Genomic DNA, 144,179 nt, shown 5'->3' on the forward strand with positions numbered 1-144,179 from the left:
GATAAAGCAGGAGAGCTAATGAGTACTCTTGCCAAAAGCATTTCCCCCATCTCCCATTCTTTAAAGATATAAAGCTCTATCCATTGAGAAACATAAAGGTTTATATTTCACCTCAAGGTTGAACAGAAGGTCCAATGCAGAATTTATGCTTTGATGTTCTGAAAAAGGTCTCTGCAAAAGAACAAGACTTGAGAAACACTTATTAGAGAAGATGTAGAGTTACAAGAAAAGTTACAAGATAATAATGAGAAGATCAAAATACTGTGAAGATACTGACTAGGGGAAAAACTGGAGGAAGTGGGCCCTCCTAGAACTATACAATGATGCATCCCTTCTGTTAAAGGTAACCCAAAGCTTCTGCAGGACCATTGTTTGCCCTGTGCTTGACAAAAAAAGAGGAATCAGGTCCTATGAAGTTTACAAAACTCTTCAAGACAAAGAAAATCTAGCTTCTTCCATTATGGTAGACTGCCACGTGGAGGAAATACACACACACACACACACACACACATACTTGTGTGTATGTGTGTATATATATACACACATACACATATATATGAGTTTCTTCAAGAAAAGCTATCAAAGCAATAGTGAAAAAAATGGAGAAACTGTAGGAAATCACTGGTTACCATGTAGAAATTCTTTTAGAAATATTAGAAGGCTAGGGGCCCTGGGTGGCTCAGTTGTTGGGTGTCTGCCTTCAGCTTGGGTCATGATACCAGGATCCTGGGATTGAGCCCCACATCAGGCTACCTGCTCAGTGGGAAGCCTGCTTCTCCCTCTCCCACTCCCCTTGCTTGTGTTCCCATTTTCACTGTCTCTCTCTCTCTGTCAAATAAATAAATAAAATCTTAAAAAATATATTAGAAGGCTGAGTTCCAGCTTATACTTTTTGTTGGAAAAAATTATATATATTTCAACCAATAGTGGCAGACAAATAATAGTAGTAACAAAAATAATAGTTAATGATGCTAAACACTTTGTGCTAGCCACTGCTCAAGCCCTCTACATGTGTCTACTTATTCAAGCTCACAGTAATTTGGTGAGGTAGGTTTTAAGAGGTGAAGTGACTTCCTCCTGCTCTTATAGTTTGGGTCAGATGCAGAGCAAGAATTTGAAGCTAACAGTTTAGCTTTGAAATCCATCCCCTTCACCACTAAACTCCTAAGTCTTAAGCTGACAATAGCAATGGAGAAAATACCATAAAACCATCACAATGAGATGATGGGAGAGATTAACAGCTGTGGCAAAAGAATAAAAATAGAGGAATGAAAAGGATAAGTGGTAAGAACAATCATCTTAACTTCAAGTATACTGGAACAAAACATGAGAAAAATGAAGATAGAATTGTACAACAAAATTATGCATATTACCTTAGGTATCTCCAAGATGTGGATGCATGGAAATTGTGGCTAAAATGTTAATAATGCAATAATCAGGTCAAATAGAGAAAAGAGCTATATGTAAAGAAGATATCAAACACTTTAAAAATCAACACATTTGAGAGTGGGATCATTTGATGGAGAATATTTTGGTAAGAATTAAGGGGAAAATAAACAAGTGGGAGTTTTAAGTTCATACAGCTTGGGTGTGGCTGGTATAGTGCTAATGCTTAATGTAAAACTCCTGTAGTCAGGATAGCCCTTTCCTTATTTGTAGATGCAGTGGAAAGGATATGACCTCAGACATGGCACAGAAGTGTTCAAATCCCAGATATATCATTTGTTATTGAAATTTTATTTAAAATTACATAATTTTTCTAAATTTCATATGTAAAATGGAACAATTTTCCTTACCACATGGTTTTACAATAATTTAAAATAACATGTACAAAACATAACGAGCCCATTAAATTTCAGATCTTTTCTACTGAAATTCTTATTATGCTAAAAATAGAAGATATAATAAATATTTGACTTTCTTTGTTGTCCTCATTGCTCTCTCAAGATGGAGAAGAAAAAAATATATATATGTTTCACTGATTGCTGAACAGTCAGGAAAATGGGGGTCAAATTAGAAGAGATATAGACTATTGTAGGTGGTGAAAACATGATCAAATCTTGGGAAGATCTATCCATGCCATCTTGGAATATATAATAATAAAGGAACATAGATATAGGATGAATACAAATAATGACATATTCTATTTGTTGCAAGTAATGTTTGTAGAGTAGGATCTGCTCCACAGTATAAATTATAAAAATTCATATTCTGCATCAACTTTTCCCCTTTTTATCACATAATCCAACATCAAGAGTAGATATTCTCAGGGGCGCCTGGGTGGCTCAGTGGGTTAGAGCCTCTGCCTTTGGCTCGAGTCATGGTCCCGGGGCCCTGGGATCAAGCCCCACATCGGGCTCTCTGCTTGGCCAGGAGCCTGCTTCCTTTCCTCTCTCTCTGCCTGTCTCTCTGCCTACTTGTGATCTCTGTCTGTCAAATAAATAAATAAAATTTAAAAAAAAAAGAGTAGATATTCTCCTAAATAACCAAGGCTTGATAAAGAAATCACAATAGAAATTAGAAAATATTTTATATTAATAAAAATGGAAATACAATGTACCAAAATTTATGTGATACAACAAATCAGTTCTTTGAAGGTAATTTATAGCCCTACATTTCTATATTAAAAAAATATTTTGAATCAATAACTTACCTTTGCACCTGAAGAAACTAGAAGAAAAGCAAGCAAAAGGAAAGAAATAATAAATATTGAATAGTTATTAGTGAGACAATAGAAAAATAAAACAGTAAATCAATAAGCCCAAAAGTTGGTTCTTTGAAAAGATCAACAAAATTGGCAAAACTTTTCTTAGACTGGCCAATAATAAAAGAGAGAAGACTAAAATTATTGACATCAGAAATGAAAGAGGGAACATTATTTTTGAGTTTACATAAATAAAAAGGATTTAAACAGAATACTAGGAAGAATTGTAAGCCAAGAAAAATTGATTACCTAAATGAAACAAATTCTTAGAAAAATATAAACTGAAACTAATTCATGAAAAAATTTTTCAAAAATCTGAACAGACCCATAATGAGAAAAAGAAATTAAATCCGTAACCAAAAACAAAGAACGAGCTCAGTCACAGATGGCTTCACTGGTGAATTCTACCTAACATTTAGAGAAAAATTAATACCAATCTTTTACTGATGCTTCCAAAAAAAGTAGAAGGAGGAAATTTTTCCAAAATTGCTTCTATAAAGCCAGGATTACCCTGACACCAAAACCAGACAAAGACATCACCAAAAAAGAAAATTACAAGCCAATATCTTCTATGACTATAGTCATAAAATCCATCAACACAATATTAGCAAAAGGAATCCAGCAATATATAAAAAGGATTATTTACTATGACTAAGTGGAATTTATTCCAGGAATGAGAGGGTCTTGAAATATACTAGAATGTATCAATGTAATATATAATATTCATAGAATAAGAATAAACACTATATGATCAATTCACTAGATGGAAAAAAATGACAGAAATCAAAATCTTTTCATTACAAAAAACCTGGAAAACTAGGAATAGATGGAAATTTCTTCAACTTGATAAAGAATAGCTATTAAATACCTGTGAATAACATCATACTTAATGGTGAAAGACTGGTTTCCCTCTATGATCAAGATAAGGATGTCCACTCTAGCCACTTCAATTCAACACTGTAATAGCATTTCTACCCAGGGCAATTAGGCAGTCAATCAATTAATCAGTCATTATAAAAATGAAAAGCATCCAGATGGAAAGGAATAAGTAAAATTATCTCTATTCACATATAAAATTATCTTGAGTATAGACAATTATAACAAAGCCACAGATAAACTATTAAAGCTAATAAATGAGTTTTAAAAGGTTGCAGGATACAAAAGCAGTATATAGAAGTCAGTTGTATTTCTATACCTTAATAGTAAAGAAATGAGGAAAGGAAGTTAAGAAAAGAATTACATTTCCATAACATTAAAAGAAAGAAAACTACTTAAACATAAATTTAGCAGGGAAGAGCAAGATGACAGAGGAGTAGGAGACTTAAATACCATCGGGTCCCAGGAGTTCAGCTAGATAGTTATCAAAGAATTCTGAACACCTACAAACTCAACAGGAGATTAAAGAGAAAAACAGCAATTCTAGGAACAGAAATTGAGCACTTTTTGGAAAGTAGGACTTGTGGAGAAGTGAATCTGAGGTGATATCCAGGAAGATAGACCTTGTGGGGAGGGGCTGGCTCCTGGCAAGCAGTAGAGCAGTGGAGTACAAAATTGGAACTCTTACAAGTCTGCTCCACTGAGGGACATCATGCCAGAGGCTAAGCGGGGGGTGGAACCCTTGCAGGGACAGTGTGGTCTCAAGACCAACAGAGGTCACAAAAAGACCAGGGGCATCTGAGTGTGGCAGAGCTCCTAGGTATGGGAGCAGGGAAGCAGCTGCGAGACAGAAGTGAGAAGTGGGATCTCAGCTCTGGGTTACCTTAAACCATGATCCAAGATGCAGTCAGACCATTGCTCTTCAAGCAGGGACCCCACAAGTGGCAGATCCAGGGAGACCCCCCCCCTTTACTCCTCTGAGAGGAGCAGTGTGGGAACATGCTGCAGGAATCTGCTGGGTTTGGACACTCCAAATGGGGCCGTGGGCCAGAAACAGAAGCTCCTGGTCACAGACCGGGTTAGCATGGAATGTGGCTGGATACTGGGGAGGTGGGAGTGATTGATTGCTTTACCCTCCCAAGGGAGGGACCCCAAGCTCTCAGCTCCTATGGGGTCAGAGATTGGAAAGCCACCATTTTCATTCCCATCCTCCAAAGCTGTATGGAAAGCCTTCAGTTAACAAAAGCTCCCAAAAGTGAACCTGAGCAGATTACTTGGCCTGGCCCCTGGCAAGGGCAGTGCAATTCCACATCAGGCAAATACATTTGAGAGTCACTGCAAGAGGCCCTCTCCCAGAAGATTAGTAAGAACAAGTTCAAGAATCAATGAGAACTGTGGAACTCCAGAGCTAGGAGAATGCAACACATAGAATTCATGGCTTTTTTCCCATGATACTTTAGCCTTTCAAAGTTAAATTTTTTGGATTTTATTTTTTTCTTATTCTATTTTTTTTTTAGTTTTCCTCTTTCCTATTTTAACCTTTTTTAACTATTTTAATTTATAAATACCCTTTTAAAACTCTTTTTAAATTTTCATTGTTATAGTCTTATTCTATCACTTCATTGTATTTAAGCTTATTTTTGTTATAGATATAGGTTTTTCTTTCTTTAAAATTTTGGGATACGGGGCACCTGGGTGGCTCAGTGGGTTAAAGCCTCTGCCTTCGGCTCAGGTCATGATCCCAGCAGGGTCCTGGGATCGAGCCCCGAGTCGGGCTCTCTGCCCCACAGGGAGCCTGCTTCCTCCCCTCTCTCTCTGCCTGCCTCTCTGCCTACTTGTGATTTCTCTCTCTCTGTAAAATAAATAAAATCTTTAAAAAAAAATTTTTTGGGATACAGTTTCTTCGACAGATAAAAATATATCTTAAATCTAGCGCATGGCTTTGTTCTAGTCCCCAGCCTGATCATATTCTCTCCTTTTTTTTTCTTTTTTCCACCAACTTCTTATCATATCAATTACTTTTTTTAAGAATCTTTTTAATTTTCATCCTTATAATCATAGCCCATCCCTTCATTGTGTTTACCTTTATTTTTGTATATATTAGTTTTTCTTTCTTTATATATGGAGAGGCAAACTCTTCTAAGGAACCAAAATACACCCAAAAACAAGTGTGTGACTCTGTTCTATTCATCAGATCATTTTATATGTGTGTGTGTGTGTGTGTGTATATATATATATATATATATATATATATATATATATATATAATTTGTTTTTTCTCCACCTTTCTTCCTCTCTCCCCCTCCCTGGTTTGGGTGTCTTCTGATTTGGTTATTATATATTTTTCTGGGGTTGCCACTAACTTTTAGTATTTCCTTCTCTCATTCATCTATTCCTACCTGGATAAAATGACAAGGTGGAAAAGCTCACCAAAAAAAAAAAAAAAAAAAAAAAAAAAAAAAAAAAACAAGAGGCAGTACCAATGACTGGGCCCTAATCAATATAGACATTGGTAATATGTCAGATCTAGAGTTCAGAATGACGATTCTCAACATGCTAGCTGGGCTCGAAAAAAGCATGGAAGATATTAGAGAATCCCTTTTGGGAGAAATAAAATCCCTTTCTGGACAAATAAAAGAATTAAAATCTAACCAAGTTGAAATCAAAAAAGCTATTAATGAGGTACAATAAAAAAATGGAGGCTCTTACTCCTAGGATAAATGAGGCAGAAGAGAGAATTAGTGATATAGAAGACCAAATGTCAGAGAATAAAGAAGCTGAGCAAAAGAGAGACAATCAACTACTGGACTACTATGGGAGAATTTGAGAGATAAGTGATAACATAAAATGAAAAAATATTAGAATAATTGGGATCCCAGAAGAAGAAGAAAGAGAGAGGGAGGCAGAAGGTATACTGGAGCAAATGATAGCAGGAAACTTCCTTAATTTGGCAAAGGGAAAAAGCATTAAAATCCAGGAGGCACAGAAAACTCCCCTCAAAAGCAATAAAAATAGGTCCACACCATGTCATGTAATAGTAAAACTTACAAGTCTCACTGACAAAGAGAAAATCCTGAAAGCAATTCAGAACAATAGGTCTGTAACACACAACAGTAGAAATTTAGATTGGCAACAGACCTTTCTACAGAGACGTGGCAGGGCAGAAAGGACTGGCATGATATATTCAGAGCACTTAATGAGAAAAACATGCAGCCAAAAATATTATATCCAGCTAGGCTGTCATTGAAAAATGGAAGGAGAAATGCAAAGCTCCCAGAACAAACAAAAATTAAAAGAATTTGCAAACACCAACCAGCCCTACAGGAAATACTAAAAAGGGTCCTCTAAGCAAAGAGAGAGTCTAAAAGAAACAGACCAGAAAGGAATAGAGACAATATACAGTAACAGTCCCTCACAGGCGATACAATGGCACTAAATTCATCTCTTTCAATAGTTACCCTGAATGTAACTGGGCTAAGTGCCCCAATCAAAAGACACCAGGTATCAGAATGGATTTTAAAAAGAAAACAAAACCCATTAATATGCAGTCTGCCAGAGACTCACTTTAGACCCAAAGACACCTCCATATTTAAAGTGAGGAGGTGGAAACCAATTTACCATGCTAATGGACATCAAAAGAAAGCTGGGGTGGCAATCCTTATATCAGATAAACTAGATTTTTAAGCCAAAAACTCTACTAAGAGATGAGGAAGGACACTGTATCATATTTAAAGGGCCTGTCCAGGGGCGCCTGGGTGGCTCAGTGGGTTAAGCCGCTGCCTTCGGCTCAGGTCATGATCCCAGGTCCTGGGTTCGAGCCCCACATCGGGCTTTCTGCTCAGCAGGGAGCCTGCTTCCTCCTCTCTGCCTGCCTCTCTGCTTACTTGTGATTTCTCTCTGTCAAATAAATAAATAAAATCTTTAAAAAAAAAAATAAAATAAAGGGCCTGTCCAACAAAAAGATCTAACAATTTTAAATATCTATACCCCAATATGAGAGCAGCCAATTATATAAACCAATTAATAACAAAATCAAAGAAACACATTGACAATAATACAATAATAGTAGGGGACTTTAACACTGCCCTCACTGAAATGGACAGGTCATCCAAGCAAAAGATCAACAAGGAAATAAAGACCTTAAATGACACACTGGACCAGATGGACATCACAGATATATTCAGAACATTCCATCCCAAAGCAACAAAATACACATTCTTCTCTAGTGCACATGGAACATTCTCCAGAATAGATCATATCCTGGGTACCAAAAGATTGGGATCATTCCCTGCATATTTTCAGACATAATGCTCTGAAGCTAGAACTCAATCACAAGAGGAAATTTGGAAAGAACCCAAATACATGGAGACTAAACAGCATCCTTCTAAAGAATGAATGGGTCAACCAGGAAATTAAAGAAGAATTGAAAAAATTTATGGAAACAAATGATAATGAGAACACAACAGTTCAAAATCTGTGGGACACAACAAAGGCAGACCTGAGAGGAAAATATATAGCAGAACAAGCCTTTCTCAAGAAACAAGAAAGGCCTCAAATACACAACCTAAACCTACACCGAAAGGAGCTAGCGAAAGAACAAAGAAAGCCTAAACCCAGCAGGAGAAGAGAAATAATAATATCAGAGCAGAAATCAGTGAAATAGAAACCAAAAGTATAGTAGAACAAATCAATGAAACTAGGAGCTGGTTCTCTGAAAGAATTAATAAGATTGATAAACCTCTGGCCAGAATGATCAAAAAGAAAAGAGAAAGGACCCAAAGTAATAAAATCATGAATGAAAGAGAAGAGATCACAACCGACAGCAAAGAAATACAAAGAATTATAAGAACATATTATGAGCAATATATGCCAATAAATTTGACAATCTGGAAGAAATGGATGCATTCCTAGAGACATATAAACTACCACAACTGAACCAGGAAGAAATAGAAAACCTGAACAGACCCATAACCAGTAAGGAGATTGAAGCAGTCATCAAAAATCTCCCAAAAAACAAGAGCCCAGGGCCAGATGGCTTCCCAGGGGAATTCTACCAAATATTAAAAAGAAGAATTAACTCCTATTCTCCTGAAACTGTTCCAAAAAATAGAAATGGAAGGAAAAGTTCCAAGCTCATTTTATGAGGCCACCATTACCTTGATCCCAAAACCAGACAAAGACCCTGTCAAAAAGGAGAATTACAGACCAGTATCTTTGATGAACATGGATGCAAAAATTCTACCAAAATACTAGCCAATAGGATCCAAAAGTATATTAAAAGTATATTCACCAGTACCAAGTGGGATTTATTCCAGGGCTGCAAGGTTGGTTCAACATTTGCAAACCAATCAATGTGATATAATACATTAACAAAAGAAAGAACAAAAAACATACGATTTTCTCAATAGATGCTGAAAAAGCATTTGACAAAATACAGCATCCTTTCTTGATCAGAACCCTTCAAAGTGTAGGGATAGATGGTACATATCTCAATATCATCAAAGCCATCTATGAAAAACCCACAGTAAATATCATTCTTAATGGAAAAAAACTGAGAGCTTTTCCGCTAAGGTCAGGAACATGGCAGGGATGTCCATTATCACCACTGCTATTCAACATAGTACTAGAAGTCCTAGCCTCAACAATCAGACAACAAAAAGAAATCAAATGCATCCAAATCAGCAAAGAAGAGGTCAAACTATCACTCTTTGCAGATAATATGATACTTTATGTGGAAAAACCAAAAGACTCTACTCCAAATCTGCTAGAACTTACAGGAATTCAGTAAAGTGTCAGGATATAAAATCAATCCACAGAAATCAGTTGCATTTTTCTATACCAACAACAAGACAGAAGAAAGAGAAATTAAGGAGTCAATCCCATTTACAATTGCACCCAAAACCATAAGATACCCAGGAATAAACCTAACCAGAGAAGCAGAGAATCTGTACTCAGAAAACTATAAAGTATGCATGAAAGAAATTGAGGAAGACACAAAGAAATGGAAAAATGTTCCATGCTTATGGATTGGAAGAACAAATATGAAAATGTCTATGCTACCTAAAGCAATCTACATGTTTAACACGTTCAATGCAATTCCTATCAAAATACCATCCTTTTTTCCAAAGAAATGGAATAAATAATCCTAAAATTTATATGGAACTAAAAAAGACCTCGAATAGCCAGAGGAATGTTGAAAAGGAAAGTCAAAGTTGGTGGCATCACAATTCCAGACTTCAAGCTCTATTACAAAGCTGTCATCATCAAGACAGTACGGTACTGGCACAAAAACAGACACATAGATCAATGGAACAGAATAGAGAGCCCAGAAATAGACCCTCAACTCTATGGTCAACTAATCTTCGACAAAGCAGGAAAGAATGTCCAATGGAAAAAACACAGTCTCTTCAACAAATGGTGTTGGGAAAATTGGACAGCCATATGCAGAAACATGAAACTGGACCATTTCCTTATACCACACACAAAAATAGACTCAAAATGGATGAAGGACCTCAATGTGAGAAAGGAATCCATCAAAATCCTTGAGGAGAACACAGGCAGCAACCTCTTCAACCTCAGCCACAGCAACTTCTTCCTAGGAACATCGTCAAAGGCAAGGGAAGCAAGGGGAAAAATGAACTATTGGGATTTTATCAAGATCAAAAGCTTTTGCACAGCAAAGGAAACAGTTAACAAAACCAAAAGACAACTGACAGAATGGGAGAAGATATTTGTAAATGACATGTCAGATAAAGGGCTAGTATCCAAAATCTATAAAGAACTTATCAAACTCAACACCCAAAGAACAAATAATCCAATCAAGAAATGGGCAGAGGACATGAACAGACATTTCTGCCAAGAAGACATCCATATGATGTGGATTTTCATGTGTCTGAAATGTGCTCCACATCAGGCTCTGGCATCAGGGAAATACAAATCAAAACCACAATGAGATACCACTTCACACCAATCAGAATGGCTAAAATTAACAAGTCAGGGAATGACAGATGCTGGCGATGATGCAGAGAAAGGGGAACCCTCCTACACGGTTGGTGGGAATGCAAGCTGGTGCAACCACTCTGGAAAACAGCATGGGGGTTCCTCAAAAAGTTGAAAATTGAGCTACTCTATGACCCAGAAATTGCACTACTGGGTATTTACCATAAAGATACAAATGTAGTGATCCAAAGGGGCATGTGCACCCACCCAAATGTTTATAGCAGCAATGTCCACAATAGCCAAACTATGGAAAGAACCTAGATGTCCATCAACAGATGAATGGATAAAGAAGTGATATATATATATATATATATATATATATATATATATACAATGGAACACTAAGCAGCCATCAAAAGAAATGAAATCTTGCCATTTGCGATGATGTGGATGGAATTAGAAGGTATTATGTTTAGCAAGATAAGTCAATTGGAGAAAGACAATTATATGATCTCCCGATATGAGGAAGTTGAGAGGCACATTTTGGGGGTTGGGAGGTAAGAAAGGAATAAATGAAACAAGATGGGATTGGGAGGGAGACAAAACATAAGAGATTCTTAATCTTACAAAACAAACTGAGGGTTGTCAGGGGGAAGTGGTAGGGAGAGGGTGGTTGGGTTATGGACATTGGGGAGGGTATGTGCTATGGTGAGTGCTGTGAAGTGTAAACCTGGCAATTCATAGACCTGTACCCCTGGGGCTAATAATACATTATGTGTTAATAAAAAAAAAAATCCTGAGGTTGGCAGTTCTGAGCAGGTATAGGCTCTCCACAATGTCATCGGGGAACCACAATCGTTTTGGCTTCCCACTCCCTGATATCCGGGTGTCTTCCTTGTGTAGCAAATCTAACCACTTAGAACAGTAAGATGAAAGAAGACAAGAAGGCTCTTGTAAAGCAAATACTTCTTGTGACTGACCATTAGCCTTTAATCACACAGCTAACTGCAATGGACACCTGGAAATGCAGTCTTTTAGTTAGGCTAAAAGATTATAAATCTATACTAAGGAAGGAGAAGAGAATGAATTATAATAGGCAACAACTAAAATTCTCTGCTATGAAGAGCAGGTGTAACAATAATCAAAATTTCTGTCAGCCCACCAAGTCTAACCAAACAATGAGCATAAACAATTTAAGCTTTTTGAGTGCCTGGGTGACTCAGTCAGTTAGGTATCTGCTAGACATCTGCCTTCAGCTGGAGTCATAATTCCTGGGTCCAGGGATCAAGCTCCACATCCAGCTCTCTGCTCAGCCCGAAGCCTGCTTCTCCTTCTCTGTCTGCCACTCCCCCTTGCTGGTGCTCAATCTCTCTCACTCTCTGTCAAATAAATAAATAAAATCCTTAAAAAATAAGTTATAAGTTTTTTCTTCTGTTTTTATGTGCTGATGGTAATTACTCTGCAGCATTTACATATATTTTTCCAAAGCTATGTGCCAGATCAAAAAGTTACAATGTTTATTTATTTGTTTGTTTAGAGAGTACAAGTGGGTGGGGAAGAGAATCTCTAGCAGACTCCATGCTGAGTGTGGTTTCTGGCAGCAGGGCTCAGTCTCATGACCCCGAGATCATGACGTGTACCAAAATCAAGTGTCAGATGCTTAACTGACTGAACGACTCATGTGCCCCCCCAAAATCATAATGTTCTATGTATATGAACCCTGTTTTAAATCAATAAGCAATGAACAAGGATGTTTTGAAAAAGCAAGTAATCTAAGTAATGGCAGAATCTGAAATAATGTTTAGGATTCCATGACAATTTCTCACCAAACATGGAGAATTGTCTCCCCAGCATGGATTAAAGATGGCTATAAATTCTTCAATCCTTCATTCCACAGAGATGTGGGCTTTATTTCCCTTCCCTGGGATCTGAACTGACCCTATGATATGCTTCAATCAATAGAATGCAGAATGATAATGTGTAACTACTGAGATCAGACTTCAAGAGATTTTGCTTCAAGAGCACTTTCTTCCTTCACTGCTTAAAATACTACTCTCTTTTGGAAGTCAGCTGGAATGTCCTTAGAAGTCTAAACCAAATCTAAGTTGAGAGGCCATATGGAGAAGAACAAAGATACAAGGGGGTTGTGTAGTCAATACCAACTGCCAGTCACATAAGCAGTTTGTATTAAAGGACTCAACCCAGTCAAATCTACAGTTTCTGCAATCTAAGCTGATACCATGCTGCACAGAACCATCCAAGTGAATCTAATCAAGCCACAGCTTCATGAAATACGACCCATTTTTTAAGCCAAAAGCCAATAAGTTTTATTACAGTGATTCGTAACGGACACACATACACCCTCCCATGTTAGATAAGGGGGAAAATACAATTTGGTTTTGTCTTAAATTTTAAAATGTTGTTGCTTTTTAAAATGATTCTTAAACTTGTTTAAATTGGGAAAACTTATCTTCATGAATCGAAAACTGTGTCTTCTCATCTTTAATTCTATAGAGCCTACATATGACTAGTAGTAGACCTGGACATCAGGTAAATATTTACTTAAGAAGCAGTACTTTTTCACACATACACATTTATAATATCAAAAGTAAATACAGTGTAAAGACTTTTTGATTAGTGTAAAAATCTTAATGAAAGGCTTATTCTTTTGGAGATTATTTTGAGGAGAATGATGTTTATGGATGGAATGTTTTCCTTCAATAAAGAATCATAAGAAAAAAAAAGAATCATAGGAAAGGAAAGGAAAGGACAGGAAAGGGAAGGAAAGGAAAGGAAAGGAAGAAGAAAGAAAGAAAGAAAGAAAGAAAGAAAGAAAGAAAGAAAGAAAGAAAGAAAGGGAGGGAGGGAGGAGAAGGAAGGAAGAAAAACAAGGAAGGAAAAAAGAAAAACATTCTTGGTAATCACTTACCATCTCTTTGTTAGTCATACTAAACTGACCTTTGCTTTCTGACCACTCTTCAGAACATATTTCCTGAAATCTTATAGAGTTTTTTGCAAGTTTACAAGTTCAGGGCTAAGTTCTGATTTCACATATTTTTATTACACTGTAAAGAACAAAACTTCAGACTACATATATATTTTAGATCCCTTTCCTGTGGTTACTTTGTGAACTTAATATTCTATCCCACTTAAAGTTCCCTTTCTAATTCTTGAAAGAGATACTGAATCCATTCATGATCGAGACTCCAATGTAAAGATTAATCTTGATTGCAATTTGTGATTCTCCTATACCACTAAGATTATATAATTATGAATAACTCAAGAAAATATCCTTTATATTCTGTTGTAAAAAAATTATGAGCCTTAGAAATAAAACATTTTCATTGAATGATATCTCCTTATTTAAAAATGTAAATAAGATTTTTCAAGAAATAACTACTACCTTAGAATCATATGAAGAAAGAAGAATAAATAATCTAAGCTAGGGGCGCCTGGGTGGCTCAGTGGGTTAAAGCCTCTGCCTTCGGCTCAGGTCATGATCCCAGGGTCCTAGGATCGAGCCCCACATCGGGCTCTCTGCTCTACAGGGAGCCTGCTTCCTCCTCTCTCTCTCTCTGCCTGCCTCTCTGCTTACTTGTGATCTCTGTCTGTCAAATAAGTAAATAAAAAATCTTAAAAAAAAAAAATCTTAAATTAAAAAAAAAAAATCTAAACTATTATCAGACCTGCATCATAGTTGTATTTTGATGTATAACAGAAACATTCCATAATTTTAAAGAGTAGAAGGTGTTTATTAAAGAGAGCATTCATTTGATTTACCTTGGGTTACATGGCATCTATAAAATATTTCAAATTTAGATAGGTTGTAAATAATTTGACAATAATATTATAATTATTGCAAATCTTTATCTTGGAACTGGAGAACTTCTGGAGGTACTATTCATCTCTAAAATATCAGACTTATTTGATGTCAAAAACCCTTTCCATTTCTTTTGACAGCCAATAACTTTGTCTGCCTTGGTCAAGTACATCTATCAGTTATTTTCCCCCCAAAAGAATAAACCTGAATTTAGAAAAGCTAGTATGTTTTCAGAAGCCTCCTAAATTATAATTCCTTACATCTACAGAGGACCTAACAATTTACACATGCATTATTACTTGATATACAAAGCCACTCTGGGATAGTAAAAGACTACCTTTTTTTTGACATAAGTCAAAAAAACGAGACTCTGAAAGGCCTTGTACTGGTTGACAGTAAATGGCCCAGTGGGACATCAATCCAGAACTTCGGCTCCTGGTCTAACACTCTTGCTACTATATCATGCTGCTTCAAACCACAAAATATACTTTAGCTTGAGGGATTGATAGCAGAACCTACAACTGCTGACTTGAAGAGGAAAGCGTAAGTTTATTTTATGTGGTATTAGAAATTACAAAATACTGTAAAGGACAGGGATATAAAGTGTGGTTATTGAAAAAAGAGCCTTTACAAAAATGGTGCTCACAAGAATATATATTTCCTTCCCATGTGTCTTCTGATTCACATCTGTTTAGTGTACTCACCAAAAGAAAGAATTTTTTACTACCACCACCTCTTCAGAACCAAGGTTGCTACAGAGAGCAAAACACATGCTACTTTTCCTCATGAATCAAAAATATTACTAAATTCTGATTTTAGAGTCACCATGGTTGGCAATGATATACAAGTCAAAAGGAACCCCTCATTATTAAGAAGAAATGTTTTCAATGCTATGCTCTTAATATATAAAATAAACATAAATATTTGGAAAAATTTTCTATTTGAAACTTGTATAGGAAATACTTAAATTTGTTCTGATAGAGACAGAAATGCTTGACATCTTCAGTTGTGGATATGAGAGTATGCTCTGATATAAGAGTGGTAGTCACCAATCTTATTATCAAGAGATGGGTGATTTAACTTAATACATCCTTGACTTTTATGTGGCAGAAATATGTAGCAAAGCTCCAAGAAATTGAGGAACATTGTACTGACCCAACCATGCCTAGCAGTGATTTGAAATTAGGGAGAGCAGAATCCTTCAAGCCACAGACTACATCTACGTAAATACCAGGAGTTTCTGTATGATTGCATCAGTTCTTATCTTAATAATACCAAAAACCCAGCAGCTGAAGCCAGCAAACTCCATCAATGCCACAGTGAAACTGGTTGTACTCATCATGCAAAGAACAAATATGCCTATCTTCCTCTGAGGATAATGACAACTCAAGCCTATAACATTAAAAACTTGGTTCTGGATTTTTGGCAAAATCCAGACAGCCCAGCACTTAAATATTTCTCCAAATTGTTTAATGTTCTTTTTTCACTAGATGGGACAGATTTTTCCTCTTTTATGTATTTTTATCACTAGTGTATTTTACCTAATAAGCAAGAATCTTCTCTGAAATGACCTATATTATGAAAGGGTAAAAGTGAATTTTATCAGATCAGAGGCAAAAGAAGTGTATACAGGCCACTGTCCTCTCTTAAATGCAGGAATACTAAAATCACATTACTTTCATATTTTAAAGTATATAGGGGAAAAACCATAGTTATCTATTTCAGCCAGGCCATTTCCCAGTATTATAAGAAATTGCCATTAACGGTGAACCTGGACATTATTCTACATGGGTTATATTTCTGTTTCATCCATCTTGCATTGGAACTCTTGAAGATTCCTTTATTACTTAACCTCTCAGAGCCTGTCCCATTTTTAAAATGGGACAAAAATAGTAGTGAGGAAATTAAGGCTGCTCTGAGAATTATTTAGCACATGTGAAGCAATGAAAATGGTGTCTGGTCATGGTAGGACATGCAGCAAGAAAGCATTCACTGCTAGGATCACTACATAGTCCTAGCTTTAAGGAGGTATGTAAATTAGATCACAGTTCTGTAATAAGAGCCAAAGGATTATTGATTTTCACCAGAAACAAAATAAAAATTTTAGCAATTATTTGATAGCTACATTGAGTAAATGTTGAAGTAAAAACCAAAATCTGGGGAGAAGGATAGAGGAGAAAGAATGAAAACCAATAATTTATAGGGAAAATTTTTTTAAAAAGTATTATTGCACTTACTAAAGTAGGCTTCAGATAGCTTTACAAAAGTAGACAATTCCAAGAGTCCTGTGAAATATATTTTCCTCTTGGATGACAAAACTAGAAAGTGAGAGTACTGAAGATCAGATATTTGAGACTGAATGTCACTGAACAGATGACAAATACAAAGCAAAGCAGACAAGTGGTAGTATCAAGGTAAATAGAAGTCTGGCAGAAGCAAAAAAAAAAAAAACAAAACGAAAAAAGTAAGTAAATGACAACCCAATCAATCTTCTGTTCAATATATAGGAAAAAGATGGAGGAAATGAAACAGAGGAACATGGGGTTGGGGGAAGAGATAGGTCAACCATAAAACAGACTCTTTACTAAGGAGAACAAACTGAGGGTTGCTGGATAGGAGGTGGTGGGGTGGAGGGGAGGGTGGGTTAAATCAGTGATGGGGTTTAAGGAGGGCACTTGTGATGAGCACTCAGTATTGTAAGTAAATGATGAATCACTAAATTCTACCCCTGAAACTAATATTACACCATTTGTTAACTAACTTGAATTGAAATAAAAACTTAAAGAAAAGAGAGAGATGGAGGCAGACAACTTACAATAAAAAAAACTATTAAAAATATCTGGTGACAGAATGGCAAGAAGAAAACACTCAAATATAAAACAGAGAAAAAGGAAAATCTGATAATCAGGAAGGAAAAACTCTGAGCTCCAGTTCTGTAGCATTTTTGCTTACATGTGATGCAACATTTTAAACAAGACAACTGAAGCAGTGTGCTATTTTTAGAGATCCTGAAGATCACCTACAAATGGAAATGATTTATAAAGGAACAAAATTTTGGAAAAGGTTCAAAACAAAAGAAGGAAATGGCTCAGGATCAAGATTCTAATTCAAGACTTCCTGACACTCAGCACATGCTGACAATTTTAGTTGGGATGGTCCATTAAAGACAAATTTAACTCTTAAATTCCTCTTTTTTGTTTCATGGATTCCTTTCCTTCAAAAATTATTATATGATATTTAAGATATTCCACAGAGTTAACCACCTGAATATGATATTTTCTATAGATCATTTACTATCCAAAGTAGGTTCAGTGACTTATTGTATAGATGAAAAGTCATAAGATGACAAGCTTATCTTTCAGTAAACAGGCTTATCTTAACCTGCCAATTCTTTCTTTTTTAAAGAGGTATAATTGACATACAACACTATATTAGTTTCAGGTACAGAACATGATGATTTGATACACACACACACACACACACAGAAATGATCACCACAGTGAATCTAGTTACCATCCATCTTCATATGGTTATATACTTTTTTTCTTGTGATGAGAATTTTTAAGATTTACCCTCTGGGTGACTTATAAAAATGTACTACAATATTATTGACTATAGTCACCATGCTTTACATTACAACCCCATGACATTTGTTTTATAACTGGAAGTTTGTACCTCTTCACTCATGTCATCACCCCTCAAAACCCCTCCCCTCTGGCAACCACCATTTTGTTTTCTATATCCATGAGTTTTGTTTAATTCATTTTTAGATTCCATATATAAGTGAATTCATGCAGTATTTGTCTTTCTGACTTATTTCACATAGCAAAACACCCTCAAGGTCCATCCATGTTATCACAAGTTGCAAGATGTCATTCTTTCTTATGATTAAGTTATATATATACATATAGCCTTCGATGGACACAGGTTGTTGCCATATCTTGGCTATTATAAATAATGCTGCAATGAACTTAGGGTTGCATTTATCTTTTCAAATTTGTGTTTTCACTTTCTTTAGATAAATAGCCAGAAATGGAAATGTTATATCATACGTAGTTCTATTTTTAATTCTTTGAGTAATCTCCATACTCTTTTTTATAGTGGCAGCTCCAATTTGCATTCCTATGAATGATGCACACGGGTTTCCTTTTCTCTATACCTTTTGAGAATAGTCATTCTAACAGATGTGATGGGATATCTAATTGGAGTTTTGATTTGCATTTCCTTCATAATTAGTGATGTATATCTTTTCATGTGCTGGTTGGCCACCTGTAGGTCTTCTTCAGAAAAATGTCTACTCAGATTCTCTGCCTTTTTTAAAATCTTTTTTTGGCTTTTTACTGTTGAGTTGTAGGAGTTCTTTATATATTTCAAATATTAACCACTTATTAGATATATGATTTGTGAATATTTCTCCCATTCAGTAGATTGCCTTTTCACTCTGTTGATGATTTCCTTTGCTATGCAGAAGCTTTTTTCGAGGTAGTCCTGCTTGTTTATTTTTACTTTCATTACCTTTGCTTTTAAAGTTAGATCCAAAAAATCATTGTCAAGGCCAATGTCAAGGAATTTACCATCTGTTTATTTTTTGTTTGTTTGGTTTTGGTTTTTTTAGTTTATAGGTCTTACAATCAAGTCTTTAATACATTTTAAGTTAATTTTTGTGTATAAGATAGTCTAGTTTCTTTTCTTTCTTTCTTTCCTTTTTTTCTTTTTCTTTTTTTTTTTTTTTTTTTTTGCATGTGGCTGGCCAGTTTTCCTAATGCCATTTATTAAAGAGACTGTCATTTCCCCATTATATATTTTTGGCTTCTCTGTCATAAATTAGCTGACCATACATGGGTAAGTTCATTACTGGACTCTCTATTCTGTTCCATTGATCTATGTGTCTGTTTTTATGCCAATACCATAATGTTTTTGATTACTACAGCCTTCTACTACAGCTTGAAATCAGAAAGTATGGATGTCTTCAGCTCTTTCTCAAGATTGCTTTGGCTATTTGAGGTGATTCATGCTCTACACAAATTTTAGGATTATTTATTCTATTTCTGTGGAAATGTTTTTGGAATATCAATATGGGTGGCATTAAATCTGTAGATTGCTTTGATTAATATGGATATCTTAACAATATTAATTCTTCCAATCCATGAGCACAGAATCTTTCCATATCTTCAATTTCTTGTATCTTTTTCAATTTCTTCTGTCAGTGTTTTATAGTTTATACTGTACAGATCTTTCACTTCCTTGACTAAATTTATTCCTAGGCATTTATTATTTTTGATATCTTTGTAAATGAGATTTTCTTAATTTCTCTAATAGCTTATTGTTAGTATATAGAGATACAACAGATCCTTGCATTCTGATTTTGTACCTGGAAAATGTACTGAATTTATTAGTTCTCAGTTTCTGTGGGGAGTCTTTAGGGTTATTTATATATAAAATCATGTCATCTGCAAACTGTGACAGTTTTACTTCCTTTCCAATTTGGATGTCTTTTCTTTTTCTTGTCTAAGTGCTCTGGCTAGGACTTTCAATACTATGCTAAATAAAAGTGGTAGGAGTAAACATCCTTGTCTTGTTGATGATCTTAGAGGAAAGATTTTCAGCTTTTCACCACTGAGTATGATGTTAGGTATGGGCTTGTCATATATGGCCTTTATTACATTGAGGTACATTCTCTCTATTTCCACATTGTTGAGTTTTTATTATAAATAAATGTCGATTTAGCTAAGGGACATTTTAGAGTCCCTGGATTTTTTTTTTTTTTCTTTCTCTAGGGCTAGCAGAAGAGGAAGTGATGCCTTACGTCTTTCTTGAATTTTACCCTGCATATTCCCCTGGTCTCAGTATAAAGGGCTGGAACCTGCTGTAGGGGCATGTAGGGTATTTTCCATAATAATGATTTCAGCAAGGATGACCTCATCATCACATTCAGGGATATTTTTTTCCCCCACAAACCTAAGGGGAGGGCCACCCTCAGCTAAATCCATCCTTGTGACTTCAGTTTCTCCCTCTAGGGACTCAGGAACAGGTGGGCTGGGTTATAAATTTCTGTATATTATATAGACAGGTATGGCTGACTCCTCACTGTCTCCCTCCTTCTCATGTGAAGGGAATAAAGGAGGAGCCTTCAGCAAGAAATACCCACTTGCCCACAAAATTCACCCTCCAGACTACTCTGTAGGCATAGGTGTCCACATGAGAAATATGACACCCCAAATCCTCAACCTTTTTCTAAACTAAGAAGTAGTGACAGCCAGGGCACAAGCATATTCCTTGCACCTTCCCTACATCTAAGAGAATGCAGGGGAAAACTGTAATAAAAGCTGGACCTTCCCTCCAGAGATTTTTTAGTCCTTTTGTATTCCATGAGAAGTTGTTTTTTAGGGGAACAGGAGGTCGCAAAAACTGCATTTCAGAAATGCTGTCGTAATGGTTTTTAACACTTTTATTCATCTTACTGGTGCTATTTTGTAGGATAAGGAACAACGCTGACAGGTTTTGTGGGAAATTTTTTAAACACTTTTTTTAAAATCACAGACTTCTATTTTTATGTTTTAACATTTTCATATATATATATGTGTATATATATATATGTTTTTTTTTTTTTTGTTTTTTTTTTGGTGACCAGAACCACGTAACAAGTATGGGGAAAAACTGTGCCTTGTTTCAACAGTTTTGCTAATTTTTAGGCTGAAAGATGACAGATGCCTAATTTTTAGGCTGAAAGATGACAGATGCCTAGAGTTTACCTTGTAGTGAATTAAAATCAGTATTTCTCTTTAAAAGAGGGGAGTGCACCTGACTGGCTCAGTCTGTTAAGTGTCAAACTTTTAATTTCTGTTCAGGTCATGATCTCAGGTTGTGAGATTGAGCCCCAGGTCTGTTGGTCTCAACACCCAATATGGAGCCTGTTTGAGATTCTCTTTCTTCCTCTCCTTCTTCTCTTTCTGTCCCTCCTTCCCATGAGCATGTATGAAATCACATACACACACTCTCAAATAAATAAATAAATAAAGTTGAATTTTGTCAACCTTTTTTGCACCTATATAATTTTTATCCTTCATTTTGTTAATGTGGTAGATCACCTTGATTGATTTGTGGATGTTGAATCATCCTTGCATCTCTGGAATAAATCTCACTTAATCATGATGTATGATCCTTTTAATGTATTGTTGAATTCAATTTGTGAACAAACTGTGTAAAGAAGTCTGTTAAGACTTTTTGTGTCTATGTTCATCAGAGACAGCCTGAAATTTTCCTTTTGTTGCAGTGTTTTTGTATAAGTGTAATTCTGGCCTTGTAAAATGAGTTTGGGAGCATTCTCTTCTCCTCAATGTTTGGAAGAATTTGAGAAGGATGGGAATTAAATCTTTGAATGTTTGGTAGAATTTAAAAGTTAAGTTGTCTGGTTCTGGACATTTATTTGTTGGGAGGTTTTTTATTATCGAGTCAATCTCCTTACAGGTAACTGGTCTATTCAGATTTTGTATTTCTTCATGATTCGGTCTTGGGAGATTATATGTTTCTAAGAAATTATTTCTTCTAGGTTGTCCAATTGTTCGTATATAATTGTTGAAAGTAGTCTTTTAAGATCCTTATCTGTGGTATCACTTGTAACTTCTTTCATGTATTTATTTAAACTGTCTCTCTTCTTGGTTAGTCTAGCTAAATGTTTATTAATTTTGTTTATCTTTTCAAAGAACCAACTCTTAGTTTCATTGATTTATTTTATTGTCTTTTAAGTCTCTATTTCACTTATTTGCACTTTAATCTTCGTTATTTCCTTCCTTCTACCAACTTTAGGCTTCATTTGTTCTTTTTTGTTGTTGTTCCCTTAAGTATAAAGATTGTTTCATATTTTCTTGTTGTTGTTGGATTTTTTTGTTTTTTGTTTGTTTGTTTGTTTGTTTGTTTGAGGTAGGCTTGCATCCTATGAACTTTCCTCTTTGAACTGCTTTTTTTTTTTAAGATTTTATTTATTTATATGACAGAGAGAGATCACAAGTAGGCAGAGAGGCAGGCAGAGAGAGAGAGAGAGGGAAACAGGCTCCCTGCTGAGCAGAGAGCCCAATGCAGGACTCGATCCCAGGACCCTGAGATCATGACCTGAGCCGAAGGCAGCGGCTTAACCCACTGAGCCACCTTCAAAGGCACCCCTTTGAACTGCTTTTGTACAGATTTTAAACAACAAACTTTTGGGCATCTGTATCTCATAGATTTTGGTATGTTGTATTTCCATTTCATTAGTCTCAAGGTATTTTTCTGATTTCTACTTTATTTCTTTATTGACCCATTGGTTACTCAGTAGCATGTTGTTTAGTCTCCACATCCTTGTGATCTTTCCAGTTTTCTTCATATAATTGATTTCTAGTTTCATACCACTGTGGTCTGAAAGAAATGCTTCATATGATTTAAATCTTAAATTTATTGAGTCTTGTTTTATGGACTAACATATTGTCTATCCTAGAGAATGTTCCATGTGCATTTGAGAGAAATGCATATTCTGGTGCTACTGGATGGAATGTTTTGTATCTATTAAGTCCATCTATCTGCCACTAAAGGCAAATCCTTCTTTATTGATTTTCTGTCTACATGACCTCTCGATTGATATAAGTGGGGTAATCATGTCCCCTACTATTATTGTATTGCTGTCAATTTCTCCCTGTAGATATGCTAAAATTTGCTTTATTTAGGTGCTCTTATGTTTGAATACATAAATATTTACAAATATCATATCCTCTTGTTAGATTGACCCCCTTTATCATTAAGTAATGCCCTTCTTTACCTTTCATTACAGTCTTTGTTTTAAAGTCCACTTTGTCAGGGGTCACCTAGGTGGCTCAGTCAGTTAAGCATCTGCCTTTGGTTCAGGTCATGATCCCAAGGTCCAGGGATTGAGCCCTGCACTGAGCTCCCTGCTCAGTAGGGAATCTGATTCTCCCTATCCCTCTGCCCCTGTTCATGTTCTCTCCCTCATTCTCTCTTTCAAATAAATAAATAAAATCTTTAAAAAAATAAAATAAATTCTACTTTGTCTGAAATAACTAGAGCTACCCCAGCTTTCTTTTTGTTTTCATTTGCACGGAATTTTTTTTTTCTATCCCTCCACTTTGCCTGTGTTTCCTTAAATCAGTAGTGAGTCTTTTATAGGCAACCTATACATGAGTCTTGCTTTTTCTTTGTTTTTGTTTTTTTGTTTTGTTTTTTTTTTAAGATTTTATTTATTTGACAGAGATCACAAGTAGGCAGAGAGGCAAGCAGAGAGAGAAAGAGAAGGAAGCAGGCTCCCTGCTGAGCAGAGAGCCCGATGTGGGACTCGATCTCAGGACCCTGAGATCATGACCTGAGCTGAAGGCAGAGGCTTAACCCACTAAGCCACCCAGGCGCCCCTGTTTTTGTTTTTTATCCATTCAATTACTCTCTGTCTTTGGATTGGAAAATTTAGTTCATTTACATTAAATGTAATTATTGATAGGTACGTACTTATTGCTATTTTGTTCATTGTTTTCTGGTTGTTTTATAGTTCCTCTCTTTTCCCTTCATCTTCTCTTGCTTTCTTACCTTCTGGTTTGATTTCTTTAATGCTATGCTTAATTTCTTTTCTCATTATCTTTTGTGTATCTGCTATCAGTTTTTGTTTGTGGTAATCATGAGGCTCATACTTAAGATCCTATCTAAACAACAGTCTATTTTAAGTCAATAGCAACTTACTTTTTTTAAAGATTTTATTTATTTATTTATTTGATAGAAATCTCAAGAAGGCAGAGAGGCAGGCGGCGGTGGGGGGGAGCAGGCTCCCCACTGAGCAGAGAGCCCAATATGGGACTCGATCCCCGGACCCTGGGATCATGACCTGAGCCAAAGCCAGAGGCTTTAACCCACTGAACCACCCAGGTGCCCCAGCAACTTACTTTTTATGAAGGAGCTGCTCAGCTAGTTTTCAGGTCTTTTTCAGAGGAATTATCCCATATGTAGCTGTAGACTCAGTGTGTTCCAGGAGGAAGTGAATTTAGGATCTTGCTAGGCTGCCATCCTGGACCATACCCTCCACATTCTGCATACCTGCCAACTCTTAAGAAATTATTATAGTGTAACATAACAAGACACAAAGCAATTATTCTAAATATTTTAATTAGTCCTTTCTTCCTTTTTCCTCAATCATGGTTATAGGAAATCAATAGGTTTCTACTTGATATTCCACTCCCCAAAATACCCAATTGGTCGTCATCAATTGGCCTTATCTTTTGGGGGGTTATTATTGATAGCTCTTTCTTAGGCTTTTAAAAATCCCCATTACCTCCCCTACATCTAGATGACTTTCATTTGCCATTTAGACAACCTCCTATTAATACTGCCTTTACTTCTAGGTTACAAGACTTATAAATTTTAATAGTTCTACCTAAAGGAAAAAAGTGCCTGGCCAAGAAATATTAGATTGAAAGACTTGCTGCTTAAAAGATTATCCATGAAGTACAGATATTTTGTATATAAATTACTACAAATAGAATCAGTGGGCTTATCAGGGCAGGAAATGATTCAATCGTTTAAGGGCTCAAATCCCATTCAGAAAAGAAACTATTTATATGTTCTGTTGGTAAGTTGCCCAAGACCCACATGACTAATCTTTTTTTTTGTCAAGCATTACTATCAAAGGGCTACATTACACCATTTTAAATAAGATTACTCCCAATTATTTACAAATGGCATAAGTAATCCAAACATTCTTTTACTAACTATATGTAAAATGTATAATTATATATGACTATATATAAAAGGTATTCAAAAGAATGAGGATCGGGGCACCTGGGTGGCTCAGTGGGTTAAAGCCTCTGCCTTCGGCTCAGGTCATGATCCCAGGGTTCCGGGATCGAGCCCCACATCAGGCTCTCTGCTCTGTGGGGAGCCTGCTTCCTCCTCTCTCTCTGCCTGCCTCTCTGCCCCCTTGTGATCTCTGTCAAATAAATAAATAAAATCTTAAAAAAAAAAGTATAAGTATAGATGGTTAAGACATGGGTCCACTGTCTTCACTTTCTTGGGCTGAAAACCACAGAGTAATCTGACATAACACTCAACACAATATATGGCAAGTGAAAATGACTAGGCGTGAGGAAGCTCAAAACCAAGTGCCTGCAGATGGGCATAGACAAGAAGGGAGGTGCTGATTCACACCCTGAAACCCCACTCTGAGGGAAAATAATTGCCATCTAAGAATTATTTATCAAAGCAAAGTCACAGGTGATAGCAGAATGAAAACATTTTTTCAGCCAAAATATACGCAAACTGTATTCTTTCTCATGAAGCTGCTGGAGGATATGCTTAATTACAATATAGGTGTAAAGCAGTATATAGGGACCCTCTCTTCCCCCAATAGGGAAGAGAAGCAAAAGGGTTTCCTAAGATCTGGAAAAGCAGGGGAGTCACAAGATAAAAACTTTGCAGATTTCATTGGCAAGCAGTCCACACTGTAGAGAGAAGACAGAAGCATTTAGGAGGTATGTTTCCAGGAAAAAACAAGCCAATCTATTAGCTAGTTTTGTCTAGGAGAAAAATTAAATTGTGAGACTTTTTTCAAAGATGTCAGAAAGTAGTTGAAAATGTAAACATAGGTTCAAACCTGTAGACAGAGATTTAGAAACTGATAAAAAAATTAAGAAAAACAAAAAGGTTTACAAAAAGGAAATGCAATCACTACAAAAAAACATGGAAGAGCAGGGACTATGTCCATAGTCATCATTGTGAAAGCACTGAGAAAAAATTTAAGTTATCTGTTTGGAATAATTTAGAAAGGAAAGAAGGAATCTAGAGTGGAAAGAAAAAAAAATCAGATACCATAATAGGAAATCACAGTCGTTTAAAATACATTAATCAAAAGAATGCAGTAACCCATACTTTCTTATATAGAAGGCAAAAACCAGTGTAAACTACTAAAAGAGTACAAAATTATTATTTCTGAAGAGAAACTAAGAAAGATGTACAAGAGAGTGAGAAGCCTTTTAGTCTAAATCTCCTAGCACTATTTCACTTTTTAAACTATGTATACAAATTACTTTTCTATAAAATAGAACATTTCGAAGTATCAACAACTCATTTAAAAAACATTTTTTTATTGGTACGTGGGTGGCTCAGTCAGTTAAGCAGCTATCTTCAGCTCAGGTCATGATCCCAAAGTCCTCGGATCAGGCCCCGCACTGGGCTCCCTGCTCGGTGGAGAGCCTGCTTCTCCCTCCCCCTCTGCCTACTGCTCTGTCTACTTGTACTCTCTCTGTATCTCGATGTCAAATAAATAAAAATCTTTAAAAAAAACACAACACATTTTTTACATTAAAAAAAGAATACCTTCCTTTAATGACTATATCTGAATTCATAGAAAACCAGCATGAATATTAAAATGATGCATTTTTTCCAAAAGGTGGATGAAATAAAGCTGGATAGCTTTAACTAATGTTTAAATTATCTTGAGATTAGGGGTGCCTGGGTGGCTCAGTGGGTTAAAGCCTCTGCCTTCAGCTCAGGCATGATCCCAGGGTCCTGGGATCGAGCCCCGCATCGGGCTCTCTGTTCAGCAGGGAGCCTGCTTCCCTTCCTCTCTCTCTGCCTGCCTCTCTGCCTACTTGTGATCTCTGTCTGTCAAATAAATAAATAAAATCTTTTAAAAAAAATTAAATAAATAAATAAATAAATAAATAAATTATCTTGAGATTAAATTTGCTAACTTAGCAAATTAAACACTGAGAGCAAAAGACTCATTTCCTATTCATGGCTTCAGCAAGCTGCATTTCCTATTTCTGATTGTCTTCTTAATTAAAAGAAAAAATAAAAAAATAAAACTCTCTAATAAAATATTGATAAAATGTCATTTCTGTGAAAGACAAGAAGTGTCACTCAAGGGGAATCAAAAAATGCTTAGTGAATATCATGGTGAATATTAAGTCATCCCATCCTAAAAATGAGTCCCAGGTACCCTTCCAAAAAATACTTGATTATGTCCAGAGCAAACAATGATTGCATCTTCTCCCAAGCAGGTGAGGTAGACTTGTAGAAGTATGTTCTGACATGGAAAAGCCCATTCGTGTTCAGGTTTTCACCAACACATTCCTCCTGCACAGGTCACAGGGGTGTGACTCACCAAGAACAATGCCTGTGAAATCTTTACTTTTATTTTACTTCTTTACTTGACTCTCCTTCTAGAGCTCAAGCCCCTTGAGGGTTGTAGCCATGTCTTATTTACCTTAGTTGTTCCAAGTAAGCAACACAGCCTGATACCCAGTAGTTTCCCAATAAAAATCTGATGAATCACTGTACAAATTTGTGAGTAAATCAGTATCAGACTCTCAACCTCTTTTGAAAATGTAAAACCAGATCTATTTTTTTTTTTTTTTTTTTAAGACAAAACTCGGAGTGCCTGGGTGGTTCAGTGGGTTAAACCTCTGCCTTCGGCTCTGGTCATGGTCTCAGGGTCCTGGGATCAAGTCCCACATCAGACTCTCTGCTCAGCAGGGAGCCTGCTTCCCCCCCTCTCTCTCTGCCTGCCTCTCTTCCTACTTGTAATCTCTGTCAAATAAGTAAAATCTTTTAAAATTAAAAAAAAAAGACAAAACTCATATACGTAACTGCTAGTGATTCTTTGCACAGCATTTTAAAGATTTTATTTTTATTTATTTGAAACAGAGAGAGGGAGATCACAAGTATGCAGAGAGGCAGGCATAGAGAAAGAGAGGAGAAAGCAGGCTCCCCGCTGAGCAGAGACCCCGATGCGGGCCTTGATCCCAGGACCCTGAGATCATGACCTGAGCCTAAAGCAGAGGCTTAACCCACTGAGCCACCCATTCACCCATGCACAGCATTTTAAATAAGAGGATACTGGGGCACCTGGGTGGCTCAGTGGGTTAGAGCCTCTGCCTTCGGCTCAGGTCATGATCCCAGGGTCCTGGGATCAAGCCCCACATCAGGTGCTCTGCTCAGCAGGGAGCCTGCTTCCCTTCCTCTCTCTGCCTGCCTCTCTGTCTACTTGTGATCTCTGTGAAATAAATAAATAAAATCTTTGAAAATAAATAAATTAATAAGAGGATACTTTCTGAAAGTCAATTGCCTACTCTTTGTGCTTCTGTCACATATCTGCAAAAGAAAGGTCAACAGGAAAAAAAAATCTTTAGATTTCATTTATTTTTCAGAATGTAATAATTCCCTTTTAAAATAAACATCACACTTGCTAACTATTACTTCTACTGTCCAGAAAACTAGTCTGAACTTACTACCAGGTATCAGAACTTTAGCTCTCATAGGGCAAGGAAATGATTATTACAATGAGAATAGTGATATTACTGCACCTGCATCATCATATTCTACCTCAAGTTCCACATGCCTCAGTTTTAAAAGTGTAGGTCTTGGGAAATCAGACACATTATATATATTACATGGTCACATTTACACACACACACACACACACACACACACATTCTGCATTGCATTAGGTACCTGAATCGGAAATACAGTTTCACAAGGAAATTTTCAACAATAAATGGTGCCAAGCAGTGCCTTGCAACTATGGTAAGTACAGGCATAAAAATAACCTAGAAAGTATTTTCAAATACATTTCTCCTTTCTACACCCTTCTTATCCTGAAGGTTTTCCTTTTTGTTGTTTTTGTTGTTGTTGTTATTGTTGCTCCTTTAACTCCTAACTGGGAGGACATGGTCTGCCAGTTGATAATCATTTCTGTACTGAGCCACAATTATTGACTAGAATATGTCCTATAGTCCTGGCATGCTGTGGGGACAGCAACAAACATATAAAGGTTACCCTCATTTTTAAGACATGGTTCAGTTTGGTGATGAATACAATCTAGCTGATAAACCAACTTCACCAATTGGTGTGGCTGCCTGAAACCAAAGTTGAAAAATATTTTAAGACCCTTTTTGGACTCAGAAACAGATGTAGTAATTAGGAATGTCTGCTGAGGTAGAAGTAGGGGCTACAATATATTTGGGATAGATGCCATCTCCCCTTCTAGATGTCATAGGCCAGCCCACTAAGTTCACTCAAGGTAAAGATCACAGGCTCCTTTAACAGCAAACACTTCAATTTACTTGAGGAAGTAATTAGGTTGGGAGGCAGTTTGGCAGGAAGAAAGGAACACACATGCTTCATCTGGGCCCTGCTAACAATGAGCTGTATGATCTAGTTCTCTGGGCCAGTTTCCTCATCTTAACACAAGCAAAGTGATCTCTGAGGTCTCTACCAAAAGGTCTAAGATTCCTTTTTTTCTTTTTTTTTTCTTTCTGTAGTTTCTAACCCATGAGAGCAGGAGTGTTTGAAACTTACACTGAAATCTCATCAACTCATGAAAATCACAGCAATCAATTAAGGCTCATTTTCTAATTTTTGTAATTTAAGCATAACCAGAGGACTTAATTTAAATGTGTAGGGTGTGCCCGGCATTTTGTAGAGATGGTAATGACAGATGGTGACTTAGTTTGACATTTTAAAGAAAACTTCCTCCTTCCCCCAGGAACAAAACTTATCATAACAATATTTATACAGACTTATCTATGATTGAAACATTCCAAATATGAAAGAGCAGGGATTTAGTTAAATTAGTATACATCTTGTTGATAGGCTACCATACAATTATTGGAAATTATGCATTAGAATGTTTAATTACATGGGAAAATATGGGAAGTAAAAGTATATTTGGGGTTTAATCCTTTAGGTATAAAAGCTACATGTGTGTGATCTTGAGGAGGAAAAAAAAAAAGACAAGAATGTTTTTTCTGGGTTATAGACTAACTCTGGATGTCCAAAGCCAAAGTAAGTGAATAAAGGGTTACATATCTCTAGTGTGGAAGCCAAAGCAGTCCTGGTATCCAAAATAAATGTATGCATGGGATGAAGCCTAAAAAAAAAAAAAAAAAAAAAATGTTAGCTGAATGGGTAGGAGAGGCCACACAGATGGAGACACTTCACTCAGAGATGGGGAGAGAAGTGAAGAGGTGAAAAATTAGTCAGAAAGGCTGGGTCCTAGTTGTTTAAGACTAAACCCAGCAGTAGAAGAGAAATAATAAGGATTAGAGTAGAAATCAATGAAACAGAAATGAAAAGAAGAGTAGAACAGATCAACAAAACTAGGAGCTAGTTCTGTGAAAGAGTAAATAAGATTGATTAACTCTTGGACAGACTTAACAAAAAGAAGAGAGAAAGGACCCAAATTAATAAACTTATGTATGAAAGAGATCAAAATGAACACCAAAGAAATACAAACAATTAGAAGAACATATTATGAGCAACTATATGCCAACAAATTAGGCGATGTGGAAGGAATGTATGAATCCCTAGAGAAGTATCAACTGCCAAAACTGAAACAGGAAGAAATTGAAAACCTAAACAGACCTATAACCAGTAAGGAAATTGAAGCAGTCTTCAAAAATCTCCCAACAGGGGCGCCTGGGTGGCTCAGTGGGTTAAGCCGCTGCCTTCGGCTCAGGTCATGATCCCAGGTCCTGGGTTCGAGCCCCACATCGGGCTTTCTGCTCAGCAGGGAGCCTGCTTCCTCCTCTCTCTCTGCCTGCCTCTCTGCCTACTTGTGATCTCTCTGTCAAATAAATAAATAATCTGTTTAAAAAAAAATAGAGAAATTATCAAACTCAACACCCAAAGAACAAATAATCCAATCAAGAAATGGCAGAAGATGTGAACAGATATTTCTCTAAAGAAGACATACAAATGACCAACAGACACATGAAAAAAATGCTCCACATCATTTGACATTAGGGAAATATGAATCAAAACCACCATGAGATACCATCTCACACCAGTAGAATGGCTAAAATTAACAAGTCAGGAAACAGATGTTGGCGAGGATGCAGACAAAGGGGAACCCTCTTATGCTGTGAGTGGGAACACAAGCTGGTGCAGCACTCTGGAAAACAGTATGGAGGTTCCTCAAAAAGCTGAAAATAGAGCTACCCTACAACCTAGCAATTGCACTACAGGGCATTTACCCTAAATATACAAATGTAGTGATCCGAAGGGGCATGCGTACCCCTATATTTATAGCACCAATGTCCACAATAGGCAAACTATGGAAAGAGCCCAGCTGTCCACCAACAGACGAATGGATAAAGAAGATGTGGTATATATATATAATGTAATATTACACAGCCATAAAAAAATTGAAAATCTTGCCATTTTCAACGACCTGGATGGAACTAGAGGGTATTATGCTAAGTGAAATAAGTCAATCACAGAAAGACAATTATCATATGATCTCACTCAGATGTGGAATTTAAGAAACAAAACAGAGGATCACAGGGGAAGAGAGGAAAAAATAAAACAAGACAAAACCAGAGAGGGAAACAAACGACAAGAGACTCTTAATCAGAGGAAACAAACTGAGGGTGGAGCAAGTGGAGGAATGGGGTAACGGGGATGGACATTTAGCATGCGACATCATGAGAACTGGGTTTTATATAAGTCTGATGAATCACAGACCTGTACCTCTGAAACCAAGAATACATTATGTGTTAGTTAATTGAGTTAAAAACAAAACAAAACAAAAAAGCACAGCCCAGCAAAGTGAAGACAGGACAGCCAGCAGTTGAGCAGGAGTTGGGGACAAGAGCCAGGACTATTGAGAACTGAAATGAGCTATGCTACCAAAAGTCACCTTCTAATGAACAGCTTTTAGAGCAGTCTTTGATCCGTATTGCTCACCAAGGTTTTGGAAGGTGATCCTCTACATGCCCAAACAAGGTGCTCAATGCTTTTGTCCGTCTTTTTGCCCATGTGATATAGAGACTATTTTTCCCACTTCATAACTGCAGACACAGGCTAGGTAGTAAAGATGATAAGCCCTACTCCAACTGAACCCAAAGACTATGCAGGAGTCATGTCCCACCCCTCAGCTCGCCAGTCCAACCTATCTATAATCCAATCTCCAAGTCCGACAGTAGGCTTACTATCTTATGGAAGTAAACTACACAGGCCCACAGGAGCACTGGGGCCAAAGGAATCCTCTTCAGGTCTGGTGGAGTTAGTTATCAACCTTTTAAGCCAGGTCAAGGTCAGAAAGGTCTAGCGCCTTCAACTTCTCCCACATTGCTATTTTTTTTTTTTTAAGATTTTTATTTATTTATTTGACAGATCACAAGTAGGCAGAGAGGCAGGCAGAAAGAGAGAGAGGAGGAAGCAGGCTCCCTCCGGAGCAGAGAGCCCGATGCGGGGCTCAATCCCAGGACCCTGGGATCATGACCTGAGCCGAAGGCAGAGGCCTTAACCCACTGAGCCATCCAGGTGCCCCCCACATTGCTATTATAATAACAGGGAAGTGTGGTATGCGCCTTAGAAAGCAACATAATCAACAATCTTTAATTCATAAGAGAGCATGTAACCAAGTAGGCACAGTATGTATTAGTTGACTGAAAAAAAATTAAGAACTTAGTTTTCGTTTATAATGTGATCATACATGAAGTTCACAACTTGTAGTTCAAACAAAATAGTAGCTTACAGTTATTAAATAAAATAAGCACCACTTCCCACCATTTTGTGTTCTAGTTAGAGAATATACATTTGTGGCTGTCATGAGGTCCACGAACCATCAGATCACAACAGACTTTTTCTGCCCCAACGCAAGGAAGTAATTACAGCTAATGTGTGGCATGACTGCCCCTCCCTGCATTTTCTTATTCCCACAGAAACATCAAACCTCAAAAAAGATAACCTTCACCTGTGCAGAGGTCAGTTAATCACCATATTCACAAAGCAGGCTCAAAAGAAATCAAGACAGGTGGAATAACTGGTAAATCTCTTCTATAAAAATCTCTTAGGTGAATCACCAAAACCATCACACATTGCTTATTTATCCTCAACTCACTCATAATTTTAATATGGTTCCTGCCTGGTTTTCATTCCTTAGCAAGTCAAAAGAAAAAAAATTAGATACGGTGAAGTATTAATGGAAATAGGTAAGTGGGGATACCAGGGGGCTCAGTTAGTTATGCGGCTGCCTGGGACCGAGCCCCACATCAGGCTCCCTGCTCAGTGGGGACTCTGCTTCTCCTTCTCCCTGTGACCCTCCCCCTGCTCGCTGGCTCTCTTCAAATAAATCAGTAAAATTTAAAAAAAAAAAATTTTTTTAAAAGGAAATAGGAAAGTAGCGTCAAATTAGCAGCTGCCAAGGAAGAAGCTACAAAATGCAGGCACTAAAAAGTAGCCATGTGACACTGTGGACAAGCTGACGACCCTCTGGCTTTAATGGAACCGTGAAGGAATCACTGTGTAGTCACTGACCCTCCTAATGATGATTCCAAACTATCAAGGTTACATTGTACTCAGACAATTTATTTAAGGTGGTAAAGTATCTAATATAGTTAAGAAATATTTCTATCCAAAATTAACTACAATGTGTTAAGTGTTCCAAAAGATAAGCTTTTGTTAGCTCAAAGGTCTCCTCCCAGGTCTCACTGAGGCTCACTCTTCAATAGCCCAGAATAAAAGTAAACTACTTCTGTAAGATACAGAAATACAGAAACACAAATAACTTTAATGATTTATAGTCAAGAAAAGGGAAGCTTGAATCTGTGATTGAAAAAATGAAAACAGTTACAAGCATACCTACACAGAAATTACAAGGTTCAAGAGCTTAACATCAATCAACTGCTGTCAAAATAAATATTTAAAAAAACACAAAATAAAACCGCTTAATAGTCGGGGACAACGAGGGAGCGGGGATAAACCAAGAAAATGAATGGAGACCAGGCAGCAGCTCCCAAAGTTGTTTTACAAACAGGGATCCACATCAGAGGAAGACACAAACCTGTCTAGGAATGTGACCAATGAGACAACAGTGACCACAAGTCAGTTATATATCAAAAATGACAACCGAAATCCCAGAGAGCCCTGAATTATTTAATCCAGACATTATCTAACCCCTCAGAATTGCTTGGCGCTCTGGTGTTCATCATTCTCCATTAGAATGAAATGTGGGACAAACACATTAGTGGTTGGAGGGGGCTGCAGAGCTAATCCATCCGTGAGGGTTAGGGTCCACAGTGTATCAGTGCGTTTATATAATGTGTTTCTTGATATGGAAACGTGACATGTCAAAGAAGGAACTACAGTAAGATATATTTTGAAATAATCAGCAGAATCTCAAACTTAGAAATAAATGAATCTCACTGTGTTCCTTCACTTCAGACTCATCTGGTACTTCACAAATCTCCAGCCTCAGGAACCAAGCATAGCAGGTCCCACGGTGTCTCCCTTCCCATGTTTCAGAAGTATATTTAGTTTCCAGTTAGACTTATTAAAGAATTCTTCTTACAAATATTTTTAAATGAGCTCATTTATCTTGTTGATTCATCCACAAACACGGATGCTCCAATCAGAGTAACCTCCCCAGGACTCCCCAGGCTCGGGCGTGTCTCCTATTCTGCAGCCCTGCCCGTCATGGGATTAGGAGCCCTTCCTACTCCTGCGTTTAGACTTATTGTGATAGCCTTTTGTACCACCTGGACAAAATCTGTTCTAATCAGATAATCCCCAATTTCTGCCTCCACAGCAATCTAATAATGGAAAATAAAAAGCTCCACAAAAGAAGAAATTAAGACCTTCCAAAACAATTATTTTAGCAATATGTAGTGAGGTCTACCAGCAAAAGGACTGGCCCCTAATTTAATTAACATCTGACTGACCATTTACTAATCTGGTGAGACCTAAGGAATACTGATACTAAAATGTGTTAGAGAAAATGCTCTACGTATATATACATATACTGTAGGTAATAAACACAGTCACAAATTGATAATTAACTGTAAGCAAGTATATACAATAAAAATAGGTACCACGAATCCAATGTTGATTTTCACCACCAAGGAAAAATGCTATGGTTTAAATCATGATTTCTTGATGACTACATAAGATAAAAAGCGATAAAAACGTAGGAACTGACATCCACGTAAATTTTAAGAAACTAAGTACAACACAAGATGAAGACAATTGTAGACAGAATAATTTAACACCTATGGTGGTACATTCAGACCAGGTACTCTACTACAATAAAGCCAGAATCAGTTATTTTACAATATTCTTTGTTTACTAAGGATGGCAAATACTTTTGCTCATGGCAAGCGTGGACTGTTTTCATCAAAAAACATTAAAAGGCTGAGATAGTAACGATACTGCTTGTATTTTGACCAATAGTTCTGGTACTCTCTCATTAATCTTTGATAGTTGATTATTTGATAAAAAGACATGATGAATCAAAACATACACCAGTTTTAAAAAGAAAAATCCTTCAAAGCAATCTCAGCATCTAAATGGTAAACACAGAACGAATTCCAATTCTGGCGTGTTAAGTTTTGTCTTCTTTTGTTTTTTAATTCAAGGAAAAAGTATGTATGAATGAGTCTACCTATTTATGAAAACGTGAATGATCAAAACAGTGCAATGGCTGGGTTCTCGCACCATGTGAGTTCAATCTGAAACGTTCATCTGGTGCGATATTCAGCTGTCAAGAGGGAGCAGCTCAAAGGACATCACACAATCGATAAACCAGCTGGAAGGAGCCATCCAGACTTTGCCCTGCCGAACCCTCTCTGGGCGATGATTAGACAAATCTTCGTAGATGATATACTGTGTGCAGAAGCGCTGATCGGAGTCCGGTCTTGCGTGATATGCAACCGTATTGATGGTCTGAGTCACGTCACTGTCTGGCTTGGGCTTTCTACTGAGGACCTGGCCCCCAGCTGCAGCGACAAGCTTCATAAGGTTGTCCTTTGGATGGTATTTGAAGGTTCCCCCAAAATAGAAGTAGCATCCATCAAACAGCTTTGGCAACTGAAATAACAAGAAAAGACTCGTTAAAAGCAGATCAAAATATTTTAAAACACTGCATATGAATGAGGAAAATAAAGATAAATAGTCATGAGCTGTTAAGAAGCTGCTAGGATAAACTGTATTTCAAGTACATTTTTTAGGTCAAGAAAAGTACTTATATATTTATAGGTTTCCTAGTTATAATTTTTCTCCTAAAACTCAGTCACCATCTCAGGAACTTCACACTCAGATTTTAGGCATTAGGTGGAGTGTGTATGTTTCTGATCCACACACACACACACACACGTTTTATTTTTTTTTTTTAAAGATTTTATTTATTTATTTGACAGACAGAGATCACAGTAAGCGGAGAGGCAGGCAGAGAGAGAGAGAGGAGGAAGCAGGCTCCCCGCTGAGCAGAGAGCCCGATGCAGGGCTCGATCCCAGGACCCTGGGATCATGACCTGAGCCGAAGGCAGAGGCTTTAACCCACTGAGCCGCCCAGGCGCCCCCACACACATGTTTTAAAAAGCAAACAGAAACTGCTCATCGAACTTTACAGAATGTTATCACATTTGGGGGAATTCAAAGCCCACAAACTCCTAGGGGATCTGAAATGTGCTTTAGGGATACACAGCTACACTTAATAAAATTATACGAGTAACATCATTTCTGTGGCTCTTGCCCCAGTTCTGTCCATCCTTACTCAGGTCCCTATATGTGACCAACCTTGAGTCTCAAGGACAGCCCCGGTGGGCATGTGGCCTCCAAGGTTCCAGATACATCTTCCCTGGGGTCCAATATACCATGAAGGCATGGTCAGGCATCCAATTAGCTATGAAACATACCACTTTGTGCGTTATGAAAAAAAAAGTTCCACAACTGCCTTTTATGAAAAGTTTTCTTTGTCCTTTCTAATATACATACACACACAGGATAATGGAATATTATCCATTAAAACTACAATATGTGACAATCACACATATGGAAACTAAACCCAAGCAGCAGCCATAAGTCCTCTTTCAAGTTACTCTCTGTATCTGAGACTTACCTCAGATTCGGAAAGGCTTATGGGAAGGTTCAAGATGCCAACAATCCATTAACAGAATGAAATTATCACCTTCTGGATTTTACTGCTCATTGTGATCATCTCTCAGAATCAAGTGCTTGAAACGAGCACAATTAAAATTTTAATCAGTCACCTGTACTTGCTGAAAGGGCAAGAGATGTTTTTCCTGATGGTGATACTATTAAGTTACAGTAAGACCAACGAAAGTAGTATCAAAACACAAATACCAGCTGCTCCTTGTTGAGCCTGCTTCGCTGCGGTCCTTCAGGAATCTCATATTTTTCCTCCCGTTCACATGCTTTTCTCTGGAGACATGCTTTCACCCCTAACAAAAAACAAGGATAAAAGCAAAGTAAGTATCAAGTGAGTATTTGTTTCTCACTGAAACAAGTAATTGACCTAGGTGATTTGTTGTAACTATTGTTCTGAAACAGAAAAAGAAACCTTGTTTATGCTAAAACAAAATGGTAATAAAAATGGTTTTCCATATAAAGAAAATATAAATCTTTCCTTCAGAGAACGGAGCAATGAAGTGCACTGAACACTAATTTTAGTTTCTCTTCTGAAAACCTAAATCAATATGCTATTTCACACGCTATCATAAAAATCTAAATTTTTATTTATAGCAATGACAAGAAGGAGGGTGCATAAAAAGTCCCTCATATAGTCCAGCCCACAATGATTTAAACTTGAGGGCTGATCGGCTGCGCTGCTCGTTTCCACAGTCCTAGGTCTAACCTCCTGTTAGACTCTAAAGTGAGCTGACAGAAGGAAAAGTGTTTCCGCCCATAGCGCCTAGCTCAGACGGCCACCCAGCAGAGACTCGAGAGTGCTTGTTAAATGTTAAGCAGAGCTTGGGACACGCTTGGAATTTGACAGGTACACAGCGGAAGTCTCCAGTCTAGAGATGACTTGGTGAATATTTCAAATGCTTTAGAGCTGCTTCAATAGAGACGTTCCAAGATACTGCTTAATATATAAAAGTCGCGAGATTTTAACAACTGTATTCTCCATCTCTCCAGAAGCAGAGCTTTGTCAAGAGACTGAATTTATTCTTAACTTGGGACTGTTAACGCATACTCAAATTCAACACTCCACCTTGGGATAGCTAGAATTCCTTATCATGTGATTCTTAATTTGTTAATTTTGCTTATGTTTTAGTATCCCTTTCCTCCAATGTTTTTAATACAAAAACCATATTTACCCAAGTTTGTTATGCTGAACTTCTGAATCTTATTATTCTAACTTATCATAAACACAATCATTCTGTAAAAATTGCTGGGTTTCTACATGTAATAAAAACTGCATCTTAAAAATATAATTTTTAATAACTGCCCACTGAGTAAAAAACTGTCTTTCTAATGGATCTAATATTAAAATATATACTGTATACTGAAAATGAGTCTCAATATTTTTGAGTAGGTCTAAGTATCATACCAGACACAATGCCAGTGTGCGTACACTGCATCATATACTGTTTCTAATATTAAAAACCAACCTAAAAAAATTAGCAATCCAGCTCAATCATGGACTTACCTTAAACTCATTATTTTACATGTAAATTCTTATTTTTACTTTTTATCACTTAAGCATGTAGTCCCCTTCCTAAATCTCCTTTCCTAACGACACTCACAGAGCATTCATACCAGTATCTTTAGATGAATGAGCATGACAGCATATAAAGCCAAGGACTGAATACTCCTGTAACTACTGTAACAAATGAAGAGCAAATGTCTGAATCACAGAAATAAATGGGCTGGGCTTATGCTTGCTGCGTATCCATTTTACAAATTCATTTGGTTAATTATTTAAAAAAATAATTAAAAAACCATATTTAAAAAAAACATATTAAAATTCTATCGATCCTGGCGATATGCTGCCATTAGCTTCAGTCACCAGATACAGGAACGAGAGAAGTGTAGCATCTGGCAGTCACAGGGCAGCAGTTCCATGGGAAGACGCCAGTGCTTCTACTGCGTGACTGCCTCAAGTCATAAAATTTACAGCTTTATAGCAGTTGTTCAATAAATTTCTATAGAGTAAGAAAGAAAAATCCGGTGCTCTAATTAGTGCATTGAATTAAGAATACATTCTTCTGACATTCTCTTAGTCTAAGCAACAATCTGCCAACTCTGTCTGTGCCACTTCATTGTCAAGAAGAAAGAAAATAAAGCATTTTTCCCTCTGTAAATTAAGGAACAGTGTGCAGGTCTTTAATAACATGCTTGAATGGACACTAAGTGTTCTGTTAGTTGCTGTCATAGCATAGAAAACATCAAGAATTTTTTGAAACTTTAGGAGTGACCTCATCTACTCCAAGGGTTGTAATTTCAATGCCCACAAGGGCAAAACGCGTCACATAAATATATAAGGAACACGATTTCCAGGGCCAGGAAATCGTGGCGACTGTAACCAATAGGAAAATGAACATCATACATAAAGACACAAAATGTAAGAAAAAAAAAAGTCACAAAATGGAAATGGTTTACTGGACTGAGCTATCCACATAAATTGTATTTGCTTTGGCCCTTAGACTACCGATCTGAAATGCCTGATGCTTCATCTAATCAATCTCTTCATTTCAGATAAATCTTTTTTTTTTTTTTAAGATTCTATTTATTTATTTATTTGAGAGAACAAAAGCAGGAGCAGGGGAGGGGCTGAGGGAGAAGGAGAAGCAGACTCGGTGGACTCTGAACAGGGAGCCTGACCTGCGACTCGATCCCAGGACCCGAGGATGGTGACTTGAACTAAAGGCAGACGCTTAACCAAATGAGCCACCTTGGTGCCCTGAAACTAAGTGTTAAGAGATCTAGGCAGTTTTCTCAGTGACACAACTAAGAACAAAAACTCAGATTATCTTCAACTCATAGATCAGTTTTTTAATCTTTATTCTTCTTTAATCTTTTTTCTTTATTTTATTAAAATATAAAGCATTGGGCGCCTGGGTGGCTCAGTGGGTTAAGCCGCTGCCTTCGGCTCAGGTCATGATCTCGGGGTCCTGGGATCGAGTCCCGCATCGGGCTCTCTGCTCAGCAGGGAGCCTGCTTCCCTCTCTCTCTCTCTCTCTCTCTCTCTCTCTGCCTGCCTCTCCGTCTACTTGTGATCTCTCTCTGTCAAATAAATAAATAAAATCTTTAAAAAATAATAATAAAATAAAATAAAATATAAAGCATCTAAGGAAATGTCAGGCATTCTCTACTCAGATTTAACATATTATACCTCTCTTACAATAAGTCCCATAACCATTTAATAGACAACTAAATAGAAGGATCTTCTTTTTTAAGAGATAAACAAAAAAGTGTACCAAATTGCAAGAACTGGTGAATGCCGTGGGAGAGGAGGTGTGGGGCTAACAATGCATTTGGCTTTGTCTTAATGAATCATTAAATTTATTGCCACTCTTTCTCAACACTTACTTATTGACATTTATGATAATTACATATCAATTCATATCAATTTTCTAGTGAACTTCTTTTGAGATAAACCAACTACCTTGATCTACTAAACAAGTCAAAAAAAAAAAAAGAAGAAGAAGAAAAGAATAAGATTCTTTCTTTTTTTCTTTTTAAGATTTATTTATTTGACAGAGACAGCAAGAGAGGGAACACAAGCAGGGGGAGTGGTAGAGGGAGAGGCAGGCTTCCTGCAGAGCAGAGAGCAGAGAGCCCAGTACGGGGCTGGATCCCAGGACCTGTGGTGAGAATCTGAGGCCAAGGCAGAGGCTTAAGTGCTGAGCCACCCAGGCGCCCCAAGGAAAACAGAATGCTTTAAAATAAACTTGCAGCAATTTAAATGCGATACGTTAACATCATCAATGGACTTGAAAGAATCTAGCAGCCAAAACATTACCAAATTAACAAGTCAAGATAATGGATGGTATTTTAAGATTTTATTTACTCAATAGAAGTTAAGCAAACTGTAGCAAGAAAATTCCTAAATCTGTCTTCCATGTTAAACAGAATATCAGAACTTTCATAACATTCATTGACATAAAGTAATCCAAAGTAAATATACACTTATAATCCTTAGTCTCTATATGTATATATCAATTTTTAAATAGGCCATTTTCCACCAATTAAAAGATACTTCTTAAAACTTAACCAAAAATGTTTTGTTTGTAATATTTATTTACTAACGTTGGTATTATTCCATCATCAGACACTAAAACAGCTTAGCAGAAAGATGGATACTTTTTCTCTTTTTTGAAGAAGTCCGAAGCATATGCAAGACTGCTTATTGGCTTTTCAGCTAATAATTTTCAAACCAAAATGACTTTAAATGAACAGGCTATGTTATTTATGTAAACACAGATTTCTACATATGCCAGAATGATACATACATTAAAATGTATGGAGCCACTATCCTTATAAAAAGTTCATATCCTTTCTTCCTTTTCACATGTTCCATTATGTTTTGAGATTTTGACTGATGCTATCACTTTGCAGAAATATAGGAATGAATTACCTCTTTTATTAAAATTCAGAGATTCTTTTAGCCCACATATATTCCTGATCATGTCTACCACTTCAGGTAATCTTTCCTTTGGCCCTGATTTATTACTTTTATATATATAGCTAAGGAGCCCAATTCCCAAAGTACTGCTTAACTCAAAGTCATTAAAAGTAGTTCTGGCTACCTTAGCAAAGCCTGGAATTTTTGCAAACTAATGCAGCTTATGAATACTGGGCTACAATAATTTCTTAAAAAGAAGCTTGTACTACACAGAAAAAAAATAAATAAATAAGTAAATAAATAAATAAATAAGAAGCTTGTACTACACAGAAAGGTATTCCTTTATCTTAAATCTCTAGTAACCACTCTTACCTCCTACACCTCGTAATAGCACATATATCAAAGAATGTGTAATTTCTTGAACTGATGATGATGTTTGTGAATCTATACTAAGCTTAACCACTTTTTTCTAGTTTTAGAAGGGAAAATCTAGTTTTAAATCATGGAAATGGGAAGGAGTAGGAAAACTAGTTTCTAAATCCACAGTTACATACAAATGATTATAAAATACAATGAAGATGGAATAAAGCTTTAAAACGAAAATCTATTAAATGTCCAAAGTGGGAAACTACCCTTCCATGGAAGGCCACAGAATCTGCTCACTTTTGTCAAAACCTAGAGCAGTAAATAAACCCCTATTTTAAAGAACTGCTATTTTTCTGGAGCCACTTGCTATCCATAATTGAAATAGCACTGAAAATCAAAATTAAATATAATTCTCAGCCAACACCTAAGTCCTAAATAAATAAAAATAAAGAATCAAATATCATTCTATGTCAAAATCAAAAGTCCTAACAAATATATCATTGATCCAAACCGGGTACTTAATGAAGCTCAAAGTAACAGCATATTAGTAAAACAGACATTGAGAAATTCCCCCTCTGATTCTATTAAAAATGAATATCCAAGCTATACAAATAAAATAATTTATTTTTTAAGTGCTTTTCTATTGGACTTTTTAGGGAAAGAAGCTATGATATCACTAAACTTTAGAAAAAGGAAAATCATCACAGGAAAACTTTCACAACAGTGACAAAAACAATGGAAAAACAACTTAAACTCTCCCTGCAATTTCTGAAAACCTGGCGCTGGTACAAGAAATAAACCCAATGTTATGAAATGCCACAGTATAGAGTGCAAGGATAATGAAATGAAGGATGAAAATATAAAATAAAAGCTAAATGTATCACTCATGCCATCATAAACTTCTAGACTAGAGATATCAGAAAATGCTATCACAGTTCATTAAACTTTGTAATTCTATATAAATACCGTTAACAACTGGTTATTTTTGGCTACTTTTTAAGCTAGTATTCCAATTACAGACATATTTATATATAATATATTTCTTCATAGGACAGTATGCTGAATTCATTTTACTCAATGCATACTGAAAAGCAGATCAAATTCTACCACAAAAAATATTTTACATGCTGTATTGGGGTGGCTGGGTAGCTCAGTAGGTTGAGTGTTTGACTCCTGCCTGGCTCAGGTCATGGTCTCAGGGCCATGATCTTGAGGTCATGAGATCAAACCCTGCCTCAGGCTCTGCACTCAGCCAGGGTCTGCTCGAGATTCTCTCTCCCTCTCCCTCTGCCCTTTCCCCTGCTCACACAAACTCTCTCTAAATAAATAAATATATTTAAGTATATAGGTATATATTACAGGCTGTATCACAAGATTTTATTAGGTAAAATTTGGGTATCAATTCTAAAACCTCATATTATGAATAATGCCAATATCCCCTTTTTTTTTAAAGATTTTATTTATGTATTTGAGAGAGAGAGAGCATGAGCGAACACGTACAAGCAGGGGGAAAAGCACAGGGAGAAGGAGCAGCAGACTCCCCACTGAGCAGGGAGCCCGATGTGGGGCTCGATCTCAGGACCCTGAGATCATGACCTGAGCTGATGGCAGCTGCTTACCTGACTGAGCCTCCCAGGTACCCCCAAATAATCTGCTTTTTTAGAGTTGTGGTTCAAGACTAAACTTCTTTCCTTTTTTTTTAAACACCCAAAATTTTTCCTTAATATAATAATTTAAATACTCATACTTGGCGTTCTTTAGTCATATATTTAAATTTTAAATATGTGTATCAGAGTTTCTGTTTCGACTGGTAGAACAATCATTACAACAAAACATACCTGCTAGGTCTACAGAACTATACCCAAAAGACTGCGTATATCTGACTGCAGCAAAATACATACACAAGTGTTAATTTCCATATAAAGACTGAGCCCTTATCTAGCCAATTCATCATTGGAAAGTTGGAAAAGAAGACAAACTTTCTAAATGTCATGACAGCTTGAGAAGCTGAGTTTCCTCCTAGAGCACCTGGATTTCATTTAAAAGACACATGGGGGTGTTTTTGTTTTTGTTTTTCAGAGAGAGAGAAAGAGCAAGCAGGGGGAGGGGCAAAGAGAGGGGGAGAGAGAGAATTTCAAGCTGACCCCACACTGGGCACAGAGCCTGATGCATGAGCAAGAGCTCAGTCTCAAAACCCTGAGACCACAGCCCAAGGTGAAATCAAGTCAGATGCTTAACTGACCGAGACACGAGGCGCCCCAGACACACATCGTTTTTTAAAAATGTCACGAAACAGGCCTCTGCCTATCAATCCACCTGTGTTTTCTCTTGACTGTCCTTCGCCTGTATGCATTCACACCTTTAGATAACATTAAAAGTGAAGAGATAATTGTTTTATGCTTTTTAAAAATTTCAACAACCCTGTCTTTTATAATACTTTTCATCTTAATAATTATCACATAAAAATATGAAGTTTTTCAGAGAATATAATTTAAACTTTTCTTAATTATTTCTGATTTAAGGTTATCCCCCCTATGTCCTGCTATTGGGAATAACAATGAAAATAACTTTTTTCTTTCTTCTGTATTTCTTGCTTAGGACAAATTCTCAGAAGTGGGACTATTAGATCAAAAGACTTTTTTTTAAAGTAATTCCTACAGAATCTTTTGTGAAGGATTTCAGTAAACATGAAGTTGCCTATCAATTTTAGTTGATAGAAATGCATATATTTATTTATTTTTTTAGAAATATATTTATTTTCTTAGAAATTCACAAACTTTCAGTAGAACTAAATAGATTCTATTTTATTGAATAAAATTTGAAGAAACATATTTAAGTATAAGTCTGTTAACCTAAATATGAGGTTATTTATAATATGAGGGGATAATGATTGTCTTTTAGGTTCCGTCCTCCTCAACTAAAACAGAAACAAAAAAAAACATCCTATTTGGCACTTCCTCACCTCAAAGACACCAGTCCAGAGTAAAATGTTTGGCACATTCCCATGGCAATGCCCTTGGGTGCTAAGGACTTTCAAAACTTCTCCAGCAGCTAAACTTAGAGGAGAACGGGGAAGAGGGAGAGATTATTAAAGAAAAGATGACAGCCATCTGCTCTCCTCTTCTCCTCTTGAGATGAGAAGTGAAGAGGCAGAATTAAAATAAAAAAAAAAAAGTCAGGCTAAAGGATATTGAAAGCAGTGTACTAAGAGGAAAAGGTCAGTAGAAGATATGTCCTCTTTTTGAAGGCTAGTTTACATCTTTAGGATGTAGTTCCATCGTATTCACAGTCTAGAAGGTGAATAAAAATCCCTTATTCATGTATCTTCTATTTTTTCATTCTAGTCATGTCTTTAATTACCCAGATTCACCCTTGTACAATGATGGTTCTAAGTTGCATGTGAGGAATTAGCACCAGAACCAGGACTTAAGCAGGAGCTCAGCTTTACATTTAATCTTAAAGGCATTTTCCTATCTGTTATCTCCCACTTCTGTAAAATATGTATAAAATAAATACGATGAAACAAATGGCTGGCACAATAGTATAAGTAGAGCCTTGTCTCAGAATCTCCACTGGTCTATCCACTAACTGCGACACTGTAATATACTCTTCACATATAATGTGGGAAAATAAGAGACAGTAACCAATTAAGACAAAACATGGTTAAACAGAGAATTTCCAATAACTAAACTTAGAGAACTTAGAGAACTGTTAATTTGTTTAAATTCATTTGATTTGTTACATTATTTTGGTAATTATCTTCAGAGAAAAGTTTAGATAGAATTTCACCTTGAATCTACTTGGCTTATGGAACGTCCCAGGAAAAGATAATACTGAAGTTTCCATATAGTTAAACAAGTCAAGATTTTTGTCTACTGGCAAGCTAACTGCTATCTTCAACCACAAGACCTACTTTTAATAAATCATAAATCTTTACAATTAATTTTGAAAGCTTTGGTCCATCTCATGTTTCTTCAATACACATATTTGTTTCAGAAAGTTCTGAATAGATCTGAACATTTAAAAAAAAAATCAAACTGATGTGTCTGATACAAAAAAAACAACGAAGTGAGAAATATATATTAGGACAGAAGGTATTTGCAGTTTCTTGTCTTCTCTTGATAAACCCAGTGACTATTTACAGTAATTGTCCCAAACCCTGACCCTATTTCTCTCTGGATTCTTTGTTAGAAAGTACAAGGATATGAACTTTTAAAGAGATCTCATACGACGAGAGCACTGGGTGGCTCAGTGGGTTAAGCACCTGTCTTTGGCTCAGGTCATGATCAAATGGTCCTGGGATGAAACCATGTGAGGCTCCTGCTCAGAGGAAACCTGCTTCTCCCTTTCCCTCTGCCTCTGCCTGCTGCTCTGCCTACTTTTGCCCCCCACCCCTGTCGTGTGTCTAATAAATAAGTAATAAATCTTTTAAAAAATAAAAAATTTTAAAAATTAAAAGAAAAAAGAGATTCCACACATCCTTTATTCTATAGAACTACTGACACTGGAGGGTGTTATTCACCACTGAGAGCATCCCCAAATAGCACACTACTGAGTCAGCTTGAGTCCATCGTGATTCTATAAAAATGACAGGCCAAGCCATTAAAATGATAAAACTTCCATTTCCTAAAGAAGGCAGATTTTATGGAAATGAATCATGTAGCCTGTATATGTAACCAGATACAAGTTAAGCATATTCACAGGAACAAGACTTAAACTGGCAATGCCTTAACATTCAAAATTTCACATGCCTTCTTTATTGTTAAGACTTTGTTATTATGAAAATCTGTTCCTTCCCGTAACCACTGGCAAAGCCTCTGGAGTAGGTCTGGTAAAACAGCATCTACAGTCATGAAACCAAATGTTTTAAACACTGAGACCTAGTAAGAATTACCACAGATTTAAAAGAGAAAAGAAATTCAAAAGTAAGAATGAGACAGAAAGGGAAACTTTTTTTTTTTTTTGTATGTACATAATCAGTCAGTCCAACGGCTTATCATACTCCTTAAACTGGTGGTCACAACCAGGCCAGACTAATCACAGATAGGATGATCAGAGACAAGTGACAGTGCTACTCTCAGACTTAGCTGGATCTGACCCAGCAGTGGAGATGGGAATCACAGGGACAGTAAGTAGTTGCATTTAAAAAGGACATAAATACCAAGTACTAAAGGGAAACTGTTCTACAAACCAAATTAATTTCAAACTAGAGATCAAATTAACAACAGAATTAAGATCTTGATAAATCAAGTATTTCTACCATAAAAACTTCAAAGCACAAAGCCATAACATGGAGTTTTTAAAAACTAATTCTAATTCAATCTTTGCTTCCTAAAAAGAACATTTCATTAAAAATACTGGTTATCCTTTATTAACTTTTTAATTTGGAATAATGAATCAGAGGAAGATACACAAAAATGTGCAGGAAAGTCCCATGCACCCTTTCTCTGGTGTCCAATCTAACTCCCTATATGCAGTTAGAGCACAGGATCAAAACCAAGAATCTGACATGAACACAATCCATTGAGCTTCTTCAGATTTCATCAGTTATACATGCACTCCGGTCTGTGTGTGTGCACAGGCACGCAGATCTGTACAGTGCAATCACATATGTAGCCCTGTGCAATGTAACCACCACCAGGATCGAGATACTCACCCCCATCATCACAAGACCCCTGTGTACCCCTTTACTGCCATTATTCTCTTCTAAAATTTAGTTCAAAAAACAGGTATACCCACTGTCCAATTTTAGCCATCGTATGCAAAGCAGATACTTTAGCTAATGACGAATAGGAAATAACCCTGTATGAGCTATTTCTCTGAAGTCCTAAGTAAATCCAAGGATAAGTAAAGCGAGTAAGTGAGAGCAGGAAGGTAAAAGGCAGTTCTCAGAGTAGTGGTGCTTGACCATCAATAAGAAGCGGATAAGGACAATACAGCTGCAGCAGAGGTGTGGATAACAGCGGGTGTAATTGCTCCAAATCAGGTAGTACAAGGCAGTCTAAACTTCCAACAGTTTCCAAAAATATACTGGATCAGCTAAGAAAGCATACAGTTTTTAGAAATCATAAAGCAAGTGGTGGCTGGATGGCTCAGGAGGTTAAGCATCTGACTCCTGGTTTCAGCTCAGGTCATGATCTTAGGTGGTAAGATTGAGCCCCAGGTCAGGTTCCACACTGGGCATGGAGCCTGCTTAAGACTCTCTCCCTCTCCCACTATTCCTTCCCCACCCCTAAAAAAAATCATAAAACGAAAGCCTCAAACTATTTCATACCATGGTAGTATATTTTAAACATGTGTTTATTAAGTTAAATATATCGTAACAATGATATGTATTGCTTAAGCTTCAAAGTCTACTATATAATCCATTTATTCTTTATTAAAATAGTTATAGTGTATAAAAAAGCCTTTAAAAAAGACTAAAAAGCACTTCTGTGGACACATCAAGAATATCTAAATGAGGGCGCCTGGGTGGCTCAGTGGGTTAAGCCGCTGCCTTCGGCTCAGGTCATGATCTCAGGGTCCTGGGATCGAGGCCCGCATCGGGCTCTCTGCTCAGCGGGGAGCCTGCTTCCCTCTCTCTCTCTCTCTCTCTCTGCCTGCCTCTCTGTCTACTTGTGATCTCTCTCTGTCAAATAAATAAATAAAATCTTTAAAAAAAAAAAAAAAGAACATCTAAATGATACCAATATAAGAGGCTTTTTCAAAATGCAGTGACTAACCAGAGGTTAAAAAAAAAAGAGTTCCTTAAATAATTATTGGCAGTAGAGTACCATGCAAAGTGAAATTAGTCAACTTAATTCATTTTGTAGTTCTCCCAAGTCCAGTACTTACATTCAAATTTTAAGATCCAACATCCATTGAGAATCCCAAGCATACATTTTAGGGTACTTTGAACTGTATCCCCAGGAACAATGACATGAGTCACTAGAATACAAAAAAAAAAAAAAGAGAGAGAGAGAGAAACAAAGATATAAACCAAAATAATTCTCCAACTATTATAATCTGTACCTCATAATCTGGATTTTCTTCAAAAGCAACAATCTTTATACTACTTTTTAAATTTAATATCATTCTCCATCCTGGCCAACAACATGAAAAATCAGATCATAAACCATGAAACTTAAAGCCATATTAGCAAACATATTTTTCTCTTATTTTCAAATTGTAACTAAGAATTAAAGTGTTACATTGCACACAATTTATTTGTCATTAGTGAACTCAAAAGTTTGCCTTTCTTATGCAGTTCTGTCCTAAAATATGTGCAAAGCTTTAAACTTCGTATCTCCTAACTAAATTAGGCCTATGAGTAGTTTATAACTATAAACACATTTTTGACATATTACAAAATTCAAAGTATACTGCCAATCCCCAATGGTTAAAACATATAAATTATCAAGGGAGGTCTACAAAGGGATTACTTATTTAAAATTTTTTTGAACCAAAAGTAAGTATATAAATCTCCTCACCTGTATTGTCAAATTCAGCACATTTTTTAGCCTTAAGAGTTGCTGCAAGCTCGCTGAGCATTTTTTGTTGTTCTGAAGAAAGCCCACTGCCTATAAGCACAAGAGGTCCATCCCTACGCTGACCAGTGTTCGTCTGTTAAGGGAGATACCACAGTGTTAAAATCATTTAAAGACTAGAGAAAGATATTAAATGACTTGCACTTGATAGAAGCTTGAGTCTCTGTTCTTATCTTCCTCTATCTAGTAATTCCCCACAATTTCCATCAAATTGTCACTCAGAGCCTTAATGCTCAATACATTTTATTAGTCCTTTATTTTTTCCCCAATAAAACGCTATTTGGAATAGCAATCTAAATCTAGGGCACCTTGTTTTCTTGATTCTACATTGGATCTCTGTAGGATTTTACAACTTCATTCTGTCACTAGGAAGCCTTTTTTTTTCTTAAGTAACCCAAAACACTAAAAAATATCAATTCCCTATCTCCCCTCCACTAACTTATTCCACTAAAGTTAAAACTGCTTGGTCTTTTTATTTTAAACTGAGATTATGTGAAAAATCAAAAAACACTAAAGCTCAAAATCGATAACAAACTCTTAACATCAAAACAGCTACCTACTAAAACCAAGAAAATTAAAAGAGACAAGGAAATACAAAAGTTAGATCAGATTCACCAACAGTAATAACTCAACATAGCTCAGGAAAGCTAAAGAACTGCTCTAACAACGACCAATATTTTCACTTGAAGAGAAAGATACAGAACTTACATGAGACAACGATAACAAAAAGAGAAGACACCAATGGGTAGCATTTGAGATTAGAAGTGAAAGATTCAGGACGCCTGGGTGGCTCAGTTGGTTAAGCCGCTGCCTTAGGCTCGGGTCATGATCCCAGCATCCTGGGATCAAGTCCCACATCCGGCTCCTTGCTTGGCAGGGAGCCTGCTTCTCCCTCTGCCTGCTACTCTGCCTGCCTGTGCTCGCGCTCTCTCTCTCTCTCTCTCTCTCTCTGACAAATAAATAAATAAAATCTGTTAAAAAAAAAAAAAGAAGTGAAAGATTCAAAGAAACAATGAGATGGATAATATCTCCAACACCAGCCAACAGAACTTAACGAATGGAAATGGAATGAGAGTTAGCCACAAGCTATCTGATACAAGACAAGCAACGACCCAGCAAAGAAAAGAAAAAGCAAATCACTACCACTGTATTAGAGGACAAAAGGCCAAACACAGTACTGTAATTTTCAAATATAAAACATAGGGCCCTCTGACATGTGTGACTTTATATGCAGAGGATTTTTCTGGATTGTCAAAAGCTCCAAAGAACACGAGTGAAACACTGAAAGTATGATCACTAGCATAGTTCAACATCTAGATTCAAGAAAGTTTGTATTTAAATATTCACTTTACATATCAGAGTAGTGATGATTCACTCTGATGCCCTACAGTGAAACATCTAAGTTGTTTAGCTACATCTATAAACAGATCGAACTCATTCACTGAAATCTATTGATGGATTCTACTACTTATTAAGCAAGTATGTATACAAGATTTTTTAAGAGATTTCTATAAAAGGTTTTTGTTAATGGCAATATTTAGCACTTAAAAGTTCAGTTTCCTGAATTACTTATTTATATAAGGTTCAAGGGGTAAAGGTTTTACTGGACACGTTTACACACACTTACATCACATTTCTGTATATGTATCTTCCCTATTCTCTAATTCTCTAAGTTATAAGGTGATGTAACCATGTCTAACCTAAACACTAAATATTTCTTAAGATGGAAATAGTGCGGTACACTTTATGGATCATTCAATCACTAAATAATAGTAAAAAATAGTAATTCAAAAATTATCGTTATAATTATACAAGTAAGTGCCACAAAAATAGCTCCAAATGCAACACATTACTTTCTAATTTATATAACTCTACTTCAGCTAAATGAGTTCTCTGCACAAAACACAAGAGTGAAAAGATATCAATTCTAAATATAGCATATGATACTATTTCCATCAACCCCAGAAAAAGCACCAAAGTGGGTCAAGCATTTTCCTATCATAGTTTCTACATTTGAATAAAAAATAGAAACTGGCACTAATTTCTCATAGTTAAGAAATACTATTTAAAAAAAAAAAAGAAACATAAAGCAAACGGCCATCAAAGCTACACATTTGATTTGGAACAGGAGGTGAGGGATGGGCAAGGAATTTGGTTAGAATAAACAAAGATCTTAGAACCACGAGGTTCAAAAGATGTTCAGAAAATATCCCATGGGTTCAATACCTTGATTTTATAGATATTTGTTACTATGTAAAGTGACATTAAATAAACCTTTTAAAAAAGATTTTATTTATTTATTTGAGAGAGAGCAAGAGAGAAAGAGTGAGCACAAGCAGGAGGGAGGACAGAGCAAGAGAGGAAAGCAGGCTCCCTGATGAACAGGGAGCCTACCAAGGGAGCTTGACTCCAGGACCCTGGGATCATGACCTGAGCTGAAGGCAGATGCTTAACCGACTGAGCCACCCAGGTGCCCCATGTGTCTCCATCTTCACTCTTGCATTGAAGCTCCAACCTAGCAGAGATCACAGTATCCCCAAGTGCCTGAAATACCTGACTGATAGATTTGAGACACCCAATAAGTATTTGTCAGATACATGAACACATTTATCATTATGCCTGCATTGCTGTTTCTCTTAGAGCTGATAAACATTTCTCAATACCCATGCCATTCTCTTAAGGCCCTGAGATAAGGAGGTACATTCTAGGAAATAAAAATTCAGAGTCTTGGATCTGTTGGTATCTGGGCACTTGGCTGTGGGGATGTAAGAACAATGGAGGAAAAAATTCGATAAAATAAAAATATATTTTGCCAGATTAGTGGTATGGGAAAAGAAAGCCAGGTTGGGAGGACAGGAAGGCTCTTTGCTATGTAAGCTATGGCAGTACAGAGCCCTCCCTGATAGGACTACCCCAGGGTTGGATACCATGTGTACACCCAGCTCCTTACAACTGTTCCTGGCAGAGAAGACAGCCAGCGTAGAGGACCTGGAATCAGAACGTGTTTGGTGGATTCAAGAAACAGTGAGGCAGCCCAATGTGGCTGAAAAAGAGGGAGTGAAAGGGAGTGTGGCAGCAGCTGAGGGAAGAAATTCCAGAAAGACACAACCCTTTCAACTTAGGACTTCCATCCATTATCTTTTCCTTAGCCAAGAACCTACCACCACGATAGTAAGTAAGGATATTCTCAGGCCATGTCCATGTGACATGAGGAAAATATATGTTTCTTACATTTAATAAAAACACAACAGTAACTGGACAGTAGAACTGAGAGGAGGATAACCAATTTCCTCTTCTCTGAAGGACAGCACCATTTTCACACTCCAACAATCCCATAATGACATCCTTATTTTTGACACATTTAAAACAATTCTTCTCCAGCTTTTCATAAAAGCAACACTGGCAAATGACAATTTAGTTCTTAGTTGTATGTTCTACCAGGAGAGTCCAAGTCCAAATGAATAAAATAAATGCCAATTTATTTTGCCCTATTAAGTGTGATGGGATTGAAGGGGTACTGATCTAAGATAGAAGAAATTCAAGCTCTAACTGATCCATTCAAATAAAAAAACCAAACTTACTTTTTCTTTTTTTGTAATGGCTCCTCAACCATGAGCAAATCAGACTAGGTTTCAGCTTTCTCATTTGTAAGCTAAGAAAATTAAACTGCTGATTTCTACATTCTCTTTCAGTTCAAAATTCCAGCTCGGTGCCCACTTGCAGAGCTGACATCCAGGAGAAGGCAGGAGACAGAGAGTTCTCAGAGTACAAAGGTAACTGGCCTGCGACAGCACCTGCGACCCTCTCCCGTACCTCAGCTCACCTCTTCATCCTCAACAATGAGATCATCACTGTGCCACTGCCCTCACTAGACAAGAAGTGCAGGGCCTCTGGGCACAGACCTCAACTCATCCCTTTCTCTCATCTTCCCCTGTCTTGTCAGTTGCAAGGTGCCCGCCACACGCCTCTTGAAAACCCCACTTCTTCTCTCCCTGCCCACATCACCCCACTCTTTCATGGCAGAGCTCTATCACACAGCCTCGCACCCAGTTGGCCCACTTTGAGCTGTCCTCTGCACTGGAACTCACCGAGATGCCCCACTGAGTAGGGCAGTAATGTCCAAACTCCTCCTCAGGGAACCCAAAGCCTTTCACAATCTGATCTCAACCTTGCTCTTGACCTCCGGTTCCTCTCTAATAATACACCTTGTGCTCCTCTCACACTCAATCTAGTTTCTCAGATTTCAAAGGTCCTTTACACCTTCCTGTCTTTCAGCTGTTGGTTCCTTAAATTTGGACTGCCATCCCCATTTTGCACACATGGTCACAGTGCGGCAAGCTCACTGGATCCACGCCTCACTCCCTCCACACTAAAAGAATCCCAGTTTTTACAGATATATCCGCTCTTCAAGGACCGACCCCGTCTTCAAACACAAGGTATATCAACACCAATTGTGTGACCAGTTCTGACCAATAAAGACATAAGGGAAGTCCAGTAGAAGGCTCCTGGGGAAGGTTTCAGACACCCGACACTGTCCCATCGACAACCATCGACAACCGCAGCAATCATCCTGTAACCACTGAGGGGAGATTAGTGAGGACAAAGCCCTCAAGCTGACGATGGTAATGCAGAAAGACAGAAAGAATTTGGGTCTCTGCAGCAACCATTTAATTGCTGAACTCACCAAAGAAAGCTCTCCTATACTGAGATTATCTTTATACAAAATAAAACACTGCCTTGAGGCATCTGAGTAAATGCTTTGTTATTTGCAGCCAACATTCTATTAGACACCTTGCGTTTCGAAACTTTTACAGGTTTACATGCCTTCTCTGTCACCTTCTCTGTGAAGCTCTTCTGATCCCTCCGGAAGTCAGCTTCTTCTTTCTCTGTAAATCTATTGTACATTTTGATGGCTTCTATTATAAATTTACTACAGTACATAATGAACTTTTTTCACATCTATAGTCCCCACTAAACCGTAAGTTCTTAAGGAATAAGCGTTCTTTCCACTTTCCAGCTTATAGCTCTTTCCTAAGCTACAGACACCAGCCTGTTCAACATGTTTGCTGCCTTATAGACATAAAATTGGCAGAGAATTACTGATTTCTTTCCCCACACCTGGGAATGGCACCGGCATCTGTCCCACGGCTGAAGTCACACCAGCTCTATTTATCCACACTGCATACAGAATCCATCAGAAAGTGTGTTGCCATTAACTCAAAAATATACACTAAACCTCATCACTTCTCACAATCTCCACTCATTACCTCAATCCGGAGGATCATATCCCTTCTTATCACAGTGCATCAGTCCTCCACAGTCGTCCTGGTTCTGCTCTTCTCCCACCCGTCTCCTTACTACAACGCAGCCAGAGTGAACTTTCTAAAACATACATCGAATCACGTCATTCCCTTGCTTTAAATCCTTTCAGTAGTTTCCATTACTCTTGGACTAGTCGCCAGCAAGTACGACCTTCTCTCTAACCTTCAAACACACCAAGCTCATCCACAGAGGGATGACAGGGAACACTATAGGGAACACTTGTCGTCCAGACAGATGTTTCCCTGGATGCCTCCTCCTCCTCGTTCAAGTCTCAAATCAAACAACAGCGCTCTGCAGGCCCTCCCCAATGACACAGCTAAAGCAGAGCCTTTCCTGGAGTCCTCAACCTCTACTCAGTTATACTCTACAAAATCTCCAAACCACACATTTATAAATTCCTGAGATTATTTCATTTATATAGGCTTACATATTTACAGTCTCGCCCTTTCCTATCTCTCCTTATAATGTTAGCTCCTTGAGAATAAGGGCTCCATCCATCTCACACTGGTTGCAGTGTGAATGCTCCCTAAAACATACAGGGGGCTCCAAAAAATACTTGTTTGACTTAATCTGATTATAACTGTCTTTGATTGAATTCACAATTCCTAATACAAAAGAAGTGTTCAATAATTGTTTGGTGATTGAAAGTAATCTGCTAACTGGAAATTTTCCTATTATGTTCCCTTCACAACCAATTTCAATAAAAGACATAAATTTCCCAAAGTCTAATCCATACTTACTACTGAGCAATGGCGAGTGGATGATGAGTCATTCTTCTCTGGTAGCAACAATAGTGATTTCATATTTTCACCGTCTGCATAATCCACAGGCCGCAAACCAAATATGTTACTGGCAAAAATAAGTGCAGATGGGTTTAAGTAAATAGAATGTGTGACTTGATTTTTAACTAAATGGATGGACCAGGGGAAGAATTTTTTCAACTTCCTTAATAATATACAACTTTTCCTAAAATAAATGACTCAATTCACACAAAGCATAAGGCTCAAGTATCCCAAGCTGCTGAATTCAATGGAAAAAAGATGTGAAATTTCAATTTGACATCAGACCATTCTAGGGAGTATTTTTAATTGAATAGGTCGTTACTTACACATGAATTTTTTTTCAACGCTGCATGCTTCTGTATTCATATTCACATTTATAATATAGCTTCATAATCATTAATCACCAAGGGAAAGATGCTTTCAAATGCAAATAAAAATAATTTACCATAGCTATTATAAGCTCTATATTCCATATAAACAAATGCAGAAATTAGATAAATACACAGGACAGACATTCAGATCTGCAGAAAGAAAAGCATGTCACATAACAAATAAGTGAATAAAGCAGAGAGCAGGGCACTTTTAAAATTAACTTTAATACATATGTACACTGTATAGTAATCAAGCCATCAAGAGAATCAACTGGTGGTTTCGGGAACAAGTGGACGCAGACTTCTCAGCATGTACTAATTCACAAATCACAGAATATATTACATTGGAAGAGAATTCAGAAACAGTACAAATCTGCTATTTCATAGATAAGAAAACAGAAAGAACAAAGTTCCAATGACTTGACTAAAGCTGTGTTTTTCTTGTATTCCAATAATGGTCAATACTGGCCATGATTAGTTTCTTTTGTCTACTCTTCCACTTCCTTACATATGGTTTCAGAATAATTTAAAATATACAAAATGTATTTTATTATGACAAAAAGTTTCCTAAAATGACCATTTCTTTTATAAGCTTTTATAGTTTTTAAAATTATGGTATATCCAAGTAATGGCCGTTAAAGTGCATGTGAACATTCAATGTGTTCAACAGGACACAAGACGATGAACATGGTACAATGGTACAATAAACGATAAACATGGTCCTTATACACAAAAACCACTTTTTAAAACTATACTGAATGTACAGAAAAAGATCTGCAAGGGAACAGTGGAAGAAAGAGGAAGGAGGAAGGTGTCAACTCTGATGCTGTGTGAAAGGCATAGAGATGAGGGACAGAAGCACCAGTTTGGCTTGGAGACAAGGTCAGACCTTGGAGAAAGTGGTTTTGATGGCATAGCAGGAAGAGATAGCTAGTGCATGAAGCAATAAACCACAGTAACCGTTTCCCTAGTGAGTGCTACTCATGACTATCAGTTTACTCATTCTTCTTGGGATGAGCCCACAAATATCAATAAATTAGTACTCTCAGATTTCCCTTTAGGCCTAGGTTCAATAATTTGCAACCTTTCTCTGGCAACCGTCCTTCTCCAGCCAAGAACTGTATTGTGTTTCTGCTTTCTGGTTTACAACAAAGTGACAAGCTATTGTGCTGGACTTGGTGTCTTTCCAAATTCCCATACATTTAGAGCAGACAATCTCAGTTTATTTCAAAATGCAGCTGATTTCATCCATTATCCTTGATACTTCTTAATTCCATTCTCTTAAATTACTGTGCTTACAGGCCAAATAAACAATCCCCTCACACATATATTCTGCGAGTATGCACATCAAAGGAGAAATCTGAGATAATTAATCAATATTCTAGGTCTTAAATCACCAAGTACAAAAACGAATAATCAACAAAAAAGATATCACATTATATGGCGTCAAAAAAAAATCACTGTATAACAAAGGACTTTTTAAAAAGGACAACTGTAAATCTCATACTTCAAAGAAACAAAATGTCAGAGCCTAAGCAAGTATGTTCATGAACAGTAACTACCGTATACTTGTTTTACAGAGACAGGAATAAGTCCACTACGACAACATAAAACAATGTTAATCAAAGTACTTCCCAAAAGTACCATCAGCAGCCAGCGGGCTTCAAAAAAAAAAGCAACCAATAAAACAACTACCTGCACAAGTGAGATGCTCCTACTGTCTAAAGTTTTCCTTCATAAAATGGCTGGCAGGATTCTAGTTTACATTTCGAGTCCTTATACACAAAGCTCTCTATCTCATACGGTCTTCAAACGTGCGCTTGGACGCTTCCGCTGATACACAGCCCGCTAAACCCTAAGCCCTCCTGTATTGTTAATGAACTGGAGAATGGCACAGACAAATGCTACAGATGGAAAGATACTCAGTTAAACCTCAGCCCTGCATCAAAGGAGATGGAGCCTATTAAATCCTGTCGTGTTTCTGCTCTGCTGTGGACCACTGAAATTTGAAATGAGAATCAAGTTTTTATGCGGCACCTTCAAAACCCCACAGCAAGAGGAGACAGGGCGTATGTAAGATTTCTCCTTTATCACATGGGCACAAAAAAGTCGCACGACTTTTTTTCCCCAAAATGATATATTTCTTTTTTTTTTTTTTTAAGATTTTATTTATTTATTTGACAGAGAGAGATCACAAGTAGATGGAGAGGCAGGCAGAGAGAGAGAGAGGGAAGCAGAATCTCTGCTGAGCAGAGAACCCGATGCGGGACTCGATCCCAGGACCCTGAGATCATGACCTGAGCCGAAGGCAGCGGCTTAACCCACTGAGCCACCCAGGCGCCCTAAAATGATATATTTCAATGGACTAACACTTTCTTTAGACTTAGCGTAAAAAACAAAACAAACAAACAAACAAACAAAAAAACGGTTTTAGATGTACATAATTAGGGATGCCTAGGTGGCTCAGTCAGTTAAGCAACTGCCTCATGGCTTAGGCTCAGGTGGTGATGTCAGGGGAGGGGAGTCTGCCTGAGATTCTCTCCCTCCTCGCACTGGCGCTTGCTCCCCCCTCCATCTCTCTCTCTCTCTCTCTCTCTCTCTCGAGTAAATATATCTTTAAGCAAATAAATACATAAATAAATGTACGTACTTAGATTTATCTTCTTTTTTTGCAAAACGGTAACATTTGGAAGAAAAGTCACATGTCATTACGTGCACAGAAGACTATCAATGTGACTGATTATTAATTGAAGATAATGAGAATAACTTTGCTCACTAGGGTTCTTTTTGATTACTAAGACTAATGAGAAGAAGTTCTTGTTAAAGAGTTGAACTATTGTGTTTAACACTGCAGCTTTACCCCAAAGGCAAGCAGAATACAGTATAACCCTTTAGTGTCCTTTTTACTCAAGAATATGGTAGAACCTGCCCATACCTAGACCCAAGAGAAGGCTCACGACTCAAGAAAAAGGGGGGAGGGGGAGAGATGGACAAATTCAAATTTGCACATACACATACAGAGCATCCAGTCCCAAACACTCATGCAAAAAGGCATTTTTACTAATACTAAACCTATCACTCATGACAGGCTACCAAGACAGTTCATGAATGAAATCCTTCATGAATTCTACAAAATTGCAAACACATAGACTTTAATTTTTCAAGTCACTTGGCTTGCTGTGAAGCAGGAAAGGCACAGAAATTCAAAAGAGCAACATTTTTTTAAGCTATGAAGCAAATTATGTTATAGCAGATTAATTTTTTAAAAAATTAACTAGGGCAGTGGGACAATTAACAGGTCCAACGGTCCATGTAATATTTTCTAATTACGAATTCTACACCCTTGCAAAAAAACTGTGTTAATGTCAGACCAAGTACCAAATTCTAAACTTTATACATCTCTTTAAAAAAAAAAAGCATATGCTATTCTCCATATACTCAAAGTGGTCCTGATGGGATGAAGGATTTTTTTTATGTTTGCAGGGGATGAACTGAAAGCAGAAGAGGGACAACCACTGAGGTTTTGACCAGTCACCAATATAAATATTCTCAGACAAAAATGAAGCACAGAAGATATGAACCTTTTTACCTGAGGTTGAAACAGAAGTCATTTTCCCTCTTGCATAATGGACTCTTATTTTAGTGTATAAGAAGGAAATTTCTCATGTAAAACATAAGTAAAATCAGAGTTAAGTGAATTAATACTGCATTTAAATGCAAAATGTTATCTTTAAAAGTGGCAGAGTTTGCATAGCAGAAACCCAAAGCACGTAAGAAAGTATTCTAAGTGGAAAGTGATGTAAAAAACAGTAAGGTGTTAGATTAACATCAAATCTAAACAAAAGATCAAGTCTGAAGTAGATACATATAACCTTCTACTATATCCGTATTCCCTCTATAATCCTAAAGACTTAGGGTCCCAAAATCTTGCAGTAGGAAATTCATAGTTCAGGATCATAGCCTCCATGAGGAAATACAGGACTGTGTGACTTCACTGGTGAATTTATCAAAGTCCTTGTGTTTTTTAAATTAAACAGTGAAGATGGTAGATAATATGAATGATAGTACTGTATGTAGTTAATTCCTAGTTACCTTGTCTTGCCTTAACCTTACTCGTAGGTTAAGATTTCCCTGCGCCAGTATTCAATAAGATGCTTTTAGATTCGCTTAGCTTTGTGATAAATCATATTCCACTCTTTCTTTTCCTATACCTAGCCTTCCATAGGCATTCAGTGCCTAATTACATTTCTGAGTTATTGACTCTCTCCATCTCCTGAACTTCCAAAAAGATTGTTATTTTCACATTTTAAAAGTATTACTGGTGCCTGGGTGGCTCAGTGGGTTAAAGCCTCTGCCTTCGGCTCAGGTCATGATCCCAGGGTCCTGGGATCGAGCCCTACATTGGGCTCTCTGCTCAGCAAAGAGCCTGCTTCCCTTCCTCTCTCTCTGCCTGCTTCTCTGCCTAGTTGTGATCTCTGTCAAATAAATAAATAAAATCTTTAAAAATAATAATAATAAAATAAAAGTATTACCTAAAAAAAAATAGCTCTTGAGCCTTCTTTCCAAAATTTAAAGTCACATGGTCTTACTACCTTTTATGACAGCTTAATATCGAACATATCAGAATATATAGCTTTCTCATCTGGATCCCTCAGTCCTCATATACAAGCTTTGCTCCCTTCTAAAGACAACCAAAAATAACTCCAAGGGCTGGATTTTTGTCTCAGATTTTCTTCGTCCTACCAGGGCTAAGTTACAAAAATTTTTACCCCTCTCTATAAGTTTCTTTACACACAACTGAAATAATTCAAGTTAAATTCTTATAGTAGCAGAAAAGATATAAAGCCAATCAAAAAATATCAAATGTTGGGACGACTGACTGGCTTGGTCAGTAATGCATGTGACTGGTGATCTTGAGGTCTTAACTGCAAGCCTCACATGGGGTGTAGAGATTACTTAAAATATATATATATATTTTTTTTTCTATGTTTGGTATAATATATATATATATATATATATATATATAATCTATATTTGGTATAAGGACATATGTCTTCCATCAAACATGCTTTCAATAGAAACTACATTAGCCATGACTTCCCTATGTCTGTAGTGCAATGAAAATCAATGGACTCAAGACAGGTTTATATGCCTCCTTTAGCTTACAGGGTCCTCAAGTATGTGGAAACAAAGACAGTATTTTTTGGCATTCAGTATTCAAGAACTATCACAACATTTGACTAAAATATAGAGAGGCAGACCCAAAGCTTTATAGATTTGAAATACTCTGCTATACATATGAGAAATATAATAAAGACCGTAATTTCCTCAAAGATTCTGTCTCACTGGTGTGCCCTGTGCTAAGGATCAGTAAGATGATCTTCATGGGCCTTCTCTTAAAAATCATAGCCTTAATGGTGAGTGCTGTGAAATGTGTGAGCCTGATGATTCATAGACCTATAGCCCTGGGGCAAATAATACATTATATGTTTAAAAAAAAAAAAAAAGATTCAGGTAAAAAAAAATCATAGCCTTAGATAAAACTGCAAAATAGTTTACGGGGACTGTTTAAAGACAAATTTAATGAGATAACAAAAAAATCCATCTTCTCTTTAAACCTGTATTCTACTATTAATATATTACTACTTGAGAGTGATAACTACGAATAAAAAAACTGGAGAAATCTCCAAATATTATATACTATGCAAATTATAAAACTGACAATGGTGTGCCAAATGGAGGGACAGTTTATTTCTGTAAGGTACTCCATTCATCTTCAAGTAACCAGAAAAGGTAGAAAGCATCCTTGATTATCTTTAAGAAGTGGAGTAGTAGACTGGGAAGACTGGGGAGTAAAAGAATTCTAAGATCAATCACCTTGTCCCATGGATGCAACTAAATAACACTCCTGTCAGTGTAAATAACCCAGAAAACAACCCAAAGACTGGAAGAACAAACCCCACAACGAAAGACAGAAAAGGGGTGAGAAGAACAGAGACATGGCGGGAGGCTAATCAGACCATGGCATCCCTGAGAGGGAGGAAGCCATGGACATAGAGAAGGGAGAAAAAACAAGACTGTCACCAGGGAGCTCACACAGGGAAGACAATTCCCCATAACATTTGGTTTTGAAAGTGAGTTCTTACAACAAGAGGGAGTTACAGCCTAAAATTTAAAAAAATCAGCCAACTGGGTTCTGGGAGAGCACAAAGGGCACTAAAAGTAGAGTTCATTCCCACCCTTAAAGAAACAATGAACAGCCAGGGGAGATGCAGCATAGAACCACCAGTTTAAAAACAATTTTGGCGGGGCAGGGTGGGGGGGGACCATCTGGGGGATACCAAGAGTTATTTACTCATCTCAGAGTGGGAGGGAGTTTCACAGGGAGACTACACCAGGAACAAAGGAGTCATTTTCCTCCCCTGCCACCAGGCACAAACGAACTGCCAGCCACGTAGGGGAAACAGCACAACGTCAACATTCACTAACTTGTTTATACGAAGTCCCGCCCCCTACAACCCATCTTGCCTCAGTCCCAGCCTCTCCAGAAGACCTGTGCAAGCCTTGCCAATACCACATCTCCCTACCTGCACACGTTGCAGGGCCTTGGTCTGAGGAGTGGTGGAGAGCCCCCACGGACTCCATACACCCTATTAAAACTATGTACCTCACCCTAGCTAGGGACCCAACAGTGCCCATAACTGCACTACAGATGACTAGATTTGAGGGGAAAAGTAGCCAGGACACAACATCAGGGTTCATGTTACATACAGAGGAGACACTCCAGAAGGGCCAGGTTCTGGGGAACAGGGAACACTGCACTGCAGGGCACTACAGGACCTCTTCTTCAAAAGGCCACTACTTTTAAGAGCAGGAGACACAGCTTACTTTCCTAACATACACAGACAGACACAGAAAGTCAGACAAAATGAGGATACACAGAAATATGTCCCAATTGAAAAACAGGACAAAACCACACAAAAGACGTAACAAAAACTGATATAAGTAGTATGCCTGATAGAGAACTTAAAGTAATGATCATAAAGATACTCACTGAACTTGAAAAAAAGAGTGGAGGACATCAGTGAGACCTTAATTAAAAGATAAAAAAGAACCAATCAGAGATTAAGAATATAATAAATGAAATTAAAAATATACTAGGTGAAATAAACAGCAAGTTAGAGGAAGCAGAAGAATGAATTAGAAACTGGGAGGTCAGAGTAATGGAGTAATCAAACTGAGCAGGTGAGAGGAAAAAATTGGGCAAAGTTAAAATAGACTAAAGAAACACACTGTCCATCAAGTGTAATAAAATTTGTATAGATACACCAGAAGAAAAAGAGAAAAAAAGGAGGCAGAAAATTTATTTCAAGAAATAATCACTGAAAACTTCCTTAATGTGGGGAAGAAAACAGATATCCAGATCCATCCAGTGGGCACAAATATTCCTCCAACAACATCAAACCAAGGAACTGCACACCAAGACACATAGTAATTAAAATGGCTAAAAAAAAAAAAAAATGGGGTACCTGGGTAGTTTAATTGGTTACTCAGCCAACTCTTGATTTCAGCTCAGGTCATCATCTCAGGGCTGTGTAATCAAGCCCCTAGTTGAGTTCAGCACTCAGCGTGGGGTCTGCATGAGATTCTCTCTCTCCCTCTTCCTCTGCCCCTCCCCCTGCTTGTGTGAGCATGCACTCTCTCAGTAAATAAATAAATAAATAAATAAATAAAATCTTTTAAATAAAATAAAATGGCAAAAAGTGATAAAGAGAGCGTTTGAAAAGCAGCAAGAGAAAAGAAGATAGTTACATACAAGGGGAAACCCCCATATGGCTGTAGTAGATTTTTCAGCAGAAACTTTGCAGTCCAGAAGAGAATGGCATGATAAATTCAAAGTTCTGAAAGGAAAAACTCTGAAGCCAAGAATACTCCATGCAGCAAGGCTATTATTCAGAATAGAAGGAGAGAAAAGGAGAGATTCCTAGACAAACAAAAGCTAAAGGACAAGTTCATAACCATTAAACCAGCCTTATAAGACTATTAAAGGGAACTCTCTCAGTGTATAGACAAGACCACAAGTAAGGGTAAGAAAAGTAGGAAGCACAAAAGCACTAAAAATAAATCAATAAAAATAAATCAGTCAAGGGAATTAGAAAATAAAATAATATAAAGTATAACACCATATTCCTAAAATGGGGGTGAGGGGGGAGAAGGATTCAAACTTAAATGACCATCAACTTTATGCAGACTACTATATACAGAAGGTATTATACACAACCTAATGGTACCCACAAATAAAAAACAAGTAATAGAAATACAAAATAAAAAGAAAGGAATTCAAGTGTATCACTAAAGAAAACCATGAGAGAAGAAAGCAAGAGAAGAAAGGATCAGAGAAGAACTACAAAAACAACCACAAAACAGGTTAACAAAACAGCAATAATAAATACGTACCTATCAATAATTAGAATGCAAAAAGACTAAATTCTCCAATCAAAAGATGGAATGGGTGACTGGAATGGATTAAAAAAATAAGACCCATCCATATGCTGCCTATGAGAGACTCCTTTCAAACCTAAAGACAAATGCAGATCGAAAGTGAGGGGAGACAGAAACATTTATCATGCCAATGCATGTCAAAAGAACGCTAGGGCAGCAATACTTGTATCAGACAAAATAGACTTTGAAACAAAGATTGTAACAAGAGATAAAGAACACCATATAATCATTAAGGGGACAATGCAACAAGAAGATAAAATGATTATAAATATTGATGCATCCAACATGGAAGTATCCAAATACATAAAACAGTTAGTAACAAACATAAAGGAACTAATCAATATAGTGATACAATACTAGGGACTGTAACACCCCACTTACATAAATGGACACATGACTGAAACAGAAAATTAACAAGGAAACCATGAATGACACACTGGACCACATAGATTTAACAGATACATTCAGAACATTCATTCTAAAACAGAATACACATTCCTTTCAAATGCACAAGAACATTCCTGGAATAGGTCACATAGGTCACAAGTCTCAACAAATTCCAAAATATCAATGCCATACCATGCATCTTTTCTGACTGTAACAAAATGAAACTAGAAATCAAACATGTGAAAAAAAATTAAGCAGAAATACAAGGAAGTTAAATGAAATGCTAGTAAATAATGACTAAGTCAACCAAGATATCAGGTAAGAAATCAAAAAGCACATGGAGACAAATGACAATGAAAACACAATGGGGTCCAAAATCTTTCAGATGCAGCAAAAGCAGTTATAAGAGGAAAGCTGACAGCTATACAGGACTAGAAAAGAAGAAGCAAGAAGCAAGAAAAATCTCAGATACAAAACCTAACCTTACACTTAAAGGAACTAGAAAAAGAATATATAAAATTCAAACCAGCAGAAGGAAAGAAATCATAAAGATGAGAGCAGAAATAACCTATGCAGAAACTAAAAAAAAGAATAGGTCAATGAAACCAGGAGATGGTTCTTTGAAAAGATCAACAAAGGTGATAAACCTCTAGCCAGACTCATTAGAAAAATGAAACAAAAAAGAGATAAGGCTCAAAAAAACAAAATCACAAATGAAAGACAAGAAATAACAAATGACACCAAAGAAATAAAGTATTTTAAGAGAACATTATGAAAAATTATATGCCAACAACTGGACAACTACTGATAAATAAATTAAGGTCGCAGGATACAAAATCAATGCACAGAAATCTCTTGCATTTCTATGTACTAATAATGAAGCAGCAGAAAGAGAAATTCAGGAAACAATCCCATTTACAGCTGCACCCAAAAAAAATCCATTTATGATAAAAAACCCTCATAAAAACCCTCAACAAACTATGGTTAGAGGAAGCATACCTCAACAATAAAGGCTTATATGAAAACCCACAGTGAACATCATATTCAATAGGGCAGAAACTGAGAGGTTTCCCCCAAAGGTCAGGAATAAGTCAAGGATGCCCACTCTCACCACTTCATTTTATTCAACATAGTACTAGAAGTCCTAGCCACAGCAATCAGATAACAAAAAGAAATAAAAGGCATTCGAATTGGTAAGGAAGAAGTGAAACTTTCGCCATTTGCAGACAACATGACACTATATATAGAAAACCGCAAAGACTCCACTGGAAAACTACTACTTTATACTACACACAAAAATAAGCTCAAAATGGATTAAAGACCTAAATGTGAGACATGAGACCACAAAAATCCTCTAAGAGATCCCAGGCAGTAATGTCTCTGACACTGGCCATAGCAACATCTTTCTACGTAGGTCTCCTGAGGCATGGAAAACAAAAGCAAAAATAAACTACAGGGACTACAGCAAAATCAAAAGCTTCTAACTCTAACATAGCAAAGGAAACAACCAACAAAAAAAGAGAACCTACTGAAGGGGGGAAGGTAATTTGCAAATAACCTATCCAATAAAGTGTTAGGTTATCTAACTATATCAAGAACTTAGATAGCTCAACACCAAAAAACCCCAAATAATCCAATTAAAAGTGGGCAGAAGACATGAACAGACATTTCTACAAAGAAGACACACAGACAGCCAAGAGACGCATGAAAAGATGCTCATCACTGATCATCAAGGAAATGCAAATCGAAACCACAATGAGGTACTACCTCACACCTGTCAGAATGACTAAGATCAAAAACACAAGAAACAAGTGTTGAGGAGCATGTGGACAAAAAAGAACCCTCTTGCACTGTTGGTAGGAATGCAAACTGGTGCAGCCACTGAGGAAAACAGTGTAGAGGTTCCTGAAAAAAATTAAACATAGAACCATCTCACAATCTGTAATTGCACTACTATTTACCCAAAGAATATGAAAACACTAATCTGAAGGGAGACATGCACCCTTATGTTTATGGCAGCATTACCTATAATAGCCAAACTATGGAAGCAGCCCAAGTGTCCATCAAAAGATGAATAAAGAAGATGTAATGTGATACACACACACACACACACACACACACACACACACACACACAGGCAAATATCACTCAGTCATAAAAAAAAAAGAAAATGATCTTGCCATTTGCAAAGGGCATGGATGGATCTAGAGTATCAAGCTATGTGAAATAAGCCAACCTGAGAAAGACAAATTCTGTATGATTCCACTCACATGTAAAATTTAAGAAACAAAGCAAATGAACAAAGGAAAAGAAAGAGAGACAAACCAAAAAACTATCTCTTTACTAAAGGGAACAAACAGATGACCAGAGGAGAGGTGGGTGGGAAGACGAGTGAAAGAATGCATTTACCTTGAGGAGCACTGAGTAGTACATGGAATCACTAAATCACTGTATTGTACGCCTGATACTAATATAACACTGTATGTTAGCTACACAGGAATTAAAATTTTTAAAATAAATTAAAAAAAAAAACTACTATTTTAAAATAAATTTTAAAAAAGAAACTAAAAGTGTAATTTTAATATCAAAATCTGAAGGCAAGATTTAATAAAAGATTATCTTTTATTAAAGATAAAAACAGATCATTTCGACTTATAAATGCAAAAATGCTAAATAAAATTCTAGCAAACTGATGTAAAATATTTGTTTAAAGAATAAGCACACTGGGGTGCCTGGGTGGCTCAGTCCGTTAAGAGTCTGCCTTCAGGGGTGCCTGGGTGGCTCAGTAGGTTAAGCCTCTGCCTTCAGCTCAGGTCATAATCTCAGGGTCCTGGGATTGAGTCCCACATTGGGGTCTCTGCTCAGCAGGGAGCCTGCTTCCCTCTTTCTCTGCCTGCCTCTCTGCCTACTTGTGATCTCTCTCTGTCAAATAAATAAATAAAATCTTTAAAAAAAAAAAAAAAAAGAGAGAGAGAGAGAGTCTGCGTTCAGCTGGGGTCATGGTCCCAGGGTCCTGGGATGGAACCCTGTATCAGGCTCCCTGCTTGGCAGGAAGCCTGCTTCTCCCTCTCCTCCCTGCTTGTGTTCCCTCTCTCGATGTCTCTCCCTCTCTGTCAAATAAATTTTAAAAATCTTTAAAAATAAAGAAAGAAAGAAAAAAAGAAAGAATAACATACTATATTAAGTTAAGCTTATCACAGGAATGCAACGCAGTTTAACATTTTAAAATGTATTAATGACATTAACAAGCAAAAGGTCTAAGATTATCTCAGTGTAAGTGAAAATTCATGTAATAAAATATAGTCTTGTTAAAAAATAGTAAAATAACTAGAAGATCTTTATTTTTAATATTGATTGTAATGCTAACTGTAAACCTACATTCAATATTTCTTAAAAAATGAAAAGAGATGGAGCGCCTGGGTGGCTCAGTGGGTTAAGCCGCTGCCTTCAGCTCAGGTCATGATCTCAGGGCCCTGGGATCGAGTCCCGCATCGGGCTCTCTGCTCAGCAGGGAGCCTGCTTCCCTCTCTCTCTCTCTCTCTGCCTGCCTCTCTGCCTACTTGTGATCTCTGTCTGTCAAAGAAATAAATAAAATCTTTAAAAAAAAAAAAATGAAAAGAGAACAACTATGCCAACTATCACATGATTTTATAATATTGTCCTAGAAACTCAGACAAATGCAGTAAGAAATTAATAAATGATAATCCAACCCTTAGAATTAGGTGTTAGCTAGCTTTCCTGTATGTCAGAAATAACAAGCTCTATTTATTAACAGAACAGCCAGTTCACCAGAGCAACAAAAAAATCAAATACCTAGAAAATCTCTATAAATACTAAGTGAAGTTTATTAAATCTACTATAATCCATACCCTTACTCAATTTCAATCACAACCCTAATAAGATATTTCTTAACACCGTGTATAAGACTTCACGTGTAGGAAGTAGCTGATAAAAAGAATAAACTCCCTCCCTCAGCCACCACTGTCCCCACCACCACTTCAGCTCAGACTCACCTCCCCGGGTTACTGGACACACCTCCCCACTGAGCTCCCAGCTCCTGTGCAGGATGAACTTTTCAATGTAAAATCTGAACACGGGGTCTCTCTGCCTCTGTCACCTTCTGCAGCCTCAAGGTGTCATCCTCCTCCCTTTCATACCAGTCTTACCGTCACTAACCAAAGCTCCTAGAACTGAATGGACAAATGGCCTTGGCTACCGTGTACCTCAATACCCACCAACTCCTTCTGAAAAGCCTATCCTCCTATTCCTCGTCTTCAAAAGTCAGTGGAAGTCCTCCTTCCTCTAGAAAGTCTTTTACGATTGCCTCTAGTCACACGTATAGCCCCTAATCTAGATTTTCACAGAATCTTGTGCACTGACCTAGGAAGGCATGTGTCACAGGGCTCTGTAATCACTGCTCTGTAATCACTAGAAAACAAGGAGCAGATCCAAGAGCAGGGGACAAGGAAGTCAAGGAGCACTGGGGAGAGTCTGAGAACACCTAACAGGATGTTACTGAAGACCCAGGAAATGAAGGCATCCAAGTAAGAAAACTCCTTCAACCTCAAAAGAATGAAGAAGACTACCAAAATGTCTGTTACAGAGCTGAAGATTTTCCCTTGGAAACTCAGAAGAAGCAAAGAGAAACTCTACCCGCCTACAACTTCAATTAGTCAAAGTACCAAGCCATCAAGAGGGAAGGACGGGAGAACAGCTTCACCCTTTCCCGTTCCAACCCTTCCTCCTTCTTCCAGGGATAAGAAGAGTCTAGTCCTGGTTATTGAGAGAAGAGTTCCATTAAGAGTAAGAGACATAGGGACACCTGGGTGGCTCAGTTGGTTAAGCAGCTGCCTTCGGCTCAGGTCATGATCCCAGCGTCCTGGGATCGAGTCCCACATCGGGCTCCTTGCTTGGTGGGGAGCCTGCTTCTCCCTCTGCCTCTGCCTGCCATTCTGTCCGCCTGTGCTCGCTCTCTCTCCCTCTCTCTCTGACAAATAAATAAAAAAAAAAAATCTTTAAAAAAAAAAAAAAGAGTAAGAGACATATAGAGAAATAGAAGTATAAGCAAAGAAAATTAAAGTAATATGCTTGCCAACTCAGATTCTAGAGTCAGAGATATTAATGGCTTAAGATGAACAAGAACTTCAGGCCAAAAAAAGAAAGAAGAAAAAGAAAAAAAGTAGTAAGAAGTCCATATAGTCCCTGGGCCCTCTCCCCAGGCTCTACTCTTAAACGGAGAAAAGTCAAGAAATGAATTCCATCTATTGTCACTTGTCAGTACTTAACTCAAAAGGACAATATACAGAACCCTGGCAGCAAGAAAAACAGATCTTAAAAATGTCAAGGCAACAGAAATGGGAAGCCGTGAGCCCACGGAAGGTAACATACTATGGCTGCCCAACGGACAAGAGACTAAGGATTCTTACCAGGGAGCACACGTCATTTACTCTAACATCTGCCATGAACCAGTGCTACCACCCGGGAAAAGGAGCAGCTTTACGGGGACGTGGTTTCAGACTTTCACTCCGCACTTACAGTGACTCGGGGAGCAGAAGGAGGCAATTCCTGTTGCTGTCAGACCTGACCCTTTTACAAAAGGGAGGAAAACATATACCATCTTTTCACGCATTCAAACACTTAACTCATTTCCACTACAAACGAATGTGGGTACAGACTATGTTAGGCACTTGGCAGGACCAGGAGAACAGGCATGATTTAGAAAGGCTGGATTAAAAAATGCTGGAGGCCCAGGGGGATGGGAGGAAGAGCAGCAAGAGGAGGGCTGGAGAAGCTGGTGGTGCCACACCACCCAGAGCCTGAGGAACCGCGTGTTGAAGTTTACTTTAAAAACATTAAGAGGTGCCAGTAAAGGGTTTTAAGCGAGTAAGTGATCTGGCCAGACATCTTTTTAAAAGTTCTTGGGCTGCGGTGTGGGGAATGAACAAAGAAAAATAATCTGAAAAGGAGGAGACCAGTTAGGAAACTGGTAAAGCCAATCAGGTGAACAAGTACTATGAATTAAAGCAGTGAAAACCACAGCAAATATCAGAGAATGATGCCCACCAGTCTGGAAACGAAGGAATAACGGTATTTAGAAACCGCTACCACACACTCTCACAGCCTAGATGAATCTACTGCTTTACTTACACTATAGCTGCCCCACCAATCTCCACCCGATGTTATCCCCAACCTCGCACCAGATAAATCCTCTTCCCCCACTATCCTAACTTTATCAACCAGCTATCCAATTCAGTAGCCACCTGGCCCATGTGGCTATTTATATTAATTAAAGTTCATTTTCAAGTTTAGTTTCTCGGTAGCAACAGCCACAGCTCAAGTCTTCACCAGCAGCAGATGGCTAGTGGCTCCTGAGCGCCCGGCACAGAGAGCGCATTTCCATCGCTACAGAAATATCTTACTGGATGGCGCTTCGCTACAGGTATACCTAAATCTGCCACTTCACTAGGTAAGCCCATTTAAAAACAACACATTCATCTGAGAGGCCCCTGTGAAGGCAGACTCGGCTCACTGTCTCGTGCCCACACCTGGTATATTAATAAGCTTCATGGTGTAGTGAAGAATCATGGTGTACAAACCACCAGACAGGCCCTGTGTTTTGGCTCATTAATCCTCACTATGCTCTGAAGAAATAGAAAGGCAGCAGGCATCACCCATGTTTTATAGGTGAGGACACCAAGGCACAGAAATTAACCTGCCTGAGGCTATAAAGTCAATAATGGAGTCACAAATAAAAGCTGAATTCCCTAACGCCCTGACCCGTGCTCCATTCATTAAAGTAGTCATGGCTGATTTAAGAACCCAAGGATGGAAACTATTCAGTTTCACCTGACCCAAACAACCATTTGCTTCAGCAAATGGCTGGCTATACCCACAGGAGGGTCATACCTATTGGTCCACGTGCGTGTGTCTACACACACACACACACACACACACAGATGATACGTGTGTGCGCGTATACACATGCAAGCCAGAAAAATAAAAATATGGAAAAATGGTCCCCTTGAGTGTGCCCCAACAATCTTACCATATGTGATAGAAAATAAAGATATTAGACCCACTTTCTGAAACTAACAGCACCAAGGTACTCCTGCATTATTAGTTTTTCAATTATGCTATAAAAAGATTACAACCTAAAAGCTCTGCATTCTATAATTCTTGTTTGCCTCTGTAATCAAAGTAAGCGTGACTTTCGTGTGCTCTTTCCAAACCTATATAAGCAATGGGGACATGAGGAGGCAGTTCTTCTATTTCCATTTCAATTCCCTCATTAACTAAAGAGAGTAAAATAATATATAGGGAGACATGAACCAAGTTATAGATTAAAGATATAAAATCCATATACGGCAATTGCTTGTGATACTCTTGACAATAGCAATTTTAAAATGCAGCCGCCAGCATTCGCTAATGCATCTCTGTGCCCTGACACTGCAAAACAATTTACCCCGAGCTTCATCTGACTGATGTGGAAAGTCTAAGAAATAACTTGATAACACTTGCCCAACATCTGAATTCTTACATATTTTAACTATATATGCAGAAAAAGCATAAAAAAATAGAATTTTTAAAACAAATCCAAAGTACTGGGAAGCATACAAAATAGTTATTTCTATGCTTCTCATTCTTTTCTCACTAATAAGTATGACTCAATCTACAGAATATAACTAAGTGAATTTATGCAGAAAAATCAAAGCTTCCGAAATTAATTTGCCAATCATTTCTAAAGTAAAGAAGCAAGTCTTCCTCAAAAATGTAAGTATTCCAAAGGAAAAGGGCACCAACGCTGATTTTAAATACAGACTATAATGGTCACGTCTAACCTCAGTTGTGAAAGGCAAGAAAGAGAGCCACCCATCTGAGTCTCCGAGGGTGTGTTCCGTCACAGTCTTGACTCAGGAGTACAAGTCAACTGAACAACAGTATTTAAGCTGAATGACTTACACAGCGTTCCTGGAGGCTCCGTAGGAAAGTAAGAGCTTGACTATATCCAAGTGCCCGTTCTTAGCAGCATCATGAAGCGGTGAGTCATTCTGATAGCCAGTGGTGTTCACCAATGCTTTATGCTGTAGCAACAACTCCACTACCTTCAGGTGCCCATGATTACAGGCTTCATGCTAATTAAGTAATAAGAAAAGAAGGGAGAAAGGTGATGAGGAAGAACGATGTCTAGTATCATAATAAAACTGCACTTTAGAAAAATAGATGTGAACTTCAGTCAGTAAATTGGTTCCTACCTAAAAATTCATACAGACCGTAAGTGTTGACTCAAGAGTAAAGCCCTGTTAATAATCTTAATGATCAGATACATGATGATCAAGATCTACGCAACTGATGGAAAAAGGGCTTATTTATCTGAGCCTTTGGTCACCTACTATTTTTTTAAGAAAATGTAGTTGACCAACTCTATATATGTATAAACCAACTCTAGTTCCTAAACTCTTCCACAGTAAAAAATTACAAACAACAAAAAACTCAAAGTATTTAACAACTAGATCATGCATAAAAAGTGAAATTTTCCATGGCCAAATAGCATTCACTAAATCAGGTACTTAGCCATATGCTAAGTGGGGCACCCACACATATATAGAACCACCCCACAAAATGAATATCTAGGAGAGAGTATTTACAAGACAATCTTCTCTATTTGCTGAAGCTACAGATTACTATATGGCTGGTGTCGATAACAGAAATAACAGGGTAAGGGCTCAAAAAGAATGAATGATGTAACGGGTAACAACACAATATTCAAGATGCCTCACGTGCAAATCTTTCCTCATGTCTAATGAACTGTTAACGAACCACAATGCTGTCCTCCCATAAATCTCTAGCATACTGTGCTTTTTATGTGTATCTATTCAATTCATAAAAAGAAATAGCACGTGAAATGTATGTAAGGTCTATTTCTAGGAGAAAGGAAGTCAAATCAGACATTGGGTCCTCTAATAAATCACTCATCAAACTTTACTACAATTGGCCTTACTGGCTTCAGAAAACAAAAACCAAAACCAAACAAACTAACAAACAAAAAACTGACATTTCTCTGAAAAGGTTAGTTAGCCTGTGGAGTCAAAAACGACAAAGTAACTTTGATCCAGACTAAACCCTCCCAGCTTAGAAATTTGGTGAGAAGTTATTATACACAACTTTGAGCCTTTTTGATACCTGGACTAATGAAAATCTCCCAATTTCTATGATAAATTTCCAGGTCATGGGGTAAGTTTTTACCTCCTCTACTGATATCACTACAGCTGTCTTCAAATTGCCCACAATGAGCCCAAATAGCATTTGTTTCCATGAATTTGTGCCATTTCTTTTCCAGACTATACTTCACTTTGCATCTTCAGTAATAATAAAAGATTTTTTTAAATGTTTAATGTAAGCCAAGATTTTCTACTACCCCTCTATATTTGCAATTAGGTAGGGTATAAATGAGGCTACAACAGATCCTCAGTAAGAATCACTGCTTTGTGGGACACCTGGGTGGCTCAGTGGGTTAAGCCTCTGCCTTTGGCTCAGGTCATGATCCCAGGGTCCTGGGATGGAGCCCCACATCGGGCTCTCTGCTCAGCGAGGAGCCTGCTTCCCCCCTCTCTCTCTGCCTGCCTCTCTGCCTACTTGTGCTCTCTCTGTCAAATAAATAATTAAAAAAAAATTAAAAAGAATCACTGCCTTGTGATACAATCCTGTACCCTGCTCCTCTGACGTTTCTTTGTTTCAAGAAATCTGGTTCCAATGACATGCAATGTAGCAAAAGGGAGCCTCGGGTCCGTTATAGCAGTCACCTCCATCTGTTGGCTACATTAAGCAATATAGTGTGACTCAATTCCTAAATCTAAAGGTAGTCCGTGAAAAGGCAGCCAATTTCTTACCTGTCACAATTGAAAAGTTAGATGAAAGATCATCACTTTCCCTTACTTGGTAAAAATACAAGTTCTTCAGATTAAAAAGAGAATGTATACTACAGAAGATAATATATAGACAACTACATAACTTTAAGTATAGTAACAATAAAACATAAGCAAAATGAGAATATAAAACAAATAGGAAACTACCAATGGTGTCCATCCAGCATGGTCTTTAACATTTGGGTCACTTCCATTTTGTAAGAGGTACTCAACAGAAGGTATGTCGCCCTAGTAGAATAATGAAAAAACAAAAAGAAATTAAAATCATCAAAAAAGAAAAGAAGATATTAAGATTCGGGTTTGGTTTGAAGATTCAGTCTTCTTAAAGATAGAATCAAAATTAAATCTTTTCTCTAATGCCTACTACTCATGAATCATAAGTAAGAAGTAATATATGGATGAACTATTCTGAGGTATCAAGTCATGAAGTCATACAGTCCAACCTTGAATATCAAGTACAAAATCCCTATGATTAGCAACCCTTATCAAAAGTCATTTCAAAATACCAAATAAAGGGCACTAGCCAAAAATCAACTGATGATAATGAAGTATTTAAAGTCATCACTTCATTTGTGAAAAACATCCTTTTTGAGCATGCATTAAAGTAATTTCCAAGTACTGTTTAAAGCAAAATTACGGCTAAGAAGGTTACTCAGTTAAAACTGCCAAAAATTGTTTTCTTATTGACAGTTACTCCATTTATCCTTAATACATCAATTCAGTTTATATTCACTTTATTTGCTCTTATTTTTCTAGGCAAAAGCATGGGTTATTTTTTCCAAATACTTCTGACACAGCTTACTCTGAAAAAGGCTGAATAAGTTACATATGGCAAAAGTTCTATCTATGACAAAGCTGTGTTCAACTGGTTTTATGAAGAGTTTTAGGGAGAAGGAAATCTCTCTTCTCCCACTCCCAACCCCAATATTCTTCTGAAATGAGATTCTCCCCTACTGGTTGGATTATCTAGAAATCATTAAATCTCCTAAAAACAATAACTTTTATTTGCTTGTTTTGGGCTACCTCTCAAACACAGCAAATCTTAAGATGATAGCTTAGTTTTCTACTGAAAAAAAGTAGACTTGCAACATACATCTTTACGTTCCTAAATTAACAAAATAACCCTAAACACTTAATGGATCTAAAAAATAAACATTATATATGTTTCAAATCAATTGCCTAGCTTCAGTTAAAAAAACATTTTCCCATAGAATCTTAGGGGTACTAATTCTATACCTGTAGTACAAGTTAATAACATTTAGTTAGCAACATTCACTCTATCTTCAAGTCAATTCCAAATAAAACTAGGAACATCTGTCAAGATACAAATTTGAATTTTTTAAAAAATTTTATTTATTTATTTGCTAGAGAGAGAGACAGCGAGAGAGGGAACACAAGCAGGGGGAATGGTAGAGAGAGAACCAGGCTCCCTGAGGAGCAGAGAGCCCGATGCGGGGCTCGATCCAGGAACCCTGGGATCATACCTGAGCCAAAGGCAGACGCTTAACGACTGAGCCACCCAGGTGCCCCTTGAATTTTTTTAAACAATCCCTTGAATCGCTTCTTGGCCTTTTGGCTAAGATCGAGTGAAACAATCCCATGAATGTAGAGGCAGATGAACTGCCAGAACCACATACATTCATACATTTCCAACTAACAAATGAAAGTATCCACAGCCACACATACACACACACACACACACACACACACCCAAAACACAATAAGCTCTCTAAAAGATTTCCTCATTCTAACTCTACACAGTAGTCACAAAAACATATTAACCTAAAGAAGTCCATAAAATAATATAAACACAACAATGGGATGAAGAATCACGGGGAAACAGTCACACAGAACACGGGGAAACAGTCACACAGAAACAGTGACAATCTAAAGACTCTTGTAAGGTCGCTAGACAGTGCCTTTTTTCTTTCATGTCACCTAGTCATACTATCAAAGTGTCTTCTGTTAACAAACCATCCCTAGACTTCCCTGAAACACATACCCATGCAAACTGCTTGTTCTTTATACCCACCCTGCTTTCTCCTCCCTAGTACTTAAAAGTCTGTCATAATTTCATTGTTCTACTTTATGTAAATTTAATGTCATGCACATAAATAAAATTATGAAAATTATACATAGAATCCACACCAAATGAGTAAGCTTGAACCAGTATGGAGTTTCTGGGAAATAAATTAACTTCTGCTTCTGATTTCTTTAAATTACTGTCTTTGCTAACAGAATATTTTCTGAATAATAAGTACTCACTTTTAGACTCCTCACAACTTAAAAGAATAATGGAGATTTTCTTAAACCACAGCAAGAAAAAAAAATCATCTAAGGAGTTTTTCCCAATGCTTGTAAGAAATTTTAAGTGGATTTGGTATTTTCAAGTAATACCTAAGAGGCTGAAAATAAACGGAGATGTGTACCACAATCAATTTTCTTATTGCTAAACTTTTGTTCAAAAAGATCCTTCACACATCCATATATGTTACAGCAGTATAAATTAACTTTCCACACACACACACACACACTATTTTCCTAATTATAAAGAACAGGTCTTCTAAAATACAATTAAGAATATTTTGATAAAAATGGTACCCGACATTATAATAATGACAACTTACCACAAATGGTTAAGCTTTTCCACATAAATGAACTAATCAGCTACCTAAAACTTCTAGATATTGTTAAAAAATTGTTTTTAGTCATCCAGAATGAAGCTCTAAAATATATTAAACACTTCCCTGGCTTCTCAGACTTTACTGAATAAAACAGTTTCACAGATGATTTGGACAACCTAGTCCGTGATGGTTAAGTTCCCGATATTAAGGAGGGTCAGTATTATAAAAGTGGTATGTGATGGGGGAGAAATGGATACTGAATCTAAAAGATGTTGTAGAAATTAAAATCTTGAAAATATGCTACGAGTTTGCTTGAGTCCTTTACTACTTTCTCAGGAAGGTAGCATGAAGGACATGTAGTAACATGACTTTATACACAACATGAATGCCTTAAAATTCAATGAGTTACAAAGGCAAATCCTAAAGGAGACTCCTCACAAGGGATGTTCTCTCTACCCAGGAGAGTCCCATCACCTTTGTTAAGTGTATCATGCCTTGTAAGTTGCCTTCAAAATATGATTCATTATGTCTGCATCAAAAGTGTATCATGACATGCCAAGGTCAAGACTTTTTTCTATTTCATGATATATTCAATGCTGTGGCATGAATTATAAGTAATCATTACCATTTTAAGAATCTGCTAGAAATTTGAGGATGTTTACTCCAGCAACTACAAATCTTTAAGGAAAGGCGACATAATAAAGTAACAAATCAAAATTTTCTCCATGTCTAAAGAAATATCAAATACTAAGTTTTTAAAAATGGAACCAAAAGAATAAATAACGAGTGTTTATTGTAGTTTCTACTTAGGTGGAACACTTTCTCATAAAATCTCACATTTATGACATAATGTTCTCAGTAGCATTTTAACTATAGGTGACATTTACATTCAAATACACCTAGAAACACGGGCAATAAAGAGAACTGACTGGATCTCAACTTATGTTCTGGTTAAATGAGAATGTGCACAACATCCCAGACATCCTATTAATGAATATTCTGCTTGAAATTCCACAGTGTAATAAAATGAAAGTATAAATAAGGAATTCAAGAATAATCCTCTGTGGGGTTGGCATCCAAATAGTGCTGAATGTCCAAAAATTAGATGGCTCATCTGTAAATCCATGATTCTAAGGGGAAAAAAAAAGGATTTGAGAACTAATCATACAAACAGAATCTGCTGGCAACAGAGTAGCTGTCTACATTCAGGTAGCCTGAATTTAGGCAGACTGAATATTTACTAAGACCCTTCTGTTGCCAAGTACAGAGGTTATCAAGATAAATAAGGTAATAGATGCCTTCCATTAACCCAGAAGTCACTTCCAGGAATTTATCCTAAAGATACACCCCCTCACATATGAAACAAAGATTGCTTACCACAGCACTGTTCCTAAAAGCAAAAGAACAGAAACAAACAGGCATCTATCAGTAAGGGACTAGTTAAAAATAACTGATAGAAAAGATTCATAGAAAGCAATGCAACTATGAAAATATACAGAAACCTCTGTCCTAATATGAAAGCATTCGTTTATATTTACATAAAGAAATTCACAAAGGACACACAAGTTTAAGAAAGGTGAGTAGGAAAAAGAGCTTGCCAGTAATAGGGTGTCTAGGGCCAAAATGGAAGTGAAATTTTCTACTACAAATGCTTTTATTCTTATTTTTAAAACATGCAGTTATTACTCATATTTTGAAGTTAAATTTTAAATGAAGAGTATGCTCTAGGTAACCACAATATTTGAGTCATGCCATAAGCAGAAAGCTAAATGAATATAAATGCAAACAAAATAATGTCACCATAGAGAAGAAACTAATTCTGGGAATTCTGAGACTTATTAAAAAGGTAGGATGTAAACTGGATTTTGAAGGTTGTGTACAAAGAGCCAGGAAGGAAAAAGGAAGCATGTAAAGGAAAGAATTTAAGAGTCATAGAAAAGAACATTAATAGCATTAATGAACGTACCTGAATAATTCATAAAACTAAAGTTCAGTGTGATAAGAGAATGGAATGGGGTTCAGATCATGACAGCCTAGAAAATTTGCTCACTTATTCATCAAATTCACCTGTTATGTTCCAGGCAATGTTCTAGATCTTGAAGACATAACAGTGAACAAACAGAATTCTTGCTCTCGTTCTAAAGAGAAAGGCAGGAGACTAAGAGATCTATAATAATGTCGGGAAATAACAGGAAGAAATATAAAACAAGCAGGGCTGCTACTTTAGGTAAGCTAGGAAGTCCTCTGACATTTGAGCAGAAGCCTGAAGGAGGATGAATGTGCTGGGCTGTGTAGGCCATGGGAAGGACTGCGGATTTTATTTTAAGTGGGCCAGGAAGTTACGGTAGAGGAACAGAGAGTGACAAATTTTGACTTGGGTCAAAATTTGGATCAAAATTTATTCTGGCTTCCATATAGGGATCTGAATACAGGAAGTGTACAGGAAAGCAGGGCAAGAAATTAGGAAGCTACTTCAGTGGTGATGGTTCGAATAATCACCCCCCTACCCCCACAAAACTGTCTGTGTCCTAACCCCCAGAACTTGAATATGTATATCTTTGTATGTTACAAAAAAGGGACTTTGTCATGTGCTACAAGAAGCATCTGCTGTTGCAAGCTCTGAAGACGGGGAAGGGTGGGGGGCACAAACTAAAGAACAAGAGAATGGGGGCACCTGGTTGGCTCAGTCAGTGGAGCGTGCAGACTCTTGGATCTCGGGGTTGTGAGTTCAAGGCCCTATATTGGGTGTAGAGATTACTTAAAAAAAGAGAGAGAGAGAGAGAGAATGGCCCTCAGCAGAAAGTCAGCAAGAAACAGGATCTCAGTCCTCCAACCACAAGGATCTATCCAGTTCTGTGCAACATCCCAAATAAGCAAGGGAACGGGTTCTCTCTCAGAGCCTCTAGAATGTAACACAGTTGACAAACTGATTTTAGTCCAGTGAGACCCATACTGGCCTTCTAACCTATAGAACTGTTGAAAAGGAAGAAGAAGAAGAAGGGTGAAGAAAGGAGAAGAAAGAAGAAAGAACAAGAAGAAAGAAAAATTAATTTGCCTTGTTTTAAGTCACTAAATGTGTAGTGACTTGCTATGACAGCAACAGGAAACAGGAGGTCAGGGCAAGAAAGATAAGTAACTTCCACTAAGGTAGTGGCTGTGGAAAGGTTATACCCAAGAAAGATGCCAAGAGACAGGTGCGTGGCAAGGTATTGAAGAACTTTTATCAATGACGTTAACAAGATCGGAGATGATTCTGTAAAGCCGTACCTGCATAGGAGAGCTAACTAGCTGGGACAACTAGCCCAATATAACTGCTGGGGGGAGGGGTCCTCTACCCTCAGTACACACACCAAGCAAATGCACTCGTAGAAGCTGACTGGAACAATGGAAATGGCTAGTCTACGGAGACACTCTGGGGAAGAACATCAACAACAAAAATCTACCTCTGACAGCAAAAACCTGGTACCGCCCCTGATCTGGCTTGGCTGCCTGAAAGGTCATCAGATCTACATTCCATTCAGCCACAGTAAATCTTTCCTCTTCCCCTGCTCCTTGTTCCATTTTTACTATCTGAACTTCAGAGCCTCCTCAAATCTTTTCCTAAAGTAGGTGGGCACAAAACATAAATCAAAATAGCAGAATCACAGTTTGTGGTTTTCTAGTACACACAGATCATTCATTCTTGCCTGCAAGTGAGAAACGAAGGCAGAAAGTGAAATGAATACTATTTATAAAAAGAAAAATATCCTGATAAATCCACTGGGATTTTTCCCAAGTATTTGTTCTATCAAAATCAACCTGGGTGGGAGGTTTTCATTCAACTCATTAACAAATTTTTAAGAGAGTGCATCTTTGTTAAATAGTAACTTAAAAACAACAGAAGTCAGTTAGCTTTTCTTAAAAGTACTGTATCAGAATCTGCCAACTAATGACAATAACAGTATTTGCTAAAATTCAAGAGAATCAAATGGGTAATTTTAACACGGGTAATACTCTTCCTAGATAAACTAATAATCCTTCAATGGAGAAAATTTACAAGATAGCATCTTTTTTCCCCCCTGGTCTTAAAATTCTGTGTCTTTTTTCTATTGCTGAGGCCTAGGGTAGGAAAACTATGGCCTATAGGCCAGACACACAATTTTACATGTCAAATTTTATTGGTTTACATACATATTGTCTATGGCTGCTTCTGAACTACGGGCAGACAGGGCAGACTGGAATAATTGTAGAGACTGTATGTCCCATGAAACTGAAAATGTTTACTCTGCCCCTTTAAGAAAGAGTCTGTCAAACCATGGCCTAGCTCCTAGAGATCTTCATTAGTAAAGATAAATTATTATTATGGTTAAAGGAAAAATTCTCTACCAATGAAAACGGAGGCTTGCCTGGTGGTCTGAAAATAATTACCAGAAAGCAAAATGTAGAAACTAAAGCAGTCTACATTCTTATGCATTAGTCAGAAAAATGAAAAAATTATTATTATGCTAGCTACTTATGTCTAATGAAGCGTTAATAGCATTATAAAGTTAAGATTATAATAGCTTATGGGCATATATATTAAATATATAACAAGCAGGACAAAAAAATATAGTCTGATTTTTTAAATTAATGCTTTGCAAAAAATAAACTAAAGTATAACTGGGACAAACTCTGAAAATTCAAGTTGTTCAAAGGACATGTATGTAAAAACTAGCTGTTTTCCTCCTCCCTGGTATCAGATATAGAATATTCTATATTCACCATTTATTAGACTATAAAGCAAGGAAAAATAAACAAATAAAAATAAAACCCTAGGGGCACCTGGGTGGCTCAGTCCATTAAACGTCTGCCTTCAGCTCAGGTCATGATCCCAGAGTCCTAGGATGGAGAGTCCCTGCATCGGGCTACCTGCTCAGGGGGAAGCCTGCTTCGTCTCTCACTATCTCGGTCTCTCACAAATCAATAAGTCTTTAAAAAAATAAAATAAAATAAGAAAATAAAACTCTTAACAGTTGGGGAAACTCCTTTTTGTGATTTTCCCTTTCTCCATACAAAAACATAGGAAGGCCTGGACTCACTGTCTACTCCATGTTCTTCCCTGATGTTTCATGTTGCCTACCAGCTGTCTATTTGGGGATCTCCAATGGCTTCCAGATCTCCCGATGTTCTCTATCCATGCAAAAGACCCAAGGATTTCCTGTGAATTTACTAAAAGATCATAAAAGCTATCCGAACTCAGTCATAAGCTCTCCCATATTTTATTTTGGTAACACTTGCATGAGATCACAAAGTCTACGAAGCGAAGGTGCGAACAGCTGCCCACATGTGCAGTTCTTGAGTCGGTTGCAGAGATGAACCCTTGCAGTACATCTCATGCCTGACAAATGGGCTAGGTTCCCAAAAATTCACATCACCGCACCTCCAGTGTTAAGGCAGTAAATAAAGAGAGGTAACATTAATGAGCAGGCTCGTAAAAGAAGGCTGACTGTGGGATACAGACAAAGTCCCTCATGGTCAACCACAGGGCCATTGCTGAGAGTCAAATGTCCGGGTCATTGGAAAAATGTACAGACCACATCTTTCAACCCTGCAAATCCTGGCAGTGCCTTCTACAAGCATGTGCCACACACAGGTCTGTGGCCTCCCACATAGTCCCTAGCTCTCTGGCTAGGTAAAGATGTACAGCCAGCAATAACCTGGCAACTGTCTATATTCATAAAGCAAGCAGGAGAACGTGGTGAAAACGCAACAAAACCATTAAGGAATAGACAAATGAAAGCCCTTGGCAAAGCAGAAGCTGAAATAATGAAATACTCATTTTCTCCTACAAGATCACGCTCCTCGGGCCCAGGGGCCACTGCTCTGAGGTGGGGATGCAGACCCTGTGAATTTTCTTCTCCGGTTCAAAGCATCACATGTGGTGGGCTAATTATCCTAGTCATCTTACATCATTGTCCCTAAGCCCTGCAGAAATTGCTTTATGGCTGGTCTCACCTCCGAATTGTATTTCAGGGTAAGCATCCTACCTTAATTGAAGCAATATGAAGCAGAGTCTCTCCTCTATGATTTCTTTTCACAGCCAGAAGGCTAGTGGGTGACAGCTTCGCTGCTGAGGGGCTGGACATCATCCGTCTGTAACTCGGGCTGTTCAGTGCAGACGGTGGTGTACCTGGGGAGAGGCTCATGGACTCGTCTGATACATTACTGTTTTTCCTCCTCAGAGTGTCACCAACTTTGAGTTTGCTCGAGGGTGGTGAGGAGCAGCCAGGCAATGGTTTGTTGTCTGCAAGCGCTATGCGCTGTCTGCTGGAGCCAGGAATGCTGCTCCTGCATCGCTTAGGGATGGGACTGGACGGTCCGCTGCGACGGCCACGTCGCCCACTGGGACCTGACGCACAAGGATCCTCACAGAGCTTCTTCTCGGGAGTCACATCTTCACTCCTGCCCTCCATTTCTGGAGAGTCTATGTGCTCAGCCAACGGTAAAGAGACTTCAGTGAAGCTGCCACAACCCTGCGATTCCGCAACAGAGCCACTGGCGAGTAAATCTATCTCGCCATTTGTCCGAGGACTAGCGATGACAGATGGCTGGCTGCAGAAAGACACCAGCTTCTCCTTAAACTCCTCTTTGGAGTCAAGTTCACCATCTTCTTTCTCTGCCTCTAAGTTCCATTCTTGGTTGATTTCAGCTAAAGTTTTCTTTTTTTGTTTTTTTCTAGATCTTGTAGAAGCCTTTTTAGCCCTCTCAGAAACACTTGCTGGGGGACTTGAAGAAACAAATTCATACATGGAGGCCTGCCGAGCGCCCTCATCATTTATCACCTGAGGCTGGGTTTGCACTGAAACTTTACTCACGACGTATCGCACCTTCTTACTTCGAGGACTGAACCACATTTTTATTGAATTCTTCTTATTTTCTGCATCATTAAATAAATTTCCCCTAGATGTGTCTTCTTCCAAATCTGATAGAAAAAAAAGGAAAAGAAATCTGTTACTTGAATTTAATCTCCCCTATCTTGCGCTCCCAAAGAATTGCTTTTTTAGTTCTCCTAAGTTGTATCACATTTCCATACCTCTTTCTCCCCTCCTAGACTATAAGTTCCTCGAGAGCAGATATTCACTTACTGAACAAATATTTACAGAGTCCTACTTTAATTCCAGACAACATTCTAGGGACTGGCGATACAACAGAGAACAAAACATGGGTCTTAAATTCCACTGGGGATGGGCAGAATATGCAAATAAATAAGTAGCACATACAGCATGCTGACAGTAGTAAGAACCACGGAGAAAAGATATATTGGATGGACAGGCAGCCCAATGTGGGATTTAATAAGCAGTAGTCAAAAAAACTTAAGACTTGTTAAATGATGCTTAATTTTTTAAAAAGACTTCTGGAAAACAATGAACACACTACAATAATCAATAATTCACTACAAAAATCAACAATTCACTACATGGCTAAACTAAAGGAAAATCATATGATTTTGTCAACAGATATGGGGGGAGACAAAATCCAATATCCATTTATGATTTTAAAAAACGAATCACCAAGTTAGGGATAGAAAGGAAATCTTCAACCTGATGAAGGACATCTATAAAAATACACAGAGCTACTATCCTCCTTAATAGCAAAGGACTGCAACTACCATTTTGTTCCTACTATATTTCTATAGAGTAACAATGAACAAATGCAGAATGAAAATTTCTTAAATTGGTAGTATTTATAATAGTGCCAAAAAACAAAGTACTTAAAGTAAATCTAATCAAGTATGTACAAGTTATGAAAATTATAAAACACTGTTCATGAACAGGAAGACTCAAAATTGCCAAGATGTCAATCCTCACCAATAGATCTACAGACTATAATATAATCCAATGAAAATTCCAGGCTTTTTTTGTAAAAACAGACAAGCTGATTCTAAAACTTATATGAGAAAGCAAAGGAGCTATAATATGGAAAGCAAAAGACCTGGGATAGCCAAATCAATGCTGAAGAACAACAAAACTGGAGGACTCACATGACTGAACTTCAACTGACTTCAGACAAAATCAATCTAGGGGATTAAAGACAATGGTCACAACTCTTTAGGTCCACCTAATATAACCTCAAGCTATGTAAACCAGAATGGGAATGAATGAACTACAACCACATACTCAAATATATTCTTGAGCAAAAGAAGCCAGATATAAAAGAATACAAAAAAACAGCTAAAATGAATCTGATATGTTAAGTCATAATAGTGATTATCCAATAATATTAGTAATTATTCAATAACTCCCCTGGGGAAAGGAGTTAGCGACTCAAAAGGGGCAAGAGGGGCTTCCAGAATATTGTTGATTTTTCTGGGTAAGTTCAGTCTGTGAAAATTCACCAAGCAATATTTATAATGTGTATACTATTAAGAATTCTTTTAACTCTTTGTTAATAACCAGATATTAAAATACAAAGATTCAGTAAAGCTTAAAAAAGAAAAGAATCTCTGCTCTAAGTAGACCAGGTGCCACATTTGTGGGTGAGTATTCTTATACAAACACCTTGCTATGTTAGTTAAGGTCATCAAGGAAAGCCTCTCTGCGAAGCTCACTTCCGAAATGAGACCTCACAAAAAATGACAAAAGGAAAACAACCACATAAGGATCTAGGAAAGTGGTTCCCAAGTACAAGGAAGAGCAAGTACTAAGGTCCTAAATTGGAAATGATTTAGCACATTTAATGGACAGAAAGCCACTGTGGCTGGAGCATGGAGAAGGAGAAGAAAATTGAGTCCGAGAGGTAAGCAGAAGCGTTCTGTGGAGTCAGCCTCAAGTTTTACTGCTGGTGTTCCTCCTTCCATCAGCCTCTGAAGTGGGAAGGCTTGGGACTTCTTCACCTGCAGTCACTCCCTTGGTAACCTTACATCTATCTATCAATAGATACAAGAACAACTTCAAATGGGTACATAGAGCCCAGACCTCTCCCATGACCTCCAGACTGATATTCAACTGCCTACTAAACAGCTCTTACATGCAAGTCTACTCCTAGTAAGTATCTCACACTAAACATGACCAAAATGAGTTCCTGATCCCAGTCCTCCCAAACCTGCTCCTCCTACAGTTGTCCCCATCTCAGGAAATGACACATCATCAATCAGGACAAACACTTTAGAATCAAACTTACCTCTGTCTCTTTCACATCCTATATGCAAAATGCAAGTTCTATAGCTTTAACTGAAAATTACATCCAAAATCTGACAAAGTAAATCCAAATTCACTTACTGCCTCCATTCCTGCTAACATGGTATAAGACACCACCATTTTGCACTAGATTATTATAATAACCTCCTAAATCATCTCCCTGATTATGTACTTACTTTCTCCCTCGTAAGTGTATTCTTAATACAGCAGTCAGTGATCCTTTTATAATTGGTCAAATCATGTCACTAAAACCTTCCAGACTTCCACTTGACTCTGAATAAAAGCCAAAATGTTAGTAGCCATCTAACAGGTCACAAACAATCTGATCTTCCATTACCTTCCTGATCCCATTTCCTGTTCGCTCCCTACTCCATTCAAGCCACTGGATTTCCTTGCTGTTTCTCAAAACCAGTAAAATGTTTTATGTAAGTCAGATGGCATGACTACATCTGTGTTTAACAAGATCAGCCTTGACTGGAGAGAAAAACAGATTGGAAGAAGGCAATGGGTAAGAGGCCAAAGTAGGAGTATAAGTAGAAGATAACAGACTGGGGAGGTGGTAAAAAGGGAAAAAAAAAAAAAAAAACTCTCCATGAAAAGTATTCAGGAGATAAAATTTACAGAATTTGGTGATGAAGTGAGTACAAGACAGTGGCAGTGACAAAGATGATGATTCACATGTTCCTGGCTTACACCACTGAAGGCACACAGAAGCACTGATGTGCGGGACACAAACTGCCAGGGATCCTGAGAAACCTGTATGTTTCTGCAGGGTATGGCAAGAAGACAAGGTCCTGGCTGCTCTTCACCCACGCTACTTTTCAGGACTGTGTTCACATCAGTCCTGAGGGATGTGGTAGTGTCTCCCTGCGGGGAAAAAAAGCAGGCCTATTTCTGTTTACTGTGAAAAGTCAATTCCCCAAGGCGAGAGTTCATTTCCTATATTGCAACCGACTGTGTGCGCAGGAATCCATGATGAGGCCTTTGCCAATTATGATCAAAGATGAAAAACTGCTAAATAAAACATTAGCAAATCAAATCCAGGAATTTCCAAGGAAATACAGTAAGATACTTGCAAGTTTTAAATGTATATACCCTTTCACAAAGCAATTTCACTTCTAGTCATCTTTCTTACCAAATATTGAAAATATCCACACACACACCTGCAAACATAAATGTATAAGAATGTTAACTGCAGCAGTGTTTGAACAGCATAAATTAGGTGGAAAAGTCAGTGTTCATCAGTCAGCAACCAGTTAACTATGGAGCATTTAGACTACAAAATCTTATGTGGTCACTGTATTTGTCAATGGACAACCCAAAGATCTACAAGATACTTTTACACATAGCACAATCCCATTTGTGTTCTAAAAGTTCTACTGCATTTATGTCCAAATATTTTCATAAATTTATAAAAGAAAAAGGAGAAAGTTAAACAATGAAAACAGTACCTCTGTAAAAGAAAGGGATTTTCTACTTTTCAGCTGAGGAAAAAGGGTAGAGGAGGACTTGCACACTATTTTTATATACACTTTAATATAGCTTAATCGGTTGTAAAAAAGAATGCTCTCTTTTATTTCTTATCTAAATTAAACAAACAGAAAACAAAACTTGTTTAAGGTTATAAACTTGGTTCCTGAAAGAGCTGGGATTTGAAGCCATAGCTATTTTTACTAAATAAACATTAAAACTTTTCACCAAGTATACCCTATATGTGGATATTGTAATGTAAGAAAGTATATTTGGTCTTCATCTATGGCTCCCGGTACAGAGGTTCAAAAACCCTAGTAACTTCCTAGAGAATCCATAGGGGTATCTTTTAAGTATTTAGTCACATTTCCAGGGCCTAGGGTAGTTCCAGAGTAGTAAAGAGGAAATGGGTGTCTTCTCTTATGCATTACAGCTTTTTCAACCACACCTAAGCTCCCGTTAATGAGGTGACTTCTGGAGTCCCTCTAAGGATGGGGGCTGGTTGCCCAGGGAACCAATCAAGATCAGAGTTACAACTTGCAGTTTCACCCTCAACCTTAAAAAGGGAGAAGAGCTACATGTTGAATCAATCACCAATGGCCACGGGTTTAATCAGTTGTGCCTGTGTAATGAAGGTTTTTCTTTCTTTAAAAGAAAAACCCAAAAGGAAGGGTTTGGAGAACTTCCACATTGGTGATCACATGGAGGTGCTTAGCGAGTGGCACACCCAGAGAGGGCATATAAACTCCACACCCCTCCCCACACTCCTTGACCTACATGAAATCTCTTCTATCTGGCTGCTCTTGAGTTATCTCCATTTATAATGAACAGTAATCTAATAAGTAAAACATTTTCTTGAGTGAGCCACTCTAGCAAATCGATCAAACCCAAGGATGTCATGGGAACCTCCAATACAGAGTCAGCATCTGAAGTGGGGGGGTGGGGGGAATCTTGTGGGACTGAGCTCTTAACCTGGGGCTCTGACATTATCTGCAGGCAGGCAGTGTCAGAATTGAGTGAAAGAAATTGTAGAAGAACCAGTCAGTGTCACAGAATGGCTAAATGTGTAGAAAACCTACACATACGACATCAGAATGAAACAGAGGATACAGGCAAAGTGAGTTTTTCTTCAGACTATATATATTATAACCTCTATATGGATTGTATTTGTTTAGACCTACCAATCTTATTAACAATGCTTCCGAAACAGTCGGTGAGTGAGTTGTATAGTGATCTACTTTCTGATTCTGTCAGGGATTCCCCTTTCAAGTTGTCTTATTTTATTTTTGCCTTTAAGCCCATTCATTTCTCTTTAAAAAACATTCCCTAGGGGCGCCTGGGTGGCTCAGTGGGTTAAGCCTCTGCCTTCGGCTCAGGTCATGATCTCAGGGTCCTGGGATCGAGCCCCGCATCCGGCTCTCTGCTCAGCGGGGAGCCTGCTTCCTCCTCTCTCTCTGCCTGCCTCTCTGCCTACTTGTCATCTCTCTCTCTCTGTAAAATAAATAAAATCTTAAAAAAAAAAAAAAAATTCCCTAAACATTCTTTCCTCCCACTGCACACAGACCAACCCAGGTAAAACCAACCCAGGTCAGCCCCGCAGAGTGCTGAGCGCGATCAACAGTGCTCAAAAAATACTGATGAATAAATTATTTGATAACTGCTCTTAAACCCTCACAAGTATTTATATGAAAGGTTAGATTTTTAAGAAGAAAACTTGAAAATCACACATTCAATTCTCTCATGTAAAGATGAGAAATTAAAGTTAAAAAGAAAGGAGAGGGAGGTCGGTCGCCCAATCCAGCACTCCTCTCCTCCACACGAATTGAATTACCAAGAGGCTCTTTCAGTCAAAGAGCGAGCACAGGAACAGCAGGTGAAACTGGAAAACCACCACCTTTCAGGATTAACAATGCCTGACAAATAATTTCCTACTGCCTGATAACTCATTCTCCAAATTAACACAGACTTAATCTCCATTGACCAACTAGAGTACTTGGAATATGTTCTATTTGTCCTACTTAAAAGAAAAGGGAAGCTATCTGATTATTTTTTCTCCTGAGAAGTCACTCTTCATTCAAGATGAAGAAAACCCTTTATAAGCCTTCTCTTACATTACAGAATCTAAGGCAAAATTTTAATGAACTTAGTTCTAAAACTAAGTTACTTTAAGAAGAAAACGAATGGCATCTTACTCCTAAGAACTGGTAACATCTGCTGTGTAGGAAATAAATGTGTCTGATGCTACAAAGGTGTTATATAAAATTGTCAAGTATGCTTATTCCTGAAAAGTTTTAATATTTAAGAGATAAAACATAATTTTAGTTTCATTTTTTTTTTTTATTTGTTTCTGGGAACACATTTTTTCTCAACATCCTCATGTCTTAAAATCTCAGCAAGGGAAAAGGACATTATGAAATATTATTTTTTAATTCCTTTTCTGTCTTTTATTCACACAAAACACTTATTTTATCAGTTTAAAATTATTAATACACCAGAGGATTAGTAAACTACAATCTCTCAAATCTCTAAAGTTCAAAATTGATTCTTCTATTCCTCTTCCAGCTCATATTTCTTGAGTATAAAACCCCAATCTTTATAAGTAGAAACAGGCAAGAAAAAATTTTTAAACAGTGGATTATAAAAAAACAAATAATTCATATTTAACTCTGTAGGAATTTCATAGACCTTCTACTCTGCCTAGCAAAGAAATTCAGTCAAACTCCATTCTACTCCAAAGAATCCATCTCTTCTTCCTGGGACAGATGAAAGCATTACAAGTAGCTCGACAGGGAGCCAACAAACCCAGCTGGAAGCAGGAGCGTGTATCCGAGTAAGGTCAGACTCTGGGACACCCTTCTTACGTCCTAGCTGAAAATCAGCTGATCCACAAAGTGTTATCAGGTCAGAATCTTGAAAATAAAAACAATCAGAATGAGGTATCCATTCGCACAGAGACTTTAGGTCTAGTTTCTAACAAGGTCTTTTCTCTGTGGTGACCCACATATTTCAAAAAACAAGTCATTTGTGATATATAATCTCGAATCTAGAAGACAGGTCAACATGTAATGTTACCAGGATTGCTTTTTTAAGATTCAGGATTAGAAAGACTGAAAGGTTAATCCTCTGGTAGTCTGTAAAAACTTAAATTTGATGTTCTAAAATTTATTTTAAAGATAGATGATGACATTTTCAATCAAACACAAGTCAAATGCTGAGGTCTTTAATACTTATAAAATTTACAAAATGTAGAATAAGGCACTTAAAGGAAAATTAAGGCTGCTAAGTAGCAGCAACACACTCGACTGACTAAAAAAAATCTAAATCTAAAATTTAAAAAAACAATCTCATAGTCGGGTGTACCTGGCCCTTAGAAGTGAATGAGAAGAGCATATGTTCATGTAATTTATATGTACACAATAATTGACTAATCATCTAGTAACAATGCATACACTCGGGAAGATTTCATGTTGACCTTTCCTCTAGATTTGAGATTATATCAGAAATGACTTGCTTTTGAAATTATGCTTCTTGTCCTAACTAAGCAAGGACCACAACAGCAAATGTGATTGTAAATCCTGGATTTTACACAGCATATCTAAGTTAAGACCGTAAAAAGCAAAACCACCACCCCTGCTGGGACGTAAATCCTATTACTAACAGCGACAACAATTTTTATGAGTGAATGCTTCGAAGCACGATAAATTGTCATATTCATTCCATGAAGAAAAATGCCGGTCCCTCCTCTACATAGTAAATTTCTTAATGATGACATTTTAAAAATTCTATTCTCTGAATATAAATATTTCTCAGAAAACCTTACAAAACATCAAGGAACAGAGATACACATGTTACTAAGGAGCAGCTTAGCCAAGTTTTTTCTTAAAATTTAATAATAAACCACAGAAGAAGGAGGCAATTAGAAAATGTGATTTAGCTATCATTAATCTACATCAAAGGATTATAATGATGTACATTGTGTGCCTTTCAAATTAGTCTCTATTATAGGTTTCACAACAGAAGTTGAGAAATCTTTTTGACAAACTAGTCCCTTATTAAAAATCAAAGGAAAGTACTTTGCTACCATCTGTGCAACATTAACGCCTTCACTGAAGAATAATTATTTTGTAAGTTAAGAAGTATTCAGTTCCATTTAAAAAAAAAAAACAACAGCAACACTACTATTCAAATGTTCATCTTCATCTATTATAAAAAAGTCATAACATATATGAAACACTATGTAATTCGCTCCAATAAGACAAGCATCTCTCCGGAAACCAGGAAACAGAAAAGGAAACTGTGATGCAATGAAAGCATAATCAAAGTGCTTTTTCTTTTTTTTTTTAACTGCATCACCACCAACACATTCTTCACAGAGCCTGACCAGCACCTGCAAGGTCTGATTTAATATGATGGGATGCATTATAAAATATAAACTTTTAAATTTAACTCTATTAGTAGAAAACAGATTATGTTATAAAGAATAAGGTAAAATTATCCATAAATGGTTGTCAGAAAAATTTGTGACAGACAATCTTTTCTCTTTAAAGTACACTGAAGCGAGGAAAATCTGTTCGAGTATTTAGAAGCTGATTTTAAAAAGTATTACTATAAATCAGGCTACTTTATCTCCAGTATACCATATACCATGTCCATGATCTGACAAGTTCTTCCTAATTACCCACCTTAATTATAGTAATTATATATTTTATAGTAAATGCAAGGAACAAGGTTCATTTGAAAGGTAAATTGTGAACTACAGGGTTTAAAAAAAAGAGAGATGTGGGAGATATCCAAACATCCTGCTTAATTCATCATCCTCAACACTCATTTAACAGAACGATATTATTTTTAAGCCAGACCTTAATTTAATACCTTTATTTTATGAGAGCCATTTCCAATTTCCTCATTATAAAGAGGAGAAACCATTATTTGTCCCCAACTGGTTGTACCTATTCACCTAGTAGTACCCCTTATACTGCTGTAGTTTTACAAGTACTTGCTACATAAACTAACATGAATTACTACAGCAAATACTGAATGCGCCATAAAGACAGAGCAACACTCTCCAACTCAGATGCCCTTTGAGGCTGGTTTGCTTTGAGGCCCTCAGAGGAAAAGCTGATGACAACGCAACTGGTAAGCAGACAAGGTTCTGCACCATGTAATTTGCAGATCTGGACAGAGATTTTTATTTCAATATGCTTATTCTCTAGAATAAGAACTCTCATCTTCTGTAAAAGGAGCAAAGGAGGATGTTACCATTAGAAAATGAATGGTTGAAACTGAACCCTAAGAATTTGTTTTAAAACTGCTTTAATTAAGTTTAGTCTTCGGGATAGGAATTAAGCCTTAGCACTGCCAATTTGTCCCAATTCCACAAATATAATGAACACCTACACTCCTCACAAAAGCTTTGAGCTACATGATAAACAAGAAACTTACAGTGTGACCTCCCTGCATAACCTAAGTCCTCGATGTCCTCACCCACAGAATAAGGGATTCAAGATGACCTTCCTGCTCCTAAAATTCTGATTATATGTTATCCAAACTGAAATGTCAATTCATCTTAAAATAAGTAATGTTGGGGGTGCCTGGATGGCTCAGTCGTTAAGTGTCTGCCTTGGGCTCAGGTCATGACCCCAGGTTCTGAGATACAGTCCCACATCAGGCTCCCAGCTCAGTGGGGAGCCTGCCTCTCCCTCTCCTCCTTCCTCTGCTTGTGTCCCCTCTCTTGCTGTCTTTCTCTCTAATAAATAAATAAAATCTTAAAAATAATAATAATAATGTTGAAGCCAGAACTGCTAAAGAAAAAGTAGTTGTTACTCACTATAATGAGGAAAATGAACACAAAATGGCTTTCGAAAAATTAATCACTGAATTCCCTCCCCAAACTCCACATCTATTTTTTTTTTTTAAGACTTTATTTATTTATTTTTTAGAGAGAGCAAGCATAAGCAGGGCGGCGGCAGGCAGAGGTAGAGGAAGAATGGGATCACGGGATCATGGGATTATGACCTGGGCCGAAGGCTGCCACTTAACTGACTGAGCCACTCAGGCATCCCACCACATCTATTTTTAGATGAGAAAGACAGCATTCTACAAGGCCTCAGGCCCCACACAAAATCTTGTTCTAAACTCAATGATTCTCCTAAATATCTTTAGTAATGATGAAATGTGGATGCATTTCATAGTCCAAGTCCACAAAATATAAATATCATACTAAAAATTCAAACATCACTAACCACAATAAAATTTCTGGAAAAGTTCCCTAGCATGTTCTTCTCTGCACTCCAAAGTACCGTATCGGTACCCCATTATGCCATAATTCACTACCCATCAAGAGTTACCCTATTTCCTTTTTATCAGCATTAAAAATGTCACATTACTTGTCACAGGTTAAACTGTGTTCCTCACAAATTCATATATCCAAGACCTACTCCTAGTACCTGACAATGTGACCTTATCTTTGGAAACAGAGTCATTACTGATATAATTAGTAAAAATGAGTAGAGTGGGTGGGACTTAATAAATCAATATGACTGATATCCTTATAAAAAGGGGAAATTTGGCACAAACAAATACAAGCAGAACACCACGGGGGCACAAAGACAAACCAAGCAGAGAGGCCCTTCCCTCACAGACGTCCTTCCCTCACAGACCTTGAAAGCACCAACTGTACCAACACCTCAGTGTAAAATCCCTAGACTCCACAACTGTGAGACAATAAACTTGTATTTTTTAAGCCACCCAGTTTGTTACTACAGCCTAAGCAAGCTAATATATTACTACACAGCAACTGGAGAAGAATCAAATCAAAACATCCTGACAGAACTCTGAGAGTAGCACCCCAAATGTCAACGCATGGCCAACATTTCTAATATACCACACGTCTTTAAGAATCTGATGCAAGCCATTTTCACACAGACGTGAACATTTTTTTTTAAAGATTTTATTTATTTATTTGACAGAGAGAGATCACAAGTAGGCAGAGAGGCAGGCAGAAAGGAGGAAGCAGGCTCCCTGCTGAGCAGAGAGCCCCATATGGGGCTCGATCCTAGGATCCTGAGATCATGACCTGAGCTGAAGGCAGAGGCTTAACCCACTGAGCCACCCAGGTGCCCCCAGACGTGAACATTTTTTATGCTTTACACTTCAATCAAGAGTTTCACGACACCTGGCTAGCTCAGTTGGTGGAGCAAGTGATTCTTACTCTTGATCCTGGAGTTGTAAGTTTGAGCCCCATACTAGGTGTGCAAGTGACTTAAAAATAAAACATCTTAATAAAGAAAAAAAAAGTTCAATCCTACCTCTCCACCCCCAACATGCCAAAAATGCATGAACTCTCTTTAGTCAATGGTATTTGTAAGGAGGGGGCAGATCATATACTGAACTTCTTTAATTAGGAAATAAACACTACCACCCCTACCTCTGAGTAAAAAGGAAAATACAGATGAATAATGCAACTATTCCTCTTTGTGCTCTTAAAAGGATTTACAACACCTATTATATTTTCAAAAAGGTAAGTATTTTTTTAACTCTGTGTGTGTATAATTACACCTGAGAAGTAAGTAAAACTTTATCACCATAGCACATTTTATCCTGAAAGAGCAGAGTCTAATACGATGATCAGATGAAAAAAACTTTTCATAGGTAGACTATATAATTTAAATTCTTCTTAAAAATATGGTCAATCTGATCAGATCTGGTCAATAAGACTCAAAGTATTTGTCTTGTTTATTTTGTCTAATCAACTTCACCTTTAGTAGCTGACAATAACACATCGTGTCAAACATGTAAGATCAAAACATTTAAAAACAGAAATTCAGCCATTTTATATAAACAATATCAATCATTCACCGTATCCTGCCAGTCAAGAAAAGGTTATCCTATAGACATAAGCAAAATGACATGCTCTGGTCAATAAAAGGGTAATTCTAACATCTAATTATGAAGACTCAAAATGCTTTACTTTCTTTCCCCAGCTAATTAGTTCTCAGCAGAAAGCACAATGGGAAGATACATAGTTAATACACAAAGTCTAAGAACAACTTGAAAAACTTGAACCCCCATTTAAATAGAAAAGAAAATCAATACTAGATTTTTGCTCTTTCAAAATGTGCTCATCTAATTAATTCAGTCTGGAAAAGGGATGCATAGAAAGTTGTATTCTATCATGTAAAAGTGTATTTAAGTGAATTTGAAGACAAATTTCTTTTCCATATATGTTACCCAGAAATTACTGTAACTGTAATTCTTAGAGTTGTATAACTATAAAAAGAGGCAATGCAGGTACTGAAAGTGTCTGGACTAACACTCAGAAGAAATGGGCTCTGTGTCTCTTGCTTCTGGTACTAACTACACACGTGACATTAGGCAAGATCATTTAACCTCTCCAGACCTCGGTTTCTCTAAGTTATCTCGAAGTTACCTGTCACTTCTCAAAATAACTGTAAACTGTAAATCTTAAAATCTGAAATATGCCATCAGAATTCTTGATAGATGTTTACATATTTTATATGATCAATATGAATTCATCAGCTATTTAAGGAAGAGAGCCAGTGATATTTCTCACCTGAAAGCTTATGGTCATGTAGCAAATTCCGAAGCTTACTACAAAGCTGGATCATGCTGTCCAATTGTCTATTTATCTTCACGTCTTGTATCCAGGCTGGGGTGTAACACACTGGACATCCGGTTCCAATGCAGTCACTTACACAATTACTTTAAAAAAGATTAAAAGAAAAAAAAAAAAATATATATATATATATGTAACATGTATATCTATATATCTCAATGCATTCAGCAGAATCTCAATTCCAAAATATAAGCATAAACAGACTTTGAACAAAAGTTGTTCTAACAAGCAATGGGCAAACATAAAATATTTTTTAAAATAATGTTTCTGAAAGAGTCTAATACACAATCTAAATCTAAAGTTCCTTAGGAAAACTAATATTAAGAGGCTTTAATTAGCCAGACGCTAGTCTGCATAATTTTTTATGCAAATAAATCTATAAATCTATAGCTTCTAAAGGGTAAGAGTACAGAAAGGGACATAAATAAACACATTTACTACCAAATGCATAACACCCATGCATCTCAACCTTTCGTATCCTAACTCTTAACACTGTGCTTCATGGAACGTTACTGCAAAGACATCAGGAAAGGTATTTTTTGTTTTGTTACCGACAAGTGTCTAAAGGCTTTAATGTGATTTCTGAGAAAAGATACCTGGTTCTTTCAGACTTTTTATAGCCTGTAGACTCAACTGAATTACCACAGGTTATGTGCCTAGTAGTTAAATCTCAAATCCTTTGCATGCCTGAAGATATACATAAACTCTTGTTTAAAAAAAAAAAAAAAAAAAAAAAAAAGAATCGGGAGTGGGGTTCATAATCCCCCCTCCAAAGCTTATCTGTGGATTCAGAAATAAAAAACCTAAAAATCCACTCCTTAGCCTTACCAGAGGAACTCCAGCAAGACTGGGAGCCACATCTCCCCCAAACACCACATTCCTTTCCATGGGACCTACTCATTTGTAGGCACAGAGGATTCTTCTAATATAAGCCCCTTCCAGAAAAAGCCTGTGGCATTTCTACTCCGCATCTTAGATTCTGGCATAATTCTGATGCAAAGTAACATCAATAAATGTTACAGAACAAATCTGTAACAAATCTGTAAACCACAATAGAGCTAGGAGAGACTGCACTCAATAAATGTCAAATTTCTTTCCTCCTCCTTTTTTTTTTTTTTTTTTTTTTTTTGGAGAGTGTGTGCAAGGGGCTGCTGTGGGCAGACAGAGAGGGAAAGAGAATCTTAAGCAGACTCCACACTCACGGGGCTCAATCTTACAACCCTGAAATCATGAAATGTCAATCTTCTATAGCAAATAAAGGAACTTGTTAGAGTTTCTTTGCTTGTAGTTACAAACTCTTAACTTAAAACCCCACATATAAAAAGGGAAACTGATTCCACAAAGGATTTAACAGTTACAATCCACTTGTTAAGAATCACTACCTTATTTACAGATGAAGAAAATGAGATTCAGTTAGGTAAGACACTTAACCTACTACCAGTCTGGTACCCAGATCAGTCTATTTTATATATTCTATAATGTTCATCTTTCAACTGTTCTCAAATTATTTTGTAAACATAAATCTAGAATTCTGGGGACAGATGTCATTTCTCAGTAGATCTGTATAACTCAGTAAGTCAGTATTTTCCAGATGACCAAAGCATGACATCAGAAAATCCTGCTGGGTAAAAGACCCATTCAAAGCACAGGATAAACAAGTGAAATTTAATGTAACAGATAACAAAAACTCATCGTTATCCTTTTAGATTCCACAAAGTAACAAATCTAAAGAAACAAGCACTTGCCAAATAATGGTGTAGAATCAAAGAACATCCACAATTACCTGAAAAAACTATTTAAACATCCTTCCTCTTTCTAGTTACACACATGTATAATACAAGAGTTTCCTCACATGCTGCAATCAAAAGAATGTATCACAACAGGTTGATTACATAAGCAGGTATGAGAATCTACTGTCTTCTATACAGCAAAACAGTAAAGAGACTTGCATAAATAGAAGTGTCACTCTTCTCACTAGTTTTTCTTTGGTTTATGGTTATTTTTCCTTAAAAAAGTGTTACTTATGTAACTATGTAAAGAGTTTATTATTGCTACTTTTAACTGAATATGTTTTTTAAATGTCTCGGTTTCACACAGCAAATATACAAATAAAACTGCTTTGGGGTCCTCAATTTTTAAGGGTGTAAAACGATCCAAAGCCAAAAAGTTTGCCTATGTCTGCCTTAAGTTTTAAACAATTTCTATCTTAAAAAGAATACATAGACTATTTTTATCAGGGATTGGCAGAAAAGTACCTTGAAACTACCACAACATTGTCAATGCCTAAAGATCAGTGCCCTTCCAACCCACACACCCCCACCTCTATGCTTCAACTAGATTGGTATATATCAAACCATCTTTTAAAATTGCATGATATTTATAGCATTGCTCAACAGTTTTACACAGCTTCAAATCTGCAAAGACTACAGTTTCCCTAATTCTTGGCATCACATAATCAAAATGAACCAAAATTGCACTGAATCTATTCTTTCCTGTGTTCAGGTCATATGGAGATGACGACCTTCTCTTAAGATGTTCTCATGCCTATCTTAATCTTTCACTGAACATTTTAAGTCACAGACCCTTTTAGAACCCAATAAAGGCACAGATCTCTCTCACATTCAACAAACACACACACACATACACACACCCTACCTACAATTTCATGGAGTTTGTTATGCTCCAGCAGATTTGTCACTGATATAGTATATACAGTGAGTCCATCAGCTAGAACAAAATCAATCTGCTTACTAGCAAGTGAGGACAGGAATGGGGCATCATTTAATAAGGGGATTAAATGATTAAAAGAGCTCATGGGAGCTCTTTTGGAGAAGGTGACATACGAGCTAAAATGTAACTGATGAAAAGTCAGCCTCACAAAAATTTAGCAGTACATTCTAGATGGAAGAAATAGCAAGTGCCAAAGTCCTGGGGCAGTTGTAAACTCAGTATGTTTAATGAACTAAAAAGAGAAGATGGCTGGAACAGAGTGAGCTAGTGGGAACTGTAGTTAGAGAGGCAGGTAGGAATTGGGTCCTGTACAGGTTCTTCCAAACTTTAGAGCAAAGAGTGTGGATTTTATTCTAACTATAATAGAAGACACTGGAGGATTTTCAGGAGGATAATGATATGGATGTGATTTATATTTTTAAAAGACCACTGATAAGAATGCAGAAAATGGGGAAGGGAACCAGTTACGAACTTATGACAACAATCTGAGGAGAGATAATAGGATAGTGGCTTGGACCAAAGTTTAACAGTAGTAAATATGGATAAAAGTGAGGAAAAATTCAAGATTCAAGACACGTTTTGAGATGGAAGTGACAGAACTTAATAAGGTGGTAAGGAAGAAAAGAGCAATTGGGTATTACTTGTGGTTTTTGCCTGGAGTAACTCTGCAATCAGTGGTAGACTTTATGGGCACGAAGATCACCGAGACAGACACAGTGGAAGGGGTGAGTGTCCAACAGACATGCTCTGCACATGTCAAATCTGAAATCCCTTGTCATCCTCCAAATGGAGTTATCAGGTAGGTAACAGGTACTATATCCTATCCCACCCTCCAGCTGGATATGTCCCATATATCAGATCCATGCTTCCAGAAAGAAAATTGCAATCCCAAGTGTAATTGCTTCCCACACATCCCCAGCCCGCGGCAGTCACACAGTAAATTATTTTCATATTGCTTAAACTTCACATCGCAGTTGCTCATGCCAGATAGTCACACAGTCGTAACTGAAATCATGAAAAAACTACTCAAAGGAAGCTATATTAACCCTGTCTCACAATTAAACTAAGACATCCGGTCCTTGAATTTATTTCTCCAAATAAGAAAAAGAATGAAATGAAAATCTAGTATTCTAATCTATAAACCAGAGCTTTCCTACTAGAACATGGATATAACTTCATAGTAACTGTTATGGCTTGAACTGTGTCCCCCCAAAAAATGTTGAAGTCTTAATGTCCAGTACCCAAGAATGTGATTTTGTTTGGAAACAGGATCTTTCTAGATGATCAAATTAACATGAGATCATCAAGGTGAGGCTTAATCCAACATAACTAGCATTCTTACAGAAAGGGGAAGTTTGGACACAGGGACAAACATGCACACAAGAGAGAAGCCGTGTGAACATGAAGGTGAAAATCAGAGTGATCGATCTACAAGCCAAGGAATGCCAAAGACTGACAGAAGGACAAAGATTCTCCACCAGGAGGTAGAAGACAATCACAGAACAGAGTCTTCCTCACAGCCCTGCCTGTAACCTTGCTCTCAGACTTCTAGCCTCCCAAACTGTGAGACAATAAACTTCTGTCATTCTAAAGCACCCAGTCTTTGATACTTTGTTACAGCAGCCCTAGAAAACCAACCCAATAACTACAAGATTAGATTTTCGTAAGTTGGAAAGTCTAGACTCAAAAGTAACTGGAAGGAAAAAAGAGACATACTTCAAACACACAATAGGTTTTCCTCCCCAAGCTTTGCCAAGTACTTAGTAAGCTTGGCAACTTTGGACAAGCCATCCCCTTTGAGTTCTGATGCTCTTATTTGTAAATGAAGACAGTTATAAGAATCAAAATGAGCGAATGTACAGTGAGCGATCTGCAGTTTACGAGAGCTACATACACATAATGTAATGTTATTAATATGATTACATGATGATGACCTAGTAAAAACTATAGTTATACTAAGTATCAAACCATAATTACTTACCTACAGAAGATGTGCTCACAGCCCCCTAAACACACAGGCTCCCTCAGAATATGAGTGCTGTTTGAAGAAAGGAAAACAATCAAGACTTAGGTCATTGTTAGATAAACATTTTACACCCAACATTTCATAAATCCAGTGACTCAGGTCATTGTTAGATAAACATTTTACAGCCAACATTTCATAAATTCAAGGCCTAACACTAGCATATTTCTCTTCCTCAAAGCAGAAGGATGTATTTATTTGAAAGGCTGTTGGTACTCGATTAAATACTGTATCATCACACATCTGCTGGACCCAAATAGCTACTACCAAACTCAGTACAGAGTGTAACATTTTTTATAATGCACATACTGGGAAATCACAGAAGCAACTTTGTGCCAGTATCTCTATACCTCCTACAGGCAAAACCAGCCACTGGATGCTTCTTTCAACTACCAAGATATACCTCCACTTAATGATTCAAAGTACAGACCATACATTTCAAAGTAAGGCTTAAAAAGAGAATGACCATATATTATCCATATGAGAACATTTCTGAGAGGGAAAGGGCATGATAATTGAATAGGACACTGGGACCCAGGTATAGATCAGGGCTGACCCAGGAAAATCAGGACATCTGATCACTCTGACCCTAAGAATTCATGGTTTCTCATAGAAATACATTGGTTTCTGGCTATTGTTAAGTGGCCATTTACATTTCATCAATGCCTTGTCAAAAATACACCCATTCTTTCAGTTTACAGTTGGTTGACTGTTTCGTACTTTAATCAACCGCAAATAGGAATCTTCAGGTTGACATCGTGCAGACTGAATGAGATTCATGGCATTGGGGGAAGAGAGACAGAAATACAATTACTGTCCATCAAAATACCTGTTACCTTTGATAAGCTTCCGAAAGTAACAGTACTTATTAATAAACACATCAAGTCATTATTTTCAGGGGCCATAATGCAGTGAGAGCAAACAGGAAAAACAAAGCTCTCAAAGGATGTACATTTTTTGTGCTTGGTTTATTACACTAACCTTAGGACCTTAAGGTATTTACACCATTATTATCCAATTACCTCTGTACACATTACCACATATCAATAAAAACAGTTTTCCACATTTCTTGAAAGATCAAAAGTATCACGCTGCACATTTTAATAGATATGAACATTAAAGTGAAATTGAGCTTTCAGAAAGAATGCTAAAAACAGAGTACACACCTACAATGTTATCCTCAAGATACCAAAAATGGTGTTCACTGACATTATAAAACCCATTACTTTTTTAAAACTCACAATATCTGATTTTTCTATCACACTACACAGATCACAGCGCTAAAAATATGACTTGTGACGTGCCAGCCACTTTTGTGTTTCTGGCAAATTAAGATGATCTCTGCTCCAACGATCATGCTCCTCTTGCAATTTTTGTTCATGATCTCATCGACCAAACCTCATCTCTTATCTCCTAATCAAGTGTGCTGAATTCTACTTCATTACAAGCTCTGCTCTACGATCTCAGAAGTGGTGGTATTTTGCCTCCCTCATCATAATAATTCCCTCTATCTCTTCATTCCATCACTCCAACCAAACCTCCACCTTCAGGTCGCTCTCCACTCTCCACCTCGAGAGAGACCACCATTCAGATCACTAGCTCCTTGAATTCCGTAGGCCACACCTTCATCACCACCCTATTTCCACTGACCTCTTAGACACTCACAGATGCCAATCTATAGTGCCAGATAGGCCCCGCTCATTCCTCTCCTAATCTCAGGCTATGAATAACAACTGTACAAAGACAGAGAGGCAGGAGTGCCTAGGTGGTTCAGGCAGTTAAGCATTGGACTTGATCTCAGCTCAAGTCACGATCTCAAGGTCGTGAGATGGAGATCAGCCTTGGGTCTAATGCAGAGCCAACTTGGGATTCTCTCCCCAACTCTCTCCCTCTGCCCCTCCCCCTGCTTGCTCTCAAGGAAAAAAAAAAGAGAGAGAGATATGAATGGATCTCTATGAATTTAATAGGTAGTTTCTTCACCTTTGTCTCTCTACCAAAGTAGCACATTTTATTTTCGGTGAGTAAACAAATGAATAAATGCTATTTGAAACAACCTCCATGCTCTGAAAATCCTTTAATGTGACTGGAGACGAACAATGTGTTTCACCACCTGAACCCATTCCTACCTCTTCATCCATAATCCTATCCCTCCCTTCAGGCTCAGAGGAAAAGATTTCCTGCAGTCACTCTTCCTTCTTAAAACGCGCTGCTCGATCTCTCCCTAGATCCCTTATCTTCTGTCTCCTAAAGTGGTCTATTCTCATCATTATAGCCACCTTTCTTCTTTCATCTGCCTAAACATGCACAAGTAGGCATTCTCTCCTCCACCCTAAAAAACAGCACTTTGTTTAGATCCTGCCTCTCACTCTACCTCCTGCCCCCGCTCTTGCCGACAGATGGAAGGTTCTAGCAGAGGGCTCCACAGTGTTCACTCCGTCTCCTTACCTCCCCAGCTTTAACTCCCGACAATGCTGAACCTGTTCCCCAAAAGCACTTTTAGGCCTCATTCTCCCTCCCCCTTCTGTGAAGGAAACAGACCTCAACTTTCTCCCTGAAACCTTTTCTTCTGTTGAGTCTTAATTTTCTTATAGCACATTTATCTGCCTATTTTAGCATTTCGTTAAGTGCTTCTTTCCTGTCTCTCCATTGTAGGCTTTTCCCCATAACAGAGTCCACAGACTTTTGGCTTTCTATCATAGTACTCTACACTCAATGCCTTCATTCTGTTTCTAAACTTAAATGTCCTTTCAAAGATGACTCTGAACCTTTTATCTATGGTTCTGACCCTTCCCCTAGCAATGAGATGCTACAGTTTGATTAGCAATGAATCTAGTATCTATGAATAACTGATCAACTGTACTGATTATTCTAATTAGTGAGCGAGAATATATTTTGTTGCTGTTAACAGATAAAGAACAACACTGGAGGAGTGATGGAGAAGTATGTGCCCACGAGCACAGGGGAAGGAGCAGGGACAGGGGTGTTATAACCAAGCCTGGGCGGGGACCATGTCAAGTCAAAAGAACGTTAAGGTACAGCTCAGAAGCACAGATACAGAGGGTGGCAATGATCTACGTAAAAGCCAGGTTTTCTGACAACGCCTAGAGGTTGCTTAGCTGAGAAGATACTTCTATTACAACCAGACAATATCTATCAAAATTTTATTTTTTTTTAAAGATTTATTTATTTATTTGACAGAGAGAGATCACAAGTAGACAGAGAGGCAGGCAGGCAGAGAGAGAGAGAGAGGGAAGCAGGCTCCCTGCCAGCAGAGAGTCCGATGCGGGACTCGATCCCAGGACCCTGGGATCATGACCTGAGCCGAAGGCAGCGGCTTAACCCACTGAGCCACCCAGGCGCCCTCTATCAAAATTTTAAATGCACTATTTTCAATTCAACTTTTCCCCTGCCAGGAATTTACCCTTTAGAGATACTCAGATGCTTGCAAAACTGAAACTTCAAAACATCAAAGCTATCTACTTAGACAGGATACCAAGAGAGTCCAGAGATTAAGAAATAATAAAATTAAAATGTCATAAATGTATACACATATATATATATGTGTGTGTGTATGTGTATATATATATTTTTTTTTAATTTTTTTAAGGATTCAGAAGAGCATAAGACATCTCAAGGGTAACAACAAGGGATGCCCGGCCTTCAAAATGACTGAAAATTATTTTGTACTACAAATTCTAACCAAGTCATCTTCCATAGTAGAAACTTAATAGATAATAAGAAAACCATCTTTTAGAGTACAAAGTTAGAAAGTGGATAAATAAATGTCTAAAATGGAAAAATTCAAGAAGTAGCAATAGAAACATGTCATTTGGAAATGTAGATGTAAATCTCGAAAACTAAGAGATGAAAGAGGCTGTCTCTAAAGTATAGATGAAGCAAAAGAATGTTTTCATTGCCTTTGCTTTATTGACTTTGTTGACTGTGTTCATGGATAATTTTAATAAAAATTTTTAAAATGTAAAGGCTGATGGAAAAGGATATTCACTCTAGCACAGATTATAGCAAAAGACCAGAAACAATCTAAATTTTAATCAACAAGAAAATGTTACATGTGTCATGATACATCTCCTGATACCTGGCATCTTCTCAGCTAAGGCATATGCTGCTTATATAAATACAGACGACCTCTTATTAAAAGATAGACAAAAAATTGATCATAGTGGGTCCTTAAAGAAAAGGATTTGGGGGGCGCCTAGGTGGCTCAGTCATTAGGCATCTGCCTTAGGCTCAGGTCATGATTCCAGGGTCCTGGGATCGAGCCCCACATCAGGCTCCCTGCTCAGCGGGAAGCCTGCTTCTCCTTCTCCCACTCCCCCTGCTTGTGTCCCCTCTCTTGCTGTCTCTCTCTGTCAAATAATTTTTTTTAAATTAAAAAAAGAAAGAAAGAAAAGGACTGGGGCTCACCTGCCATTCACTTATTTAATGACCACATACCTTGATATTTTAACACATGTATCACTTTCAATCTTTAAAAACTTAATATTAAGAAGTTCTTCACAACCCAGTGACTCCAAAGCAGGCAACCTTTTCTTATACTGCTCCTCCACAAAAACTCTGCTCTCTGTAACATTTCTCAAGTAATACCCAATGTCCAAACCAAGCTCAGGATCGCTGAGACTACTGTCCCCAGCCTAGAATACCCTTCCTCCCTTCCACCCCCAAAACTATTCAAGCCCAACACATCCAAATACTATGCAGGATGATATAATAAAAACAACACTAAACAAAGTTTAGGCACAGAAATTCTTAGATTTCAATTTCCACACCATCACCTATGCAAAATCTGTACCTCGTGCCAGACGTGTAAAGACACAATGTTGCCTGCAACACAATCTGTATATTAAGGGGCTTATAATAGAACAAGGTGATTTTATAAGCAAAGTTAGTATATGACTTCAGAAAAGTACGAAATACTCTATAAAGTTCCAGAGAGATGGCATCTCGTTGGAGCTCTGGAAATCAATGCTGAAAGAGAAATATTTTCTCTTTTATCTGCTTGATTCCCTATTTTCCCTGCTAGTCTCCAAATAGACTGTAGCCCTACAAACAAGAAATCTGGACTTTTATTTTTTCTGAGCTCCCCAACCACACTATTACCTCCCTAGCATGGTGCTATATGAACAGCAGAATTTCGATAAATCCTTAGTGAATGAAGCAAATGGAAAACTACATGCAAAAATGAATTTATATTAACAATTCTATTTTATCCTTACCCTATTCTTTGTTTGATATACATATATATTAGAAAGAAAAAAATCCAAAAGAATAAGAAAAGACATTTGCATGGTAACAGGATTTCTGTACCTTGAAAATTCAGCTACTCTACTTTTTCCCATCTGTAGTCATATTTCCGTTACTTTACATGTAGTCGATTTGGAGAGATCAGCACAGCCAGAGGATTATAACTTAGGGAAGAACTAAGTAGTAAGAAAAAATAATTTAAAAAAAATATATATCCTATTGAAATAAAAATTTCTTTGCAAAGAAGAAAAGGAAAGTAAATTCAGCTGAGATTACAATACTGAGGCAGACCTATTTCTTAACAGAATGGCTCCCTAAGCTTCTATGAGATAAACTGCTATTTAACGATAGGCAAGATAGCTAGCTACCACAGTGCTCTTACATTTTAGAAAACTGCCAAGTTATTTTGCCAAGTGTGCACCAACACATTTGGTTAAAAGGCTCTCTAAGCCAATTAAACAATTTCTTTTATCTATATTTAGAATAAACAAAATTGTTATCAAGTAAGGGATATGAATAATGACACAAAGCATCTTATTTCTGTGTATTTTGTATGCCAGATTAAAGTAAATCACATGGGAAAAATTTTTTAAAAATCATGTCTGATTGTCTAGTGTTGATAAATGCTGAATAAACCAATGAGCCAATATAGCAAAAGCCAAATGGGCAACAGACTTCTACTAACAATTAACTATAATAGGACCTACTGTTATGAGACAGATAAGCCACAGAGAATATCATGTGTATCTGACTCAAATAGTACTGGTTTACTCTGTCCTCTATTCCCTTTCTTCCAAAGCAAAACAGTACCTAAGTAACAGTCCTTAAAGCTTCACTTCTTCCACCTAATGTTCAAATGTTGAGCTTCAAGGCTCGGACACAGTCGTTCATCTTTATATTCGCTTCCCTGCTCACTTCTATAAATAGGACTTAAATTACCATCTACATGCAGATGACTGTCAAGCATGCTCCCAGCCTGAAATCTTTCCTCTAAGTCCCAGACCCATATAACAGTAACTCCACTTGTAAGATGATCCCCCTATACTATAGGAAACAGGTGCTCAATGTCTCTAGTAAGTTTCTCTTGGCAGTTCCAAGCCCTATATAATACCAGGCATGTGTAGGCCTGTGATGGGTCTGTGCAAGCCATGGTTCCAGCCCTAACTCCCAGGGGCAAAGACCTTTGTCTTCTACTTTTGCCCTAAGACCTTAGTCATTGTTTACTCTGGGTAACTAACCCCAGGAACCTATGGAGGATTCTTGGTGAGCAAGTGAAATTAACTAGGTCTTTCTAGTATTTCCACCTGCAAAGGCTCCTCAACTATGATCCTAACTTAGATTCTTTTATACACTCATTAATTTAACAAACACTAAGAAACTATGCGTTCAGAAATGTGAACCTGTCTTTACGAAATGTGTACCTGTCTTTATGAAATGTGTACCTGTCTTTATGAAATGTGTAGTATAACTGAAGGCAACAGGTATCAAAGAATCAAAATACCACATGAGTAAATAAATCCCACAATTAGGAAGGATATATGATACAAGCTGAACACCAATGATTTCTGCCCTTTTCTGGATGTATGTTAAACTTCAAAAGGAAGTTTTAAATGACAATTTACATCTAGTGGAAACTAATAATTATAGAATCTGCAAACTGGAGGGAGTCTTAGAAAGCACTTAGTCCAGCTTCCTCATTTTATAGATGACGACACTAGAATTATAGGAAATTTACACGAATTGCTCCTCCATAGGAACTATGCGAATCAACTGAATAGTGTGTTGTTAGGCCACTAAACAGTCTAATCTGACCCTTTCTTAACTCTTTGCCCACCTGACTCACTTTCCTTTATTCTACAGTACCTTTTAGTATACTGTGACTAGCACATTCCACCTGTCTTTGTCTATGAAAATCTTTCCAAGACCGCATTCAGCTTTCCTCTACTGGCACCATCCAAGTACTCTTCCCTGCATTTCCTTGGCCCTCATGATAATTTTCCCCGAACTCTGCGTGCATTTTATCCTTTATAGTTAAGCATTTGCTCCTTAAGGGTGGAAAATGTCTCACCACAGCATCACTAATGTAGTGCCTCAGTGATCGCTTGAGGTCCTAATGAAGAATCAGCATCAGAGCAAGCCAAAGGAGTAATCATCCCATTTAAGGATCATTGGCCTATTAAATGCTTCTGAACATTCAAAACTAATGAAGGCAAAAGCTTAATGCTGGGGTCAGGAAATCTATCCTGTATTTTACAAACATTCATACAGCACTTAGAACATAATAGGCACTGCTCTAAGTATCTTATAAATATTAACTTATTTAATTCCCATAACAATCTTATAAGATAGAAACTATTACTAATTCATTTTGCAAATGAGAAAAAGCATACAAAGATAAAATAATTTATCCAAAATCACTGAGCCACTATTTGAAGCCAGTGTTCAAAATCAATGCTCTTAAAAATTAAGCTATGCAATAAACAAAAACAATCCTGACTGCCTTTAAAATGACAAAAGACTTAGAAAAATACAATCACCTACCCTAAAAAAAAAAACACAAGATTACTATTTTACTTTTTACTAAAAGTTGATTTAAAACATGCTAGAACTCCAAATTACATTGTAGTAAAGATCAAAGCTCCCCCCACTCCGCCCCAAATGGCAAGAGGTACCTAATTATTTTAATTCACAAATCAGTGTCATGTGACACTTGGGCTTTTAACACTACAGCTCCTATTATTTTTTCCTACTTCCTTTAGGAACACATTATTACTAACTGTGCTTTCTGTCAGCTTCTCAAATGACATGTTCTTCCTGTCTCATTTTTCCAAATCTTTAAATAGCTTCTATCTGGTTGTGAGGCTTGGACCTAACACAAATGTCACATCTGGCCTCTTGAAAAATTCCATCTGCTTCACCTTGGAGCCACACTTATGTTAAAGGTCAAGAAAAGATGCCCTGTAATGTAGCCAATCCACCCTCACTCACAAGTAATGCTTCCTGCAAAATAGATCCAATATGCTACACGAGACAGGTGACACCTGGGAACACAATATAGATGACAGCTGCAAGCTGAATGTGAGGGTAATCGGGGTAATCACCAGCCCACTGGGTAGAACTTTGAAACTCTGTAAAAGGGCATACTGACACACAATTTCAAATAATATGACACTGCTATGAATGGTGGGTAGCAAAAGCAAGAAGCAGACCGTCCAGAGTTGCTCCTTTCAAGCAATGATATCAGGCAGATCCTAGGAAAAGGCAGCGGTGGAAAGAATGGGTTTGGGGTCTTTTTGGTTTTTTTTCCATGGGTAAAGAGAAACTGGCTACACTTTATTCACTATGAACAGTGCCCAAACAGAAAGAGACATGGAGAAGAACGCAAAATCATTTCTAAATATTAAGTCTCAATAATTAATAAAAAAATAGAATAAATATTAAGTCTCATGTGATATAAAATTTACACTGAGAAGGATCTTTAAACTTCAGACATTCTACTCATTTTAACAGTTTGGCAAACCATAGCCTATGCACCAAATCTAGTCAGTAGACTGTCTTTGTACAGCCTTGAGCTAAGAATGCTTTTTGGGTTTGTTTTTGTTTAAAGATTTGATTTGAGAGAGAGAGCGAGCACGTGTGTGCAAGAGATCAAGAGCAGCAGGGAGAGGCAGAGGGAGAGGGAGAAGCAGACTCCCCACTGAGCAGGGAGTCCTATGCAGGGCTCCATCCCAGGATGCTGGGATCATGACCTGAGCCAAAGGCAGACCCTTAACAGACTGAGCCACCCCACCCACGTGCCCCTGGGTTGTTGTTGTTGTTGTTTTAAAGATTTTATTTATTTGAGAAAGAGAGAGAGAGCATGAGAGGGGAGAAGGTCAGAGGAAGAAACAGACTCCCCGAAGAGCTGGGAGTTCCCCGACTCCATCCGGGAACTCCAGGATCATGACCTGAGCTGGAGGGGCAGTGGCTTAACCAACTGAGCCACCCAGGCACCCCCGTGCCTCTGTTTTTAAGGGCTGTAAAAAAACAAAAAGAATAGGAACAGAGACTGTGGCCAGCAAAGCCTAAAACAGTTACCAAAAGAAGAAATTTGCAGAGCCCTAGGTTAAAAAATGCAAAGAAACAGGTGAGTGTAGTGATTCCATCACTGGTTCATATATTAATTTTTTAAGAAAAATCACTGGAGTTCACTATTATTCACCAGCCAACAGAATGAACTGTATTCAAAGTCTGCACCTATAAAAAGTCTGATGTCCACTTTCAGTCCTTTGGCTCTTATTGTCTTCTCACTTCAGTCAGAAACTGGAAAAATATGTCGAAGGGGATAAAAAGTGAAATTGGCTGTATTAGATTTTAGGACAACCTGTAGATTATTCTTATAAATCACCTACTTTGTCTTCCCCAAATCATTCAGGAAGCAAGCTATACCTCTTTGTACTTTTATAAGACAGCTATTATTTATCACTTATCCCATGACAACCACCATACTCAACCCTTCACATGTATAATTTCATTTCGTTTCTTCCCTCCCACAGAAGGTTAGTGTCCTAAAGGATTGAGGTTTTTGTCTTTGTTCACTAACGAAGCCCCAAGGCCAAAAGAGCACTTTGCAGGAGCACAATAATCTTTTTTTTAAAGAGTTTATTTATTTATTTGACAGACAGAGATCACAAGTAGGCAGAGAGAGTGAAAGGGAAGCAGGCTCCCTGCTAAGCAGAGAGCCCTATGCGGGGCTTGATCCCAGGACCCTGAGATCAGGATGCGGGGCTCGATCCCAGGACCCTGAGATCATGACCTGAGCCGAAGGCAGAGGCTTTAACCTACTGAGCCACCCAGGCACCCTGAATATCTTTTATTATTAAGGAAGACTCATAGGTAGATGAGTTGAGCACTATTATCACTCAGATGGGGAAACTGAGGCAACAAATTTGACCTGGGCCATCGTGTCAAAGCTGGAACCTGAACTCAGGCAGCCTGACTCTCCAGCCTGGGTGAAGCACTATGATGCTGGCCGCCCTAATGTCTTCCATACAGAAACCCCACGTGAATGTCTAACTTTTGTTAAACTATGAAGGTATGATTATAATTGCTTCATTATAGCAACTAGCAGAGCCAGTTTTAAATTTCTTATTCTCAAATGGATGACCTGTGTTATGAAAAAACATATACAAGTCAGAATGTCTCCATGTGTTCCAGCAAAAGTGCCACTTTTCTAAGGGGTGCAATGATTTTTTGAAGTTTTATAAAACAAAATATAAGTGCAAAAGGTCTGTAACAGTTAAGTCCATTTCTTTTTGTTGTTGTTAAGATTTATTACTTGAGACAAAAAGAGCGAGTAGGGGAAGGGACAGAGGGACAGGGAGAGAGAATTTCAGACTCCCTACCCAGGGCTAGATCTCAGGACCCTGAGATTACTGATGCCAGCCAAAATCAAGAGTCCCACCCTTATCCTACTGAGCCACCCAGGTGCCCCACAGTTTAGTCCATTTCATGTTTAAAGAAAAAGCTGTGGTGTTACTTGTACTTTATGTATATCAAATTTCTGCTGGTTAGAAATCAGAGGGAAAAAAACACAAATCAAAAGAAAGTCCAAAAAAGAAATACAGTCAGGACAGCTACAAGCAGGCAGAAAACCTGCCTGAGTGATACAGATGCAGAAATACTGAGCTGTACACACAGCGGGCCCTCACTCAATCAATGCTTTTGGAAGAAATGAAAAAGGTGACAAGTCCTTTTTGCGTTTTATAAACCTCCTTGGTGTGTACAGTACGAAAAGCTACAGGACAAGAAGCATGGAATACCAGCCATGAAAATGATGCCTCCAGATATAATGAAAACTTGGAAGTGAGAAGACTCCCATAGTGCAACAGCATGAAGGAAAATAAGTAACAAAAAATGATAATAAACAGCATCTGTAAGAGCTGGAACCCCGAGCCGTCCAGGCTTTTCACTAAACCAAGGAAAGGAGAAACTGAATGAGAAATGGAAGGGCGGCGTCATCACACTGCTATCTTCAATCTACCTCCCACAAGGGTACCCAAAACTCTCCCCAGAAAGAGCTGCCACAGAGAAGCGGTCAAAGGGCCAGCTCAGCGACGAGCGACAGCGGCCTCCCACTCAGCAGCGCCCCGCAGAGGTGCGGCGATTACTCCGGTCCCGGAGGAATCCCGGGCCGGGTAGGAAGCGCGGACGTCTCAGCCCCACCCGCACCAATTCAAAGCCCGGAGGCGGGGCCTGCGAAGAGCATCTTTAGCCACGCCCCCAGACGCGTCTCCCGCCCGCTCAAGTTCGAAAACTACCACCTTAGTTGGGTTTGGTGAGGAAAAGGCAAGGAAGCCGCGCGGAAAGGCTGTGAACGGGGACTAGGGAGGTTCGATAACTAAAACCAGGCCCCAGGGAAGGTACGGACTCTGCTCGCCGGCCGACTGCCCGACGGCAAGGGGAAGAGGGATCCCGGGGGTTGAAAAGATCCCCGCCCCCTACCCCGAGACTGGGGCGACCCCTGTCCCCCGCCCTCGCAGCCACCCGCCGGAGGGTCCGTTTTTACCAACGCGAGCAGCGTAGCAGCTTCTCCAGCCGGTCGAGCGCGGCGCGGCTGTGGGCCCAGGCCCCGCGCCCCTCCGGCTCCATACTGGGCGCGGGACCAGGCTCGTTCCCGGAGCGGACCCTCGGCTGCCGGTTCCCCGGCATCGCCCCGCCTCCCCGGCAAGGGCACCTCAGAGGGATGGAGCCGCGGCAGACTCGGGCAACGACCGAGACGCCGCCGGCCTGCGACCAGACCCCGGCCCGAGCGGTCCCCGAGTCTGGGCTGGCGGGACGCTGGGCGGGGGCGGGGCCCGAGGGGCGGGGCCGCGGAAACGCGCCAAAAGCCGGGGCGCGCGGGACCGGGAGGGGTGGGGCCTGCGGTTGGCGGGAAAGGGGGCGGGTCCAGACAGCCCGGCGGGGTGAAAATGAGAAAAAAATGCAGGTACTTGACTTTCCTGAACCCTTGGCTCTAGGGACCGTCTGCAAGGCTTAAGGGATGGAAAGTCACAAACCGAGGAATTTTTGGTTGAGAGTCATCTCTAAGGAGTGCTGTTTCGGCTACCGGAAAGCTAGGAAAAGTTTTGATCATGACACTGAATGTGCCGCCTTCTTCTAAAAAAGTAACTTTCTCCTCCCTTCCACCTTTTCGAGGCTTTTTGTTTTGTTTGTTAAAGCTGTGTCTACCCTCCACGTAAGAATCCTTCATTGACCATCATATTATATGGACAACAGAGGCAGAGAACCCTTCACCCTCCCCATTCAGTCCACTCCCAGATCTTTGCATCCCCCTACCCAACACTTATTCTCAAATCTACCCACTTCTGTCTTCACCATAGTCCCTTTGTCTCATTCTCACCTAGATTGTTCCCAAAGCCTTCTGGCTGATATCCCTGTGTCCACCCAAGTCCTCTCCAATCCTTAGGCTACACTGTAACCATCTAAAACATTTCGATTGTGTAAGACTGATGAGTCACAGACCTGTACCCCTGAAAAAACTTAATACATTATATGGTAAAATAAAATAATAAAATAACATTTCCAAATAAACCCTTAGTAGAAGCAGAATGGATAGAACTAAGTAAAATCTTATAGGGTATAATAACATGGTAAACTAACCCAATTTTTTTTTTAATATAGTAATTCAACAATTCTAAATATTACTGAAGATAAATGTAATCTTTTTTTTTAAAGATTTTACTTATTTGACAGAGATCACAAGTAGGCAGAGAGAGAGAGGGAAGCAGGCTCCCCGCTGAGCAGAGAGCCCGATGTGGGGCTTGATCCCAGGACCCTGAGATCATGACCTGAGCCGAAGGCAAGAGGCTTAACCCACTGAGCCACCCAGGTGCCCCAAATCCAATTTTTTTCTTAAACTCACAGGTAATCATGAAATTGATTGTTAACCCTGTTAAGCCATTGCTTACTCTTTGCAGAGCCTCAGAGAAATCAAACTCTAGAAATGCTGAACTTGAAGAGATGCTATGGTTTATGTAATGGAGTAAATTGGGGATTTCAGGAGCCAAACAGTCCTACTTATAATCCCACTTCCTCTACTATATAATTATGTGATTTAAATCAAGTCTTAAGTTGTCTGAACATTAGTTTCCTATAAGGTGAGAATAATATTTATATTCTGTAGATCTGGAGAATTATTGAAGGAGATAAATGTAAAATCATCTACATCATAACTACTCAATCAACAGTAGCTAATATTAATATAATTATATATATGTGTGTGTGTGTATATATATATATATATATATCCATTTCTGTTAATGCTTTATTTACCACAGAATAGCACTGAATTTTTTTACCAGATGCTTTTTTTTTTTAGATTTTATTTCTTTATTTGACAGATCACAAGTAGAGGGGGAAGCAGGCTCCCCAACGAGCAGAGAGCCCAATTCGGGGCTTGATTCCAGGACTCTGAAATCGTGACCTGAGCCGAAGGCAGAGGCCCAACCCACTGAGCCAACCCAGGTGCCCCTATCAGATGCTTTTTTAATTAGGGCATAATATGTGATTCGTAAGGGCCTATTTACCCAGAGCAGCTCTATCCGGTTAAACAGTGATTTTGGGGGCGCCTGGGTGGCTCAGTGGGTTGGGCCGCTGCCTTCGGCTCAGGTCATGATCTCAGGGTCCTGGGATCGAGTCCCACATCGGGCTCTCTGCTCAGCAAGAAGCCTGCTTCCCTCTCTCTCTCTCTCTCTGCCTTCCTCTCCGTCTACTTGTGATCTCTCTCTGTCAAATAAATAAATAAAATCTTTAAAAAAAAAAAAAATAAAAAAAAAAAAAATAAACAGTGATTTTGTTGTTCACGCAGTAAAACTTAAACTGACCCTGCCCCACTCCCCCAGGGGAACTTACTTAAAAGTCCAGGAAACCAGTAAAATATGGTCGACCAGTCCCTGATAACAGAGCCCAAATACAAGGGTGGGTCAGGTCAGGTGGAGACAACTGCCCAAATGCAGGAATGAGTCGGGCCAGGTGGAAACATCTAATCAGTGGGGCTCGAGTACTGTCTCCCTAGCTACCAAGGAGTGTGCAGGCTCAACCACAGGGCCTTTGCTCTATAAAAGTTAGTCTGTAAGGCAGGGAGGGGTCGCCCTCTCTGTAAGAGGCGGTCCCAAACAGTCGGTTTGATTCTCGATGCTTGGCGAGAATTAAAGCTTTGCTTGACTTTCTCTTTGTATCAGTCTCGCTCCTTTGATTATGGACCTAACAATGCCATGGTGGCTCAGTCATTTAAGCGTCTGCCCTCAGATCAGGTCAGGATCCCAGGGTTGTGGAATTAAGTCCCATATTGGGCTCCTTGCCCACAGGGGAGCCCGCTTCTCCTTCTACCTACACTCCCCCTGCTTGCGCTCTCGCTCGCTCTCTCTCCTACACACTCTCTCTGGCAAATAAATAAATAATATCTTAAAAAATAACTACTACATAATGTAACTGATGAGAATAAATGCAAATTTCACATTTTGGTAAAATGCTGTAAGGACCAAACAGTTGTCACTGGCCTATTTGTGTGGTGCTGATAAATGAATTGTGATACAGGGGCAATGATAACATTAGTTTCTTTTTCTTTCCCTCTGCCATTGCCCCAGTACCTCTCCCCAAATCTCATGAAATTCCCAGCAGCTGTTTGATGGTGGCCATAATAAACTCATCAAGAGAATAAGCAAGGTTACTCCCCATCTGCAACTTTCCCTTCCACTTCCTTCCTTCCAGCCCTGCCCTGTTACAGTGCAAATGGCTGACAATTTACTTGCTAAATTCCAGTATAATTTGCACAGTGTTATATTAGTTACCAGGTGTATAATATAGTGATTCAGTAATTCTATACACTCAGCGCTCATCACAATTAGTGTACACTTGGGGGGCCTGGGAGGCTCAGGTCATGATCTCAGGGTCCTGGGATTGAGCCCCATGACTGGCTCTCCGCTCAGCAGGGAGTCAGCTTCTCCCTCTTCCTCTGCCTGCCTCTCTTTCTCTGTCAAATGAATAAATAAAATCTTTGGAAAAAAAAAAAAAGGCCGTGTACTCTTAATCTCTTTCATTTATTTCACCCATCCCCCTACCCATGTGCCCTTTGGTAACTACCAATTCTTTATATGTAAGAGTCTGTTTCTTGATTTGCTTTTTTTTTTCCTGTGTTCATTTGTTTTGTTTCTTAAACTCCACATTTTAAAAATTTTATTTATTTATTTGTTTATTTGACAGATCACAAGTAGGCAGAGAGGCAGGCAGAGAGAGAGGTGGAAGCCGGCTCCCTGCTGAGCAGAGAGCCCGATGTGGGGCTCAATCCCAGAACCCCGAGATCATGACCTGAGCCAAAGGCAGAGGCTTAACCCACTGAGCCACCCAAGCACCCCTAAATTCCACATTTGAGTGAAATCATGGTGTTTGATTTTCTCTGACATGCTTATTTCACTTAGCATAATACCCTCTGGATCTATCCATGTTGTTGCAAATAACAAGATTTCATTATTTTTATGACTAATATTCCATTGTGTGTGTGTGTGTGTGTGTGTGTGTACATCTTTATACATTCATCTATGGATGGACAATTGGGCTGCTTCCATATTTTTTTAAAAGATTTTATTTATTTATTTGATGAAGAGACCTCACACGTAGGGGAAGCAGGCTCCCTGCTGAACAGAGAGCCCAATGCGGGGCTCGATCCCAGAACACTGATATCATGACCTGAGCCGAAGGCGGAGGCTTAACCCACTGAGCCACCCAGGCACCCCGGGCTGCTTCCATATTTTGGCTCTTGCAAATAAAGGGTGAATATACCTTTTTTTTTTTTAATTAACACATAATGTATTATTTGCCCCAAGGATACAAGTCTGTGAATCATCAGGCTTACACACTCCACAGCACTCACCATAGCGCATACCCTACCCAATGTCCATCACCCAGCCACCTTATCCCTACACCCCCACCCCCAGCAACCCTCAGTTTGTTTCATGAGATTAAGGATCTCTTATAGTTTGTCTCCCTCCTGATCCCATCTTGTTGCACATTTTTCCCTCCCTTCCCCCACGACCTCCAGCCCTGCCTCTCAAATTCCTCATATCAGAGAGATCATATGATAATTGTCTTTCTCTGATTGACTTATTTCACTTAGCACAATACCCTCTAGTTCCATCCATATCATTGCAAATGGCAGGATTTGGGGGGTTTGATGGCTGCATAGTATTCCTGTGTGTGTGTGGACACCACATCTTCTTTATCCATTCATCTGTTGTTGGGCATCTAGGTTCTTTCCATAGTTTGGCTATTGTGGACATCGCTGCTATAAACATTCAGGTACACATGCCCCTTCAGATCACAACATTTGTATCTTTTGGGTAAATATCGAGTAGTGTGATTGCTGGGTCATAGGGTAGCCCTATTTTCAACTTTTTGAGGAACCTCCATACTGTTTTGTGTTCTTTGGGTTAAATACCCAGTAGCAGAATTACTGGGTCATATGATAATTCCATTTTTAACATTTTGAGGAGCCTTCACACTGTTTTCCAGAGTGACTGTGTTGCACAAGAATGAGACAGGGTTCTTGTCTCACAGAGTTGAAGAACGAATCGCACAGACACAAAAGGGTGAGGTGAAGTGAAAGTTTATTAAGTGAAGGTGAGAGCTGAAAGGAGAGGAAAAAGCTCTTTGGAGTGAGAGAGGTCCTGAATGGGTTGCCACTGAGGGCTTTTAGTAGCAGTCTTTGATTAAGAACTGACTGGAAAGCTTGTGGCCTTGAGATTCTTGGGCTGTCTTGGTTTGTTCCCTTACCTCTTGTTTCTGCTCTGTCTCCGCGTCTCCACCTGCCAAGAATAGCATCAGAGCCGAGCCCAGGCTCCTGCCTAGACCTTAACCACTTCCCTACTCAAGGGACAGGACCTGTGGGCGGAAGGGCTGTACTGGGATTGTGAGGAGTGCCTGATTGTATACTTTTTAATTAGTGGGGTTAGGGATAGGGCAAAACCCAGGGAATCTGGAAGCAAAGCTCTCAGGACCTTGAGGGGCCAGCTGCCGCCAAGGTAAGTTCACCTTTAAACAAGAAGGCACTAAGGCAGCCATGAATTCCTTGTGGAAGGTCCCATGCTGCAGGTTTCGGGTATCTGTCAGTGGGCTGCAAGCTGTAAGGAGATTTTAAGCTACAATTATTTTGCCTTTGTTTCCCACATCAGCTGCACCACTCTGCATTCCCACCAAAAGTTCACGAGTGTTTCTTTTTCCCCACATCCTTGCCAATGTTTGTTATTTCTTGTGTTTTTGATTTTAGCCATTCTGACAGGTGTGAGGTGGTATGAGATTTGTGTCTTTGAATCAACTCTTACTCTCAGCCCTAGATCCTGAATTTCAAGAGCCAATTCTTTCTCCCATGAGCACTTATATGTGTGCGTAAAAGATGGGCAACTGATCCAGCATGAGGTACAGCAAGAATACGTCAAATCCTGAAATTCTGCCTCCAGAGAAAAACCACCTAGGAAAATCCAGTCCGTCTACAGGGTCTTGATAAAACCTTAGCTTAGGGCACTCGCAATAGCTTGTCTTCACTTTAAAAGGGACTATAGGTCTTAATTCCCTTTCCGTGTGCCCGCAAGGACCTCCCAAAGGCCATTGGAGTTTAGGTGTGTTGCTCTGTTTTCTCCCAGTCTGCTCTCTTCCAGCTCAGCAATATTCCTCAGGACTTCAGGCTCTTGCAAAATTATTCAGCCTTCCTAGGTCCTACAGGTCCCACTCGGGTCCTACAGGCATTCTGAGGCAGATAAATTGGCTTGCTTGAGCCTGTTTTCCTCTCCTTCTCTCTCCCGTGCCCTTCCTCACTGCACTGATTACCATCTGTAGTGCTGCTCTCCTCCAAGGCTTCTAGGTCTGGTCTCTTTCCTGATCTGCAGGCTCAATATAACAGTTTGTTGAAAACAGTCTAAATGCTAATTTTTTTTCTTCTGTTGTGTTGTGAAGGATTTCACAAAGTAGTAAATCTTCCTCATATTCACTTGGATAAACATATTTAACAAGCAAAACGGGACAAACATAACACCAAGCCTCTCCTGCCCTGGCGTGGGAAGCTAGCCTAGCTCCCCAATCCAGCCATGTACACTAATACTTCTCTGGCTTTTAATTATGGTGTCAGGCAGTGAAATCAACCGCTTGGACTCTTCTGTGTACATTCTCTTTGTCAGATATAAATTTGGTTTGCAAGGACTTCTATGAAACCTAGACTCCCCACCCCCTAAGCTTTATTAATTGAGAACAATTAACTAGGAACCACTGAATGTGGTAATTGGTGGCATGGAACAAACCACCCTCAGAGCATCGAGAAGTGTGGTCTGTGCTCTCTACATTTGACCGAGCCAGCCTTCCTACGTGAAAATGCTCTTAACCTAAGTTAAAGTCATAAGCTCTGTGCTGTTTTTTCTGGAATCCAGTGTGGCATAATGATTAAAGGCACAGAGCTCTGGAGTGAAGCAGAATGGGGTTACAGACCAAGTCCTGCCATTTCCTATGATGGTCCCCAGGGGCCCATTGTTTTAACCTATTTTGGAACTTAGTTTCATCTTTCATAAATTTAGAATACATGTATACCAACCTCACGCTTGTAGGGTTGTTATGAAAAACGAATTACAAATCATGAAAAATGTTCTAAACCAGGAACACTGCACAACCAATGGAAATCCCTTCACGCTGGACGTGCACTGTGCTTTAATACATATATTTGCAATAAGCTTAATTCACAACAAACGCCCGGTACATTTTCCCAATTTTAGGACTAGTTTTAGCATTTTTGAGTTGCACTAAGCCAGTTATCCTTGCTTTAAAATTCTCTCTGGACAGAGGACATATTCTGAGTAAGAAGGAGCCAGTCCTTTCACGACTACTGGGGCAGAGATACTTGCCGTAGGAATTCCTTTGCAGGTAGGACACAAGAACTCTGAAGGCAGCTTGGATTTTGTTTAAGGACCATAGTCTCTTTTAGTATCATCTCAAATGAAGTATCCACTGGTTTCCTAACACCATCCATGGCATGATGTTAGGGCCAGATAATAAAAAAATCTTTATGGGGGCGCCTGGTGGCTCAGTGGGTTAAAGCCTCTGCCTTCGGCTCAGGTCATGATCCCAGGGTCTTGGGATCGAACCCTGCATCGGGCTCTCTGCTCAGCAGGGAGCCTGCTTCCTCCTCTCTGCCTGATTCTCTGTCTACTTGTGATCTCCGTCTGTCAAGTAAATAAATAAAATCTTTAAAAAAAATCTTTATGGTTTTTGTTCAATTAACGTGAAGCTCTTTCATTGACAACATTTCGTTCATCCTTTAAGAGCAAAATATCCTCAGCAATGAAAAACAATAATTTCATTCTGTGTACTAGAGACAGTTTATAAGAACCAAACAAAAAAAGATATGGCCCAAACTATTCAGCACCCACCACTCAAGATCAGTGCAGAGATCTTCTTGATTGGCACAGTTGGGCTACATCTAGTGATCAAGTTATTGGTTGCAGTGGATTCCACTGAACTGTTTTGACATGCTGCTGTCTCTGACTTGCACATAAGGACACAATCTCAGTGTCATGTAGACCTTGGCATTTACTGAAAAGTTACCCAAGTCTCTAGAAGCATCTAGATATTTCCAGATGATGTTTGAAAGCATGTTAGCTCTGTTCTTTAGGGCATCCGCCAGATTTCTGTCACAAGATCGAAAGTAACTAGTCTAAGGACATAGTTACATTAATACATCCCTTACAACCGTGGTTTTAAAGGTTTGGGTGTCTTCTGTACTGCCTGATCATTTATCAAATACAGTCTGACACAGATATTTCACTGGTCATTGTTTTTTGTTCGATAGATTTGAGAGTTCAACCCATTCCACTGCCTTTTATTGCTTGCTATTTTTAAAGAGACACCTCAGTAGAAAGTCCCTTTTTCTGTACAGTGTAATTACTGAAGCACATAAAGCAGTTATAGCAGGAATTTATCACTTTCAGGTGGAAATACTCCCAGCCAAATAAAAGATAGAGTAGGAATGCCAGAAGCAATTTATAACAGGCTCACTGACATTTTGTGTTGAGAAGCTGTACCACTGAATAAGCGTCAAGTCATAAGTCTCTGTAAGCATGATTAAAGCAAGCAAGTTACTCTTTGAGGGGACACTATAATAAAAACAAAACAAAACAAAACAAAACAAAAAAACGCTGTGATGCAAAGCGGGAAAATTCTGTTGACAAAAATCACCAAAAACAGCTGTCAGTAAAATTTACAAACAGCTTGTTTTAAATTCTGTTGAATTCCAGCAGCTGTTTGTTTGCACATAAAATGTTCACTTAGGAAATGAGCATTGGCCCTCATTTGGGTTCCATTGTGTTTCAAAATTTTGTAATCAGCCTAATCAAAATTCATACAATAATTTAAATTTCTTTCGGCGGACAAGTAAGAGGTAACTAGTATATTTAAGTATGCCTTGTACAGAGTATGTGTTCAATAAAAAGAAGAAGAAATGAGTGAATGACTATATACCATTATCCCTGAAAGCAGTGGTCATTACAAAGCTTTATATATATATACTGCTTTGGAAATTATGTCTTGTTCATATGGGATTCACTTTACTACTATAGGTAATAACCCTTCATATCCCTTTAGCAATGCTTTCTAGAGTATTATGAAGCTGAATTAAAATTGAGTTACTGTTGTAAAGTCACTCTCCATGAGAGATAGTTCATTAAATCTCTCCTCATTTCTTTGCAAATGTCTTCATTTAGTTATTTTTCTCACTATCTCAAAAAATAGATTATATAATTTTTCATCTGTGAAATGGGAATAATAGAAAATACATTGTTGCTGTTGTACGAATACAAGCTAATACACTCAGCAAAGTCATAGTAAGTTCTTCATAAATGCTAGCACTTATTACTGCACAAAAAACCTCTAGGTTCAGGAATAATAAAATGATAGGAATTTTATTCTTAGGTAATAAGAACCACAGTATCTTAATGTATACTCAACTAGACAGGAATCCAGTGTGTTTCAACTTTTAAATGTATCTATGCCCCTCCAAACAACTATCTTTCTATTGATCTGTCTATATATCTATCCATTTATCTGTGCCATTTTTAGGTATCAGTTTGGAAGATTGGGAAATTGAGTCAAACCAAAAAGCATTACCTAAAAAATAACTGTAATACTTCTCATTCTTAAGCCAGACATACACAGTGATAATCGTACCTTTCCCTGAATTACTCAAAACATTAAAAGTAGATTACATTCATTTTAAACTTCCAGAGAAGAGTTTATATAACCCAGATTTATCATACAACCCTAACATCACCCCACCGTGTTGACATCATTATCTCTCTATTTGACAGGGGAGGAAAAGGGGCTTCATGGTGTTAAATTCTAGTTCCTCCCTTCAGAGAATTGACCATCTAGTTATAGACAAGACTAATGTGAGAAACCATACAAATAATATAAGACAGACTACAATTATGTTCAATTATGTGGTGTACATACAAGTATCACAAAAGGTCAGGGGAGACAACATTTAGAATTGCTTAATGAATATTCAAGAGATCAGGGTTAGGTTTGTGGGAGATGCGAAAGTAGGAGTTAAGTCTTAGAAGATGAGAGGTTTGAAGTAGCGGGAGGGAGGAGAAAGACTATTTCGGATGCGAAAAATTGCATGAACACAGAGACACAAATAACAGAGGAGCATCGGGACCAGTTTGACTAGAGCAAAGATACTTGATTGAAACCTATGAAATTACTGTTTTTCTAGGTCAAAAATGGTTGGATAACAGCGATTCCATCTGGTTCCACCTAATACATATTAGATAGCAGTGATTATAGACAGTACGGAGCTGAATGCAATAAACAACTCCTCGCATTTAGGGAGTCATCAGTGAAAAGTCACCTTTCTGAGAGGAAAGCTGGCAGGAATCAACAACTAATGGCTGAGATTATTCTCTGCTCATTTACATACCCTAAGAGATTTGGAAATCTGCTACTTAGCTATTCAAAGAAAAGCCCCAGTCCCATCAAAGCAAACAGTAAAATTAAAAAACTAAAACATTTGTTTTTAAACTTGCCTTTTTGGGGCAATTTGAGTCCAAGAATAAAATTTAGTCACATTGCTGATAATAACCCATATTTATATAGTTTTGGCACCTACCAGCAGTGTGTGATAGCTGGCTTGTACGGGCTCACAAGAGCCGGTATTAAATTTGCAGAAATTTTACTAGCTGTTTGTTAAACATAACCACTGTTAAAAACCATATTGTGTCAACTTAGAATCAAATATATTATTTCTTAAAGCAAATGTAGTAAATATTAAAAACTCATATACTTCCTGAATATTTTACTACCTTTCTTATTATCTATCCTCTTGATGGGATTTACTTTTTTTTTTTTTTTTTTTTTTTTTTTTTTTTTTTTTTTTTTTTTTTTGTCTATCTGGTGGAAATACTCTAGTATATTTGGTGGTACCATCTTGCCCATTTCTTGCCAACACCATGTTCCTTGGTCGCTTGTAGTCAACCACAGTGAGAGTTTTTACAAGTATCTACACCATGGAGATCGGCCAGTGCTGCAAATTAGGGTCTGGTACATCGTTTTGCCGGTCGTGTAGTCTATACCTAGACTGAAGAAGATGTTAATGATGCAGGTGACTATGTCATGTCCGCAGCTCTTGCGCTGTGAACAGGCACACGAAGCTGGATTCTTGCGATACTCAAAACGTAGGCAGCAAACAGTTCACTCACATCACTGACAAACAAGTTTCACTTCCGTCGAACTCATGAATTGAACATGAGTATCAACCAACACGTGTGTTGGAACTACTCTCAGAAAGCCAGCTGCGCAACAAACACCAGCAGATCGGTGCATCGACCCGTTACGTCAGATCTGGCGTCTCTCCTGCCCGCTCCCCTGTGGGAGTCTGCAGGCTGTGATTCACGTATTACAGACCCAGTGCCATCGCCCGTGATGCGGCTCTGAGGCTGAGCCCCACAGTGATTTCCGCGGCCTCAGCTCAGAAGCCTGGCATGCTCCAAAGTCTTAAGATCTTCATGCCTTTGGGCCCCCCAACACTTCCAAGCCCCAAAATGCTGCCTTTGGAAGGTATTCCATGTCAACACTGTTCTACTCATACAGAATTCCTATTCCCATACTTTTTTGTACTTATGCTGAACTAATTGAGTGTTACATGGTGCCCTCAGTATCTCAGAATTATTGTATGAAATTGGCTTTTTGTTGTTTTGTTGTAGTTTTTACACTCACATCACAAGCCCATGATGGCCTTATTTGGAGGAATGCTTGCTACCCTTCTTTACCTCCTTTATGTTTTTCTAGCAGGTATCACTTAAGCTAATGCATTATAGATTTAACTGATTTATCTAATTTATTATCTGTCTTTCCTTAGGGAATGCATGTGCCAAGGGATTTTTGTCTACTCATTGCTCTATCCCCAGCACTCAAAACAGCTCAAGGGCCATAGTAGGTACTCACAGGAATGAATGAATGAATGAGGACAAAATGAATGATTTATGCTGTAGTCAGAGTCAGCTTGGCCCTTTGATATGGCGGGGGCCATTATTTCTGGGCCAAACTTGCTCTACTTTCCTGGTGCTTAAGATACGTTGTTTTCCCAGAAATCTTTAAATCAGTTGTGCCTCACAATTTGTCTATGACTGAATTCTTCTCTGCGGGGAGGCGTGGGGGGGTTGCTGCTTAGATTCCCCTCCCCCGCCATCCATCAACCTCGACTACTGATATATGACTAGAACATTATAATAGAACTGTCTGAAGAAAAACAAAACCTAAGAGTGTATAAAATCAGAATGTAAAAAAATGCCTTTTTAAACCAGATTTTGTCTGTGGAATGATTTGGGAAAATTCTTGATGAGATCCTTGGCTGAGAGGGGTAGCAGCAAAAGCTAAAGTAGCAATGGACAATATTTAAACTACTTTCCATGGGACAAGGAGAGAGAAATTAGGTTTAAGGCTGGGAAGGAGGAATAGAGAAGAAAAGGAGAAGGAGCAGGGAGAGGAAATACCATTGTCATGAGACTGAACTTACAAACAGAAAAGGCAGCCAGGGACGCCTGGGTGGCTCAGTCGGTTAAGGGTCTGCCATAGGCTCAGGTCATGATCTTGGGGTCCTGGGATGAGCCCAGCATTGTCCAATTCCCTGCTCATTGAGGAGACTGCTTTTCTCTCTCTCTCCCTCTGCCTCTCCTCCCTCTCTCAAATAAATAAATAAAACCTTAGAAAAGACAGCCAGAGAAAAGTCCCAGGAGTTGGGGTCTGAAAACTTCTAAGAACAAGTTTTTAACTCCAGAATGCTTTTAGCTTGATATAGGATTGCTATGGAAACAAACCTGAAATCTATGAATTTATGGGGACTGGCTCCCTTGAAAATGCCATCTAACTGATGTAATTGAGTGTAAAGGTGAAGATATTTCATGTCTGAACACATAGGTCTCTTTGGTGCAAGTGAAGAACCTGTACATATTATTGTTTACAGATCAGAGCCAAAGCACATCATTATGTAGCCAAAAAAAAAGAAAAGGTGTGTATGGGAGGAGGGGTTAGCAAATTCAGATCTTGAAATAACTGAGAAAGTATGGGGTGCCTGGGTGGCTCAGTCATTAAGCATCTGCCTTCGGCTCAGGTCATGATCTCGGGGTCCTGGGATCAAGCCCCATATCGGGCTTCCTGCTCAGTGGGAAGCCTGCTTCACCCTATCCAGCTCCCCTGTGCTTGGGTTCCTTCTCTCGCTGTGTCTCTCTCTGTCGTAGATAAATAAAATCTCTAAAAAAATATATGAAATTATTAACAAAGATGTTAAGAGCTCTGAATTGTGAGAGTCTGGTTTGAAATCTTGTCTTTTGTTTTACTTCAGTAGGGCTAGGTAAGAAAGGCTCCTGGGTTTTTTTGTTTTTTGGTTTTGGGTTTTTTTTTTTTTTATGTATAAGATACTGCCTGCCCCCTTGTCCCCCCGCAAGCGGAAATATTTTGCTCCAGAGCAGGATGGGCAAAGGATGTGGGGCTAGAAGGTGTTTCACATTTCTATTGTCTCACTCTCAAAATTGTCCAAACAGCCCAAGAATTGTAGGCTTTTCCTTCCAGAGTAAGAAATGACAGTCTTTGTGGGGAAAATATATTACCGGAAATTTTTTCTGATCATATTATCTTCTCAATAGAGTTCTATTTTCACACTCAGTGACTCGATGTCAAAGATTTTCACATCTTTCAGGCTTATTGCTTTAGGTGAATGTGGATGCTGTGATAGCAGTAATTATCAAAACTGAGAAAGAACAGAAAAAGAAAAAAATGCCCTTTGTTTTCCAGCTATTTTTATTGGCTAAGAGTATTTAAAACTAAAGGAAGAAATATATATATATATATATATATATATATATATATATATATATATATGGATGTGTATATACTTTAAAGATTTATTTATTATTTGAGAGAGAGAATGTGTGCGCGCTAGGGAGGGGAAGAGGGAGAGAATCTCAAGCAGACTCCCCACTGAGCACAGAGCCCAATGCAGGGCTCCATCCATGACCCCAAGATCATGACCTGAGTGGCACCTGGGTGGCTCAGTCGTTAAGCGTCTGCCTTCAGCTCAGGTCATGATCCCAAGGTCCTCGGATCAAGCCCTGCAGCGGGCTCCCTGCTCAACAGGAAGCCTGTCCTCCTTCTCCCTCTCCCTCTACAGCTCCCCCTGCTTGTGTTCCCTCTCTCACTATGTCTCTCTCTGTCAAATTAATAAATAAAAATCTTAAAAAAAAAAAAAGAAAGAAAGAAAAAGATCATGACCTGAGCTGGAATCAAGTCATATGCTTAACTTGACTAAGCCACCCAGGCGCCCTGAGAAGAAATATATTTTTAATGTATACAGATTTTTGAAAGAATTCACAAGCATCTATTTGGGAGATGGGGAGCAGGAAGGAGAAAACAGGAGGGATGGGATAATTACTAACGAATAGCCAAACAAAAGCAAAAAAAAAAAAAAAAACAGAGCAGTATTTTTGGAGATACAAGATACATGTTCCTGCCCTGGCCTCCCATGTACTAATTTTTTTTTTTAACCTTAGTGAAGCCATTTAATACATCCTTCCACTTAAAATCTCATGTGCCAAGTGGTCCTTGAGAGTTTATCATATGCCAGTCCCTACTTTAGGTGCTGGGAAAACAGGGGTGAATGAGACCAACTATCCTTGTCTTCACAGAGTTTACAATCTGTGCTTCCCTTTTATCAACTCCAAAATTGGGAAAATAATAATTGCCTTCTCTTTGTGTTGCTGTGAGAATCAAATGAGAATAGCTTATGTTAAAGCAGTTTGTAAACCATCTCTGTGAGAGCTTATTATTATACTTCTCTTTGTCCAAACTCAAATTAAGAGGTACTTGGCCAACCCCACATTTGTTAAAATTAAAACAAAACCATTAACTTCAATTGTAGTGCATAATTGCCTCTGTAGAAGAAAATACCTTCTTTAAAAAAAACCTGTCAAGGTTTTGGCCAATTCTCATTATAATCGACAGACAATGCAGCTTGCTTTGAAATTTTCCTCTATGTTTCATTTCCAAGTAGGAGTTAAATTTCCTTTCTTGAATTATAGGGTGCCAGAATAAATGGTTGAAACATTCGGTGAGAATAACAAAAATCTAACTTATTCTGAATCGGAACCACAGACCAAAAAAAAAAAAAAAAAGACACCCTGCTTTGAATAGAGACATTCTCAGATGACTGGGTATTGTTTATTATACAATATCAGTATAACACAGTAAAAAACAACAACAACAACAAAACCTAAGGATAATTTTTAAAATACTGAATTAACTATCCTATTCACTCAGAGAATAAATTTAACATCAAATCAAACACAAAGATAGCCCTATATCCCCTCTTCTTCTCATTTAAATTTTCTATCTCTTTAAGTAAAATTACAATACTCACATGTTCACAGATCAAGCAATCTTGACAAGCTTAGCTTTGCAAAGTGTTTTATAATCATTCAAAAATCATTAAGTATTACTTGAAATGAGTGTTTCTTATATTTCAAGTGTTATTTGTTGATAAGCATACCTGATCTGAAGCTGTGGCAGTACCGATTTTAAACAGTATTTGATCCACTAGTTTTCTAAATAAAGTCGCCATTAACGTTTGAAAACAAAGGATAGCAGTATCGACCTCATAAGACAATAAAATAGAAAAATACATCATCTTCCCTTCCATAAACTGAAATATGTTTGCAGTCTTTGTCAATAAATCAACATGTGTGTGCATTTCTCCGTTGTGCTGTCCTTAAATTTACAACCAAGTAAGCACAGAACAAACCTCTATACATTACAACTAAGAGCAAATGTATATGAATATAACAGCACATACATACAAATATATTATTGTAGTAAGTTATAACATTAAACTGGTTCATTCCTAAATCCATAAGGTAAAAGAGTTACAGATTCTAGAAATAGGGGAAAGAGGTTTTTTTTTGCAGTAAATTATCGCAGTCAGTTGGACATTGCGAAGTGCAAACAACTTGGTTCATGCAAGCGTGAAGAATAAACAGATCACTAAATTTGGTTTATGCAGTGTTTAAGCACAGTCAAAGCAATCTTTGCCTTTATAAGGCAAATGTATTTTAAAATCAATTTGTAATGTGACAGAAAGTCAGCAAAATAGTTTCAGTAGGGGTATGATATACTGTGATAGTTTAGTTCTATGCAAACATGAATCAAGACCTCTGTATCCTTCAAGGCAAGAAAGAACCTAACCTTGCTAAGGGAGGAATATGAATTCCAAACAATGTGCTTCTTAAAGGAAAAACCTGAGGTGAAAAATGGCACCAATGTTTTTTGGAAGAGAAATACAACCATAGTCCAAGTAGATATTACTGAAGCCTCTCTATTTTCACGTACCTTAACATAGCATCTCCATCTTTGTGGACTATGATGTACCAATGGCTTATTTATCAAAATGCCAAGAAGAAATTTTGAACCAAAATATAGCACTGTTATTTTGCAGGGTTTGGTATGTTGTTGTTGTTTTAATGTAGTGAAAGTTAAAAACCATGTTTGTGAAAATCAGTATTTTAACTTCCTGAAATAAAAGTACAGGAAAAGCAACATCAAAATTGTGAATTTATTTTTAAAATAATAAACCTTTTTGCATTGCTTTACAGCATGACTTTAGAGGGGATAACAGCTCCTTGCTACAATACATTACTCATTCTCTGTGTAAATGAAATGAAGAATATCATGAAATAATTTATAAAGTTTATAATCACCATTGATGAACCACATTTTACCTAATGTCTATTTTTAAGTGAAATATATAATAAAATCCTGTATAAAGCATGTTCTTGTAAAGAATCATCATTTCACATTTTATATTGCAGCTTATCACTAAAGAGATTTTCATTAAATAATCTCTGCAGACCAATTGTATGGTATCTGAAGAATATAATTTTCACGTATGGATAGCCTCTTAAGATTAGAATTCAACCTATAAGGTACACCTAATATTTCTATTATACCTCCATACTAGAACTAGGGGTGACCAAAAGATCCAGTATCAATTACCTATGGTTCAGTAGAATGCACCAGGAGGGTAGGTAACCATATTTCTTACTCCTCACGGATATGGATGTTCTCTGCTGAATCCTAATGAGCAAGGCAGTCCAGTAATATTTCCTTTTTCAATTACTGATGCATGAAAGAAACTGAAATTTTATTCCGGCAATGGTATTCTCTGATACTTGCAATTAACAAAAAGAATATATTAACTAGGAAGAGATTCAGTTTCAAATCCCAACTGAAAGGGAAGAATGTGAGATATTTGTTTCCACATATGGCAGAACAGTAAGACGAGAAGGCCCCCTGGGAGGCTGTACAGTGTACCTGTTCCATTTGTTAAAGCCTGGCTTTCATGCAGAGAAAAAATATATATTTATTTATTTATTTTTGGTCAGAAATCTATTTGGAAAATCCCTAAAACATACCTGTTTACCAGGTGAGCAATGAAACTATTTAAAAACACAGCCTCCTAAAAAACATAAATAAATAAAAATAAAAATAAAAAAAAATAAAAATAAAAACACAGCCTCCTAATTTCTAAGACATTCAAGGGAAAGCATGGAGGAAAAGAGGGGCAAACACCTTAAGGTAGGCCTACACGTAGGAGGCAGGACAAGCAAGAGGATTAAAAGAAAAAATAAGGGGCGCCTGGGTGGCTCAGCGGGTTAAGCCGCTGCCTTCGGCTCAGGTCATGATCTCAGGGTTCTGGGATCGAGCCCCGCATCGGGCTCTCTGCTCAGCGGAGAACCTGCTTCCTCCTCTCTCTCTCTGCCTGCCTCTCTGCCTGCTTGTGATCTCTGTCTCTGTCAAATAAATAAATAAAAAATCTTAAAAAAAATAATAATAATAACCCATAAGGGGAATATAATTTAGGCTTGAAAAACCTCATTTTGAAGAAAAGTTTGGGAATCTAAGTGAATAAGGAGGGCATGAGACTACAAAGTATAACTGATTACATTCTGCTTTTGAAAAGACTCCCCTCCAGCGCTGAGAGGTTAATGCCTGAGAACTGGGAAGTTCACAGAATTAGAATATCTGCCCCCAAAAGATGATGGTATTCCAGAGCAGATATCATTACCCCTATTCCTCTCTTTTTCCGGTTATTGAGATTTGAAATGGCCCAGCTCATTCCTTTCTCTGTTTCTGCCCAAAAGGTTCTCATGATCTGACACTTTGGTAGGAGGAGAAATCAACTGAAGGTCGATCCTAACACTGGGGCCAAAATATCTTCATAAACACTGAAGGGCGAGAAAGGAAAAAAGAGAAAAAAGAGGAGGAAGGGAAGGAAAAAGAGGAAGTGAAAGAGACTGGATGGACCTTTAGCTTGGAAAATGAAATAGAAATTGTGAAAATAATCATATTTAACAACATTTAGTTTACAACTTGTAATTGTGTATTGATTCTTGGAATGAACAGAGAATGAGCCAAAATTTCATTGCTTTGAGGCATAACGTTGCAAACAAATGTTTTTGATAGTAAGACCTGATGTCATCAATTCAGTTCACCTTTCCCCACAGGTCTCCCTTAACCCTTTAGTGTTGAAAGAATTCTCTTTTGAAGCTCCTACTCTCTCATCACTCCAGCTGCTTTTGCCTTCTCCTGTGGTTGAATATTTACATATGCATTTGCCTGTCATCCTAGCAACTCTCCATTGTCACTCTCAGTGATTTTATGAAAGTTTGCATCTTGTGGAAGTTTTGCATTTTCACTTTGCCTTACATTATATTTTACATCAGACTGTCCGGATACTGATGCTTGAAGCCATGGGGAGTATTAAAGGCTAACATTATGCATAGAGAATTCTGTGTTCTTTGAGAGGGGACTAAATTTTATAAATTTTATAAATGATAGTTTTGTATTATATATTTGTAAGAATTTTGTATTTTGTATTTTGCTTTCCTATAAGATCTGATGTAAATCCAGAAATTAGATTATGAAAACTCAGAAGAAAGACTGCTCTGATTTCTGAATAATCAAGAATGGACTATCTTTCCAAACATCCATAAATGACTAAATTTTTATATAAAGGAAACATACCCATTGAGAAACATGATTTTATTTCAACTTCAGAAATTCTATCACGCTATTCTTAAGCCATAACAATATATTTTGGGAATATATGACTAGTCTTTCACAAGTCAGTTGTTCATCTTAAAATTTAACTTAAAAAAAAAAAAAAAATCAGGGTGCCTGCCTGACTCAGTCGGTAGAGCATGAAACTCTTGATCTCAGGAGCATGAGTTTGAGTCCCATGTTGGGTGTAGGGATTACCTTAAAAAAAAAAAAACATTTATCTTAAAAAAAAAAAGCAGAAAAAAGAATTGCTTACCCATTTGACTGGTGAGCTGTTAACAAAGAAAAGCTTTCTCTATGGCACTTTAAGTTGGTAAAAAATTATTAGTTTGTTGGGTTTGACTTTAATTTTGTTAAGTTGTTTGAATATGTAGGAAAAAATAACTATACATTATGACAATTTGAAATGTAATTATAATCTTACGATACAATGCATATGCACAATTGGAAAAATATAACATCGATATGAGACTTGTTGCTAGGAAATGAAGCTATCTCTACCAATTCTTATTTTTTTGAAATTTCCTATTAAAGGGATGTATTGATTCATTTTGAAATGAAAGTTTCTTCAGATTAATTTGAATTTTCAAATCAGGTTTACACAATGAATTAAGATGATAAAGCATATAAATCAAACTTAAGTCTATTCAATTAGGATGGATAATTTGACAAAGTCCCATTTATATTTTTAAATCTCCACATTCTATTTTTACTACTGGTATAAGGATAAAACCATTATAATTCATTGTAAAATTCATTTGTTTGGTTTTGCAAAAAAAGATTTACTTGTGGAATAACGATCTTCATTGCCCAAATCACTTTGCATTTGGTTGCATTAGAAGCTAAGTCAATGTTGGCCAAGAGGCAACTGGTATATGAAAAGTTATACTATAATTAATGCTTTTCTAGTCTAGTAATTTGCTCCATATTGTGCCCTTCCTGAAACATCCTTTTTAATCATCTTTATTAAGAATTCTGTGAACCTTCTCATTGCTTTGAAGTAAGGGCCACTTCTGAAGATAAACGTTTTGACTTCACTTTTTCTTTATTGTTGGCCACAAACATTCCCCAGCAATCATGAGAAGTGACCGCCACAGGACTGTTTTAGATCTTGGTCTACAGCAGGGACAAAAAACTCTGTCTCACACATACTACTCTTCTCACTTTCTAATTAATAAGTAACAAAGAAGTATGATTGTGTAAGGATAGGTCAGGGAAATAATATAAACAACAATGTCTTAAGAGAATTCTCAACTATTGTTAGTCTTGTTTTAAATAAGTTTTTCAATAAATCCAATTACATAGTAATTTTAATTCGCGTAAACCAAAATTTAGCAAGTTCTAGAAACTCAGTAGTATGTAAAAATTACCAAATGATTTGAAATTTCCCAAGGAGATTTTAAAAATTATATATACTTCTCTAGAAGTACATGGAGGGGGAAAAAGATTATGAAAAGATTGGATCATGGTAATTGCTATATCTTTCCTCCAAACAATCTCTATGAAAACTGCAAACATTATCTGTCATTTTACTTCTCTGAAGCTTTCAGACTCACGACAATACGACAGAAATCAAAATATGGTAGAAAAACCCTGAATTGTGAGCCTGGATGCCAGAGTTTTAGACTGGGCTCCTGCTCACTAGAAGTCACAATACACATAAATTTAACTTTCCATTGAATTCCCTCATCTGCTTTGTTCCAACTTAATTTGTCTACTTAAAGCAAATTGCTGCTTAGTCTTGCATTTGTGATTCTCTCACTTTGACTTGCTTCTGCATTTACTTTAACCCCCAAAAGTGTTTTTCTGTTCCTTTGTTCCAAAGAGAAGAGCCTTTGGTCATACAAGAAATCAATAAAGATATAAGAACTCATGGGCAATTTCCTCAAATTCAACCCACCTTCCTCTTTACCCTAAACGTTTAGTAACTCTTTTAGTTTTGTACACAGCCATAACTGATAGTGAAAAAGACTTAATGAATTTGAATAGTCTCCCTTGAGTGTACCCTATCTCCTCAAATATAGCTATTTAGCGATTGTCATTATTCTGTAGTTCATAGAAGCATGGACTCTGTTCTCCTTTTACTAAAGAAATTATGCAGCTAAACTTGCAACTAGACCGCCCATATTTGAGAAACTGCCTACCATGCCAAGATCCTCTTCTTTAGAAGACTTCTGTAGGAAGTGCCCAATGCATCACTGGACCTGCTAATGCTTATCCCATAACAAGGGCTGGGGAGAGTGCCCTGAAAGCTCTGTCCAAAGGAGATGACCTCTAAGAATGCTTCAGGGTTGACCAATCAGATCCTTTCTGTGAGGGAAGTCAAAACTCAGGCTGGAAGGAGCTAAATCACATGATGATGGGACAAGCAGACCAGAGAGATACTGTGTGCCAAAAAATATGATAGTCTGAGACAATAAACTGATACATGCGTGGGACAATGAGATGGCCACCTAAGTGCTGAATGCCATCATTTAATTTCATGCATGTGTCTATATTGCATTCATATTTCATGTCCTGAGTAAAGGCCAGTTAAAGTAAATGCCATTTTCTCAGTAATGTAACTTGAGAACAGTGTTGGGAACACTGAGTGGTAACATACTGAAGTCAAGAAAAGCTTTTGCACAGCAGTCAGTACCATCATACTTGGGTCGTAAGGAGATTGTGGTAGGCTACACTGGCCCCCAGAAATAGATCCTCATCCCCAGAACCTGTGAAAGTTGTTGTACATAGCAAATGAGACTTTGCAGATGTCATTAAGGTAAAGACTTTAAGATTGGGAGATTATCTGGGTTACCTAAATGTAATCACAATGTAATCATGAGACAGACAGAAGAGAAGATGGTAGATGATGATGATGCAAAGATAGATTTGAAAATATAACATTGCTTGCTGGGGTGCCCGGGTGGCTTAGTTGGTTGAACATCTGATTCTTGACCTCAACTCAGGTCTTCATCTCAGGGTTGAGTTCAAGCTCCATGTTGGGCTCCACACTGGGCATGTTTAAATGTTACATTTAAAAAAAAATAATTTTTTAAAAATTTTAAAAATCTGTTAAATGTTTCATTTTTTAAAAAATGTGACATTCCTGACCTTGAAGATGAACTTTGCTGAATCCTAAAGAGGAAGGGACCATGAGCCAAGGAATGCATCTCTAGAAACCAGAAAAGGCAAGGAAATAGATTCTTCCCTAGAGCCTCCTGGGGGAGTGTGGCCTTGCCAAAGCCTTTGTTTCAGTCCAATGAAGCTGATTTTGGACTCTTAACTCAAAGAACTAACCATAAGAGAGTAAGTATATGTTGTTTTATGCCACCAAGTGTGTGATAAATTGGGCAGTAGGAAACTAATATCGGGGTGTGTGTGCATTTTCTATTTCTGAATATAACATATAGAAGAGGAGATACACGTTAAAGATTTTTTTCTCCTCATCAATAACTAGATTTATGTTTCTATTTCATATAACATTCAATGAATTGACAATCAAACATTGTTTCTGACCAAATTTTGATTAAGTATGACATGTAACTATCTTCACCTAGCAGATAAATTCTTGAAATTATTAATATTAATGTGAATTGGCATACTATGTACTAGTATTGTTGAGGTCAAGAAATATATATGAAAATATAAAATCTGACCTGATACCTTTGAAATCTTTTTCTTCTTTAGTTTTACCGAAGTAGTAGCACAAATTATACTAATGTTTTAATTTAAATTGTTAGTTTTTATGATTTATGTTTAATTTGAAAATTTGTTTATTTTCTATGTATATATTTATTTAAGTTTATAGGAGCTGTTAACCTGAGGAGGGTAGGCTTAGCCTTATCTTTGTGTTTAAGTCAACATCCGAGACTGGAACATTTTTTAAGCTACTATTTTAAAAGCTAGTAGATTGGGAAACATTATTCAAAATCTTTGTGAGGCTTAGTAGGCAATGATTTTCTATTCCACCACACCTTTAAAAGATAAACTGAGGCATATTAAAAATTTCTAGAGTTTATTTGAGCAAAAAGTGATTCCTTCCAATCAGGCAGTGCCAAACCAGAAGTGGATAGGAGCCCTCCACCTCCAGGAACCAGGAGAAAGACTTGCATAAAGAATGTGTGAAACCAAAAAAAAGGAACTATTTGATTGGTTAAAACTCAAAGCCTAGTTGCCTGCTTATGACTGGTTGTCCTTAGTGTTTTGATTTCGTAACCTTGACTCATTTATAGGCTTAGATTTTGGTTTGCTTGCATTGGCAATCCTGGCATTAGAGTCACTTCAGTCTAACGCCTCCCTGTTTAATTAATTTAACAGTACTTTCCCAATAAACTTTCAGTAACACGATATATATCTCTTGAAGACTAAGAAATCTCATAATGCCCCTACTTAGCCACACCTTATTGTTAAAGGTATTCCCAGATACCTCTGCTCTGGAATGTAATTGGACAAATGCGGTCTTTACAACAAATTCACCAGCTGGGTGAGTGAAGCATAGTTTTCAAAATAACCAGTTCCCACTCTGGTTAAAACTCTTGAAGTTTGGATGCACTTGGATGGCTCAGTCAGCTAAGCAAACTACTGGTTTCAGCTCATTCATGATCTCCAGCAGTTTGAGAGATAGAGTCCCAAGTTGGGCTCCCCATTCAGTGCAGAGTCTGCTGGAGATTCTCTCTCCCTCTCCCTCTTTTTGCCCCCTGACTCACACACTCTCTCTCCCTCTTTCTCTTTAAAATAAATAAATAAATCTTAAACAACAACAAAAAAGGAACTCTTGTAGTTTGAATACACAAAGTTTCAGTTAAGCTGATATTAATCCTTGAGGCACCTGGGTGGCTCAGTCAGTTGGGCGACCAACTCTTGATTTTGGTTTAAGTCTTGATCTCGGGGTCATGGGATCAAGCCCCAGACTGGGCTCCATGCTCAGTATGGAGTCTGCTTGAGATTCTCTCTCCCTCCCCCTCTCTCTGCCCCTCTCCCTACTCATGCTCTCTTTCTCTCTAAATAAATAAATAAATCTTTAAAAAAAAAACAGTATCAATTCTTAGATGACAGTTTATGCAATACAAATTCAGTAAGTAAGAAACAACAGACAAGGAATGGATGGTGATTGAGGTTCCAAAGGTAAACCCCTTCAATATCTCTGAAAACTGCTTTGTCATTTCCTCCAGGAAGGCTTACTGGGTCCCTGGGGTCCGCTAGTATGCATGATGCTATTCCTTCATATTTTCAGGGTACCTATCCTTGCTGTGCTGTTTCCCCATTCAGCAGTGGGGAGAAGGCAGGGACAGCTGTTTTTTATCACCACATCCCTACTGTCTCAAAGGCAGGTACTCCTTTCCCTCATACCGGCATACCTAGTATATAGTGGACACCCAATTAATGTTTGTTCAATGAGGCTAGTTTCTACACGTGCTATGTTCTTTAGGAGGAGCACTTTCTCAGGGGCTACTCAGCAAATGTCAAGCCTTTTAAACTATCACCTAGAAAAATCTGACACTGGCAACATTAACCTTTAGAAGACATCTTAGCATTTATTTAAAGGCTATGTTTTGCAATGAGTAACAGGCTATATCTAAAGTCTGGTAATGTACTCCAATAACACAGATTTAATAAAGATGTAAAATGGATTGAGAAATTATCAAAAACCATAAACTCACAGCTTATTACTCTATAGCAAAGAACGTATTCTCTGGTTAATCTTCTTCTGTGTCCTAAAGATCTATGACCACTTAATCAGCCTTAGAATCCAGTCAAATCAATTACCACATGAGTTCTTACAGCTTCCAGACAGGAATATCCTTCATCTGCCCAAATCCTCATGTTCCCTTGTGGATCTAGATTTCATTGCATCAGCAAGTGAAAGCTTATTTTAAAAATGACATGTGCTTTAAGCAATTTGCCCTGTTTAAAAAAAAAAAAAAGGAATGGAAAAATAGGGAGCTTTGAAATCATGAGCAGTACAATTGAACTTAATCTGTGTCTACTAAGGTTTTATCTATGTTCACTACTCTGCACAGTGCTGTGTGGTGTACAAAAGAGGCGCAAAACATCAGACTTTGTGCAGCCTTATGGCATAGTCATGTGAAATATTTAATAACATTAAAAAGCAAGTGTGTGATTAAGTGTCAAAATGAGATGCACAGTCAGTAAGTGATTTTGAAAGATATCTGCAGGGATACCTAAAGGAGTTGGTCCAAGGTAGATTCAAGACAGAGCCTGACAGTGAACCACAGATTTGGAGGGCAACAGTAGAGATCTCTGAGCAACCATGGTAGCATGAGCACAATCATGAGCAGAGGGAGAAGAATAACCAATGAGGGGAAATTGAGAGGAGAGAAGGAAATAGAAGAAATTTTAGAAAGTCAAGACCAATGAGAAAAGTCAAACTGAAAAGTAGACATAATAAAATTTTACAGTTAAATCTGGGTCTGAGCTGACAGTTGAAGAGATGCCATTATAACATTTTAATGTTTGCATTTGTTTAAGCCAGGGTTCTTTTATTTTAATTTTTTATTTAAATTCAATTTAATTAACATTCACTGTATTATTAGTTTCAGAGGCAAAATTTAATGACTCGTCAGTTGCATACAACTCAGTGCTCATTGCTTCAAGTGCCCTCCGTAATACCCAACACCCAATTACCCCATCCCCCCACTGACCTCCCCTCCAGCAACCTCAGTTTGTTTCCCACAGTTATAAGCCTCTCATGATTTGTCTCCCTCTCTGTTTTCATCTTATTTTTCCTTCCCTCCCCCTTATGTTCATCTTGTTTCTTTCTTAAATTTCACATATGAGTGAAATCATATGGTTTTTTCCTTTCTCTGACTTATTTTGCTTAGCATAATACCCTCTAGTTCCACCCACATCATTACAAATGGCAAGATTTTGCTCTTTTTGATGGCTGAGTAATATACCATTGTATATAGATCCCACATCTTCTTTATCAATTCATCTGCCAATGGGCATTTGAGCTCTTTCCATAGTTTAGCTATTGTGGACATTGCTATTATAAACATTGGGGTACACGTGCCCCTTTGAATCACTATGTTTGTATCCTTTGGAGAAATAGCTATTAGTGTAATTGCTGAGCCGTAGGGAGTTCTATTTTTAATTTTGTGAGGAACCTCTATACTGTTTTCCAGAGAGGCTGCACAAGTTTGCATTCCCATGAACAGTGTAAGAGTTCCCCTTTCTCCACATCCTTGCTAAGATCTATCACTTCCTGATTTGTTAATTTTAGCCATTCTGACTGGTGTGAGGTGGCATCTCATTAAGGTTTTTTAGTTTAGTTTAGTTTTGTTTTTTTAAAGATTTTATTTATTTATTTGACAGGCAGAAATCACAAGTAGGCAGAGAGGCAGGCAGAGAGAGAGGAGGAAGCAGGCTCCCTGCTGATCAGAGAGCCTGATGCGGGGCTCAATCCCAGGACCCTGAGATCATGACCTGAGCTGAAGGCAGAGGCTTTAACCCACTGAGCCACCCAGGTGCCCCTCATTGAGGTTTTTTTTTTTTTTTTTAAATATTTTATTTATTTATTTGACAGAGAGAGATCACAAGTAGATGGAGAGGCAGGCAGAGAGAGAGAGAGGGAAGCAGGAAATCTGCCGAGCAGAGAACCCGATGAGGGACTCGATCCCAGGACCCTGAGATCATGACCTGAGCCGAAGGCAGCGGCTTAACCCACTGAGCCACCCAGGCGCCCCTTCACTGAGGTTTTGATTTGCATTTCCCTGATGCCGAGTGATGTTGAGCACTTTTTCATGTATCTGTCTGCCATTTGGATGTTTTCTTTAGAGAAATGTCTATTCATGTCTTCTGCCGATTTCTTGTGGGTTTTTTTGTTTTTTGGGTTTTTTTTTTTTTTTTGTATTTTGGGCGCTGAGTTTGATAAGTTCTTTTTTTTTTAATTTAATTTTATTTATTAGACAGACAGAGATCACAAGTAGGCAGAGAGGCGGGCAGAGAGAGAGGGGGAAACAGGCTCCCTGCTGAGCAGAGAGTCTGATGCAGGGCTCGATCCCAGGACCCTGAGACCATGACCAGAGGCTTAACCCACTGAGCCACCCAGGCACCCCTGAGTTTGATAAGTTCTTTATAGATTTTGGATACTAGCCCTTTATCTGATATGTCATTTGAAAATATCTTCTCCCATTCCATAGGTTGCCTCTTAGTTTTGTTGACTGTTTCCTTTGCTATGCAAAAGCTTTTAATCTTGATGAAGTCCCAATAGTTCATTTTTGCCTTTGTTTTGCTGCCTTTGGAGATGTGTCTAGAAGAAGTTGCTATGGCCAAGGTTGAAGAGGTTGCTGCCTATGTTCTCCTCTAGGACTTTGATGGATTCCTGTCTCACATTGAGGTCTTTCTCCATTTTGACTTTATTTTTGTGTATGGTATATGAAAGTGTTCCAGTTTCATCCTTCTGTATGTGGCAGTCCTATTTTGCCAGCACCATTTGTGAACACTGGATATCCACTGGATATTCTCTCCTGCTTTGTCAAAGATTAGTTGACCATAGAACTGTAGGTCTATTTCGGGTTCTCTATTCTGTTCCATTGATCTAGGTATCTGTTTTTATGCCAGTCCCATACTGTCTTGATGATTACAGCTTTATAATACAACTTGAAGTCTGAAACTGTGATGCCGCCAGCTTTGGTTTTCTTTTTCAACATTCCTTTGGTTACTTGGGGTCTTTTCTTGTTCCATACAAGTTTTAGGATTGTTTGTTCCAGCTCTGTGAAAAATGTTGATGGTATTTTGATAGGGATTGAACTGAATGTTAAGCCAGGGATTCTTAAACCGCATCTATGGAATCCTTAATAGTTTATGAACAACTTTCAGGGAGTTCATGAACATACTGACATTTTCGGCAATATATCATTCACATAGACATTTTTCTGAGGGAAGTATCCATAATTTCATAAATTCTTCTTTTTAATTAAAAAAAATTTTTTTAAGATTTTATTTATTTATTTGAGATAGAAAGTGAGAGACAGAGCATGATCCAGGGGGCAGAGGGAGAGGGAGAAGCAGGGTCCCCGCTAAGCAGGGAGTATGATGCAGGGCTCTATCCCAGGACCCTGGGATCATGACCTGAGCAGAAGGCAGAGGCTTAACTGATTGAACCACCCAGGTGTCCCATTTCATCAGATTCTTAAAGGAGTTTGTGACTAAAAATGTTAAGAACCACTGAGAAAATTATATTGTTTCATGTCATTGACACATAATTATCTGAAGCCCACAAAGATTAAGTCCAAGGTCAAAATTAAGATCCCAAGAGGCAAGTTTGGCCTATTGATATGTTTCGCTTGGCTCCCACAGCATTTTCTAAAAAAATGGAATTGTCAACATTTAGAAGTGTTGAAAAACTGATAAATCTGGCAAGATGAGACTCTCATTCCAGTATAATAGTAGCAGGCTAATAAAGGACTGCCCATGGGAACCAAGCAAATATTCTCAATTTTATCCTCTGGCTACCACTACTGATAGTTCTAGACCCTTTTCTGCTGCCCAGCTACTGTAGAAGTGTTTGAGAGTCCCAAATTAAATAATGTAAGCAGAAGCGGATAACTGGATCTAGTTTGGGCTACAATTCAAAATGGAGTCTACTATGCCAGGGATTCTCAAACTATATGCCTGTTGGAACCCTCCCTTTATGTGTTCACTTTGCCTGTTGCCATTTATCTAACAAGCAAGTGTCAACAAACACATCTATAAATAGCTTATGATGCTTAGTTAGTGGCTTTTTTTGCAAGGACCCATACTTATAATTCTTTTATATTGTTACATTTGCATTCATTCATTCAGTACATATTTCTTGAGCATATAATAGTACATTATTATAACATAGTATATTTTCCTACCATGGTAATAGTATAGTATACTAAGTACTTTTAAGTTATATATATATATATATATATATATATATATATATAACAAGTATATTATATATATTTTTAAAAATACATATATATTATATAAATATGTAGATATAGATAATATATAGATATAGAAATATATAGGTAAATACATTTATATATATTTATAGTATTTACATATATATTTATAATATTTATATTTATTTATTTATTTATAAATATTTATAATATTTATATTATAAATGCATATATGTCTGCTAGTATTTTCTGACCTACACAATGAAATTAAATATATCAATATTTTGTAATGTTCTGTAAAAAGTGCTATAAATCCATGTGTTCTGCACCTCAACACAATCAATCACTGCCCTCCCCAAGTTACAGCACATTAAACTGTCTATTTTTTAGTCTTCTTCCATGAACAAAAAAGATAACTCTATAAGGACATTTTTCTTTCCTCCTTAATTGCAGTTTAGTAACACTGATTGACATAAGCTGGTAAATACATTATTCTAGTATGTTACTTTCTCCTATCTGTTCTTCATAGAACTCTTTTTTTTCTTCATAGAACTCTTGATTGTGCATCAAAATATATCCCTCCCTTAGCTTTCCAATATCAGTAAATGGCACTGCCATCAACACACTGCATCATTTAAAAAATTTGAGGAGAATCAAGATTCAAGAAAGAGAGAAATCAAGAATCAAGATATCCTTGATTCTTGATTTCTCTCTTTCCCTCATCCCCTCCTCCATATCTAATCTAATCAACACTTTGCTAACTGTACCACTAGTGCCACTAGTGTACATCTTCGAATGTACCACAAATTCATTAACTTATCTCTGTCTTCTCTGCCCTTACCCTGGTCCCCATCATCTCTCATTTAGATCAGTGCCATAATCTCACTATTAGTTTTTCCACTCCTATTCTTGCAATTTTATTATTTTATTTTTAAATTAAAAAAAAAATACTTTATTTATTTATTTGGCAGAAAGAGAGATAGTGAGAGAGGAAACACAAGCTGGGGAAGCTTCCTGCAGAGAAGGGAGCCTGTTGTGCGGCTCAGTCCCAGGACTCTGGGATCATGACCTGAGCCGAAGGCAGACAGACGCTTAGCAACTGAGCCACCCAGACACCCCATACTCTTGCAATTTTGTAATTTGGTTGATACACAGCAGCCAGGGCAGTGCTTTAAATGTAAAATAGACCCTGTCACTCCATGGCTTAAAATCCCCCTATGGCTCTTTCTTCCAGTTGGGATAAAACTCAACTCCCTTACTTCAGGGCTACTTCATGATGTAGCCCGTATTTATTTTTTAATTTTTTTTTTAATGTTTATTTGACAGAGATCACAAGTAGGCAGAGAGGCAGGCAGAGAGAGAGGAGGAGGCAGGCTCCCTGCTGAGCAGAGAGCCCGATGTGGGGCTCGATCCCAGGACCCTGGGATCATGATCTGAGCCGAAGGCAGAGGCTTAACCCACTGAGCCACCCAGACACCCCTGTACTTCTAAGTTCATGTCCTACATTTCTGCCCTCTGCTCAATGAACCGCAGCCACACTGGCTTCTTGTAGGTATATTGAGAAGGCCAAATCTGTTTCTTCTTTAGGGACTTTGCATTTCTGTTCCCTGGACCAGGAACATTCTCTCCCAAGTTCTTTATATAATTGTTTACCTCTTATTCTTCAGAGCTCCAAAGTTCATGTCCTCAGAAAGGGCTTCCTGGCCAGCCAATCTAAATGAGTTGCCCTCCCTTCCTATGCCAACCAGTCTCACTCACTAACCTGCTTCATTATCTCATTTTATTTACTTGTTTATTACCTGCTTCTACCCACCTGATCATAATCTCCATGAAAGCAGGGGATCCTGTCTCTCTTATTCATCTGAATGCCTGG

General features: G+C 37.9%; 1 protein-coding gene across 2 annotated transcripts; it reads right to left on the bottom strand.

The window, feature by feature from the left end:
• Positions 1-33,859: 33,859 nt before the first annotated feature.
• Positions 33,860-113,568, bottom strand: BARD1 (BRCA1 associated RING domain 1). Of its 2 annotated transcripts, XM_047722420.1 has the most exons (11): positions 113,302-113,568; positions 101,451-101,507; positions 96,677-96,825; positions 83,485-84,419; positions 75,003-75,083; positions 72,892-73,064; positions 55,631-55,739; positions 49,512-49,644; positions 48,877-48,969; positions 37,449-37,546; positions 33,860-36,173 (listed from the first exon to the last, which is right to left on the bottom strand). In XM_047722420.1, exons 1-11 carry the CDS (start codon positions 113,442-113,444, stop codon positions 35,841-35,843), a joined length of 2,304 nt encoding a protein of 767 aa, XP_047578376.1. In that variant the 5' UTR covers positions 113,445-113,568; the 3' UTR covers positions 33,860-35,840. The 2 variants fall into 2 exon arrangements, with proteins under 2 accessions (XP_047578376.1, XP_047578377.1); XM_047722421.1 differs by lacking the exon at positions 96,677-96,825 and having other exon boundaries at positions 113,302-113,370.
• Positions 113,569-144,179: the final 30,611 nt, after the last annotated feature.

This window comes from Lutra lutra, chromosome 3, assembly GCF_902655055.1.
Source record: "Lutra lutra chromosome 3, mLutLut1.2, whole genome shotgun sequence".
Lineage (NCBI taxonomy): Eukaryota > Metazoa > Chordata > Mammalia > Carnivora > Mustelidae > Lutra > Lutra lutra.

What these genes read in the sequence shown, in the direction of transcription:
- BARD1 (XM_047722420.1), bottom strand. Translation starts at nt 113,444, where the DNA reads ATGCCGGGGAACCGGCAGCCGAGGGTCCGCTCCGGGAACGAGCCTGGT. An exon ending in GGAGCCTCCAGGAACGCTGT is followed by an intron (nt 55,740 to 72,891) that starts GTAAGTCATTCA and finishes TATTTTTGCCAG; the next exon opens with TAACATATTTGGTTTGCGGC. An exon ending in CCACTCGCCATTGCTCAGTA is followed by an intron (nt 49,645 to 55,630) that starts GTAAGTATGGAT and finishes CTCCCTTAACAG; the next exon opens with ACGAACACTGGTCAGCGTAG.